Here is a 132,555-nt window from a genome sequence, read left to right on the forward strand (position 1 = left end):
GTAGGTATACCAGCCCGTAGTAGCTGATAAAAAGTTTGCAATAGGTGCTCTAAAAAAATGTTTTTAAATATTTTATTTAAAAACATTTTTGAATTAAGTATTTTTGTGTAATCTAGTAAGATATCCCAAAAAACGGTGTAGTAACATCACCTTTGTGATTTTGGCCGACCTCACGTGGTTCATTAAAACTAACCAATAAAATCAAGGTATATAAATAAGTTCAACTTAAATTCGTCACATTCTAAATATATTTACCTAATTAGTAGATCATGTTTATTATTACTAATGAGTTCACCACCTAATTTGCGCTGACAATCGCGAACGAAATAATAATTAATTAGAGCTCCAGTGATTTCCTTTTGTCGGACGCTAATGGCTTTATTTATTATTCCTCGCTTTTAATTATGATACAGAGGCTGTTAATTAATTTGTGTGTTACTAGCGATCAGGTGCAAAAGTTAGCGGGAAACGCTGCTATTACTGCAAGCGGTGTCTAATCGCATTACTATCGCGAGAAAAATAAGAGAAAAGTTAAAATACGAAAAACTACTGAAGTGATTCCTGTCATCGTTACGTTTTATTTAGAAATTGAAAGAACATCATAAGTGTAGTTAATATGAACAAATAAATTTTGATTTACCTGAAGTAAACACATGTTTGAATATTTTTAATAAATTAAGTCGATTTACTTACAAAATAATTTCCTTATAAGCAGTCATATCAATTTGTTTTCAATTTATTGCTTAACTATTCCAAATAAGTCACATAAACAGCTTTAAAAGATAATGATAAATAAATAAATCGCTAATTAAATAAGGGAAAGTACGACTTGTAATATTGTGTTCGAAAAACATTTTCAACAAGCTTTTAAGCTAACACCGAAAAATTTGAAAGACCAGAGTTCGTACGAGGCCCTCAACAATATTCTATAGAAAAATTCTGACATACTTTGATCATATCACCTGTCATAAACTAGATAACCTGGACAAGGTGGTGGTTGTCGGCAAGGTGGAAGACAAAAGGCCGCGGGGCGGATCCCTAATCCGTTGGTGTGACCAAGACACGATTTTTATGGGTCTCCCATTACAGCTTCGCTAAGGTAGGGAAAGGACTGAGCAAAATGGAGACATCACTAGCAGGGCAGCAGGCAACTTACATTGACAGGACCTTCAGCAATGAAGAATACGACTGCGAAGAAAAATATCAACTTAAAGGGCAAAACGCAACATATTTTTTATTTATAAATTGTCAAGCCTGCAGAAAATACAAGATATACGAAAATTACACACATTAATTATATTATTGAAAATGAACTTACATACAAGTCAAAACAGGAAAAATATCGTAATCTTAAAGGTTTTGGTTCTTTATTTTTTTCTTTTACACGTGAAAGGTTGTTATAACAACAAAACACTCGTTTTTGTGCAGAGTAAAAATTGTTGTAACATAAATGATAAGCCAATACCAGCGAGAAGATGCCGTGGAGAAGGAACATGCTCCAAGCCGATTGGTAAACGGTCGTGCGTCATTAGTGAAGATGGCTTCCTCTAGTGTCCAAGATAGAGGTACTAGGTAATAAATTTAAACGATTTGATAGCTTTCCGTAATAACCCTCTAAGCTTGCAACGATGTAGTGTTGCCAGCATCGTAAAATTCCCATTACTAAATAACTAAAACTAATTGCAATTTCCTCCAAACATAATTTTTGTTACATTTTTAATTCGAAATGAATTAAGTAGCAATACATTGAATCTCAAGATTTATTAATATTATAAACTACCGGAGTTAAAACATTTATACAATTACGATTTAAAACATTTCAAGAGTCTTTTCATCTCCTAGAGATGAAAAGACTCTCGTGGCGCTATATGTGGTTTTGGAACACAAAAACGTTGTTTATTTAATATAAAAAAAAATATAAAAATAAATTGGTCTCATTGCACAGTTTTAAGTTTTAACCAAAGTGACAGAAAAAGACAAGTGTAACAGTACACAGACTATCCTAACAATACGAAACCAACACGACGTCAAAAAAAGTATATAATAAATAAAAATATTAAGTACTACTACTGTGGACTCTGCGAACAAATAAATTCCAATTCAAAATCATTATTCATATAGGTAACACAATGTAGTGTACCTCAAAAAATAAATATACATTAAATGCTTCTAATTTTACATTTACTGCCACTTCTCAAATCAAGTGCGTAGAAGGGAAGGGAAGAAGTGGCAATAAACTCTCCGCCACTCTTTTGAAAAGATGTCGATATGTGCAACAGACTGGTCTGGCCTTTGGCCGTGCTGTTGCACATGTCCCCTAGTTACAAAGCATCCGAATTGGAAAACACTTGGGAGTTATTCATGCCCATTCTACGGCCTTGATTTTGGGTAAATATATATTATATATATAGATGTTTTTTCCTTAATAGTGACGTTCATAACTTAAGTTAATATGAACAAATAAATTTTGATTTAACTGAAGTAAACACACGTTTGAACATTATACATACATAAACTCGATTTACTTACAAAATAATTTCCTTATAAGCAGTCATATCAATATGTTTTCAATTTATTGCTTAACTATTCCAAATAAGTCATTTAAACAGCTTTACAAGATAACGATAAGAAATTAATTATTAAATGGGTTATATAATTAAGGGAGAGGTGAAGTATGAAACAACTTGTAATATTTTGTACGAAATACATATTTTTTATTTTATAAATTTTGATGATGATCCATAACACTTTAAGTCGGCCGATCGTTACATTTGATGCTTGCTTTTTTCGCTTTGGTTATGCTAGACGCATTTTGAATTATTTTTTATTTATTTATTAGTTACGCCGTCAATTTTATAACTTCTCAGCGCGTGTTTATGCGTATTGTGTAAATATAATAACTAATTTTATATTTATATAATATACTAATTTATTTAATATATATATATATATATATATATACTAATTTTCTCCTTATCCTTATGTCTCACAATTGTGTGCTTTTCTTCATGTTAAGAATAGGTACGAGGTTTAGTATTTTAAGTAAAATTGTGTATTGACGGCCACCGAACCGTTATTTGTGGTTCAATAATAAATATTATAATCAAGATCTTTGTTATTTTAAATTCTAAAAATTTATATTAAAAATAGTTACATTTATTACAGTATTAAACGTATAAGCTTCGGGGCACATTGTCCGAAAAACCCAAGGACGATGGGGAAATATACTTTGAATGGAGATTAATGAAAAAAAAACTACAAAATTAAGATTAATGAGGATCGGTCGGTGTGGGGGTAAGGCGTCGGTTACAGCACTGTTACTGGACATTTAAGGGAGAGGCCTATGTCCAGCAGTAGACGTGGATAGGCTGAAATTGACGAATATTTAAATCTTTGAAAAACAAATATAACATACAAATGCTTTTGGACTCCAGAATTTATTAAAAATATGTTTCAAATGCATTTATTTGTAATCAGTGACCTCGTCAACTTCTGCACCATTCTGTCATTTGATACAAGAAATATTTGACGTGAAAATTAACATAAAACATTAGCGCTACAACCATTTTAGGCCTAGGCCTCAGATTTCGGTATCTGTTACATAATCCAATCTAAAAGGCAAGTTGGTGATCAGAGTTTTTGGGTCTATCGCAGGCCGGTTTCTCTCGAAAGCAAATGTTAAATGCACACATAGAAAGACAGTCCATGGGTGCACAGGAATCGAACGACCTCAGGGATGATATTCACACGCCGAAGCCACTAGGCTAACACTGCTGACGCGAACACTGCGGATAAGAATTTGTCAGTGTTGCTACATGAAAATAAAAGAACATTTTTTATCTGCGTTGATTAAAAAAATCACATATTTACATGCAGCGTGAATATTCAAGAGGTTAGACGTGCCCGGTAATAAGAAGCATGTTACTCATTTGTTATAAGAAAGCTTAATGGAGCGCGGCAACCGTGCGCCTGCGCTTGCATTAAACACCTTCATTTTAATAGAAAAAAATTAAGCCTTATTACATTTTTGCTTATGTATGACGAGTACTAGATTATGAGTTACCACCTCATTGAATACATTGTTCCTCAGACAAAATCTCTTATAACAACATCGAATGGACACATATCTGGTCGCAAAACCAAAGTCGTAACAGCCGATGACGTCATCGATCTTTTTTCGCACTCTACTGCTTCATTTAAGAATAGGTTAAAACAACTATTAAAGTCGTAAACCTTGTAACTTACTTCTTTATTATGGCTACTAGTATATTTGTCGTTCTGCCGATTTATAAACTTTGTATTGTATTGTCTTCTTAATTATTTTGTTCTGCTGTCATGTCATGTTTTGTTTTGCTTTACATCTTATTTTTTTATTAGTGAAACTTTTTGTGGATAATTAATTTTATGTTTATATTTCTTTTCTGATTTATACTTTTAGAGATGTATCTGTTTGTTTCCCAAATGAATAAATAAATAAATTCAGCCGGGTCCATTGATTGAAATATATATATCCGCTATGTTGTTCTAAACGATGTCATGTTAATGTTTTGAATGTTAATGGATCAGTAATATATGTAGGTGTTAAGTTTTTTTTTTATTATTATGGTATTTTTTCATAATTTCATTTTCCACGTAGTGTTGGCTTAGTGCCTTCAGCGTGCGACTCTCGCCCCTGAGGTCTTTGGTTCGATTCCCGGCTGTGCAACAATGGACTTTGTTTCTATGTGCGCAACTGTTGCTGTTTTGGCTTTGTATATTGTCGAAGTGTTTTGTTTTATAATATGTATGTTAGTTTGATTTACAAGATTACTAAAAAGTAAACAAATAACATTTTAAAAAAACATCGCGAGGAAACCGGCTTGCGTTAAACTCAAACCTATATTTGTCTATTAGATTGACAATTGATCATGAAAAACATACAAAAATCTGAAACCCAGGCCTAAAGATGTTGAGAGTAACATTTCCCTGCTCTGCCCTCGGCTACAGATGTGTAAAAAATAATAATAATGATCAAACAATACATTCCTATGTAAATAATAATAATAATGATCAATACATTTTTATGTCCAAACCATTGAGGTAATGTGATACATGCGTTGATATTGTAATGCGATAAAAATGCATGAGCAAATAAAATTTTATGATAGCAACGAAACTTGATGGTCAAAAAACCAGCTATATTGAGCTTAATTGAATTTATCGTTAAATGAAATCTATCCATATAATAAATATCCGTCGACATCTGTACGTTTGATTTTAATATACTTTTCAACTAAATTTTTATGGAAGGCAAACGGACAAGAGACTCGCCTGATGTTAATTGATACCGCCGCCCATGGACACTGACATTGCCAGAAGGCTCGCAAGTGCCCTTTAAGACTTGGTACGCTCTTTACCCTTTTTTATTATGTATAATAAAACAAATTCTTTCTTTCTTAACTGACGAATAATTACTATATTTATCTTAATTTCAAGCTGGGTCTCCAACTAATGTCTCACTGCCTTTCTCCGTCCTCCAGTGTCCTGTTACCATGTTCTATTAGTGTACAATCTTGGTGACCTGACTTTCACTCAGCGATTCCAAGAGCGAGACCGCAAGGGAGTTCAACAGATCTCAATAATTGTTGGTGTTGCGTACGCCTAGTCCGAAGTCAGGGCAGTCGATAGCGTTACAAAAATCCCACAGTTTGTATCGCTATAACACAAAATTATACGGGGTAGTCAGTAAAATCTAATAGATTGAATTAATAACATTTGAAATTCGAAGCGAATCACTTGAATCTCTTCTTTTGTTATTCTATGTTAGGTTTTGGCTTATTAAATAAATATCTGCTTTTTGGCTTGTTCTTTTCGTTTTTTGCACATCTATGTGAACGCGCAACACCACTATATGCCAGCTGCCAATATATATGAAATGCTTCTAATTTTAAATTTACTGCCAGGAGGCCTACCATGAACTTCCTTAAAACAATAAAGTCAATAGCATATTTTCGTACCATGAACTCCTGAAGCTGAAACGTATTTGCTTCGCAAGACCGAATGAAAGAGTCATAGGTGGAAGGCGCAACTGTCAAATTTCGGGTCAGCTAAGCGGTCACGGTGCGAATCTTCATACAAATTGAACGAATGAAATTTGATAACCGCTAAGGTCATGTGGGAACCTAAACTGTCTCGTTTTTTCGATGTCATGGTACGAATTGGCGGTGCATCTCAGTTGTAGGTTGTCAATAGGCTCGCAATAAGTGCTCATGGTAGGCCCCAGTTCTTAAGTCAATGTCGTAGAACTGAAGAGAACAACAGTTTCTTGCCAGTTCTTCTAGCCCGTTCTACGGCCTTGATTTGGTTTAATACTTAGTGTGGCCATGAATACTGATACAATTAAAAATTAACAAAATATTACATTTGAATTTAGAATCTGTCATTTTTATATATAGTTCATTGGGTTTTCTCATTTTGGCGCCAATACATTGTATAATATTTTGCGATATTAAAGAGATGATTGCTGTGATTGCACTACACACAGTAGGTATGGAGCCAAATGCAATTTTTAAAACTATCTGCTTTGTATTAGTAAAATGTTACAAGGGGCTGTTAAAAAGAGACCTCCTCTGTTTGTTTGTTCTGTTGTCTGACAGAAAAAGATCTGGCCGGCCGTAGTGCTCGTCCGTTAGAGGTAGTCAAAGCGGGAAAGAATTCGAAGGAATCCTGTCCGAAAGCAAAAGATGTAGGATGTATCTCGAAAGTTGAAGGTAACACCAAGAACCACGATGCGTATTTTAAAAGACTTAGGACCAGTCTATAAGAGACGTACTGGTCATTTCTTAACTGATATTTTTAAAAAGAATAGGGTGGTAAAACCGAAACAACTACTTAAAGGGAGGTCACAGAAACATTTTGTTTACGTATGAGATTTTTTTACAATTGAGCAACATCTTAACAAACAATATGACCGTATTTATGCTGAAAGCTCTAAGGATGCTTTCCAATTAGTCTACAGAGTGCAACGTGGGCACTATTCCACTTCAGGAGTGACTGAGCTATACTTTTATGAAAAAGGTATCAAGACATCGGCATAAGTGTATCAAGATACCATTCTTGAGAAGGTAGTGAAGCCCCTTACTAACACCATGTTCAATAACCAAGAATGGTCCTTCCAGCAAGACTCAGCGCCGGGTTGGAAATAAACGTTTCGGACTTCATCAGAGCTGAATGGCCGCCGTCTAGTCCCTATCTTAATCCGCTGGATTATGATTTATGGTCAGTTTTAGAGAGTACGGCTTGCTCTAAACGCCATGATAATTTGGAGTCCCTAACACAATTCGTACGATTTGAAGAATTTTCCCATGGAAATAGAGCGTGCTTCTATTGATATCTGGCCTCAACGTTCGCAGGAATGTATTAGTGCCAATGGAGACCACTTCGAATAAGCTTTTTATATTTTAAATGGTTTTATATTTGTGTATGTGTATGTATTAAACTAATACACTGTAAAAGTAATAAATATTATTAGTAATGCAAATAATTTTACAAAAACCGGTATCATATCCTACTTTCCACCAAACTCGTGTAAACTTGCGATAAATGTATTTGTAACATGAGCCGAGAAAGAACTATTTATTTACAATACAGCACTCAGCGTGATGGCTGCTGACATATCCGCTAATGCCTTTTCCATTTCCCCACACGTCTGTACTGACCGATGTTATGTAATATCCTTAGCCCTTAAGATGTTATAATATGTTGACGGTAATTTAGAGAGGCGGTGATTATGTATGGGGATTTCGTGTTTAACAGTGAAATTATCTTAAATGCTGGTAACTCTCCAAGATGCATAGGTAGAAATAATGTTTAGTTAAGTCGTTAAGTCGAATTGGTTCGAAAGTACAACTGCTACGTTCCAACCCCAACTGGGTTCCGCAGTTGTGGAACGACGGACATCGAGGAGATGTCGGGTGGAATTTTGTGTTCTGCCTCGACATCCGTTGTTGAATTATGGCTTACTTGTCTTTGTTATAAAAGTAATCGAAGAAACGGATGCAATGTGAAAAACCCATTTGGGTCTTGGACTTTTTGTCCAAGGGGTGGGTTTTTTATTGACAGCAATTTAATGCTGGGTTGCTTAAAGCTCATTTTTTATTAAAGCAATTGTGTTTGTATTTCTCCATTGTATGTATGTATGTTTTAATCAAATATTGTTTATTTTTATTTTTATTACGTATAACCTTATATTATCAACCATAACAAACTTGGCAATTTTCAGTTAACTTAAAACGGAGACAAAATGGAAAATAAGCAGTTGTATTTAGAAAGTAATTAAAACTAATATTCGAAAGGGGGACAAGTGGGGTGTACTGGCCCCGGGATGCATAGCCCTCAGGGTTGCCACATCAAGGATTCTGCCGTAATTGTTGCAATTCAATTTGATTTAACACCTGTAACATCCAGTGTCGTTGAGACATTTACTACCATGCATCGGTACCAGTATAGCCTATGTGTAAGGCTAGCAATATTAGTAGCAGGAGTGTCTAGCAATAAAAACTGTGTCGAAATTTTAAATCTTTGGTCACCATACAAATTTACTTATACCAAAGTATTACTAGGATCCCTGGTGTGTCTTCTTATCATTACCCTCTTATCATGTTAAAAGACAAATCCTCAGCATGCACTCTAGATATCCAGTCTGACTGGTCCTGGACGCTTCTGTTAATTTCACTCCACGTCATTCCATCTTCCTTCGCCTCTGCAATGATGTAGTTGTGAGGTCTGTTTTGGGCGGCCACGTTTCCTTTCCTTTTGACCTGAGGATTCCACTAGAGGCCTTGCTTGGCTGGTGACTTGCATCCAGAGCTACCGCCCCCTTTTCCACTTTCGGCGTTATTCTGTCCATTGGCACCATAAATATTAGATTTAGCTTAAAATTTCATCTCCACTATTACGTATTAAAGTGATATATTTGTTAATTTTTGCACCATAATCAAAAAATTTCGGTCCCCGTAAAATTAGGTACTTTTAAAAATATACGGAAATTATAATATATATTATGGTATCCCTATTGCCATCCCTTGCTGCCCTTTTGATTGTGCATTATTCGCGTGTTTATACAGTTAGATCGTTTTCTAGATTGTTGCTATTGTGATAACGTTTTTTTGATTGGAGTGGTTTTGAAGGGTGCTTTAATTAAAAATGCTTTAAGGCCCTTCCTTTCAGGGCATTGAAATTTTGATTGTTGTATCAAATATAAAAATAAAATGTGGAATTGATCACTTCATCATGTGACGACCACTCACTTTCCGTGTAGCTTGATCCCTTGGCGTTGCTTAGAGATGTTGGGTCTATCAACGTCTTCTAACGCATTTATCATGGAGAGTGTTCAGAGGAGTTGTTCGGACTAATACCTGCTGAGTTTCGTTATCAGTATCATCTCGACGTGCGTTGTTCCACAATTGAGGATTTCTTAAACCAGTTTTTGCCGCGCACCACCACTATGTGGCACCTGCCCACTGAAGTATTTCCTAACCAATTCGATTTAGGGTCCTTCAAGAAAAAAGCGTACCTATTCTTAAAAGGCCGGCAACGCACTTGCGAACCCGTCTACCTCTTATTACATAAAAACATATAAAAAACGTCACTGGACAATAGTCTTCTATGACAGGGGAGTATACCGGAGTAATATAAAATTAAAAGTCGATTTCTAAACGGACAAAGCTTTCACAAGAAAACTAATGATTTGATAGATTAAAAAATGTATGTACATTAAACTATACCTTAATATGTGTCATTGACATATAAGCCTGACGTGGTTGAACAAATCAAGAAAAAAAATTTGCGGATGATCATAAAAACGCTGGATTCACGGAGCTTAAGAAGAGCAAATGCATAGAACGGATTTATAACATTTTCTCGATTTTTAATCATTATACAATTTAAAATGCCTCAACAAAAGAATCGGCTTAGAAAGTTTAACATAAACTTAATTTAAAGTCGGCTTCAGAGCTTTAGATTAAGTATTTTATTTAAGTTTCCTAATCGAAAAAATTACTGGTCGTCCGATCGCGTTCATTCATCTCCCTCGCATTTATACATTACTCACGGCTCAAGTGCGCGATTATATAACACGCAAAATTTCAATTACAACTTGTAATTAGTTTTTGAGAGTTTTTCTTTCGAGGGTGAGGTGTGGAGGTACTGGTGTGCGAGAGGGAGGTGCGCGCGTTCCTTTTTCACACGCTGCATGACTTATTTGATTATTTTTATGCAATCTGCACGAAAATGATTCGCTGCATCCGAAGTTAATTAATTTCGGGATGTATTACGTAATTATTTCAAAGGTATAACGCAATATCAAATGTAATAAGTTGGCTATCAACTAAAATCATTAATTAAGTTTTAGGATAACATTCCGAAACGAGACTGACAGATGTCAAGTGTGCATTGTGACATACCCTTACAGGCTCTGCTGAAAAGAAGCGAACTATTAAGCGAATTAATTTTATTTATAGAACATGAGTCAAGGAAGTAGGTGGCTGACCTGATGTTAATGGATACCGTCAATGGACACTGTCAAAGCCAGATCGCGTTGTCAGCCTTTTAAGAATTGGTATGCTCCTTTTTTGAAAAAATAAGCCTCCAACTGTGTATGTGAAATATCGAGAAACACTGGATATTCCAACGTAGTCAACAGTCCAATTTCCATCAAAGTTGATTTATTAGTCTTTGAGATATGTGTAGGCAACGCATTTCCGTAGAAGATTTGTTTTATATTTTTTATAGCTTAACAAACGAGTCTACGAGACGCCCATGAACACCCATTTAGTTGATGCTTTTTGGTTGGTGCAGTGGCTTTGAGCAGTATACTCTCTTTTAACAGTAACAGCAGTAATAACAATCGTACTAGGGAAGACCTACACCGGAAATCGTTTCCTACAGTTCGCCGGTTCATCCCTCAGTGACGACAAAGACTACACTGACCATGCATTTACTTAATGATCGTTAATAGTTAAAAGTCAAAATCTGGCACGAAAAATACTTACGATGATGTATTAGATGTTATTTATTCAGAGTGGAGTATTGTTCGTGACCCCTAAGATTGGCAGAGTAGCCCGCTAATGCACGGAAGCCGGGCCATGCGAATTAATGGCAAGAATAATGGCGATCCCATTATGGATTGCCGCCAACATACTTTAGCCATGAAAAGAACCGAAAGTTACATTTGCGATACTCTGAATACTGAGAGCTTGGACGTCTCCCTTCCATGCGGGAGGGTGGCACAGGAATTGTGAGGGAGTCGCGTTTATATTAAAATATATTTGATGTTGTCCTGAAAGTAGAGCAGTATATAAAATAACAATATGATTGAATTATACAACTGTCGTGTAACTATCTTATAAAAGCTTAACATTTTTGTAAGCTTAATCTTCAAAATCTTCGATTTATTTTCGCACACAAAATAACAATGCTTCTCCACATCACTTCTGTCCATTGTCACAACATTTCACGTAGAAGTTTTAGAATAGGAAACTCTTTTGAAACAGCTTTTAAGAAAATTAAAGCATTAATAGCCTTGCTACAATGATTGTATACTTTACCGAAGGACGTAAACAGCAAAATAATTCCCTCCCCAGAAGCGAGAGTTGCTTTTGGATGCTTTGTACACGTCACGTGATACTCTTCCTTGGCCACGTGTATATACTAATATTGGAACGATAGAGAGATGAGCGTGGCGTCTGCACATGGATGACACATTTTTTTTATAGAACAAGTGATTTATTCAATTGTTAGTGATACCGCCGCCCATTGACCGTCAATGCTCGCGAGTGTGTTGCCGAGGATCCTAATTCGAATTCGTTCGGAAATACTTCAGTGGGAAGCTGGTTCCACATTGTGATAAAACTGCTTTAAAAACCCTTATTTTATGAATTGCATGTAGAAAGTACTGGAGCCAATCTTCAGAAATGACGCTACAACCCTTGGTATTGAGAACTGATCTGTATCGTGAACATTGCTAATAGGCAAGTAGGTGAACCTTATGTCTTTGAAACACGCTGTCAAATTTTGCTTCACAGTAAGAGCGAGTGATGAAAAGAAAAATTTAAAATGGATCACGAACCTAGTGTGTGGGGATGATCTTCCAAGCTTCCAACCTCAATAAACCAAGGGTGGCAAGTTGTTATAAATTAGTCCTATTTAATATTATTTATATTATATTAATTGTACGGTTCCTGGGTTATCGAGGTGCCTTAAACATAGTTTCTTGTTATACTCTATATTAACCACTCGCGTATTACAATAGAGCGAAATAATGACGTGCTAATTGCTATGTACCGAATGAATGCAATTTTAACAGTCAGAGTGCCTACGTCTGGCTATGCTCTCGGGGTGTAACTCCCATGATTTAGTTAATTGCAATGAAACGAATGACTGTAATGTAGAAGAGAGTGCCTTCGTCTAGCTATACTTTCGGGGCCTAACTCCAACGATTAAGAAAATCGTCAAGCTTATAAGTAATCTAAATGTACAGCCATGGCGCGAACATACATAGGAAATCGACACGCTTGTAAATGAGCAAAATGTACGAACCTTGGCACGTACATAGGGATCATCACGCTTATAAAACTAAGAAAGCCTGAGTGAGCAAAATGTACAGCTTTGACTCGTACATTATTAAAAAAAATACGTCAAACATTATAATTTTTTGTTATCGTTCATGAATGTTTCTGAATTTGTGTTTAACAATATGTACACGTGCTGAAGCTACTAAAAAGGTAGGGTAAGTACATCATTTTGAAGCGAAACGATGCAGGTTAGAATGATATTAATTTGTGTTTTATATCAAATGATTCGAGAGTAAAAGGGTATATGTCTACACCAAGTCTATTAGCGTACCTCTGCAAAGTTTTTTGTAAGTCAGAGCAAGTTATAAGTGCGCACTATATCGCGCCGATGAATTTATTACAACATAAAATGTATTTATTTATTTATTACAGATATATATATATAAATTATTCTTACAATGTATGCCATAATAAAATAATATGTGTGATTGTACTAGTGTACACACGAAAGAAGTGAAACTTCTTTATGACCGAAAAATTGATCTCCTATATCCAACTTGACAGTGATTGGTTAAATAAAGTTAAATTAGATAACGTTTAACAAAAGGCTTTTATTATCATAGACATGAATACAAATAATACAATTATTTCATTTTCCCTTATAACTACTAAGATTATTACAGAATTTTATTAATTGTAATATCATTGTTATTATATATTTTTGTTATTAATGGCTTCGAATCTCTTCGAATCAACCGCGGTAGAGACAAGAAAAATATGGCGCGTAACGGAAAAATGTGACGGTATTTTTTTTTCCAACGCAGATAAAGAAGTTTCACTTCAATAAAATATAATAAAGTATATAAAATGAAACACATAATATACATAATATCGCTACTGTGAATTTACTCTGCGAACATATAAATATGTCGATAGTATTGGAGAAAGCATTGAGTAGGCGCAACGGCTTTGATAACGAGAATCTGTGCTGGTAAATAACCTGGGCCTTCGCCGTCACACATATCCCATGGGTACTTAAACCCAGTTCTTGGAGCACTTTTAGGTTGCATACTACCTCACTCAAGACTTTCAGTACATAGGAGGCCAACTGTATTGTACTGTCTCGTCTAGTTACCAATTTATAAACAGATAATATACGATAAAATCTTATATCAATATTTATTTCCACAACATTATTATATCTTAACAGTTACTGCTAATGCGGTAGAAGCAGCTATACCGATAATCGAATAATTAAAAAATATATATATGTATACAATCAATAAATGGCACAAATATAAGAGTCTTTCGTCCGACTTCGATTTTGTTCTCTTTGGAGTTGAGACACTTGGGATTCAAGTGGTGACCGCAGAGCTGGTGTTTCCTAGCTCAACAATGTATGAAAATGTTGCCAGCGTTAACGATACAGGGACCAAACTTTTAAAATTTGTTTTGCTTTTTAATAATTACTTTGTAGGTTAACAGAATTGTTAATATTGTTTAATTGTATTATATATACGTAGGTCTTATAACTTATAATATAGTCCCTTATATCCAGATTATCAACTCGACCCGTAATAATATTACACTTACAATATTCATAAACATAATAAGAAAAATAATAAAAAAAATTATAATTAGAAAATTTAAACAAGTTTGGTCACTGTGGTCTTGTACCTTTACGTTTACTGATTTAATTAGAATAAAGCTTATAACTTTATAGCAGAGTGTGGCAGCTTGTTTGGTTTTTTATAAGTCTAGATTACATCTCAATTCTAAGTAACTTATAATGTCTCACGGTCTTCATTACGAGTATACATAATTTGTCATCAATGGAACTATTGATACTTCGTATAACTATGGTAACACTTAAAATGTATTTACAATTTGTCATCCATAAGTGAACATTGTGTTAGGTACCTATATTAATAAATTATTTTGAATTTGAATTGCTATATATATCAATTTATAGTAGTATTATTATTATTTATAGTATATTATAGTATAATGACTTACTTTGACTTAATGTCCTATAACCCCTAGGTGGGGCAGAGGGCGTCCACAGTGAGTCTCCATCGCGTTCGGTCTTGAGCCTCGTGTTTCACCTCGCTCCAAGTCTTTCCGGCTCTCTTTGCCTAAAACCAAAGGTCGTCGGTAAAAGATCGGTCCGGTTTCTCACTTTTTCGGTTTCTTGAATCGTTGGTTTTTCAGGCAAGCAGGAGATTAACCCACTGTGCCCTAGTCTGATAGTGGAGCTGCCACTTTAGAGCATCCAGACATGCTCGGTTTTATACGGGTTACCTCCCTAGTGAGTGGATTCGGTTTTAAGGCGCAGAATATTCGCCTTTTGCCCTGCATCCTCAGCTCATCTGCAGCTCTAGGTAGTGGGCACGCGTGAGCGTGGCTGCAGTAGGTCCCAGGGTGGACGACTAGGACGTGGATGACTCGGACTGGTCGGGGTTCTGCTTATACTAGTGTTCCACTACGTAACACAGCAGAAGGTTTTTTTTTGGCGTTTTCTAGGCAATGCTGACCTCACTCCATCAGCGATTCCCACCAACACCAACCCCAACTTCCCACCCCCAATTATAGTATAATAGCACATAAATAAATTAAAAGAGGTCGTGGCGTCACCTTGAAATCATTAAAAATAATATTATTTATTTATTTATATGTAAATTACTTTTTTTTATTATACATGTCAAATCAATCATTCAAACCTTCCCTAAACTTCCACATTAAGCCAAATCTGGCTATTCTGTAGTTTTAACAGCAGTTCATTTACGTAGATATTTTTGTTATAAAAAGATGTTTTCTTTTAGATCTGTGTGATGTCCGAATGATATTTGTACGATGATCCGTGATCTGCCCTGCCACGCACAAAACTGACAATACTCCAAGTAAGTGGCAGTTAAAGAGAATTGTTAGTTGTCAATCCTACATTCATTATTTATTTATAAGTGATCTTAGAGCTACACAATATATTATAAAAAAAACCATTTAGAAGCCAAATCAGATTACAGTGTTAAACAAAATATACGAAACAAAAAACAAACGAACGACAAATTAATATTTAAAAAAAAACAATTATACTGGTAAAAAATTCAAAGTACTTCCGCTCCTTAAAAACTTTCCCCATTTGGTAAGGCAAAAATGACATCTTCATAATTTATATTGCAGTTAGCTAAAACCGCAAATTACGCATATAATTCGTATTCGTACAAGGCACATGAAAATTGTGAATATATTCTCGCATACGAAACAGGGATTCTTAAAGATTTAACGATTTACTTATCCAATTATACGAATGATTTTTATATGTTTGTGTAACAGTTTATATATTTAATTGTTTCTAGATTTTCTATGAAAATACTTTTGGAACTTACGGCCAAATTAAGAGGTTATGAATGGTGTGGTCGTGACCCTGCTTTAAGCAATTCTGAGTCTAACGTGGCTAAACCAGTATTGTTACATGGACTACCAAATTAAGGGTATTATATAATATTTTTGCTGTTGTAGTAGTAGAGCAGTGTTGGCCTAGTGGCTTTAGCGTGCGACTCTCATCCCTGAGGTCGTAGGTTCGATCCCCGGCTGTGTACCAATGGATTCTCTTACTATGTGCGCATTTAGCATTAGCTCGAACGGTGAAGGAAAACATCGTGAGGAAACCGGCTTGCCTTAGACCCTTTAGTCGAGCGTGTGTGTCAGGCACAGAAGGCTGATTACCTACTTGCCTATTCAATTCACAAACGATCATGAAACAGATACAGAAATCTGAGGCCCAGACCTCAAAAAGGTTGTAGCGCCATTGATCATTATAATATTTTTAATAAAATTAGTTTTTTTACAAAACCGCACACATCGAAGTAATATATATTGTAGGGACGTTGAATATTGATAAAATATAATTGTCCAGTCTTATTTTCTGTTTATGTTTCATGGTTCATGTCAATCTAATACGCAAGTAGATCAGACTCCAGTGTCTGATTCACGCCGGCAAGTTTATGGGTCTAATGCAAGCCGGTTTCCTCACGATGTTTTCCTTCACCGTTCGAGCTAATCTGAAATGCGCACATAGACTGTTAGTCCATTGGTGCACAGCCTGGGTTCGAATCTACGACCTCAGGGATGCGAGTTGCACACTTTGGCTTTAGCCAACACTGCTTTTAATTGCATAATTGCTTGGTATGAAAATATTAAAAAAAACAATTAATTTTATTGTTTTTTCTTGACATATTTAGGTTTTAATAAACTCAGATTTTTCTAATATTCTTAAAATATTTAGGTTTTATTAAACTCAGATTTTTCTAATATTCCTTGACACTTTATATGTCGTGCATACTGTACATCTTTGTTTTTAGTGTAATACTTTCCCTGTAAGCGTCTGTATGAATGTTATGAATATTTTAAAAATATTATCTCTCTACTGAGACATCCTTTAACATCTAGCCTAACTTAAGACTAATAAGGAATTTAAGTCTAACCTAATTGACTAAAAACGATATGTTACATAACTCTACCAAAGTCTCTATTAAGGGCAAGGCCTGTTCTTGTGTAACTACCACTGTTTAGTCCTTAAGACTTACGAATGTGATGAATAAATATCAAAGCGCTTCCAACATGAGCGATTATTAAGCGACGCTCGTCCAAAACAATTCAACTTAGGGTCTTTCATGGATAGAGAGAATTTGATGATATGCCTGGCATTGTCTCATTGGCAAGGGTGCCTTAACGCCAGATGAGCCTGTCCGCTTCTAACGACATATTGATTCCAGTTAAGGATAATTATGAAATATTTCCAATACCCTTTTCAGTCAATTACAAAGTTAAACTGAACATAACCTTACTTACAATGTAACTTCTGAATAAAAAAAATTCTCCATTATACATTAGAGCATCTGTTCTGAGAAGGGTTGGACGCACTACAATTTTATTCCAAGCGTTTCATCTGTAAATATAGTTATTGCTTGACAATTGTAGGCAGTAAAACTTTGAAAATATTTTTTTTCTTTCAGCCTTTTTTTTCGTGGGGCTTTATCCATTGCTCCCGTAACGCGACAGCGTGGTGGAGATATATGTGGGACTCGCTACTGTCTCACGGTGCCAACAGCAGCCTGCCGAGGCAGGACACGGTAACAGCCTACGTACGTAGCCCTACTTCTGCAGCCAGCCACGTAATCACGCCTATGAAGCCTATGAATGATTTGGAAAGAATCTTGGCACAGCATCGGCTATACTTACATAGGCCAATTTACCCTGGTTTGTAGATCAATGGGAGGTCAGGAGCAATGCTTGCAAGAATCCATTTTTTTGGACGCATGAGCCGCTCTTTGTGCAAAGGATTACAAAAAGCGTTGAACGGTGGAACGGTGACGCTGTGCTCTCCTACGGCGACGCAGGTGCGGGATCAACCTATCTGGTCGTCTCTGCCTCTTCTTTATGGCGCATGACGGCTTCGTACATGAAGATCGTGCCATCACTGTCAGTGCTTGTAACTGCTACCCTAACTCCACCTGTTAACCAATTGGGTGTGAAATGCTGGGCTCAAAGTTATTTGACGGTAGAAAAAGTATAGGGAATACCTTAGAGAACAATTACAAACTATATAAATTTAGGAGTGGAAGTTATAAGGTAGAGTGGAGGAGGCCGGGGCACATTTTGGGTCACAGAACTAGCTGTGCCTAAGTGAGTGTCAAGTCAAGTGAGTGTCAAGGGTCCTTCATGAAAAGAGCGGTTCTTAAAAGGCCGGCTACGCACTCGCGAGCCCTCTGGCATTGAGTGTCCATTGGTAGCGGTATCTCTTAATATCATATGAGACGCCTGCCAGTCAGCCCCCTGAAAAAAAAATATGCCTGTCAAAAGTCGTAGCAGTTTACCCGCAGTGCGGCCTTATCAAAAACAAAACTGTCCAGTGCGTAAACAATTTTTTTTGCAATACACTTAATTAATAATGCAGCAAGTCCGTGTTAATTGTGTTCTTTAATAAATGAAGTGTTTCATTAATTAATTTCGCAAGAGAAAAATTTATACTTTTAATGACAGGCATAATGTTTTTTACCTCTTTAAAATAATAACGTTGCGTGAGTTCGTACAGTTGAATAAATTTTAAATAATGAGGAGTCCGAGAGAACTAGTGCCAATTCAGAATCATTTAGGGAATGTATATAGTGTATAGCTGGTATAGACGTAAGGTTGGTGGCTGTGGGCTCTAGTCATTGGCTTAATGCGTATCCTTCGACAAACATCTCTATTGCACGCTGAATCACTTCGAACTGTCATCAGTCTTCGCTTAGGAGTGCCCATATGTACTCTCATAAGCGTCCCAGTGGCTTTTAAGTAGTACCAAAAGAGTGTAGGTTTTTTCGCCTCGCCGCACTATGGAAAATGGAGGTTTATTTCATATTAAAAATCGATAACTTTTTATTTTATTAAAAAAATAACAACAACAGTTTAAAGAAACGTCCTTTATTTCATTTCCTTATCGGCAGTATAGTGAATAATAAGTTATTTATTCATTACTTTTTTATAAAACAACAATAATAAAATTTATACCTAAGTACTTGAAAAATATGTATGTGTAAATTTTACCGTTAAATGAATGCAAAATGAAGATTAAATGCTCTATTATCAATAAATAACCGCAAACTAATCAATTAAATAGTTCAATATTGGAAATCACGATATATAGAGGGTTTCTGGCTTCTGGCTTCTATGATACTTTTTGTGGTATGTTCCGAAACCTCACGGATCCGCGGCCGATAAAGAAAAAATATAAGCCTATTCATTTACTTGAACTGACATTTAATTGAAGGTCAATGTGATTGTGGGAATGGCGCCAAAAACGCAGCCACAGATCACTAAAAAAAGTTAATCGGAATATAGACTATAGAAACGCTTCCGTTTTGTTTTTAGCTCAATAAAAAATTTACAAACCTCGTGGACGTGACATTTGATTTGTATTTGTAATTTATTATTGTTTCATTTGACATTTGTTAAAGAAATATCAGTAAATTATTGAATTTATAGTAAATCCATATTATTAAATATTTTATATCATCGAATTAGAAACTAATCTTATGATTTTTGATCATTTTATTTTCATCTTAAATACTGTTCCATATCCATATACATTTAGTTTTCTTTAAGAAACGAGGTAGGTCAAGGATTCATTTGGTCGTTATAAAATGTCAAAGTGAATGAGTAACATGTCTTCCCGACAATTCTCCAGGCACCATCGAGACTCGAAGGCCAGCGTCTAATTGCCAATTTGCTCGAACCTTACATCTGACATAATGATGCGAGTTCGTTTATTTAAATGATTCGACGAAAAGTTCTTTGCGACTTTATACGCCTTTTGGAATTCTGAAGGGTTGTTATTTCATCGTTATACCACCTTGATTTATCTTCACGCTTCTCTTATGATGGCATGGTTTCAAATAGATACTACCAATTTTTGATTCTATTTTTAAAATTTTGTTCAGTGGTTTATTTTTATATGTTGTTTTAGTGACTAATTGTCTTTGGTTGTAATAACGCTGCTGGTTCTATTTTTAAATTTTTGTTCAGCGGTTTATTTTTATTTGAATTTTTGTTGCTATAATTGTCTTTGGTTGTAATAAAATTGCTGATTCTATTTTTAAATAATGTTTATCGGTTTATTTTTACGTTTTTTTGTTACTTTACTTGTCTTTGGTTGTTATTCGTGATTTTAATTTAAATATCAATCGGGTTTTTTTACGTATTGACTGGTTGAAAGTAAAATAATAGTAAAGCAGGTTTATTTATATGTGAATGTGTTTTTAGACACATTTGATTACGGCAGGTAATTTAAGATAGACCTAACGAGTTTATTGATGGAAGTAGAATACTATGCTACCCAACAATGGTTGTTCCGCTGTTAATCGAAATAAAGAAATTCCAAACAAATATATCTCCTGGCAAAGCCAAAAGCTTGGTCCTCTTCAGATTTCGAATCTTTTAAGTAGTCACAACGGTGTTAATAATGACGTATGCGTTTTAATTATTATAAAATAATATTAGGCCAAGTAAACTATTTATAATTTCGCTCAAGACATATTGTTATATTAATTAATCAATATCTGTGCAAACAAATATGCTATATTCTATTTAGATAAGATTTTTTTTAATGTCGCCGTGGGCCTTGACAGCTGGCTGTTTTTGCTAGCTCGGGCTGTTTTGAGGAGCGTAGCTCGGCCGTATTCCAGAATGGGTAACTAGGACGAGGGCGTCTGCGAGACTCGGACCTGGGCGTAGGCCTTCGTATGGTCATCGCTTGATTTTGAGGACGGAAGCTCGGCCATCACTGGAGTGAACGAAGTACGAAGTAAAGGTTCACCCGGAAAGGCAGTTCGAACCCTAATCTGTATGAGTATTTTATAGTCTATGCATTAATGCTAATACCATCCAACAGTACTGCTACCGCACGTGATGGCCGGCAGTGCCATCTCCTGGCAGAAGAAGTAAAAAACACATACGATGGGTTGATATTTCAAATATAGTTTTAAATAAATGTATATAGTTTTAAATGCTAGATTAATCTCACTGGCAGGTCTCCGAAACAAGAGTCTGTCCCTGTCCTATGTGACTTCCCGCCAGTTGAAGGCTTCTAGCTGCCTCCTCCATTATGTCGATCCATGGTAGCAAACTACGGGCCTTCAGCCTGGTGTAGGTATGCATCCTTGACTGCCATGCATATTACGTAGAGGTTGTAAAAACTTCGTAAGTTTTTATTCATAGAACTTAGGCAAACGGGCTCCTGCCCGTTTAAGGAGGCTCAACGGATGTTAAGTGATACGACATGGACAATCAATACCAGACGGCTCGCTAGTGCGTTGCCGGCCTTTTGTTTGTCGGCTTTCGTAATTTTCAATACAAACAATAATAATATTAACCATGAGTCCTTTAGTCCTTCTGTGTTATAAATTAGACTAATTCTTACTGTTAAATCTAATCAAACAAAAAATCTTGTTAGTCCTTAAGCATGAGTTTGTGTATGAATATGTATGGCTGTTTGTATGGCCGTTTTTATAAGCGTGCATTGTGTCTTAGTCAGTGTTTGCAGTCATGCCAAAACATTGCGTAGATATTCGACGGTCTCAGCATCTTCTACCACGGAGATTGTTCAGATGAGTTGTTCAGATAATACCTGCAGCTGAGTTTCAACATCGGTCATCACGGCAGAATATGAAATTCCACCCGTATCACCTCCACGACAAGACAAAAAGACATAACATTTATAACTAACGAAACACCAAAAGTATTAATAATAATAATTAAAAACCAAAAGTTATAAGGTACATTTTACGTGTGTAATGTGTGTGTGTTGTGGTTGTAACCCTGGCTCAGCATTATTTTTCTCAGCGCTTATTTTTCTGACTTAAGGCTTCTGCAGAATTCAACTCCAAATCGTAATTTTTCGCTGTCTATTAGATATGATAACAGTGTCGATTTTTTTAGATAAAGATTATAAGAGTTGGTCAAGTAGCTTCAGCGTCAGTCTCATCCCTAAGCATCGATCACCGCCTCTCCACCAATGTACTTCTTTGTTTTTATGAACAGAGATACAAAATAGCCTATCAGGCACGCAATCAGGCAGGCATGTGACCGAGAGGCTAAGCAGCACAGGAGTGTCGAAATGTCCCTTTTCCTAAAACGGGAATTTGTTAAAGGGTTGGCGTCTCCGGCCAGGCCCGGACTTTCTTTTTGTGTGCGCATATAACATTCGCTTGAACGGTGAAGGAAAACGTCGTAAGGAATCCGGCTTACCTTAGTCCCAAAATGTCGTCTATGAATAATTTGTATTTTACGAGTATTAAATATTAATTTAGTAGCTATGACATTAAGCAAATAAATATTTAATTTCACAAGATCTAATCAATTGAGACACGCTTATAGAAGCACAAACAAAAAGTTATGTAAAAATCTTAAATTCTAAGCAACTAAATGTTTTACTAATTTTCGCGTCACCTTATACAGGCTGTTTCAAAAGGCTTCTTATAAACGTTTGATAAATTACAACTAACGTGTAATATTTGTGAGTACATTTATTTTAATTTTTTGATACATTGTACTTTGCGATTCATATTTTGACAAACATATTGCGTACAACTTGCTAAACAGTGGACTGTAAGTATGTATTTAAATAGTGTATTTATTTATTTATTTTATTTATTCTTTACTAGTAATCTTACAGCTAATATACACATTATAAAACAAAACACTTAATCAATACAGAAAGCCAAAACAGATTACATAGATTAACAATATAAATACATTTACAAACAAAATATATTAAAAAAAAATTAAACTAAAGAAATCTGAAATTTGAAACATTTGAAACAGCAACAATAATTAATATTTCAAATTACTGGCTAAACAAAATCAGAGCCTTTCGGCCTCTTCAAAAACTTCCTCACATCTTCTATGGTGAGGTGGAAAATATAAATATTCTCATAGTTGGTGTCATAGTTAGATAAAACCCAAAACATTGGCGAATTATGTAGGTATTTCGATTTCGTACGAGGCACATAGAACAATTTTAAGTGAATGTTTTAGCAAGCTGCACTAAATAACTAAATATATGAGAGAGATCTTGGACATCCCATCCTACCATGGCTTAGGGATACATAATATACCTCTTAGTCAAGAATAGTCAAGAAACTTAGTCGAGCTGCCAAGCAAACCTATAAAGAATAGGTATCTTCTAACGCTTCTAGGCTAAGATGCATTAAAAATAGCTGAGCCACTCGGCCATGCGTGAATCGTCCCTGGAGTCTACACACTAATGTATGCAAGTTTTTTTCTGAACGAAAACATTATGGCTTGCTTTAGTTTCAAATGTCGACGGTTTGTAGAAAAATATGATTAGTAAATATATACAGGAATCTCAAACCAAGATCCGAGGTACTGGATGGCTTTAAATTAAATTTATCAATACTGTCTTTGGTCTAGGCAAGTATATACTTCATTTTTCTTAATTAGATAAAAAGTCTTAGTTTGAAGTCATGATCCGTCACTTTTTATTTGTTTATAAGTTTTGTCTTAATAACTATATGTAATATGTATTTTTGCATGTTGCCTGGAAGAAATCCCTCGAACGCGATAAGGCCGCCAGATGATCCTATCATTTAATTATGTTCAATTTTTATATTGTAATGCTATGAAGCGGTAATAAATAAGTAAATATACGTGTATATTAAAGTATTGGACAATTTGTTTTAGTAATGAAAAACTAACCACTCAAGGTAATCCAAGGAATGTAGATGGTATCAAATAGCCACTCTTTCCTTGTGTATCTTCCTTATGTGTATTATTCTTGTTTAGATTTTGCTCAAAACAAACGCCACTTAGAATAAAAACAACACTCAAGGTATTAAAACACAACCCATAACGGCCTTACTGGTAAGTAATTAATAGCAGGGCTTCAATACTTGTTCGGGATAAGATCACAGATAGCAAAAATTCTGAAATTTAATTAAAAAGTTTTAGTGAGTTTCCCATCCCGCATTCTATTAACTCAGCCGAATTCTATTTTCACGCGTTATTAACAGTTTCGAGTATCAGCTGTAATTACGAACGCCTTCGTCATTCATTTGGTCTCCATACCTGGATATGCCGAAGGAGTTACTCACTTAAATATCACAAAAATATATACAGTACAGTACTAAACTAATACGATAATATTGAAATAGAAACATCTATGTGTACTTATACACGCGTTAGAAGTTATACTTCTTTGGCGTAACAACATAAAAATATTTTTAATTTTTTTTTTCTTTCGCCTTACAGAAAGATCACCACTAACATTAGAAAATAGGTATTAAATACATTGAAAGTTTAATAGTTAAATAAAGTTTATTTAAATATCCCAAAATAATTTCTCGTAATTAAAGAAAAGGACATTTTTTATTTTAAAATGTTGAATTTGCTAACTTCAGGGTGTCGGTTTTTTGTGCATTTTTCCCTAACATGTCAAAAGAGGTATAGCTTCAAAAACAACATTCAGTAAAAGATCTGTGCAAATGACTGGTTCTGGCCATTGCTATCAAAGACAACTGGCCTTGACCTTCGCCGTCATACATATCCCTTGGAGAACACATGGTGTAATTGATGCCTCAAGAAGATTATTACAATAATAAAAATATTATTTTGTAGAAGCACCCTGTATTCTGAGAAATATGCACACATTTTTGAGAACTCATTAAAATTACATTACTGCTCTTATTTAAACAGCAAACAACTAAACGACGCTCGTTAATGCGTTTCGTCGTTGAGTATTTTATGGACATTCCCAACATATACTGAGTAATAAAAACACACCGACCTAATTATAAAGAGCACACATGTTTGGAGCAGACATCTAAGTTCGTTCTTTTGTTTTCATGGACGGTTTCGAAATTCGAACACATGCACATTGTTGGTTTAATGACAATTGACCGGATATGTTAAAGATAAGAGCCTCTCTCTATTCAGTCGGTAGCTGATGTCTTAGTGTCGTGGTCAGCATGGAAACATTTGGAGTGGACAATCTGCCTCCAGCTGTTTCTGTCTGTGCCTATGATTTAACAGTGTATAGATTTAAGGACGATTTCAGTTGGATACGTGATTTTATTCCCTTTGTGTTATGAAGACTGGAGAAAAGCGTACCTATTCTTAAAGACCGGCAATACACTCGCAAGTCCTCTGGGGTTAAGTGTCTAAAGAGAAATTTAGTCGAAGTTGTTCTTTAGTTTTCATAGAATTTTTGGTTGTTCGAACATAAGCACTTTGTTGTTTGTTAGTATTTAACTAACAAACAACAAAGTTGACAATTGACCGTGTGGATAAATGTCAAAAGGCGCGGTATATTTGGAATTTTAAGAGAAAGCGCACCAATTCTTAAAGCACATATCATCATATCATATCAAATCACGTTTGATAATGACAATTGACTGTACAGATAAATGTCAAAGTGTGCGGTATATTTTAGGATTTAGAGAAATATCTATGCCAAAATATCATGCTTTTGTGATGAATTTCGAACGTTTGCAGGTTATTTTTAAACTAGGTAACACATTTGTTAGTTTTAATACTGACTATTACTGGAGTACACATATTTTAATCTGAAAATATTTACATCGATGTAATATCATTAAAATTTTCATATAATACTACTAAATATTTAGACTCAGACTGACTGAGACAGAGAGACTCGTTTCTTTCTTCAACTTGTTTCTTTAACGGTTTATCTGCTTTGTTTGACAACTTGATGTATTTTTAAGTGATTGTTAAGATTACCCTAACAGCCAATTAGCACAAAAAGCTTTCAATGCTTTAAAAATTTCTACCTACCTATATAGCTAATAGAAACTGTTACTCTACATTCTTGAGATTGAACGTGGCGGCGTCCATGCGGCGGGTTGTCTCTCTCCCTCAAATGACGAGGGGGCCGATGGCTGGCCATGCGTGATACTCGTGAACGGATGCTACTTGTGGTGACAGCTCCTTACAAACGTTGTGTAATACAAACAAAAACTTGGCGATTAAAAAGAGTGGCGATTTATTGCCAGTTTTTCTCTTCCGTTCTACGCCCTTGATTTGAGAACTGGCAGTAAATGTAAAATTAGAAGCAGTGAATGACGTTTGGACGTTCATAAGTGTACATTGTGTTACCTATATGAAGAAATAATTTTTGACTTTGACTTTGAACTTGATAGCTGATGACAGAGATATGTAATTTTGACGTGTATTTTTCTACTTCACATTTACTCTGTTTGTTTTTGTGTTTGGGAGCAAACGGGCAGGAGGCTAACCTAATGATAAGGGATACCGCCGCCCATTGACACTCAATGCTAGAGTGGCTCGCGAGTGGTACGCTCTGTTTTTGAAGGACCCTCAGACGAATTGGTTCGGAAATACTTCAGTGGGCTGAAGTATTATAAATTGGCTTCACACTCTTGCTTTATTTAGTGGCTCGCTACATCTACGACTACGCTACAAGCCATATTGTCAGCACAGAACCGAATAGACTCGACAAGAAGTCGGATCCCAATTAAGACAATTGTCTTTGATAATTTTTTGTTGATAATTATCAGCAACACCCTTAATACACTGAGACAAGCTGAGGTGTGGGGGCAGCAATTCGGCGTATGGGTTAGGGCTTTTCAAGACAGGCACGACCTTCGGTAATGGAGACTACGAGGAAGATGAAGACTTCTACGACAGGATGGACGTGATTGGAATCACTGCGTTAGCTCTGCCTACCAATACTTTTAACAAATACAAATAAAAAATATCATATCTGATCTTAAACATAATTTAATCTTTTTATTCTTAGGTGATCTAAAATAGCCTACAAGCGAATACAGGAATCGTTACTCCACTCCATCATGATAAATCATCCTTCTTACAGTGCATTAATCAAGAACAAAGTAAGCAAGTAAGAGAGTGTGGATGATGCTCTCGCCTCGCCCGCGTAATTGGACTCGCGTCCCAAAAAACGACAAAAACCGTAGAAGTGGTCCACAACCTAGCGCTCGTCTTTCGTCGAGAGTGTGGATAGCCAATAATATAAGGCTTGAGACGGGGCTGATATTTATAAAATAACGTTCCATTTCACTACTTTTTCGTCTTGAAGGCAACATAGAAACTCCAACAAATACGATTGAACTTCTATTTGCCTATTTCTATTTTCCTAGTTCAGTTCTACTGCTCTCGAATACGGCAGTCAGTAATTGAGTTGATGTGGGTTTGTATTAAAACACAATTAAGTTTAAATAAATATATTTATTTACACAATAACTTTAAATGAATGTTTTTGTCGATGTTTCAGAATGCATTACTCCTATGTGATAGACAATAACCTAGACAGAACATATTAAGTGTAGCGACGGCATTTACATAAATACAATTTAGTATAGTACATTGAGATTTCCCAAAATTTATGATTGTATGAATTGAGAAGGCATGATTATTGGACAATTCTTTAATTATGGAGAATATAAAACTAAAACTACTACTAGATGGCGCTTTTCCCTGTTATATGTCGAATTTGTTGCATATCTGTGATTGTACTAAAGTGTTGACCAATCATAATTAAACAAACTCCTACCGTCAAACAGGCCATGTATCAACATGTTCTAATGATCCGCTCACCGTATCCAAGGACAAAATTAAATGAAAGTAGTCTTCTTCGTACTTCTCTCACCCCAGTGATGAGTGAGCTTCTTGTCATTTAAGCGCACCAGCCACCACCCCGTGACATTCCAAGTCCGAGTCTCGCAGGACCCTTGTGCTAGTCGCGGTGCTACCCTCGCCAAAACAGAGCTGAGCTGTCAGGGTTCTTAAGGCCAACAGCGAGATTACATTCCAAAAAAAAAATCACCCCATCGATTAAATTCTAGTTCTTTACTCTCTTTGTTAACCTTCTTTTCAATTGTTTTTATTTATGTAATAACGGGCAAGAGGCTCATCTGATGTTAAGCGCCGCCGCCCATGGACACTCACATTGCCAGAAGGCTCGCAAGTGCGTTGCCGTCCTTTCAAGAATTGGTACGCTCTTTTCTTGAAGGACCCTAAGTCGAATTGGTTCGGAAATACTTCAGTGGCAGGTTCCACATAGTGGTGGTGCGCGACAAAAACTGCCTTAGAAAACGCTCAGTTGCGGAACGACGGACGTCGAGGTGATACGGATGGTACGGATACTTTCACAATAATACTACAAACTGTCCCAATATAGAGTGTTCCTAATGACTTCTCAATTCATATAACCACGCCCTAGTTCTCATTTGTATTTAAATCATCAAAGTGCACTCAATGTCAATTGCCAAGTACATTTCTCATGCATTTAACGAACGAAGTGCACTTTCGAAGATTTGCATTAACTATTATCTATAATACATGACATAGCTGTCAGTTATAACATTTTATTACACCACACGTACGCTGAATAGAGGCTGATAATACATTAAGTAAATTGTCAAAATGTGAGAAGTCAGTGTGTATATTGTCAAACTTGACAATGTATTAATGTTTAATGATCTTTTCTTTAATGATCTCTGAGTATTTTAAACCTGAAGTCCAAAGCAACGAACGAATTGTACATTTTCCTCTGATGTTTTATCAACTCGACTTTGGCAACTGGATATTCAGAAGCAGAGTTAGTATTTGGACTCCGCGAGGAAGGATACACTCAAAATCTGTATTTTCCAACTTTATTCATGCCATGCCTAAGCCGTTTTAAAATTCATATATTTCTTCCTACGTAACATACATAATTTTTAATATTACAAATAATATTGTTCAATTAAGAACCTTAAGTGATAGGTTTAAGAAATCATTAGGAAATTGTTAAAACACAGTAAGTAAATTTTCAACACATAATTAAAGACGTCATCTATTATAATTGCCATTTGGTATAATCAAATTGCTCCACATTGGGAATCACTGCTCTAAATACACTATTTCAGAAGTCAAAAAACAGTAGCTCTATTTTTGTGATATATTTGTAAAGCATACTGCATTACTACAGGTTCGATATTAAATTATTTGATCTGGTGTACATAAATTTCATTATAATTTTAATCTAAATTCAGCTTGCTATCCAGAGGGCGTGTGGACGCATTACTAAAGCGATGGCGTAAACAAAACATAATCTTATTTATAATATTGTACATTCTAAATTTATATTATACAACTACGACCATTGCACCACGTTAACCTATTCAGGTTACAACATAATCTTTAATCAAGACAAAAATCCTCGCAAGGATCATCTTTGGCAAAAACAACATATCTACAAACCAATTCATATCGAAACAAAATAATCAAAGTTCATACCTTGTATGATAACAACGATGTGTGCTTTTCAAAGTCAATGGCGTTCACCACTGTATGTAATTCTATTAATTTCAAAATTCGAACTCATTTTGAAATTCGAACATCGTTGTCATTGTCCATTGCACGATTTCGAACAAAACAAAGTGGTCGGTTGTACTCATCCGAACAAGTTTTTTTTTTGAATTTCGAATTTATACCGCGCTACCATTAACTTTGAATAGAACAGAATAATTTCATAACAATGAGATCGATTTTATCAATTACATGTGGACCTGACTCGTTGTATGAAACTTATATAAAACCTATTTTATAAAACAAAACAAAAGACAATCTATGACAGTGGAGTCTGTGGACACGAGCCTAAAATACAATTAGCACTAGGCCGTCCCACACGAAGCTTCTTGGACTCAAATCGTATACATAATGGAAATATCGTGTTCTGACAACGTTATCGCGTCTCATCCCGGACACTTTGTAAAGTGGCCGCATTCATGGCCCGTTGTACTATCAGCAAAGGCATTTTTATGTAACCTTTTTGTTACTCAAAACTTTTTTGTATCGTGGACTAACAATACTTATTTTTAATGACAATCATAGTGCTAGTTACCATGGTTGAGTTTCGCGCGAACTTAAGCTTTCGTATGTCCAATTTAATAGATTTTTGACTGGGTCCATCAGAATCCCCCAGAAGTTATAATAACAAAAACATTACTTTATGATTCGATTGATGTAAGATGTATTTTAGATAGATTGTAACGTATACTGTAGAAAATGCATTACATATGATGTACTTTAATAGATAAATAAAATATGTCAGATGAACAAATATGTTATTTTATGGCCATATATAAATTCTGACCTGCTTCTATGGTATTTTTGGTAGAAAACAAATTAAATCGTAATTTTATTAATGTAATATTGCCGTTGCTGACAGTACCTCTGCGATGCTTTTAATGCATGTTGGTGAAACACTAAGCTTTTTGCAAGCCGGTTCTTACCGTGGCCATCTTCATCAACTCAATTTCTACTTTGAAATGTCAATTTCTATATATCTAAATTAAAAACAGTTTAAAATTTAACTTCAACCGAAAATAATCCTAAATTCAGCAGTTATTAGGAACCTACCAGCAGGGCTATTCCCAATTTTTGACTCAATATACGAAGTACCACTGAGGCGATTCCAATGACGTTGTTGAAGAACCACTTCTACATTCAACATAAGGCTGTCAGAATTGGAATTACGTACTTACTACTGGAATAATTATTCGATTCGAACGCATAATTTTCAATGGGTCGGAATCAGCCCTGAAATCATTCCGATTTATATACAATATTTTCAATAGGTGGGAATCAGCTCCGGAATCATTCTCATTCAAACGCAGTATTTTCAATTGATTGCAATCAGCCCCGGAATCATTCCGATTAAAAAGCAGTATCACCAATGGGTTGGAATCAGCACCGGAATCATTCCGATCCTAACGCAGTATTTTCAATAGATTGGAATCAGCCCCGGTATCATTCCGATTCAAACGCAGTATTATCTATAGGTCGGAATCAGCCCCGGAATCATTCCGATCCTAACGCAGTATTTTCAATAGATTGGAATCAGCCCCGGTATCATTCCGATTCCAACGCAGTATTTTCAATGGTTCGGAATCAGCCCCGGAATCATCCCGATTCCAACGCAGTATTATCTATAGGTCGGAATCAGCCCCGGAACCAATCATTCCGATCCTACCCTAAATTATTCAATGAGCTGAGAAGGTTTGAGCGTGGGTTAAGAACTGTTTTTAATTTAAATACGAACTACAAAATAAATGTAAAGCTGTGAGATTTTTCATAAATTATTTATAATTGTAATGATTCCCTTTGAATGTCGTTCATGCGCCGCCCTGCAACCTCTCAGTGCGGTTTTACCTGCAAAAAAAAAAGATATTTAGTTTCTGAAGCCAGCCACTGTACCCTTGGCAACACACGACGGCAATTCGTCAAGATACAACATGGTCCATTTTGTTACAGAATAAGGTGATGAAAAGAGGTTTTCGGAGGCAAAGACCCACTTTGGCAAAGCCTGGCTGTAATAATATAAAATGTTTACTAACTGTGTGGCGACTTATTTTTCAAATTACAGCTATTCAAACTCAAAACTTGATTCATATAGGTAACCAAGTGAACTTATGTCAACAGAAAAGATGTGAACGTTCTAAATTTATATTTACTACCAGTTCGCAAGTCAAGGGCGGAGAGCGGACAAGAAGAACTGGCAAGAAACTCTCCGCCACTCTTTTTAAGCGCCATGTTTTGAGTCGTACAAATTGTTTGAACTGGAGCAAATCAATGCCAAGGATTAGGATCATTTAAGTATTCGTCAAATTTATAAAAAGCTTTATTGTTTTACGTTTAACGATAAATTATGAAGTGATAACATATGGATCAAACTTTTTAAATGTATTGCCACTTGAAAAAAATTCTATAAGTTGTAACTTTGCGATTATTTAAATTGCCTCATAAAAAGTTTATCTGTTTATATAAATACTTTGCCATGTATTTATCCGATTTTTTTTAGTTCAATAAAAGTAACTACCTATATACAATAATAAAACATAGGAGTTGATGTCGTATCGTAAAAAAATAAAAACCAAAAAGAATTGGGGTGAACACCCTTTACAACTTAGGGGTTTGAAAGATGTTAAGAGATGATTCTCAGACTTACTGAATATACATTAAAAAATCATAAGAATTGGTCGAGCCGTTTCGGAGGAGTATGGCAACGAACATAGTGACACGAGAACTTTATATATATAGAGATAATATTGTTATTTATTTAAATAATTTGTGATGGCATTTAAAAAAACATTGTTAAGATCCTATCTGATACCTAACCCGGTAACTTCTTACTTACCAATAAGCAAAAATTACGAAAATAAATAAATATGCATTAAATTTTTTGTCACATTTATGTTTACAACAATTATCATATATTTTAGAACATACAGGTTGCAACATATACTGTAGATTTAGCATATGATCTACTGAACTTAAATAAATGTCTTACCGAGGTAAGATGTCGGCGCGGCATTGTCGGTCATCGCGCCGCATCACACACATCAGGGTCTGGCGGGCTTCCGTACCCGCTCGACGCGTCGTCTGCGCCCGCGCAGCCCCCGTTATCCTTTTCCACCAACGCCGCGGGATTTCCCGCGCAGGCCGCGCCACCTACATATCCTCCGCTCGGTGACTAAAAAAAATTTGAAATAAATATTGTAGTAGATCCAAACAATTAAATTATTTTTACTTAACCTTAACTTGGGACATCACGTCTACTAATTCGAAATAAAATAATTGTCAGAATTGCATGTGGATGATTGACAATTGTTTGTATTAAGCTATTGGTTGATAATTTCTTTATCGGCGTTGTAAAAAAAAAATACCGTCACATTTTATATAATTTAACTTTATTTAACACATTTCTGTAAAGTTGCAGTATAGATAATTTTTCGAAAAAATAATCATGAGGTCAGAAAGAACTTTCACTTCTTACGCACACATTTTTTTATATTAATTTATTTATCATTATAATAATCACTATTTAGCCCAGTGGCTTCAGCGTGTCTTCGGAAAATCTCATTGATAAAGTCGTAGGTTCGTACCATCAGCCCAATAATCTTTCTATGTGCGCATTTAACACTCGCTCGGTGAAGAAAACATAGTAAGGAAACTCAGTTAGTACCAAAAAGTCTATTAGAAAAAAAAAATTTTTTTTTAATAATTTTATGGCCTGGTAACGAGACGTTTAAGCCAAAGAAAAAAAACAAATGATCACGACCACAGATACAGAAATGTGAGGCCTGAAAAAAGGTTGTAACTTTTAGCGCTTTTGGTAATGCTTTTTTTAATTATTATTCCTATTATTTAACAACATCAATAACACACAAATCCCCTTACAGCCTTAAAAATATTGTATAGTGAATTATTATCTATTTAATGAAACAATTACAGAAGACAATGAAAAGTACCTCAAACACTGTACAATATACAATCCAATATTGCACAATTGTATTTGTGGATGGTGAGCGCAATCAAAAAGTCGATTAGAAGTGTCATGCGGCTGAATGAGCCCCTCCAGCTCATAAAATGAAATAGATTCCCCCACATTCGCATTCCGACAAGCGTTCGTACGAGAAAGATTAATGATCACAAAAGAAACATAATAAAGTAGATAAAATCTCCCAGTGTCCTTGCGGCAGTTATTTACTTCCCGGACCTACTTTTCCCTTTATTTGCGAAGATTAAACCGCGTAAACTAATACGTAAATTGCCGCGTAATAATTGCGTATTAAATCGATAAATATGAATAAATTCTCGGCCGTTCATTCTCAGTTAATAGGATTACTTATTGGATATTAAATTTGCAATATTAATTCTTACATAACGGACAAAGACCATTGGTCCACGTCAGGGATAACTAATTGTTCGGAACATAACAGGTGGTTGAGTCATGGGAAACCACAGTGTGTTAGGTTAATAATATATTCCTTTAAGTTTTGATCGAATGGAGACCTTTGGGGTTTCGATTCAATTTAAAACAATAGATCTTCATACACAGTATATAAATATATTAATTCAAGACTTATCGAGGATAATATCTCTAATTCCCGTCCCCTCGACTCTTGAGTTCTAAGAGATAGGTTTTGTCACAATCAAAACACTTAAAAAGATGTCTGTATCCGTTTCACGATTATTTGTCAATCTAATGTACACATCAGTCTTCTGTGCCTGACACACGCCGTCGACAGTTTCCTTTACCGTTCGACCAAATGTCACTTGCGCTTATAGAAAGGACATTGGTGCACAGCCAGGATCGAACCTACGACTTCAGGGATGTCGTCGCCCGCGGGAGCCACTAGGCCAACACTGTACACCACTTAAATACTTTTAATTTAAACTGACTAGTTAATGATGGTACAGAATAAATTCTAATCTAACGAGAAAATCTCAGGCTGTGGTGCTTATAATTTTATTTATAGTAAGATAAGTGTGTATCACCTGTAGGCCGCTGACTTGCCTCCGGATGTGAGCTAAACCAGTGGGATTAGCAGCCATGCTGGCAAAAACCAGTCGCTCTTCGTAATCATACTCGCACAGTATTTTGTTGTCGCATAAGTAAAATCTGTCACCAACGCAGAACCTGGATAACAAAAAATTATTGGAGATGGAAAAACTTCCCAATACTTGAATTGCGTATTAACATATGTAAATGTTTATATGCTTTTGATCATCGTAATTACTCAAATTAAACAAAAACAAATAAAATCTAATACTTAAAATGTTTTATAAATCATGTATTGCAGTAAAGTAGTTAAATCAGAGAGTTAATCGAATCTCTAAACAGTTAATTAAATGACGATATTCAATCAAGTCGCTAGCATTTTGATTTAAATAAAGCAGCGTAGAAAACGTTTAACTATCTGTCTGATCGAAAGCCAGCGAGTTGATTAAAAATGGAAAACAAGACTCCGCCATGATTATTTCATTTGTTATTGTTATTTCGGTGAGATCGTGAAGAACTGAGAGCTTGGAAATTCCGTGTTTATTGTAAATGGTTAGGTTCAGTTAGTCTTGTTAGAAGGTTTAGAAAACTCGTTAAAAGTTTCGTTCACTCACTTGTCTGACGGAATTTTAGCGACTTGATTGAATATCGATTTTTAATTAACTCTCTAGAGGTTCAATGAACCCTCTGATTTAACTACTTTACTACGACATATATGTACCCAAAATATATAAATAGAACAATAAAATAAATATAAACTTGCTATATTTATATTTATTTCATCAATCCCACATCTAGTAAAAAATCTAATTCGAACAATGTTCTGTTTTGCTTAGTTGACTGATCGAGTTTATCATGTCTACCCACATTTTTGTTGCTGTTTTGTTTTTATTATTTTATATACCTACATCTGTGCGCCCTAATTATTAATCTTAGTTTTATATATTGTTTCTCAGTAAGCGAATTATGTATGCAATTTTTATGAGAAATAAAAGTTTATTCTTAAACCGTTATCGTAGATATATATAGATTATTGTTTTTTTGGTATATATATAAACTATTTTGCATTTATATTTATTTAAATATACGTTATCTGTATGTTTAAGATGTGTTACTAGTAATTAATAATAATAAATACAGTGGATTTCGCGTATAACGACGATAACCACTCTAATTTCGTCGTTGTATCCGGAAGTCGTTACAGGCAAAGGTCGATAAAGACATGTACATGCGTATAGTTTAATAATTTATTATTGAAAACATTTGCACAGCTATTCACCGTAACATATGATAAACTCGGAATATCAATTTGAAGCCATAACATATCACTTAACTCTATAATATTTCTTTAATTTAATTTGAAATATTAACACAATCTTTATTTCCGACCACTTATTGTTTGGTTGTGTAGTTACATCGGTTTTAAATCCATCAAAAATTGATTAAAAAGTACCTACATTAACTTCATGCATAATTTAATTAACTAAAAACGACCTTAAATACCTTAATTATAACCAAAATTTCATTACGAACCCGTTTTGTTGCAAGAGTTTATATATAACAATAATTATTAATTGCTTCCAACAGATATATACAACATAACTTCGACACATCGTTAAGAGTAATAATTGTAAATCGTAACGTGTTTTAGAGAGACATACCTGTGATTGCACTGTTGACAGGCGAAACACTCTAAATGGTAAACGAAACTCTTTGCTCGCATAACCATTTCAAAGGCGGGAATTACTTTATTACACGCCACACAATTGCCAGTGGCACCGAATAACCTGTAATAAAAATATGTCGTAAGGTACTAGACACGGATTTATACAATTGACGCCATAAGATGCCTGGGATTAGATTCTGAGTTCACACTTAGAGTCGGGAATGTTAGATTTTCAGGGCTAAATGGAGTTTCGGCCAAGCCAAGTTGACATAATCGTTTTCAGACACTTTCTTAGTGTCAAAGCAGTCTGGCTTCTATTGTTTTTGGTTTGATTATAGGGTTTTTTTAGGTACCAGCCTATAAAATCTTTAAATAACAGATTTTACTAATCTGTTAAGCCATAGAACAATGTAATGTCATTACAAAAACATAATCTATATCTGCATGTTTTTGGTTTGATTATAGAGCAATTTTTTTGTTACCAGGCCAAAAAATCTTCAAAAAAAAAAGCAAAATTTTTACTAATCTGTGAAGCCATTGAAAAATGTAATAAGCAAACATAATGTATAACTACAAAAAACAGCCATTGCAGACTTAAGGAAAAAATGTCATATTCTGAGTGAGAAAATTTAAAAAATAATATAAATAAATACATTTAAGTTGACTTCGAGCGACTCTGAACAAATATCCTGACTTAAGCAAAATTTATCTGTGTGTGTCAATTATCAATACAAATGGCAACAAGGCACAGTAATGTAAATCCATATTTTTAATTTATGGGTAATATATCTTAAATAGCTAGCTTGTAGCTTGCTTAATAAAAAAATATAATTTTTTTTGCGACACGTTTTGTTGCGGATTTAGTCATTACTAAGATATTTGAGAAGAATAGTAACCCAACCCAAGCATTTTAAGGGGTTCATAAACATCTTAGTATAGATGAACAACCAGACATTATATCAAGCCAATCAAAGTTATTAAATAACTTAGCTTTGGTTAAACATCTTTTTACTGGCTCGGGAAGTATTTTCTACGAGTTTCTATGAAACTCGTGGGCTACTTGAAAAACCAAATCAAACCATTCAACAGTTACAATTTTAATAATATACATCTATTAAAGGATACTTTTATAACTCGATAAGACTTTGACACTAGTTTTGACATCAAATGGCATGAAACAAATTGTATACTTTAAAAAAAATTATAAACAAGGGCAAACGGGAAAAAGGCGCATCTGATGTGATACCGGCCCATAGACACTTTCAATATCAGAGGGCTCGCAACTGCATGTCGTCCTTTTAAGAATTGGTAAGCTCTTTTCTTGAAGGAGTAAGTCGAATTGGTTCGTAAATACTTCAGAGGGCTGGTTCCACATAGTCGTGGTGCGCAGAAGCTGCCTTAAAAAACGCATCGAGGCGATACAGGTGGAATTTCGTATTCTGCCTCGACGTTCGATGATGAAAAAATAAATATATATATAATTATTATTATAAATAATTAAATAAAAATCGTATTCAATTGGGCGACAGCATCATTTCTAGTGTTATATCGGGAGCACTTTTTACACTGCTCCAAGAACACGACTTTTCGTGGTCTCGGAGCGGATTAAAACATACAGACGCATCCTGGCCGATGCTGTTGAAGCGAATCCGTGACTCGCATTCAGGGTTTGGCCGCAGAGATGCGGTCGACGCCTTAGCCTGTGATTGGGTCGACCTATCTTGATCTCAGCTATAATGATGGGCAAAATTCAAGGCAAGAGAGGAAGATGTCGTGGTTGCGTAGCGTACGGGAGTTGACCGGCATCACATCCGCCGAGCTTTTTGGACTAGCGCGAGATAAAGTGGCACCTAAAGAAGAAGAATCTTGCGAGAGAACCTATGTCTATTACATACCTAAGATAATCTCTTTTGCACAGCATGAGATCAGCTTTATAATACAACTTGGAGCCGACTTCGCCAAGACGACAGTCGCAGCATCCACATTTGAGACAGTCTTCGTGCCAAAACCTCTCCATGGCTTTTAAAAGGAATCTTTCAGTGATGACCTTCCCGCATTGGGCACACAGTCTGGCACCGCCAGTGTTGCCCACGACACTGCTATTGAGGCCATATTTATTTTCGTCTTGTTGGCCTGTAAGAAAATTAACATATTATAATAATTTAAAGAAATTATACATTCAATTTCTTATAGAATTATGTCTATTGTTTAGAAATATATAAATAAATTTGTTTAAATTTTTTTTTTAAATTTCTTTCTAAGAAAATGTATCTGTGGTTTTTATATATATTTGTTTTTTGACGTTAATAAATGTACATTGTGTTACCTATGTAAATAAATGTTTTTTTTGTGTAGCTCTTAAGGCATCAAACTCCGTAGTGGCTTTTTGGTATTCTACTCTTAGTTTACATCGACACAACCGACCCACTTGTGATGCGTTCGTCACTCTTCCGTCCGGTGGCCGACCCTCCTCCTCCTTCTTACCGGTGATCAGCAAAAAGTGCGGAATTAGGATTTTGAAAAATTAAGCAATTTAAAAAATAGTGTTAATTTGTGTGTTTTGTATGTTCTTTTCGTCATTTGAGCCTTTTTACTTATTTTTCTGATCTAAATTTGGTGATTATGGAGTATTTACTGGGCGTGTCTCCATCCCAGAGACAGTGAAACATTAGTGTGTATATATATTGCGATACTTCTGTCCTTAAGGATCATATATTTTATTTGTTTTTTATATGGTATGCCTTAATTATTTGTTACGTCAAAGTTAATCGACTGAGAATTTGACAAGTTGCATAATTTTACAATTTCGGTTATTTATTTGTTCCGTTTTCACTTATAAATGAGAAATCGTTGCATTAATCACAATCGTGATTAATTTAAATTATACATATTTTTTAAACAAGACGATGATAATGAGTCTTTCACTTGATCGGTCCATCTGGTTGGTGACGTGATCTTTTAGCTTGGGTTACCAACCACGATTTTCTTCTTCAATTTCTCCAAGTTCTCATCGCCTCTGCGACCGAATAAACGAGAGTATCTAAAGTTAGTTTAGCTACAAAATAAAACTTTTTTAAATCTTTCTCAAACTCTTTTAATCCCTTTACTTTATAAACCTGTCGCAAGCTTTATTATTTATTTCATATAACAAAAATATCTATAATGTTAAAATTTTAATATCAAATGGTTGTTGGTTTTGTAATTATAGTCTGAGTTTGTTATTTACGTTTCTTACTATCTGTATAGATCCCTTTTGGATAAAGGCCTTCTCGTGAACTTTCCATTTGGATCTGTTCTTAGCCTTCTCTATTCAATTCTCTCCAGAAACCTCAACCATGTCGTCAGCCCATCGCTTTTGTGGTCTTCTCACGTTTCTTGTTCCTGGAGGTCCCCCAGCGGGTGCAGGCAATAAGGCCTGCCCTTTACCATTCCTCCTATATGGCGTGATAACCATAACATACATTACTGTAAATTATTTTTAATAGATTGTTAAAATTGATACTGTTGTCTTTATCGTGCTGGTGACGTCATCGCGTCATGACCGCGTCGCTCGTATTAATTACAGCAATTATCCAACATAAAACATTTGTGCTCACATAAATGCAATAATGAGATATTATAAGCAATTATAATCTCACTGTGTGTAGCGAAATAGAATGCACATCGTAGACAGCTAAATTAATAAGAAACTTGCAATTAGATAGGAATTATGATGTGCAATTTCTTCATTATTTTAAATAGCTTGCATCGTGTTGCGAATATAACGTACATTACATTATATATTTATTAACGTACCGTAACCTTAGCGTTAAATTAGTAGGGATTTCAGTATAGAATAATGAAAATGTGAAACGGCCTTTCATAGCCTACGATTTACTTACTAATTAGGTATCAGATTTCAAGGATAACTAACAACTGCCAATATAAACGCACACTAAACACTTCAACAAAACAGATGCATCACTTACACCACCGATTGACACAATATTATAAATATAGTTTAACTAATTTCAATAATTGATAATATGTTAATGCGCCGAAGATAGATGCGAAAATGATAATATGTTAATGCGCCAACCAAAAATTTGCACAGATTAGAAGACGTCATTACCATACGAAATGGCGCGCTTCCTAGAAAATACTTATAAAATCTCCTTGCTTATAATTAGTTTTTTTTTAATCTGTATTATATATGGCTATATATAATCGCTTTAACATTTATAATTGAAATTAGCTATTCATTTTATACAACTGCAAAAATAAACGCATACAAAACACTGATCCGCTTGATGAAATACTTTTAAAATAGAATGAACAATCCTGCTATTAATACTATGCACTACGAATAAATTATATTTATTTAATTATTAGGAAAGACAGAAACATCACATAAAACACTGATTTACATAATTTATTATAAATGTTATAGTAGTTTATACCACTAATTTCTATAATAATGATTGAATTTAATAATTCATAAGAATTAAATGTGCTAATATGAATATTGATTGGTGCCAAAGTTTAGCAATCCAAATGTTAGCACAGATTAGAACACGCCATTGACAAATGAAATGACGCGCTTCTTAGCACAAACTCCTTGGTTAAAATTGATTTTTTTTTCTTTAATATCACTAGTATATAATCGAATTAATATTTGTAATTCAAATTAGATATTTAGGATTAAATATAATTTCTTGTATCAGGAATATTCAGGATCATAAATGACACCATTCTTTATAGTATAATCCGAATTATCCGGCCTTTAACTACCAACTCTCTATTCCATAACCGTACGTATAACGTGCGTAGAATAATGTACAAAATAAATACGCCGTCAGTAAACAATCAGTTCCAATTTATCGACCATCCTCATAATAATGGTGTGCACGTCAAACCAATCAAGGATCCAATTGAAGGGGTAACTAAGTGGACATAACTCATCGATCACTTGCGCGGTACCCGCAGTTATTGAAACCGACGTCGCGACAATAAAATTAATTGGACTATATTAATGACGGATCGTTAATATTGTATACATGGTGTATAACTTTAGGCATGGTATATAGAAAATAGAAAAGTGAAGTATCTGTGGTTGGCCGAACGACGCTATCAACCAATCACAATTAATACGAATTGTACATTTTAAAATTAAACACAATTATCCCAGAGCTTTTACTTCGATGAGGTAACCTGAACTTCAAATGACATTATTAAATATTAATGTCCCACTTCATATGCCAAATATTGACTACACGCTTTTAGAGTATTCGTATTTAGCAAAATATACGTAACCTGACATTAGCAGTCATATGTCAATATTCAACATCAATGTCACATGTCAAATATTGATTACAAACGCTATGCGTTTTGTCTTATGTCAAATATACGTAAACATATGGCAGGAAGTTTAAGATTCAATCCTTATATCATGGGTTTATATTGTATAAATACTTGGAGTGATAATTCTTCCACTGTGGTGCGTAAGCAAAGATTTTTCATACAATTTCAAACCCTGTCAACCATAGTAAAGCCACGGTCCGTAAAATAATAAAGACGACAGAGCCTCGCGACTCGCAATAATTAGTAAGCCACGGGGAGCGAACAAACGACCGCCCACGCTAACTGGCTTACCATGGTTTCATAATTTATTTTTTAATTAGCTAATATTAATGAGTATCGTATCATTATAAAATTGATATGTATTTCCGAACCATAAACCACAGATACAGAGTAGATTAATTAGTAATTAAAAAGAGTTCTGGACAACTTTAACCTAGATTCGCAAATGCAAGTCTAAATAGTTACATTAGTTATCTATGGAGTAATAGAACCATAGATACAGAAAAGAAGTGTTTTTAATAAAAAAAAAGAATTCTGGGCATCTTTGGCCCAGTTTCGCAACTATAAGTAATATAGGACTTTCCCCTAAATAGTTACATTTGTTATCTGTGGTGTACTAGAATTACAGATACAGAAAATATTAATTATGAATAAAAAAAGAGGTCAGAACATCTTAGGTCCAGTTTCGCAAATCCAAGTCATATAGGACGTTTCCCCTAAATAGTTACATTAGTTATCTATGGAGTAATAGAACTATAGATACAGAAAAGAAGTGTTTTTAATAATAAAAAAGAATTCTGGGCATCTTTGGCCCAGTTTCGCAACTATAAGTAAAATAGGACTTTCCCCTAAATAGTTACATTAGTTATCTGTGGTGTACTAGAATTACAGATACAGAAAATATTAATTATGAATAAAAAAAGAGTTCAGAACATCTTAGGTCCAGTTTCGCAAATGCAAGTCATATAGGACGTTTCCCCTAAATAGTTACATTAGTTATCTATGGAGTAGTAGAACCATAGATACAGAAAAGAAGTGTTTTTAATAAAAAAAAAGAATTCTGGACATCTTTGGCCCAGTTTCGCAACTATAAGTAATATAGGCGTTTCCCCTAAATAGTTACATTACTTATCTGTGGTGTACTAGAATTACAGATACAGAAAATATTAATTATGAATAAAAAAAGAGTTCAGAACATCTTAGGTCCAGTTTCGCAAATGCAAGTCATATAGGGCGTTTTCCCTAATTAGTTACATTGTATCGCCACAGATACAGAATAAGCGCGCGTTTCACTCGGCGTGTTATCTCATATATTTTAATGATTTTTTCAAAGAAGTAGAACTAGTCTTCGTTAAATGCACCGGTTGGCGTGCTATGCCCATTTCGGTATGGAACTGCAATTATGGATCGGCACGTTATTCTAACGACTATGATTATAAAAGAATCATTCACGCATGTGACTCACATCCTTACATAGCAAAAAGGGCAATTAAGTTGTTTACTTGGAAATATTTTAAGTAGGAAAATAAATAATGTAATTTTAATGTTAAGGGAAGCGGTTAAACGCGAAACCGCTCGAGACACGCTAAAACTGTAACCGCAAAACGCGTGGGTGTTTTTATTTTTATATTATGGACCTAGTTTTAACTTTATGCTAGCTGGCTAAAAGGTTGGGAAAGTACACGCGAGAAAAAAATAACAAAGACATCAAAAGGAAACAAATAATCTAGATAAAAAAAATATGTATGTAATACAATAAAAAAAAGGATTAAGCAAAGGGCAGGAGATTTTTTCGGAGATTCGGAAACGGAACATGCAGTAATTGCAAGGAATACAGAAGGAACTTTAATATCATTTTATTCGTTATAACGTAACAAAAGTATTTAAATGATAGCAAGCGGCCGTATGTCTTTGATACCTTGGAGGACACTTGTGTGGACACGTTAACCCCGTCTCACCTACCTCGGACAAATACTGGCGCTGCCGTAGAGTAGGCGGAAAATAATAAACAGCTTAAATATGATTTTTCTCCAACTTTGATACTGTTTGGAGTAGACTCTTGGGACATGGGGTTCAAGTGCACAGATAGATAGAGCTGGTGCTTTCCTCGCTCAACGAAAGAGTACACCGCCACCTAACTTTACAAATTTGTTTGAATTTTCTATTTACGTTATGTACGTTAAGAATATTTTAAATACTGTACAAAAACCGCGATACCTAAAAGGGTAAACACCGCACTGTTTAACCGCATACAGTAAGTGATCTATCAAACTGAACGCACTCGGCAACATTCTTGGATTCAATTAAATGCCAGGTTATTGTAATGAACCCGCACTACTGCTGCAATCATTCCATGCAATTTACAATCATTTATTGCGTTTCGTAATTAACATCGCCTTCCCATACGTGATAAATGTATAACGGAGATGTTTTCCACGAATGAAATGTTTTAAGCCACAAAAGGCTATTACACTAAGGTAGTTTTTACGTATACTTGATCTATTTTTAACGCGATATCTAGCGGGTTAAATTTGCGGTTATTTTTTAAAATAGATGTGTCTTTACACCATAGTACATAACGATCTAGCCCAATTGAAATGCTGAGCAGTGTTGGCCTTTTGGCTTCAGGGTGCAGCTCTCATCATCAGGCCGTACATTCGATAGCTGTGCACTAATGGAGTTACTTACAAGAAAAACATCGTCAAAAAGTCGACGTCGTGTGTCAGGCACAAGAGGCTGATCACCTTCTAGCCTATTAGATTGACAACTGATCATGAAACAGATACAGAAATCTGAGGGCCAGATCTAAACAGGCGCCACTGATTTTTTAAAACTCAAAATGCGGTTAAAAAACGCCAATATTTTGTTTCTTAATTATCTTTCATCCCTTTTGGCATTTTTTCTTTTTACAAATTTTAAGGCTTTCCATGTTCACGAACAGAAGTATTTTTAATGAAACCAGTTAGAGTATAGAAACAATATAACGTTTCATTCCCAATTAGGTAAATAATGTTAATTAAAATAATTCGATACGCCCGACTCGTTCAACGTGTATGTCAGTTAACCAAACGCAATTATGAGCTGTCACATAAAATTATCTAAAACTAAATTGAGAGAATTAATAATGCGGTTAAAATACATTATGATACTGGTATGGTATCTGTTTTCTTTTTTAAGTGTTTTCTGACCTGCCAGTTTCTTTATGTTTCGTTATTGACTTATTTTTATTATATAAAAACTCTTTTTAAAATACTTTTTAAAACTAGTCATTAATGACAGATTGTGTCGCGGTTGCTGATTGAACGAAACGCTTCAATTGGTCTTAAACCCTTTGGTATTTTATGTTAAAATGTTAATACATATTATGTTCCAAGAATCACTGAATGCCTCATTAAATTGCCTAAAGGCCAACCTTATTATACCCCATCAATATGCACTTTTTACGATAGTACTCTTCCGTCTCTTTCGGTCAAATTGTATTTACGCTGTGATAAAAAGAGACAGATGAATTCTTTACTAATGTTGCAAAACGATTTTTTCATTAATAAGTTATTTTCTATTTTTAACTTTTTGTAAAGACATTTATCTGTCAAACACTAACCTCATATTTCTTCAACCGTGTATTCTTTACACTTTACTAATGAATAAAATAACACTTCATCTTTCCGCCATTATATATAGATAATAATAAACAGCCTTAGTGGCATCAGCGCGCGTCTCTCATCCCTAAGGTCCCAGGTTCGACCCAGGCTGGATGGACTGCCCTATGAATGTTCTGCCTATGTGCGCGTTTAACATGCACTCGAATGGTGAAGGAAATCATCATGAGGAAACCGGCTCAACTTATACCCAAAACCACTGCGTGTTTCAAGCACCTACTTGCCTATTAGATTGACAACTGAATCAGAACCTGAAACCCAGACCTCAAGGTCGTTATTTATTTTTATTTTCAAAAAGGTAGGCTAAGTAAAATATCGATACTTATTATTTTAGGTTCATATTTTTCATAAGCCGTAGACGTAAATGTTAATGACACACCTTTTATATTAATTATGTACAGTTAGTAATAATGTTAATTGCAACTGCAATGAAGGCTGTAATTAGATTGCACGAAATGCGGGCTTTGCATGTATAATCAACCATACAATGTTATTTCATTATAAAGATTTTAGTACTAAAACCCCCGATTGTATAGCGATATGCGTTTCTGGTCACGCCTGTTTCCGGTAGCGTTTAGGAATCACATCGAGCAGAGGCCGCAGAGGCCGTCGTTCCACGACTGAGCGTTTTTCAAGGCAATTTTCGCGCACCACCGCTACGTGAAACTAGCTGCCCACTGAAGTATTTACAAACCAATTCAACTTATACCCCTTCAAGATATGAGCGTATCAATTCTTAAAAGGCCGGCAACGCACTCGCGAGCATTTAAAAAAATCCTAGTAGTACAATATAGAATATGCAGTATTATATATACGAGTATATAAATCAACTGTACAAGTGTATGTCACTGAAGTCCTCTTTAAACGGCTGGACCGATTGAAATAAATATTTGGCGCATTTGGGTGGCGCCTTGGATGGTTTAGATTCACAAATCAGCCCGGCAGATAGCACTGGAGTTGCTACTTTCATAGTTTGTGTAATATCCTAATCGCTTGAAATATCATCTGTCGGGTGCGCTATTATATATATATATATATATATTACTTGCAGTTGAAAGCCCTTGGAAGTCCGCAACCTTTGTTAGTAAAATATATTTTTTTAAATGAGCTTTGGGGATGCCCATAAAGGGCAATCGCAGCCCATGGACACCTTTTAGTGGTTGCGTTTCTGGCCCTTTGATTCTTTAGCTTATAAAAAGATTCACATGAAATCCACATAACGCCAGCTAGTATGATATTAAAATTCAAAACATTGTTATATTTAAAATATAATGTTTACTAAGCAATAATTACGTTTCAATGTTCAGTAATATGCTATACAATTAAAAAATACCAAACATACCACCTAGTTAATGAGTTAGCACGATATTAGATATTATATACATAGTTTATTGTATATACATCCGTATATTAATATAGCTCGCAGTTAAACCACAAGAGACTTTCTTGGTAAATCCTTTAAGGTCTCTGCAGTGAGGCTATCGAATTCACTTCCCATCTCTATTCTCTTAGCTCCTTCTCTATCTTCCTTTAAATTTCTTTTGTACAAACATTACCTGTCCACATCGTATCCCTAACATTCATACTAACTAATGTGAGAATGCCTGATCTAAAATTATAGTGATTAATTTTAGTTAATTTAGTTTTGTCTAAATAACTATATGTATTATTACACTTCTTGCTTACCTTATATAACTTCCTGAAGTGAAATTTCTTTATCGGCGTTGAAAAAAAATATTGTCCCTACCACGGTTGATTCGAAGAGATTCAAAGCCATAACTAAAATATAATAACGATAACAATGATAATAATAATTCTATTACATTTAATGAAATTCTGTAATAATCTTAGTAATCAGATAAAATTAAATAATTGTATTATTTGTAGTCATGTCTATGATAATAAAAGCCTTTTGTTAAACTTTATCGAACGAAAAATAAGGTCATAAAGAAGTTTCACTTCTTACGTGTGTACACTAGTAAACGTAAACATTTTTTTCACAGTGGTTGCCTGGAAGAGATAACTCGAAAGCGTAACCGCCAGTTGCCCTTCTTAATTTAATTATCTTTTTATTATATTTATGTATGTAATTTCGATGGAAATATACTTGCTAAGGCCCATAAGGGCTGTACCCATTGATGATGAAGTTAATTTTTTATTCAGTACCTATTAGTTGATAATTAAACATAATTAATTCGTTTACAGGTTACTTTGTAAGAATAATACTTATTGCAAATATTAATACACTTAAACACATTTATATGTCTCTCTGTCTTCCCAACATTTCAGTCTGAACTGTCTTTAATTTTTTAATTTCTGTATACACACCGTACAAGTTGTCTTTCTCTTTTTCGTTTATTTTATTCCTCGGGCACCAAATTAGTTCTTTCTTGGTACACTTTGCTGATCCTTATGTAAGTTTATTCATTTTTATTGTAACATTTTACCGTATTCAACGAAATTCTAATCGACAGCGAGCAGTCTCCGTGCGGCTTGATCCCATGATGTTGCGTATAGATGTGGGGTGTCACTGCATCTTCTACCGCCTTTACCATTTCAGTGTTCAGAGGAGTTATTCGGACTAATACATGCAGCTGAGTTTCATTATCGGTCGTCAAGGCAGATGACAAATACCATCCGTATCACCTTGACGTACGTCATTCGACCACTGAACGTTTCTTAAGACAGTTTTGCCGGGCACCAGCACTATGTGGAACCGGCTGCCCACTGATGTATTTCCCAACCAATTCAACTTAGGTTCCTTCAAGAACCGACCACCGAAAAGACCGGCAACCCACTTGCGAACCCGTTTGCCTCCTATTACATTTACAGTTATTCTACTTAATGATGTATTCTTTATTTTAATTTTTCTTCACCTATCATCCTTCCATCGATATTTGCCTCTGGCTTTGTGTGTGTTTTAGTGGGTTTCCCAAGTTTGATTTCCATATGTTATTACAGATATGTATTAAAAAAAATTAAGTACCACGCTCAAAAAAGAGACATTAGACAAAGCTAAATTAAAATTATGAAATTGATTTTGCCCTCCGAAGCTCGCTTCTCGGCTAAAGCTTATGAAAGTTTAAATTAATTTTTGAATAAAGCCTAATGATTTTTAAGAAGTTTCACTTGAATATTAGAATTACTTCTTCTTAGCACGGGTTGTCTGGTATATAATGCTTATGCGGCTTTTATTTGCCATGTATGTATAAATACATTTGGGAAGGCTTTTAAGTTAAAAATACATGTGTCAGAGTTCCCATCTCTTTCATAATAAAATATAATATTTAATTACAATTCTGCAATTAAGTGTAAATAAAATGAACAGTGTTTTTGTTTGATAAGTTATTTAATTAATATTTGCAATTATTACCAATTGAATTTGCAAGTTATACAATAAGGTAACGTATAGTTGGCATAACGTATTTCTACCACAGAATAAATATAGGTGTAAATTTGGAAATCCTATATCAAACATAGATATTTAAGATATGTGTGTATAAATATATACATTTTTTATTTTATTTGTTAAATTTAGTTCAAATATGTATTAATTTTAAAGAGGCACACAAACGAAACGTTAACTTTTACGTTAACGTTAACACTAACACACACAGCAAAAAAAACCATCCACGTGACAAGTGTGCACGAGATTTATAATAGAAAAAAGAAAAAACGCAATGAAAATAACAATAAACTAGATTAGTACAAATATTTAAAAAAATCATTAAAAATAATTTTTAAATTTAGATTTAATTGAAATTAATCAACCTACATAGCGACAATAATAATAATAATAATAAAAAAATCCGGTCCCAGTTGCAGTGTACCTTAAATGTAACCGCTGTACTACGATACTTATTCGTTCAGAAAACCACCAGGGGTTACAGGTAAAATCAGCTTACGAGCAAAGGCTTCCTCCAGATATATTTCATCTTTTCACTTATTGGTGACGGAACAATGCTATGCGCACATCTGGCTTTATTATTGTAAGACTATATTGTATATTACTAACAATAATTCGTGATAAGGAATATCATTAATATTTGATTAACATAGCATAGCATTTCAAATGAATACATTATAATACCTACTATCCGCGGGACTGGTTTTGTACTGTATTTGTACCGTCATCTAGAATTGATTAGATGAAACCATTACGTACGTAAAAAAAATCAGCACTTTAGTATAGGATAAAATATTTATAGGTACCGCTGAAACATCACGTATGTTCCTTATAAGAAGAAACAACTTCTGGAAATAGAAACATATGTGTGTTTGAAGAAAGACATGAGGACTCAAGATGTCGCAGCGCAACCAGATCCATACAACTTCCTTAAAATCGAGTAGCCCGCAATATCGCAGCACAACTCCCGAGGGGACTCTTTCTATCGAGGTAGTGCAAGGATCCGCCAAGCGGACGCTATACAATGTAAATATATAAATAGTAATTAGGCAGGAATATATCACAAAAGATGTATAGGGCGACAAAAGATAAGATGGACATTATAGACTTAGCGGGGAAGAGAAATTGATTTTTTTAAAACTTATACTAATATAAAGGAATGCAAACTAACCAATTGTTTTATGAATTAATAAAGCTTTAAAGACAATAATATCACAGCATAAGAAAACAATAATTAATGATAATTGGAACACGTCCGCTCCAAAGCATAATGCTGAACCCGGGCCAGTTACAACACACATTACACACTATTTTTTTTTGTTATTATTAATTTGTTTAGTAATAAATGTTATATCTACTTCTATGTCTAAATAACGACCCGGCGTAAGGTCTCTATGGAGTTGCTGAAATTGTCAAATTTATTGTATTCCCGATACAATCTTAGTCAAGTTAACGGACCAACAATGATTTAGGTAAATGATGTGAACGGGAACTCTAGTGTAATATAATTTAATTAATTTGAGCGACGTACACCGTTATCTCCAGTACTAAGAAAACATAATTTCAATCAAATGTTTAGTATGTCGGGACAATCAGGGCCATACATTATTTTCTGAGAGAAAAGCTCCGAGCGCAACTTAAGCCTGACATAAGTGGGCAATAAACTTCAGCCAATTTGGAGATTCGCATCTGGAGGCTCTTATTAAAGCCCGAAAGTTAGTCCTTTTCATCCATCACTCGTAATACGTGTGAGTTATTGTATGAAAAATTGAAGAATAAATTGAGTCGCTGCAGCGGCGAGACATAAATCCCAACTGAGCCCTCAATATTGTTTTAAAGGGGAAGTAGCCATAAATTTTATCAGGGCGAGCCAGTGCCGTGGGCGAGGGCTTCTGGCAACTCCGCAATTTTCCGGTTGCATCGCGCTTGCATTGTACCTATTACGGCTGTAACAGTCAACGAAAATCAGCTTAACCGTGATCTAAGGACATTTAAGTTTTATCATTACAAATTACAGTGTAAACATTAACAACGATATTTTCTTATATGTATATTTAAATACAAGATGTCAAATTTATTTAATTCAATAAGGCCTATTCAAAAGGTATCTTTGAAAGTAGAAAAAAAATACGATAAGAAGGAAGGTTGTTGTGAAATATATAGAATTATATATATTCTATAATGTTAGTAATTAAATAATAGGTGCGAGAAGCCTATTCACAGAATCGCTCAGATTTTGTATCTGTTTCGTGATCATTTGTTTTTCCTAATAGGTAATTAACAACCATTTGTGCCTAAGGCATGCCGGATTTCTCACGATATTTTCTTTCGTAAAATCTAATGCGCACAAATTCCGGCTGTGCACCAATGAAACTACACTGGATTAGAGCCTACGATCTCAGCAAATTTTGCTCGCTGAAACCAATAGGGCAACTATTGGTTGCACACATATCTCATTGTAAATATATATTATGGTGTAGGTAAGTTAAAAAATACCTGTGTTATAAGTATGATTTTTGAAGTGAAACTTCTTTATCGGCGTTGGAAATAAATTTACTGTCACATTTTTCGGTTACGCGTCACATTTTTCAGTTACTACTTTTGCAATTGGTGTTAAGATCCCGTTCTGTTATCGCTGGAGTATATTTGGTATAACTTGCGCTGCCCCACCGTTGGAGACCATATGTCCAAATGGGCTTTAGGATGACTTTTTATGTAAGGTGTTTGTTGACTAGAGTAAGTCTCGTTTTCTTCTTCTCTCTTCTTCTTCTTATTAAACATATTACCGCCAAGTTACGTCTAAATAAACAATTGCCCAATATGCGCTTCACGAAAATAATTTTCCATAATACCTTGTCCAACCAATGAACTCAATAAACTAAAGAATTTAATGGCAAAAATAATTCGTTATGATTTTCGATTTTCCATCTCGTCGAATAGCTTAATAGCAGTAATAACGCAAAACACGATTTTGATTACGATAAGGCAGCCATAAAGTACGCTGAATCGAAGTAGGGGAGATTTTTACGTAAACCATATTTTAAACGAAAATATCTTACAAGTATTTGAAAAATTAACATTAGCTTATGTTTAAGTGTATAAATTTCAACGAGATTCAAGATTTTTTTTCCTACAATAAAATTCACAGAAAAGAGTGCAACTTTACATTTTTTTTTATAAAATAGGGGGCAAACGGGCAGGAGGCTCACCTGATGTTAAGTGATACCGCCGCCCATGGACACTCTCAATGCCAGAGGGCTCGCTAGGGCGTTGCCTTTAAGAATATGTACGCTCTTTTCTTGAAGGACTCTAAGTCGAATTACAAACTAGCTAATTATGACTAATAAGTAATATTATGTTGACTTAATTTTCTACAATAGTAAATAACTTCAGCTAAGTAAAGTTCACAAAGCCTTACTGTTCTATGTTATGACACTATGTTCGTGTGTCCGAGATAAGAATATGTGACATTTTAAAAATGATGAATATATGCAGAAAACAAACACCACAGAGTAGAGAGAGCACACTGACAGTGACAATAGGCTAAGTATAATAGTCAAAACAATAGTGTTTAAAGAGTTTAAAACATTACACATTGTTTTCAAATCAAACACACCTCACCTCAACCAATAAATTATAGTAATATATATGTGTAATACGTTATGGCTATTATTAAAAATATGGTTTGTAATATTTTCCTTTAAAAAAGAACTGTGAATTGTCAATAGACTTAAATTAATAAATAACAATATTTTTTAAGTTCTATAGTCACTAATAAATAATCTATAGTTTCAAACGTTCTTTAAAAAACTATGTATAAGTCTTTCTCTGACAATGTTTCACTCATTATTTATAATTTTCTAATAAGTCAACAACGAAGTACTTAGTTATTTATACAAGAAAGTGATTAAGTATCGGGACCACAATAAAATTTCGCTTATTTTTATCAAAACGATCGGACATTTCGCATAAATGTGATATTGCAATACCGTTGGAACCCTTTTTAATATAGCGACGGACGTTCTGGGTTTACGACACAACCCTTTTATTCACGACCTGTTTGTTTTATTATATATTACGTCAGCGAAATTGGTATATTTAAAACTAGCTGCCCACGCGAACTTCGTATCGCCTTAGTATGTTTTTAGCCTACCGTTATAGTAGCCACCTACCAACATAGGGAACATTTACCTGAACAAAAACCTAAGTACTCAATTTTTATTTACATTTTTCCAAATGTTCTTTCCATAAAAACCGAGTTCAAGAAATAAAACCATACACACCCTCACATACCCTGACTTTTACACTATCACACAATACAACCAATTTATTACTTAGTTTAATTATAAAGGTAAATTAGTTAAATAAAATAAATAACAATTTACAGAAATTATTCAATACATTATTGTTATTTGATTTTTTTCTTTATATTGCAGCTTAGCTATATGTTTAGTATAATTGTGTTTTTATTTAATATACGTATATATAATAATAGTACGTAAGCTGTGGGTGTGGGTATATAAATAAGAAATACCCGATAAGTCCAGCCATTTTCGAATTTTGAGTTTATCAACATATGTTGCGGTTAAACGTCTATATAAAAAGTCGTTACGTTAAAGCGGTAAATTTGAATTCACGTCAACCAAATGCAATATTAACGGCAATTTAAACATTACACAAATATACAGTATGCATTTTTTATATTTTTAACTTACATAGTAAAAATAATAATACATAGAAAATTAAAACAAATAAAAAAAGATTGATCCCTGTGGCAGTTTACCTTGAATACTACCAGCAATCGCGATATTTATTCATTATTATATTAATATAATTTATGCATAACTATCATAACAAAAGGTATCGCTCTTCTAAGCCAGTAATTTCTAAATAAATTTAGGTATTCTAGTTAATTATAGTTATACACAAATAAAGGCACAATACTCGTGAATTTACGTATATATGTTAATTAAATTTAAGTATCTTATAATCCAATTAATAAACTAATATTGTAGATATTAATTATCCCCAACAAACAAGCCTTAACTTCGCTTGTTATGAAGGTATTAACAAATTTATTAATAAATATTTATGTAGACATTTACAGCTTACCAGAAAGAGAGGGCTTTGTTTACCAGTAGTAACAATTAAGTTATTTCTTTTAAATATTAATTTGTCGTTTGTTTAACGTTTTGTTTTTTTTTATCTATTAATTAATTTAGTTGACTTATGTATTCTCGTATATTTTGTTTAACAGTTTTATAATATGCATATAATAAATGAATGTAGGACAGGTAACTAACAATTTTCGTTTACTTTCACTTACTTGGAGTATTATCAGTTTTGTGCATTGCAGGCGGATCACGGATCATCGTACAAATGTCACTCGGACATCACACAGGGAGATCTGAAAAATAGACATATCTTCTTTAAATAATGAACTACACAAACAAAAGTATATCTCTATATATAAATGAACTGATATTCATTTGTCTCGCTAAAACTCGAGAATGGATCCAGTTATGTAACCTAACAGTAGTTATATTACATATACGTAAACAATTATCGCACACTTGAAGCCAATATGAATTTTGTTTTTACCACACTCATCAATTGTAATTTAATATTCTCGTTTCCGATAATGTCCAATAACATAAGTATCAGTTATATTTATGAACTGTTCAATAAGTCAAGTTAGTTCTTTGTTAATCCAGCGTCGCAACCCCATTGTAATCTTAGTTATAAGCTTCTGTTTTAAACAATTGGCAGTTGGTACCCAGCTTCAAACAAAGTGTTTTGTTTAAACTTATATGCGTAAAAAAGGATTCAATTCGACACGCGATTGTCTCCGTTTGACCAATCACAATCAAGAGAAACGCGCTATAGTTTTAACAGTAACAAAACGTCTAAAAACTAGTTTCTGAATATCACTTTGAATTCCTTATAAAATCTTTCGTGTATCTGTCAAACTGTCAATGTCAATGATATAAAACACGACAAAAAAATGTTTACCTACGAAGGCGCGAAGCTGTATAATAAACTACCCACAAATATAAAAAAATATTAGTTCTTTCAATTCATTTAAATCGAAGCTAAGTGAATATTTTAGACAAAATTCCTTTTAAATTCATTTCTTGTTTGTACTTTTATTACTTTTAAGTTTATTCCATGTACGGCTATCGTTTTATTGTGATTATTTTAGGAACGATTACATTATAGTAATGTTAATCTAAAGTAATATTCTCGTGTAAGTGACATTTTTGTCTTTTTTGATATAAAGTCTTTAAACTTTACACGTTAAACTAAAACTCGCTAAGAATTGCAAAAACTCAGTACCACAACCTTGTTAGGCCTGGTTCTCAGATTACTGTGCCTGTTTCGTGTACATTTGTCAAACTAATAGGCAAGTAGGTGATTAGACTCCTGTGCCTGACACCCGCCGTCGACTTTTTGGGTCTAAGGCAAGCTGGTTTCCTCACGATGTTTTCCTTCACCGTTCGAGCTAGCATAGAAAGTCCATTGGTGCACAGCCGGGGATTACTACTCCAACAGATCTCAATCAATCCTGTCCTAACAGGTGACCCTAAATCGACAAGAATCCATAGCTAATAAATTAAATTCATCACGAATCACAAAAACTAACATGAAATTAATTAGAAAAAATAAAATTACATAATAAAAAAAACAACTATTAAAACTTATATATAATATATAAATATAATAAAAACGGTCCGTTAAACTATGTAATTTGTTGACTTATATTATTTTTTATTTTGATTATTTATTATTTGATTAATTTGTTTGAAAATGTTTTCCTTTATGTAATAGGAGGACAACGGGCAGCTGATGTTAAGCTATAACGCCGCTCATGTACACTCTCAAGGCCAGAATGCTCGCAGTTGTGTTGCCGGCCTTTTAAGTGGAGGACTCTAAGTGGAATTGGGTGGAAATACTTCAGTGGGCTGTTAATTACTGTGTTTTAAATTTTAAATTTATTACTCAAATAACAATGTTTGTGGTCAATCAAGCACGGCGTTCAACAAGTTATAACATAGTGTTTTTTTATAATGAGGGAAACAAGTAGAAGCTCATCTGGTAATAAGTAATACCGCCGCACATAGACCCTCTCCATACCAGAGGGCTCTCGAGTATGTCGCCGGCCTTTTAAAAATTGGTACTCTTTTCTGACCCTAAGTCGAATTGGTTCGAAAATACTTCAGTGGGCAGGTGTTTCCACATAGTGGTGGTGAGGGGAAAATCCCAAAAGTTAAATAAAATTTTACAGGTAGACTTAGTGTGAATACTCAAAAGGCAGTCGTATATTGCCAGCGGACACGAGCACACGTCTGAAACCTCATTAGAATAAACGATATCCTCTCCTTACGTCCACTCGGAGACCTTATTACTCCGACAAAATGCCGTCAAACGACATTTGTCTTTTGCAGTTCGAAAGTGCGTTCTATTACTTGGCAATAAGGTAGCTGTTTGTATACACTTAGTGTTACATGCAGATTCATTGTTCTGTATACCCAAGCTACAGGGTTCAGTTTCATTTGATATGTGGATAACAAGGCCCTTAAAGGTTCGTGTTGTAAATTGAAACTCGAAGGAGGCACTAATAATTCTGAGAGTTGATAGTTCAGTTTAAGGTTATCTACACTATTCGTTTTATTATATTTGAGTGTTATTTACATTTGAGAGTTGTTTATTTTACTGGTAGCATGTATATTGTCCTTAGCAACGGTTAAATGGACATTTAATGGCGTCTAAAAATCTAGTGGCGCTACAACCTTTTTAAATCTAGGCCTCAGATCTGTTTCGTGATCATTTCTTCTAATAGGCAAGTTGGTGATCAGTCTTCTTGGCTAACACATGCCCTAAATTTTCTGAGTCATGACATTCCTCACGTTGTTTTCCTTTAGGGTTAAATGCGCCAATAAAAAGTCCATTAGTGCACAGCTGTGAATTGAACCTACGACTTCAGAGATGAAAATCGCACCCTAAAATTACGGAACTACTACTACTGCTGCCGTGATAAGGCCTTAATATTTGTATCAATGACTACTGTGCCTAGAAATTACGACTTTTCAGTCGAAATTTTGGTTACCTCACAATATTATACTTTATCGTAGAAGGTGTCAACTGTCGCAATTATTTATTTAGTTTTATGAAACTACTTTATTCTTTTTTATAATAACTTTATATCATACAACTAAATTAAATTTATACAAACAGGATTCAAACCCCTTACGTGGACTTTCGATTATAATATCGAATACTTTTTATCAAACAAGCAAAACAATATTCACAAAGAGTTTTCGTACCCCTTGAGTGACCTTGTGAAACACCACACCCACAACGCTGTACGTTAATAATTATGGTATACGTTTCTGCTTTTATAACATCTATCAAAACTATATTCATAAACAGGATTCGAACCCCTGAAGTGGACTTTCGATTATAATAACTTTCTATCATGCAAGCAAAGTTAAACTCACAAATAAGATTCGTACTCCCGGAGTGACCTTGCGAAACACCAAAGCTGGTATAAATATGTAATTACTTTATACAAATCCTTATCACCTGTTACAAAAGCTATCAAATTACCCGCGACATATCGAATCGCGCTCAAACCATAAATATCATATTCGTTATGCATTTCTCATATTCATGAATCCGTTTTATTGGCCTCAATAAAATATGAACATCTCAGAATGGATTTCAGAGAGCGAGAAAAATCTAATATGGATTGCTGTGCGCCAGATTCTGTCCAATAGGTATCAGCAGCTGCGCCGTGGCGACTTTTTTATTACCATCATTACGGACCTATTTCGCGCGAAACGTTTCTTATTAATTTGTGTATTATATTTCCCATTCAATATTACGGAGTTTTATAGACACTCTATTTGAATTACTTGTCAAACGAAATACACGTGAAAAACGTGCTGGTTTGAATACGGAATCGCAAAATGAAGTCTTGTTAGATAGAAGAGTTAATTTCAGATGAATGGCTTTATTTTTTTTGAACCACATCAATACATGACAATAAAAACCCAAAAAGGCTTCTAGAGTCCATACGGAAAGAGAAACGGCATCTTGTCATGAACTCTAAAATGATTAGATTAGAATTCGATCGAGTTAATTTCTGATAAACCACTTTCGTTTATTGAACCACATCCATAGATTATGATAATAATATTTTAAGAGTTACCATAGACATTAAAAACCGCTAAATAGGCTTCTAGAGACCATGCAGAAAGAAAACCGGCATGGCAGCTAAGTGATTGTTAATTTTATTTAGTAAATATCAATATGTAAGCTATAATGACTAATGAAAATGTTGTCAACATAACAAAATAGGTAACTTAGTACACACTTAGTGACCCTAAACGATCAGCACAAGCTATCAGCCCATTCAAAAGAAAACTTTCGTAAAAAGTACACTAGAAACGAAACAAATGTCGGATCTTTTCATCCAATAATTCGACAAAATATTAATTTTATTTACGCTCTAAAACATCACACGTGTTAAAACGAGGGCAATCAAAGCATAAAAAAGATATACACATGTAGGGCCGCATTTAGGGGAGGGGAGGTGGAGTCCCGGAGCCTCCATAAAAGAGGGGCCCCCAACAGTTCTAAATTCCGACTAGTAAACAACTTTTCTTTTTAAGAATTTTTTGTAATTTTTTATCTCTGTTTTATTACCATTACCTTTGCACACCTATGATTATATTGTTTTTGAATATTAACATAAATAAATGATCTGTATTTATATTTTTATATGTTTGTTAAATATTAAAAGAATCTACTTGGTTTCGCCAAACAAATTATTGATTGAACAACTCGACTGAAAAAAATTGTTTATATTATTTGGAAAGTAATTTGGGGCCTCCGCTCCTTTGTTGCTCCGAAGCCTAGAGAGCTCTAAATCCGGCCCAGTACGTGAGTAAATACGCACAACGGACCCAGTGAGAGTCTAAGTGCGGAAACTGTGTCCACCAACCATACGTGTTAAAATGACTGAAGAAGTCGCAGTGCTAACCAATACATACTTATCTTCTTATATACGCTTGATAATCTCTTAATCTCTAAGATAATCTTGATTATGGAGGGACGTGTAGGTATTAATATTCAAAGAATACGGGTATAATGCCTCTACTCTGTGATCTAGACTAATCCGTTAATGCGAAGTAACGTTAAAAAGTCTCTCGTGTCAAAAATCCAACAGAGCGGGATAAGTGGAATGGATGGCATCGTCCCAAGCGCGAATAAAATATTCTACGTCAAATCGTACATCACGCTCGCTACTTGTTCTCGCCGAAAGTGCTTCGCGGAAGTCTCTTATTTATTCGCTTTTGCGTCAGTTACACAGTCCTTTGGCAAAATTTAGCACTTTTTATAGCAGGATTAGGATGAAACGTATCATATTTTATCACATTACTACATGTAAGTAATATATAGCGATAGCGTAACGACAGCAATGTTATTATTTTATGGGACAGGGGGCAAACGGGTAGGAGGTCCACATGATGTTAAGTCACGCAATGCCAGAGAGCTCGCGACTGCGGCTGAACGTTTAAGAACTGGTACGCTCTTATCTTGAAGGACCCTAAGGCGTATTGGTTCACCTCGGCGGGCAGCTGGTTACAAAAGAACTGTTAGATCTCAACCCTCAAAAAAGGATTTAGACGCAAGCTTCCATTGGTCCAAACTTGCCAACAGACAATTTTTTTTTAAATTAATTATGTACGATGATGTGTAACATGTTTAGTAAGAGATTGTTTGATAAGATTTATATGTATATAAAAACGCTTGTGTGATTTAAAAATACGGCAATTTTATTCATTATCAACATTATCACCACTTGTTAAGTTAAAAATATAAAACAAAATAAAATGATTTTAAGTGTTCTTTTAGAAGATATGTGAAAAAATAGTTTAATTCCGTCATTATGTCTATTAAAAGCAATTACTGTTGAAATTTGGACCGAACAGCGGCCATTTTGTGGTAACACCTGCAGTACACCGAGACCATTACAACTTATCAACGTGATCAATTTAGCAAATGTTCTAAACCATAAATTGAACGCCATTAACCGAAAACCGTAGTTAAAACGTGTGGTTATAAATGACTTGGTCTAGCAAAATATTGTTTAAAAATTTCTTAATTTTTAAACTGTTATAAACGATTCTCAAAATGATTGTAATCTGTGACCGCTATTTAGCGACTTGACATTTGTTTTGTTGTTTATGGTTGCAACATGATTGCACAGAACACGAAAAAGATTATCGGGAAAAGGCTAATTTTATCTAGATAAAACACTTGTGTTTGGAGCATACTTTAAATTTAAAAAGCAAATTTATAGGCGCCTAAAATATAATATATCAATTATTATTATTTTTTGCTCTGTGTTACTGTTTTAGAGTGGGTTGTCTTGAGAACACTTCTTGAAAGCGATAGTCGTGACCACAGACAGAGAAACAATCTTATAACGACACATAAAAACTAATGAAAACAAATGCCTTACTAAGTTAGACAAAACCTCGAAACATCTGTTGCTAATCAATCAGGTTTTAAGACCAACGTTGTCAATATTTAATTCTCTACTAGCGGACCTAACAGACGTTGTTCTGTCTGAACTATGCATATTGATTTCAAATTGGTATAATTAACTGAAAATGGTTTATGATATACAGCATTCTTTGTTTGTTTTTCTGGCGCGTATATAAATAATTGCGCACGATGAAGCCACTAGGCCAACACTGCTCCTTTAGCTCGGTTAGTTAATATGGTGGTTAATTATTCTTATTTTTTTCTTTCATAAGAACCTTCGACTGACAATAACAAACACAACAACTTATTGTTGTTATTAGAGAAATAAGTTCAGCGGTTCGCCGTGACCGTGACCAAGACACGGGATAGGGATTCATTTAATATATATATATATAGATAGATAGACAAAATTATTATTAACCTTCAACCCCAAAATAACAATTACAATCAAAATCACGGAAACATAATATTACGACAATGTTAATTTAAGAAAAAGTAATTTGGCGCCCTTCCGACTTCGATCGAATTAATTATTCAACGGTAGCAATTAAACCTCCACTAATCAATCTCAAACTTCACAACTCTAATCAAGAAAAGTCCATGAAAGGTTTTTGAACAAAATTTAACTTAATTAAAAATGTAAATTAAATTCTAGACGCTTCCCGCACGTCGGGACGCGTCTCGTCGGGCTTTGATTGCAGCTAAAAGGTTTGGGATTAGTGCGCGAAAGAGCTTTCAGTGCATTTGTAGAGCTTTTAAGTGGGAAGCTTTCGCTAAGATACTTACATACAATGTAAATTTTATGTACCACTTTGTATTGATTTTAAAGTACTCTCGTGTCAAAGTAGAACAACGTTTAGTTTATATTACATACAACTCAAATTAGTTAGTTTTAAAGGGCGTGTTCAGACACATCCTCGGAGCAGTGAATTCGCTATGTGAAGCCTGTGTCCAGGACTTTTAAACTTCTGGAAGGAGCTAGACTGGCTTAGAGGCCAAATGAACGTCTAAGTGCGGATATTCAGTCCACATTATGAGTACTTACGCCGTGTTAAGGCGTAAAAATATAAATGAAAAGATCAATTTAAATTAGTTTCTAAGTTGTCAACTAACATGCACAGGAGCCGGCTTTCTCGGCCTTGAACCTTAAAAAATACTTAAACCTCCCCTATAAATCAATCTTGATATTGGAAAATAGCTTTTGAGATTATCGCAAACAAACAACCTTTGTTGACAAGACACGACGGAGTACATGTTTTTATAAAATACTAGCTGCCCACACGATCTACGTTTCGGCTTGATTTAATTTACTTAGTCTACCTTTATAGTAACTACACACCAACACATGGAACAATTCGCTATGCTACCTCATACATACATAGATTTTCCGGAATAAAAACATATATATATATACATACATATTACTCATTCGTTAAAGCAGCTCTAGTGATACACGTGTTTTCTCTCCCTTTGCAAATCCGACTGCCAAGTATAAGTCTTTTAATTTTTCTAGTTAATATGTAGCCTATGACACCTACAAATAACATAACTTCCTATTAAAGAATTTACAAAATCGCGTCGCTAGATGCAGATATTACCTGCTACAACCTGCCAAATTCTTTACAATATCTATATAGAGATATCCTTTGGGTACAATTTTCATGGCTTTATTAGGATTATATATCAATCAATCTTACTCCATAAAGACCTTTTGCCGAGTTGTTTTAGAAACCTTGCTGTGGTAATTATTTGCTATCTCTATTCCAACATATATGTTTATTAGCGGATGCTTGGCAAACCCATCCGACGAACGACTTCTTCAATACAAAGAGTCCCCGCATTAGTTGTGCTGACATCGCGGGCTACTCGATTGTGAGGAAGTTGCATGAATCTGGATAGGGCTTTTTAAATTCTCTTTATATTTTCACACATATTTCTGATTGCCCTACTTGTAACATGAGAGGTTTGAAGAAAAAGACATTAAAATATATCAATGAAAATAAATAATGTTCTATAAGTTTTCTATAATATAACTCAAGACTTGGTGGTTAAAAATTAATTAATTAATTTAGTCTATATATATATATATTTTTTTTTTATTAATGTCACTAAATAAATAAATGTTGTATTGCATTTGCATCGCTATTAGCTGTTCATTAATCTGTAAGATTAGCTTTATAATTTTTGGTTTGTTATTAATATGTTTTTGTATTATTTTAGATTAAGGATTTAGCAAGATTTTATATGACATTTGATTCTGCACTTCTTGCACTCGTCATTTTTCTTTTTTAGTTTTTCTCTAACTAGGGTTGCCTGGATGAGATCGCTTATTAGCGATAAGGCCGTCCATTGCATGCCTTGTCATTGTTATGTATTGTGTTATTTGTGTTTCTTTTATTGCAACGAAGTATGAATAAATAAATAAAATACAATAAATCAAACACATTTCTATATCAAGGTTAATTCATTAAAATGAATTCAATTAACCGTGATGATAATCTTTTAGATATGACGCACGTAATTATAAAATTTATAATTAATTTATTAAACCAAGGTAAATATTTTAATTAACATACTAAATTCCACCATCGCCAACAATCCGATTAATATTTGAGTTTATTATTTTCCGACTGCTCTGCACAGCAAAATAAATCAAGACTCATGACAATAATATTCACAACCATCTAAAATTGGACTACAAAACGCTTACCATATAATAACCGGAAATAAAAAACGGATACGGAAGTGTTATTATACTGCATACAGTACAACTAAATACTGTATAACAGTGATTGTTTTGGCGCCCACCCAGATAGCTTTGCGTATTCGCTGACAATTTTTTATCTTATTTAGAACGTTGTATAAGTGTCTTTGGATTGTTTGAAGTCCGACACATATATTTAACCATTTTTTTTTAAATTTTAAAGTGGCTTCCAATACAAATACAAATGCTTTGCTGTAAATCATGTACCCGACGTTGTCCTATGACACGTTGAACCAAACATCATTTCTTTTCATTCTTTTGGGGCTGTACAGCGAAGAACAATTTAGAAATAATACAACACCATCGTTAACTAAAAATGAAAGTATCCACAAGGATCTTAATATGAATACTTTGCTCGCATAAGCAGGCTAAAACTATGTGAATGCTGAGGTAATCAAACTTCTTGAACCAACAGGAATAAGACGCCTAAAGAAAACTAAACCTTTTGTGTTGTACCCAGTATAATATAAGTGTATATGCGATATCTCGGACACACGAACATAGTGTCAAAACATTATAGAACACATATACTCTTAATGAAGTTTACCTTAGTTAAAACTTTAAGGCAATCACAAGTGTTGTAGAAAATTAAGTCAACATTATATTAAGGTAATTATTGTACAGACTAGATTGTAATTAATGTAACGTCACACCTGTTTGTGAACTTTATTGTAAAAAAATAGTTTTTCTAATAATTAGATATCACGATGTCCACAAACTAACTTACCTCAAACATTCTTACTATTACGTAATTCTTTGAGTAATAAAGTATCGTTGAACCGAATAGATAAAAACATTTATCTACTTCCATAATTATTAAGTTATTAATTAAAAACGCTCCTCGCACTGACCCGTCTACCCCTCGCGTTTTGAACTGGGATCATCGTGACGCTCATCCGTGAAATTGATTCTCGAAAGAAAAGATAAATAAAAAGGAAATAGGAAAACACAAGCCAAGATTTGGCGTGAAATTGTTTTTCAGCGCCCGCCCACCGACTACGGCGCCCGCCCTGAGAATTTCCCAATTACACAGTAAGTGTATTAACTTTATGTTCACTTATCTATTACACAAATGAGTTCTATTGTAATTAAGATTCTGCGGATAAAATTAAGCAAATAGCGAGATGTATGTATGTTTAAGAGAATGTTTTAACAATAGTAAAGCGAAAAAAGAATATAATAATAAATATCAGTTTATTGACTGACATTTCTAAGTCTGTTTAATGAATTGTTTATTATCTGTGACTACGACGTGACCTATGTTATTAAAGCAATGAATTTTCTATAAGATTAGTATAAACTACACGATAGTTACTCACAGAACATCAAGTATTCCATATAAGGAATTGTTAAGCGTAATCAATCGTACGCAATCTTAAGAATTACTTTTTATTATCTCACTCACTCACTCTGCTGGCTCTGCGACCTAAAAAGTGTCTTGGCCTCCGAAATGCGAATCTTACAGCAGCCCTGTTTTGTGACTTTGGGCTGGCAGTAGCGCAGCAGACGCTTTTAACGGGGATATGGATTAAAGGAAACTGTTACCCAGTCTCCATTCCATAGCAACAAATATCGGGTTATACTGGGTTGCACCTCACAGACCGACCCCCATACTCCCCGCGTCACTTTAAAAAGGCCACATCCTGCAACCATTTGTAGGGCTGGACCTCTTTCATGATCATTTGTGAATATAATAGACAAGTAGGTAATCAGCCTGTGCCTGACACACGCTGTCGACTGGGTTCTAAGGAAAGCCGGTTTCCTCACGATGTTTTCCTTCACCGTTCGAGCACATAGAGAAAGTTATTGGTGCCAAGCCGGTGAACGAACCTACGACCTCTGGGATGAAGGATTATGATCTATTTCCTAAGTATTATTCGCACTTCTGTACCTTACATATCCAAAACGTCTATTGTGAATATTTCAAATTTAATAATAAATTTATCGGTTGTGTATTGAAGATATGGTCTTCAGATTTAGTTTGATCTTAAAACACTGCGACATCTCATCCACTACGTGATCCATTTGCCAAAGTAAGAAGCAATCTCATTCAATACCGACCTCTTTCCCCACCCTCAGCTATTAGGGCTGCTAACAGTTTATTTTGTTGTCCGACGATGTTGACAATTGAAAATTGACAAAAGCTGTCAATTGTTAAAACGTAATTGTAAAAAACTAATCTGTGGCAATTACATAAATTGAGGTTTTATTAAAAATAATATCTAGACCAATACAGAGTATTTAATATACTCTTAAACTACATAGTAAAAATAATAATTAAAAATATATAATTCTTATTCTACTTTTTTAAAAGTTTGATAACCTACGCTTTAAAATTCAGACACATTTTGATGGAAGTTTTGATTTTCCTACAGCAAGATATTGTGATTTTAAGCTTCAAGTGAAATTAATAATCAAACACATGTTTCTCTATCTTTAAAATTAGCAGGAAAATAATTGAAAAAATAAAGAAAAACTATTGGTATAAGTTGGCCTTGGTATATAGTACCGGTGAACCAGAGCTGGTGGTTTCCTCGCTCAACGGATAAGTATCGCAATACAGCGAGGAAATGCTGCCAGTGACAAAGGTACACTGCCACAGGGATCCAACTTATACATTTACACATTACACGTATACATTTGTTTTAAATTTCTATTTATTATTATTACTATGTAGGATAAGAATATTGTAAAAACTGTATATCTGATATATGCCACATACTAGTAACGGAACTATGCAATCGTTTTGACAACCCTAGCCACCCTGCCGAAGCCTGTATCGCTTTCCTCGATTGTATTAGATTCAGCTGCCCTTTTCATCTACATGTCGTTTTGTAAATTGTAACAATCTAGACGATCGTCAATAGCCGACAGGGGATAGTATTGCACATTAGGGAAATCGATTTTTAAATACATTACAAATTGTTGGCTCTGTAGTTTTTGACACTTGCACAGATTATAATAGGTTTAGAATCTGTAGTTTTTTTTCGAACGGTGCACATGAACACATCAATATGCCAGAGGGCTCGCGAGTGCGTTGCCCATTCTTAAAAGGCCGGCAACTGCACTTGCGAGCCCTCTGGCATTGCGAGTGTCCATGGGCGGCGGTATCACTTTTGCCCCCTATTATATAAAAAAATGTAAGAATTAGCACGCTCTTTTTTGAAGGACCCTTAATCGATTTGGTTCCGAATTAAAGTGACTCTTAAGGATTACTATTAATTTTAGAATCATGTACTGAAGGAAACATATTTAACTGCGCAACCTCCCACCTCATAGTTCCTGTGCTATTAACGCAGCGGTAAGGCAAATAATTACTAGTAAAATCGAAAGCTGGCAGTGTAGTGAATTATTGTCATATATTTTAGAATATATATAACATTATTTATGTGACAAACCTCAATAACTAAAAATAAAGCATTTTATTCATACAAAAAGAGCAATGTCAATATGATCTATGAATATGATTACCAATACTATTCGAGAGGCTATCATCCAATAAAGCAGGTACCAAAGGTTTCGAATCTACGATATCGAAATTGAATATTTATCCGAGTAGATCCCAGAACAATTTTTATGTGGGGGAGATGTTGGGAGGACCACTCCACGATATTACCAGCCTTTATTGCTTTGAGGTCGCGTGATTTGATGTTATCATTCAATGTATGACGCATTATTCTATATTTTTATCAACCTACCTCAAAGGTCGGAGTATGTATTGCCAAATAAAGAGACGATTTTGGAAAAAAAAAATCTGTTTATAATATAGCAACAAGTCAGCCATTGATGCAGTCTAGACACTCGCATGATCGCAACTTCAGCATTAGGTGACCTATCAAGGAATCGAGATTCACGACACTTAGGTAGCTCAACTTAACTGGGGACTTAAAGAAAATTATATAGTTAAAAAAATCTAAAACACCAGACCGTAGAAGTATATAATGGAACGCATAGAAGTTTCTAGAAGCATGCATGGTGAATGTCAGGTCATTCAAAAATAATTTATTCATATAGGTAACACAATGTACACTTATGAACGTCCAAACGTCATTCACTGCTTCTAATTTTACATTTAGTACCAGTTCACAAATCAAGGGCGTAGAACGGAAGAGAAGAACTGTCAATAAACTCTCCGCCACTCTCTTTAATCGCCGGTTTGTCAGGACCGTAATGGAAATCCATGGTCTCTACCACTGCGTGAAAAAGTCATTAAAAACCGCGTTATAGGATTTTTTTAACTATATTAAACACTAGTAAGAAGACTTTAATAATGTTAAATTTTATAAAACAATTGAAACAGGTGAGAAGGTACGCGAAACTAATATTGGATTTGACAAATCAATATTAATGTCACACAACAGAAAATATTAGAAATCTCCGCGTTATATGGGGAGTTACTGTATACATTATGAGTTATACTATAATTGATTAATAACAAATCATTGTTAATTAAAATCGTTAATATGTAATTTATATTTTGCTGTTTTATTTACGAGTAATTGAACTTCTACAATACGGAATTTATTGCTCAATCTGGCATATTCACAAGTTATGGGTGTGGTTGTGTTTCTGTAATTAACTTAATGATTTGTGTTTAAAGTTCCCCAAATGGATATTAAAAATTATTTTAACCAAACATGACCAACTTAATTGCAATTTCCCTGCCAATTTTTACGCAAGACCGTTAAAGATTATTTTTGTATCTTTCAGTAACTACTATGTAAGCATCTTGAAATATACAATATATAATTTGTTATTAATTGGCATATTTTGTGCTATTATTACTTCATATACATTCTCAAACAATACAAAAAATTACATTAGAACATTGTGTACAGCATTTCAGAAAAAAATAACTTTCTAAAAGACCGATATATAGTGTAGGGCCGTATATAGTGAGCTTCCTGTTAAATAATCTAAGAAACTCGTAAAAACTACAAGCAAGGAACATAAATATAGATAAAATTAATTAAAAATTGTAAATATTATCATTAAATTTGTTCAAAATAAAATAAATACATTAACGCATCCGCATAATACAAAACAATATACGTTATTTACGTTACATAACATTTCATAATTTACAAAGAAAGTTTTCGAACAAATAGCTTCATCAACGTGCAGTCCCAAAAATGAATATTTATGCGCCGAGATAAAAATTCGATTACTTCGTTGTGGATACCGAATAAAGGTATATGTATGCCATACAACAGTATTAATTATTTAATAAAACCAAACCAACCAGTGGCGCTACAACCTCTTTAGGTCTGTATCTGTTTCATGATATGTCCATCTTATAATCTGTGCTTGTCACCGCACGTCGAATAACCTCTCAAAGTCAGTTTCCCCACGATGTTTTCCTTCACTGTTAGAGCGAATGTTAAACGCAGAAGTCCATTCGAATTAAAAAGAGTGGCTGAGAGTTTCTGGTCGCTCTATGTCCTTGACTTGCATACTGGCAGTAAATACAAATTAAGAAGTAATTCAACATCTTTTCTATTAACGTTCATAATTGTACTCCTATAGTTTCGAGTTTGAACCTACATCCTCAATTATGAGAGTCGCACACTAAAGCCACTAGGTCCCACACTGCTGTTTAACGATTTAATATCAACAAATTGTGTTGCCTTAATCTCAAAGCGTCCGTTTGCGTCAATTCGGAAACTTAACTGTAATAAGATTTATACTAAATTAATCCCCATTGGTTTAAGAAGTGTAATATTACAACAATATTAACAGACAAAACAATACACTTCAATAGACCAGATATAACACTTGTAGATAAAACTGCACATTTAATAGATATCGCCAATACACAACAAGAAACAATAAATAATAAAATCTCATAAAATCACGGAATATATACGTTTTGAAAATAAAATTGAAATGTGGTTTCAATTTGTCAACCACCAAAACAGTTACAAGTGTCTATCAAATTGTTAGACCTCCCGAAAGTCATTTTTAACATCCTTTATAAAGCAATTATATTTAACAAGACTAATCTGCTTCTACAAGATAAAAGAAACTGTTTCACTTGGCTTAGGTGAAACTTCTTTATGACCTTATTTGTCGAAAAATGATCTACTATATGCAACTTTACAGAAATTGGTTAAATAAAGTTAAATTAGATGAAGTTTAACAAAAGGCTTTGATTATCATAGACATGAATACAAATAATACAATTATTTCAGTTCACCTAAGATTATTACAGAATTTCATTAATCGTTATAGAATTTTAACTATCATTGTTATCGTTATTATATATTTCGGGTAGGGAGAAGAAAAGGATGGCGCGTAACCAAAAATGTGACGCGTAACCGAAAAATGTGACGGTATTTTTTTTCCAAGGCCGATAAAGAGGTTTCACTTTAAAAAAACAAATCTAGTAAACTACCCAGGTTTATTAACGCGGCATATACTTCAACATTCTCTCACCATAGACCTTGTATAACTAAAGTGTCTGTCGACAAAAGCTTCATTGCCCCAGTTTATGACATACCACGAACACAGCATGTACCTGGAGAATCTTCGGTAAGGTTTCCTCACGATGTTTTCATTCACCGTTACAACCACGGCCATTATGCTTTTGGGAAGGAAACAAAAGCAAACAAACTTTCTTATTCTTCAAATCGTAATCACATTGTGACAGAAAGAGACAACAAAGTAAGTCAGTTAAGAGCGCAATCAGGCTTATTTATCACTAAAGACGTGACCAACTGAATCTAATTTTAACTTAATTTATTGAACGAGGATTTTTTTCTTTAATTGGTTTCCTGTGTACTTAATTTGACGAAGTTTTTGTCAAATCCGGTTCCTATAATACTGATTGATGGACGTCGCAATTTAGGTTCATTAGTAATTTTACTTATGGTTCTTATTAGCAGTTATATTGAAAGAATTTTAATAGCTTGATCAGTGCTAGGCAATTAGATGAAATTTATAGACAGTAATTTGTTGTTTTCGGAGTGGTCAGCGTGGAGGGCGCATAAATTGCTAGCGCTCGGTTGACACCTGTGATTGCATTTACAATGCTAATTCATGGCACAATATCACGTCATCAGTCGACGCCGACATCGCGCCACACTCGTTTTCACAATGGCAATACACGTTAATAAACTCTATGGCCGCAACGAAAAATTAAAAATAATTCGATATTTAAATTTAAATAACGAGTCTATTGGTCACACCGAAAACAAATCACACATAAAAAATTAAATTTAAATATGGAATGATACCTAAAATGTCAACTTTGATGACAAGATCAAATATATATTTGAATTACGAATCGGCACAAAACCTAAGATTGAGTCGGAATTTAAATATCGAATGAGTCTTAGATACTTGACAAAGAAAATAATCACTAATTATCATAATTTTGTGGAACTCTACTAATTAATTCATTTTATAGTCTGTGCCTATACCTAAAGTCTTGTATTTGTAAAATCTACTTCTTTAACGGATTTCTTATTAATATTATAGTTTTTTTGTATATATTATGTATTTCATCTTTAGTATAATATTTTATGTTATTTATAATTTATGACATTAATAAAGTGTATGCTGAATCAAGCTTATGAGCGCGGATTACTGACAGTAAATTCATGTCAATTTGCCCAATGCATACGCTGATACAGCAAAAAAATTGGTAAAAAATCAACAAAATATTACAGTAAGAAATCGGATTAAAGTGCCTATACACAACGATAATCCAATCCGTTAATTGAAAATTACTTTCTTCAATTACCGAACGAAAAAACAATTCATCAGAATCACTTAGCACAATGGACTGGTTGTTCAATTAAAAAGCTTTGTTGAATGTCGACTCCACAAACGGAATCGGCTCTGACTCAATATATAAGGAATTGCTCGCGTGTACAAAGTTTTAATTAAATATTCACCAGTTTTGTAATTAAGATGTGATTCAATTGGACCCGAGTTTCGTGGCTTTCGAAGGGAATGTTTTAAAATTATTATACTGGATAATTACTTTCTGGATGAGTGATGCAAAGTGGTCATTTTTAGTATAGTATTTTTCCGTTGCGTTTTTAGTGATTTCAAAAAAGGAACTAATTTCGCAACTACAAATATTCAAATTTAAATATCGAATGATACCTAAAACGTTAACTTCAAAGACAAAATCAAAATTACATTTGAATTTTGAATGCGCAAAGGACCTAAGATCAAGTCAAAATTTAAATATCGAACGAGCCTAAGCCTCGATAGAGAAAATAATCACTAATTTTTTAATAATTATGAGATTCTACTACTAATTAGAGGAAAGAAATTTTATAGCCTAGTGTCTGTTACGTCACGAACACAATCTACTTTCTACTTCTACTTTAACGGATTGCTTATTAATATTATAATTTTTTTATGAAATTTAATGTTGTCTTTAACTAGTGAATTTTATTTTTTTGTGTAGACCGGACCGCGTTATAGGAGTTTTAGGAGTATTCGCGTAAAACCCTTATTTTTTTTAATTCATAAAATAGTAACACAAATTAAAAAAAAGTTTTATTTCAATATTATTACACAATTGAAACAGGTGCGAAACGCGAAATTAATTTTGAATTCGACAAATCATTATAAGTTGCACTCTACAGAAATATAACTTGCGAAATCTTCGCGTTATATGGGGGACTGACATCACGTTTTAGAGGTACCGTGTACATTGATTCGCTTTCAATCGACCCCATGGCTTTACAACATGATCATTAGTTCTTACTAATAGACAAGAAGCTGATCCTTCTGTGCCTGACACACGCCATCGACTTTTTGGGTCTAAGACATGCCAGCCATTCTTTCAAAATGTTAAAAGCGCACCAGTGAATACCTCTAAAAATTAGTACGTAATTTTGACATGCGTTTAAACGCCCAAGGTATTCAATATACGTCTTAGTTATCTCTAAGTAATCCCAACGGACGCGCCGTAATCTTCTAGACATTTAATTCCGTCGTTTTAAATGAATTGCTGAGCTCATATCCCGAAATCCTCGCCGCGATTGGCCCGCCTTATTACTATAACAGTAGTCGCAAATCGTACAATTTAAGCGCATTTATCGGTGAAAGGTTATGTAGTTGTACCGATCTATTATAATTAGGGATGACGTCATCGGTCAGACAGTGAGGGCTGATTTCGCCAGAAGCAATATGCAGACATTAACAATAAATAGACACATCAACTCGCTTTCCACCTACAATAAAAAAAAATAGACGGACTGGCTCCTGAGCATATCTTACTGAGATGTTACTAAGACTGAACATATAGCCTTGCATTCACACACACACGCACATCATCACTCATAACAAATACTAAACACTGAGAGGTATAGTTAACATAAAGGTTGTCAAGATCTACAAAATTGAAATGCATGTAGTTGTCTACACTTATATTATAAAGAGGAAAATTCGACTGTTTGCTTGTTTGCATTAAAAAACTACAGGACTGATTTGAAAAATTATGTAGCCGCTTGTAAATACCTAAATAATAAGTAAATTGATTGGAACCCGCAAGGAAAGCGGAAGCGTAAGCGTCCTAGGCCTAGCGCCATACAGTTGCAGACGAAGCAGAGAGCCGGAAGGACTTAGAGCGAGGTGAAATACAAGGCTTAAGACCGAATGATGGAGACTCACTGTGGACGACCTGTGTCAACCCATCTAGAGGTTATAACGGCGTCCATGCGTCGGGTTGTCTCTCTCCCGAAAATATTGCTGGCCATGCGTCATACTCGTGAACGGGTGCTATTTGTGGTGACTGGTCGGACTTGAATTCGTGTATACGGTGATGTTAATTATTTTGACTATGTATTTGCGTGTTGTTCCCACGAGAATGTAAGTGCGTGCTCCTATTTCACCATGCCTCCTGCTGGTCTTTGACAATCTGAGACAAATCATTATTTTTAATTTATTACTTAAGATGTCATGTGGAACATGGTGTATTGGTTGCAGCTCCTTACAAACGTTGTGTAAAACGAAAAACTTGCCGATCAAAAAGAGTGGCGGAGAGTTTACTGCCAGTTCTTCCCTTCTACACCCTTGATTTGAGAACTGGCAATAAATGTTAAATTAGAAGCATTTAGTGTATAATTTTTTTTGATGTCCATAAGTGTACATTGTGTTACTTATATTAATAAATGATTTTTGACTTTGACTTTTTAGGACATTAAGTCAAGATGCTGTGAAAGAGTCTTATAAAATTCCTAAATCGCATAAACAATCGCCAATACAGCAATGTGTCTAAGTACAAGTTTGTAGAAGACATTAGCATCTACAAAGTCCGCAATACTATTTATCTAACAAAATAAAAGGTTTGTGCACGGTCAATTACCAAGAAGATTAGACTTTAGAATGACCAAATTAATATAGTATAGATAGTAAATAACACATACATATTTATTACTAGAAATATCACGTGCGTGTATATTTTTTGTATGCTTTTGAGTTACAAAATTAATTATGTATATTTTTTTTCCTATACGAGCGTAATCCCAAATATTCACCATGCCCCTTAGCGGTAATAAGCCTTAAAACAAATTCTGTTGGATTATGCAGAATTCCAATAGGAGAATGCTGATGTCCAAACTCGTGATATATCGACGCGTCCCTGTTAGGATATCTCAATAATTTCACAGTCATACATCACGCCTCCATATGGTACGGACGCGTTTAGAATCTTTAAAATATTAAACAAATAATATTACGTGAATAATTTAGTCTGAATTTATCAAGTTTAAAGAAAAGCACTCTCTGTGCGATGACAAAGAAGACCGTCGCTTTGTCGTTTACCTTTTAAAAATTCATATACAAGAACTATTTTCATATTAACTTGTGTAAACAAAATAAATCACTGGCGCTACAACTACTTACTACTACGTATGGTGCTACTTTGTAGGTCTGGGCCTCAGATTTCTGTATTTGTTTCATGATCATTTGTAAATTGAATAGGTAAATAGGTGATCAGCCTTCTGTGCCTGACGCACGCCGTCGACTATTTGGGTCTAAGGCAAGTTGGTTTGGTTTCCTCACGATGTTTTCCTTCACCGTTCGAGTGAATGTTGTCAATCTAATAGGCAAATAATAATAATAAGTATAACTTACAAGTAATTTAAGTTATTTTCTGCCGTTCATAAGTGTATTTGTTTACCTATACTATAAGTTATTTTGAGTTTGAAGTACAGACCCTGTGCCTGACACTCGCCTTAGACTTTTTGGGTCTAAGGCAAGTTGGTTTGGTTTCCTCACGATGTTTTCCTTCACCGTTCGAGTGAATGTTGTCAATCTAATAGGCAAATAATAATAATAAGTATAACTTACAAGTAATTTAAGTTATTTTCTGCCGTTCATAAGTGTATTTGTTTACCTATACTATAAAGTTATTTTGAGTTTGAAGTACAGACCCTGTGTCTGACACTCGCCTTAGACTTTTTGGGTCTAAGGCATGCCGGTTTGGTTTCCTCGCGATGTTTTCCTTCATCGTTCAAGGGAATGATGAGCACATAGAATGAACCTAAGACCTCAGCGATAAGAATCACACGCTGAGGCCACTTGGCCGAAACTACCCTTAAATTAAAATAGTGCAATGACTGCAATAGCTACTTAATTACATTATCAGTTGACTATTTACGAATTTGGTCCATTACACCATTCGATTTCGTCAGTCGATCAAGAATTTACAAGTATAAGTCATTCTATCAGAACTATAACTGTCGCGGCAGCAGGCCTTTCATTGTTACACTTGCACATCGATGATGTCACGCCACTAAACATTATTTAAATATTCTATATTTTAACAACAGAGGCAACAATATTGCCAGAACGCAGAAGTGTGTTGCAAGTATTTTAAGTTTAGTCGGCAATACTTCAGTGAGCAGACACATAGTTTTCTTCTCAAGGAATATTCGGTCTCAGCGTAAACAAATGTGGTTGCCTGGAAGAGATCGCTCGTAAGCGATAAGGCCGCCAGTTGCCCTCCTTTTGATTTAATTATGTTAATTTTTATTTTTATTTTGTAGTGTAACGAAGTGTAAATAAATAAATAAAATAAATAAATCACATTTTAACGTGGGAAGCTATAAACTGGGAAGATTTTTAAATGGACCATACAGATACCGGCAAACTTCTGGAGCATTAAACAAGGGAGTGGGGGAAAGTGTGCGCATCGTACACAGCGCGGGACGCAAACGTCAATTGATTTACCAATCACGCGATCGACACGTCACTCTCCCCCTCCCCACCCTCCCAGTGATACCTAAAATCGCGTCTGCGCAGGCAAGGACATTTGTACAAGATGTTTGCCGGTATCTATAAATCGTTTGAACATTTTTTAATATTTCATCAATTCATTGCGTCATTTCAAGTGTATCTAAAATATTCTCGTCACTTAACACGTTACACAATTGGTATCCATTAAATTATTAAGACTCGTAAAAGTAATATTACCAATTTACACTTAAAAAAGACAATTATCATCAAAATGCTAATACTGTACGATGTTGCTAATAAATAGAATATTTCACAGCGTCACTAATATTTTCAACCAAGTTTCGAATAGAAATTTATTTATTCACGCATATCCCCGAATGGGTAGGCAGTGACCATGATCTGATGGTGATCTCTTCTATGGTCCTGACCTGAAACCTCTCTCGCTTCATCAACTTTTATGACATTCACCATGTCTTCTCCAGCACGCATTCACTTCACCATCCACGATCGCCTTGTATATCCTAGTCACTATTTACTCATTAATCTATTATTTTTAATTCTACTTAAAAACTAATTTAGGTATCTTCAAAGCAAATACAAAAAAAATTGTGCTTGTCATCTGTCATGCCATGTAACTTAAAACTTACTTTAGATAGCCTCTTCAATAAGTCTGTGTGTTCAGCACCCTCGAATCTCTTTGTAAACACATAAACATGACGAAGCATTCTCTATTTGAATATAACCCGTTTATAAATCAGATAAAAATATTTCAACAGATGGCTTAGGTTAATAAGAATTTTGGCATACCAAGTCAAACTACACTTGTGAATAAAAACAGAATCAACACTTACAAAAACGTTATTCTAAACGAACCGAGCAAGTTACGCTCACCGGAAGCGCGCTTACTCCATAAACAGCCTTCCGTATTTTTCAATCAGAGAGCTGTCAAAGCGTTCTGACACCCTCATCCTATTGGCTCGCATTCGCCGAGCACCGAAATTGGTTTTCTACATTCAATCCATACAAAGTTTAATGTTATTCGTTTGCGATATCACCGGGACGCCGCCGCTGTTTACCGACGCGCCAAATCATATTGGATTTGCAAACTTTTGTTTGCGGACTTTATTTCATTTCGATGTTAGTTCAGGCCAAAGAATTTTGATATTGCCCTCTTCGGACGTTTATAAAGAATTTCATATGCAATATTATTTTATTTATTTATACTTTATTACCATAATATACATAATTATACAAGCAAAGAACAAAAAGTAAGTGGGTTACATAAGTTATTAGGCAACATGCGTTTTACATAATACATATATTAAATTAATAATAAAGTGGAGCATCAACAAAGTATCAATAGCATACACTGAACAAGCCATGGGAACAGAGACGACTTTAAAGGAATGTTCAACATTAGGTTAAGAGGCATCTTTTTAGAATTTGCTATAAAGGTCATACAAAAAGTTGTTAAAAGAAATATATAATAATAATCAATGGCGCTACAACATTTTAAGTCTTGGCCTCAGATTTCTGTATCTGTTTCATGATCATTTTTTAATCGAATAGGCAAGTAGGGGATCAGCCTTCTGTGCCTGACGCACGCCGTCGACTTTTTGGGTCTAAGGCAAGCCGGTTTCCTCACGAAGTTTTCCTTCTCCGTTCGAGCTAATGTTAAATGCGCACATAGAAAGAAAATCCATTGGTGCACAGCCGGGGATCGAACCTACGACCTCAGGGATGAGAGTCGCTGGAGACACTACTCTAAAAAGAAATTGATAGTTGTGTTTAATCATCCGTACGTAATAACCATTTACGTAAGTTATTTAATACCTTCGACAACTACACAGTCAGGGAATTATCTAGAAAACATTAAAAAAAGTAGTGGTCACTATCACTTTGTCCACCACCGGTATCAAAACAGTTGCACGAATCTAAATAATTGTTAAACATTCCCAAAATCAGTTATATTAAATACGACAAGAATAACTTGCAAATTCTACAAGATACCTGTGTTCAATTGGCTAAAGACCGTGTGGTAAACGGTTACTAAACATAATAATAAAGCCTTATTTCAAATGTATTTAAAGGCTAGAAAAATGTTAGACGCCTTTGGATATGGACTCGTCTGGGGTGAAGGCCAACCCTTTCCAGTTATCTCTCTTTGCCAATAGTATTTCAGTCTGTTCCTGGAAACTCTATCAAGTGCTTCTTTTTCATCAGCCTCCCATGTGGTCCCTTCCATTATGTTGTATTTAAACGTTATTAGGGTTTTATTAACCTCAAATAGTACTTATAACCATTTTAATATCCTTACCATATATTTATCGTCTTACAGCTGTCGTGTTTAACTTAAACGTAACTTTGGAACTTGACGTTGATAACCGCTGATGAGGTTAGGACATTGGCTATAAAGCCCAAAATAAAATCACCTAAACATCGAAAAAAAATTGGACAAACCCAGCTCTCAGCTATTATCCGAGAGCTACACTAGGTGTGGATTACAAATTAACTGCACCGGATATCAGGCGGAGGATAGAGCAGCAACAGTGCTTGTGATAGAGTGTGGCTAGGAGCGTTTATAAATTGAAGGGCTGCTACCTGCGGCTTAATACACCACTGTTTCCGGTTCATTTCCGGGCGCCGCGCGCTTTGCCGGATATTGCTTTTAAGGTTGCGCCGCACGCCAGTGCTTTGCAAATGGCTATACTCGCAGATTCACAGAACCCGACATTATTACCGACTATTTGCACTGGAAATTCACAAAATATTCTCACAATTTTTTCATAAAAACAAACGTTTCGTCCGCAACACACACATGAAGTCCTTTTACGAACGCCTCTTTCATAGATTAATCCTGTAAGTAGGACTTGAAACTCTGTCCGGTTTTCTCGGTTGTCCAAGCCGGAAAATCAATTGCTGGACAAGTTCAGGAATAGGTGAGAATCACTTAACAATTAGGAATTAATTCATGTGCAGCTTAAGAGAATGCGAGCCGTGACCTAGTGGTTAAGGCATGCGACCCTCGTCCCTGTGGTAGTGTGTTCGAATGGTACACTCATAGGAATTTCTATGTGCGCAAATAAACATGATACGGATACCGGCATGTCTTTAACCGGAATTTATCATTTCCATCATTAACGAGAATATTTATTTATACACAAAAATCTTCCATTTGGTTTTAGTTTGTCTAGTTTGCTGGTATTTTACATGCAAAGTCCAATTGATGTGTATGTGTGTAAAATTTTCGTTATATGTTCACGCACGCATGTTGTTAAGTACTTATTATAAAATAGATATAGTATGTCTGTAAGGCTAGGTGATCAGCCTGTAAAAATCGAAGAAATCAATCAATCGATGCAGTCTGAACTCATCTAGGGTTTGTACAACCCCTGGATTATTAATAGGAGAAACTATGATATATAACTAAAAAAATGTATGTCAAAATTTTAAAAAGCGTTATTATTTACAGTATCTTAGTGTAAAAAATTATTTGGATTTTATAAGAAATACCTAATTATATACAGTAGAACTTTCTTTAACGATTAAAGTGTCTTTTATACTTTTTAATTTACCTAGGCTATCGCGGCATATGCTTAAAAGGAGTATTTAGAATATCCCTAGCGCTAAATCACCTGCATCGTGAGCACACATACACACCCTCGCGTACATACCCTCACACACACCATCACACAACACAGCCGAATCATTACGTAGTTAAATCAATTAAATATGTCCTATGTACTATGTAATATGTACTCCTTTCGAAAATGTTGGCCTTTTTGTATACAGGGTGTCCCAAAAGTCGACGTCAAGTCGAAATTTTCTCATAGCTAATGCCACACCAGTTATCAGAAAAATTAAAAAATAATGAAGTAAGTGTTATACCACTGTAGAATCCTTATTAAATGCGCGAACTTTTAAAGCTGCTTGCCAAACTGGAGTAATACATATTTTTTTTTCAGGACGATCAGTTGAAGTAGTGCGATAATTAATTTTGAAAACTTGGTACGGTATAAAATGACATTTTCCTAAAAGTTGGAGTGATCAGCACAGAGTTTAGGATCATAAGGTAAGCACTATTCGGGATGACGTAAGAGAAATTGGCAAAAAGTAAATATTTGTAACAACAGGTATGAAAAAACTGTCACATGGTGTACATTTTCTGGAATAAAAGGAAAATTTCCATAACTTCAAAAATACACGACTTATTTTTTTTTTATTCTGATAACTGGTGTTGCATTATCTATGAGAAAATTTCGACTTGACGTCGACTTTTGGGTCACCCAGTATATTACGTATTACTTTGGCTATTTGTATAATTGTTTTTTGTTATAATTTGTTAGCTGTAACGAAATAAATGAACATTGCACTGACTATCATTACGTGAATATTTAATATGAATTTTATTCCAATCAACTTGCGTATAACGACTTAACCATATGGCATTTATTATTATAATGAGCGAAGATGACGAATTAATTGACCATTAATTAAAGCATACGGTGTCAATGTGTGTAATTTTAACCTGGGAACCAAACCGTTAAAGTACTCATAACCAAGCGGTCTTGATTTTGTAAATAATATTTGGTGTGTCCCGAATATTAACGTATAAAAAAAATAAGTCTTGGATTTCTGATCATTTGTCAATCCAATAGACAAGTAGCTGATCAGCCTCCTGTGCCTGACACACGCCATCGACTTTTGGATCTAAGGCAAGCCGGTTTCCTCACAATGTCTTCCGCCACCTTTTGAGCGCATGTAAAATGCGAAAAAAGTAAGTCCATTGGTACACAGCCGGGGATCGAACCTACGACCTCAGGGATGAGAGTCGCATGCTGAAGCCACAAGCTCTCAGGGACGGTACAATGTTCCAATATTTAGAAATAAACGGCTCAAATATAAGAGTCTTTCTTCCAACTTTGATTGTGATCCTCTATAGCGGCGTCCCTTGGGCCTTGAAGTTCAAGGCACTAAATAAAATTGTATGGTAGATAATACCGGTAACACTAGAGCTGGCTGTTGGTGATTTCCCCGCTCAACGATTAGGTATAGCAATACAGCGAAGAAATACTGCCAGCATTAAATATAAAATATTAAAATATAAAATTAATAGTTTTAATGTTCTATTTAGAATAAAATTATAATTAAATAATTTATAAAAGGATGTTTGTCATTAATAAGAGATTAAAGTCCTAACCGTGTGTGTTGTTTGTTATTTGTAATTATCGAAGCACATAAATTATCATACCATTAGAATTACAGTATTCCACAAGTATAAAAGTGTTCGATTATTATCTTCAATCGAACACTGTTGTTAATAGTTTTGAATTAGCATAGTCATTATTTTATATGTATTGTAAACTGTGTGTACAAGCCACATTCTGCTCTCAGGCTTTCTTAGTTTTATAAGTCTCTTCAACTGTTACATTGCATTCGTTACATAGCAATTAACATTTCGCTTATAATCTACTGTTGGACGCGACTGGTTAATATAGAGACTAACTAAAATCCTCTATTACTTAAAACACCCCGGCAACCCAGGAACCGTGCACTATGAATAAATTTTTATAATAAGAGGGTAGTTCTCTACTCTACCCTAATGTGGGTAGTGCGGTATGTAGCAGCAAGAATTTTTTAAATCGTAGTTTTTATGACTCGTTATTAGTGTTAGTGCACATTATTAAGGCCCTATTCCAGCACGAATTGCTGTGCCAGTGTTTCGGGGTGGACTGCGGTGCGCAGTGGAGAGCTGGAGCACTGAGGCGCGCCGGTCCGTAATAACAATTGGTTATGTAAAACATTAAATTAATGTAATTTTATCAATTATTTTTTCTGAAATGGCTTACTTGGATAAAATATATCAATTCAAGATCTTGTTCTATACACATTTTCGTCATAAAATTAATTCAAAGTGTCAAAAATTGCCTATGTTTGGTATTTTTTTTTATCGAACGAAGTTATTTAAATCGTGTATCGATCTTTCAAAATGGATACATAAACTACTTAACTCCACCATATATTTTTTCCATTCGCCATACTTCAAGAAACGATGACAAAAAATGGAAAGAAACATTGTAATTTTCTGGAGTTTGGCGACCGGATAGGTCCTTTAGTGCTAAATAGTGATAAGTTAAAAAAATAACACAAGAACAAAGTGTCTTCCCTTATTAAAGACTATATATAGGACTTTATTATGTCATCTATTTTAGTAAATTAGTTTAAACTTAAATTTCCAACGTTAGTCTAAATCGTAATGTTCAATGACTTCAGTGTATTTATCAAAATAAAAAAACTAAAACTTATAATTGTTAATAAACTTGTTTATAATATTATTGTAGATATTATGTGGTCGGAGTTGGCTTTAGTTAAATTGATACCACCTGGCTAAATGTTATATTCGTTATGTATAATCAGTTAATTAAGATATAATACATAAATTAGTTTACGCAAACGCGATAAGCCTCTTAACGTTTATAATTTTAATGATTGGATATTTGATATTTTAATAAACAAAATGGAAAAGGAAGAATTCCGTAATAAGACGGGGAGATGGTCAGCTAAAGAGTTGGGGTAAGCTATACTTTAATAGAACAGAATAGCCTAAAGCATGGAAATCAGACGACAAATTGACCACAATTGCTAAAGAAAAGTTCGTTCTAATTATATGCAAGAAAAATCAGACATCAACAAATTCGTAGACAAATACAGATTTTGGGCAGCATATACGACAATTACTGTTTCATTATTCGGTTGAAAAAAACTTATTTAAATCTAAAATTTACAAGAAGACAGTGTAATACGAAGCCATACAAAAATAAGTGGGCTGCCCATTGCAGTCACACTGCCCAGGTGTGGCAGAGGGGTCAAAAATGTCCTTATTTGGAATGGCTCAGTGAAAGGAAAAATGCCCACCAAAAACCTCATATGGGTATGTGGACAGTGAACCTGCTAATTATAGTACTGAAATAAAGACACCACCAACATATCACCTGAAGTCAGCCCATCTGTGGGCTTACAGAAGTTGGTGGAGAAGATCGCGAAAAAATACCAATTGGAGGAGGCCTATAAAGAAATCTTTCCCAGATTTCGTCACAAATTATTGGATTTAATTTGATTAAATTTGTGTTTTTCATTCACCGTACTATTAGACTCAAAACTTAGCGATTAAAAAGAGTGGCGGAAAAGTTTTTGCCAGTTCTTGGCCGCTCTACGCCCTTGACTTGCGAACTGGTAGTAGATATTAGTTGTCCTGTCTTAACTATGAATGTTGATTTCGAATTGGTATAATTAACTAAAAAAAATATTTCAGAAACAAACTGTTTATTATTCTAATACCTTATTATGTACCATATTATTCTTCGTTTGTTTTTTTGGCGCGCATATAAGTAGTACTTGTTTACCTATATGAATAAAGTTATTTTGAGTTTCGAGTTTGAATTATATATTAAACACATGAAAAATCGTATAAGAACTCCAGTTCGTACTAATAACCCCAAGGTTAAGTCGTAAACACCAAGCAATAACTTTTAAATGTCTAATTTCTAAACCTATAAGTCGGGAAATGCAGTTCCAGTCTTATCGCGTACATTATATCAATTCCATTACGTAAAGTAGATTTCGATGTTATGTCAAACACAGGGGCGATAATATACCAATTTATTAATACTTTTAAACTAATAGCATAGGTTGAATTGATAATGACGGGGATTTTAGGGCCATTATTGATACGATGTCAGCTCAATTAAGTGTATAATTCAATTTCTTAGTTTTTTTGTAGTTTTTAAAGGGGTTTACAATGTATCTTTGCGTTATAAAAATGTATGTGTGCTCCTTCAATTATCAAATAACATTTATCGATCTATTAATGTACTTATGTTTTCTATGTCTGTTTTGGCTTTACATTGTCTAAGTGTTATTATATTATACAACATAATAAAAAGAAACAATAAATTTGATAAGCCTAATTTTAATTAAAAACTTGCATCACGCAATACACCACTTAAACTTTAAATATGCGTTATTATATTAGAGTCATAAACCTACCCTTTTAATACGATTAGCTATCTCTCGTCTGCAGTCACACACGACCCTCGTGCTAATTGAATTTAAGGAATAAAATCCAATCGCTCCGATTCTTTATTATTCAAGATTCAATTTGGATAAGGCCTGATCGGTCCGGGGAGGGGGGCACCCGAGGATGAAATTGGATTTGTCACTCAAAACATAAGATTACCTTTTGCATTTGTAGTGGACAGTGGATTTGTATCATATTCAATCTTGCAAGATTTATCGTAGGTTTAAATAATTTTATGTCGAGCAGTGTTGGCCTAGTGGCTTCAGAATGCGACTCTCATCCGTCGTAGGTTCGATCCCCGGCTGTGTACCAATGCATTTTTTTTCTGTGTGCGCATTTAACATTCGCTCGAACGGTGACGGAAACCATCATGAGGAAACCGTCTTTCCTTTGACACAAAAAGTCGAAGGCGTATGTCAGGCCCATATCACCTACTTGCCTATTAGATTAACAGATACAGAAATCGATTTATCTTTAAATAATTTTATACATATACATAATATACATATATAAATATGTAGATACTGTTTACTCTTATCCAAATTAAAAAAGTACAATTTCTCAATATGATTCTCGGAAAGCGACATACAAGACCGTGCTGCGTATGAAATTATTTATTCAAAAAGTATTATTAGACACTATTTTTTATTAAGGTGGCAAACACGCCTACAAACGAATGTTAGTAGATGCGTTATCGTCCTAAACATCTGTACAGTGACAAAATCAAAATATATACTAAAAAAACTAGTAAACAAAATGTTCTTGAACGTATTTATTGACCCATAAGCATAAGCGGACTAAAATTATACAAAAAAAAATTGTTTATGTGGGTAGTAACAAAAAGCAATTCAAAACTCGAACTACCTTCATCTCTTTAATAAGTCTAAGAACCTTACTAGATGTTGAATCCCTTATATCAGAAAATTATATAAAAATCCAAAAGATAAATTACTTCACTAATTAAAGAAACATAAAATTTAAAGTATAACAATACGGCGCGCAAGGTGCGGGAATATTTTTAAATTTAATTAATCTGAAACACTTCCAAAGACAGCCTGACTGACCCGTATAAAGGCATATACGGTAAAACAAATATTATATATGTATATATTTGTTTTTTATACATGTATCTTAACTAAGACATCATGGAACATTACGATCTAGCCTAACTTAAGACTAAAAAGTAATTAAAGTCTAACCTAATCTACTAAAAAGGATATTTTAAATAAAAATGTGTCCAATAACACTACATATAATCTCTATTAAAGGAAAGACACTCTGCTTTTGTTTTCTATAATAAATTTTGAATGAAAAAGACTCGCTCAACTAAAAAAAAATGTTTGAATCCCAATTTTCGAAGACATTTCGTAAATGTATTTAAATTAGCTACACAACTGACTGTTATTCGAGAGCCGCTCACCACCACAATGTGGGACAACTACCCGCTGTGTAAGTGTTTCCAAACAAATTCGAGCAAGAATTAAACGGAATTGAGAGCTCTCTGGCATTGATAGTGTCCATAGGCAAAAACATATAGCTGTATTGTGTAGTAGACACATAGTATCATTGTAGAATACTTTATTAAATATTGAAGAATATCGATAAGTTGTTTTTCCGCTATATGAAAGGAAATTAAACGGCTGCTCATATCCGTTCTATGACGCTCTGACGCGTACAGTTACCGATCAATTTAACTCCGCTAGTACCTGCTTCAAAAGGAGTGAAAATGTTAAAACTATACTCTATTTAAATGACACTTGCATTGATGCCCGCCTGTGAATTACACCCAATTATTTAATATATTAGGTCCTTACATATGAAATTGGCGTTTTGTATGGGAGGAACAAAAAGTCGAATATTTTTAAATATAATATATTTAAGTAATCAAAGTATGAACCATTGTTTTCTATGCACTTTTGCCATCTCATAGGTAGTTCATTGATCCTTTTACTAAAAAAACCAGTCGGACGGGAATCAATAAAATCTGTGAAGGCGATTTGGACTGACCCATCAGAGTTAAATTTTTTCCCTTGCAAAAAGTTGTCCAAATTTCGAAAAAAATGGTAATCTGTTGGAGCAAGGTCCGGGGAGTACGGAGGATGTCTTAGGCATTCCAATTGCAGCTCTTCTAATTTGGTAGCCGTCTGTTGTGCAGTGTGTGGTCTAGCGTTGTCGTGAAGTAGTAGTGGCGTGGAGCGATTGACCAGCCTAGGTTGTTTAGCAGCTAGCTTTTCCATCATGGTTTGCAATTGCTGACAATAGACATCAGCCGTAATAGTCTGGCCAGATTTGAGAAAACTGCAATGAACAATACCGGCACAAGTCCACCAAACGCTTACAGGTAACTTTTTTGAGGTTAATTTTCGCTTGGGGCAGGATTTGGCTGGATGGCCAGGATTCAACCATTGCGCTGAGCGCTTCCGATTATCGTAAAGAATCCATTTTTCAGGCCGTCCACGGGGCTTGTTCTGCAGGTCGAAATTTCCAGAACGAAAACGTTGGAACCAAAAACGAACTGTGTTTTCTTTTGCAACATGACCGCCATACACATCAGTGCCACGGCGGAACTCGTACTCGTAAATAATACGATACTTTAAGTTTTCCATTTTGTAAAATGAGTGACGCAAACAGAAAAAAACAGAAGAAAAACAAATGGATGACGGTCATCGAAACACAAATACATGAGTAAATAGCTGTACAAATTTGAATTTGAAATTCATAAACAAACAGGAGGTATTTGAGGTCAAAGTGGCCAGTACGACAAAACGCCAATTTCATATGTAAAGACCTAATATTAAAATTTTCGTTACATTACAAATAAAAGCAGTATGCGTGGCTCTTTCGTATTGTTAATAATAATTAATCGTATTGTTGGCTGTCATACCTTAATATACAGACAATATAAAGACTGCAATGGATTTTTCCTTTCTTTATCCGTAATAAGTACTTGTTCCTATGGTGAAAGATCGTGAGAAAATCGACATTAAACAAAAATTAACGATATGTGACAGACCCAAAGCACAATGATCACGAACAGATACATCTGAAACCCTGAAAGATTGTAGCGCCACTGCATTTTATAGATCCAAGTTAAAAAAGCATGTCCAGTTGCAGCATGCCAAACCCGAGAAAGATTGCTCACCACACGGAACAATTTACAATGAATTAGGTGCAGAAATGTGCCCGACCCCTGCTCCATTAGGATAAGCGAATTACATTGTATTGTAAAACAGAGTGAACACATCGTATGATGATAATTTTATTAAACACTAGCTCCTATCACGAACTTAGATCGCCTTTATATGATTTTTAATAAGCCTATCTTAGATACCAACATATGGAACACTTTGCTAGTATACGCTATAGTTTTTCGATACAAAATCTGGTCTTAAGGTTCTCCGAGTTCAAGGTATGAATTTAAAAAATACTCGAATTGGACCAGACACGTTCGAACGCTTAGCTACATTTTTTTTAATACAGATGAGACATCTTTGCGTACATAACCAATAAAAAGTTATAACATGTAACGGCTGATTGCATTTAATTTACCGTATGTAACTGCAAGAAAAGAGTGTATCAAGATAGTACTAATCTGCAGCCCAAGGTACAATAAACGAAAAAGAGAAAGAGAAAGAAAGACGGATAGAAGTTGGATATGTCGCAGCCAACTAGATTTATTAGCCGTTCAATTAACAGCCTAGCCTTTTAACTAAACGGCGCCGTTTAACTAACGGCCTGAAAGATATTCAGTCGTAGCGTTTGTTTTTAATAATCTGGCTGGCTAATGCTTAATTTTAGGCATTAATTTTCAAAAATGAAAAAGATGAAACATATGACAAAAAAATATTGCTTTTAAAATTTAATTGCTTAAGCAAAATTCATATTATTATTGTCACTACTAAGAGCAGTGTTGGCCTAGTGGCTTCAGCATGCGACTCTCATCTCTGAGGTCGTAGGTTAAATCCCCAGCTGTGCACCAATGGATTTTCTTTCTATGTCCGCATTTAACATTAGCTCGAACGGAGAAGGAAAACATCGTGAGGAAACCGGTTTGCCTTAGACCCAAAAAGTCGACGGCGTGCGTCAGGCACAGGAGGCTGATCACCTACTTGTCTATTCGATTAACAAATGATCATGAAACACATACAGAATCTGAGGCCCCGACCTAAAAAGGTTGTAGTGCTATTGATTTTTTTTATTATCATTACATTCTTCCATTGTACTTGTTGTTTTTCATGAAACTATGGACACCACCATCAAGGTTGTGGTTTGCCGACGCCATATTGACAGTTAAGAGTTTAGTTTCAAGTTTGAGAGTAGCACAAAGTGGAATTAAATTTAAATTAACAATCAACAGGCTAGGCAAGTAATGAAACGTCATTGATCCAAGTTATTTGCCTAGCTATTTGATCAACTGGCTTAACATCTTTGAGGCCGCTAGTTAAACGGCTGGCCTGTTAATTGAACGGCTAATTAAGCTAGTTAGCTGTGACAGATATCTAAGGAAACAGCTAAGTGCAGACAAGAATGCCCAAATTTGGATGAGGCCTTTGCCAAAAAAGGGCGCACATATACCTAAAATTGATGAGATATAAATATATATGTGTTTAAATGCTAAAGTATCTGAAATAAAATGCTTTTATTAATTTTATTAAGCAACTGCAATAGGGTTTGTGTAAAGTTTTACGAATGACGCTCCGAGCAGGTGTCGCTGAGAATTGGATCCCTATTATAACTAATGACGATGAGTAAACAATTTAGAGAAAAGCTCTCTTGTTAGTGTCGGCGAGCCAATTAGAAGTGTTAGGGAGGAAAGGGAGGATGCTCTCGCTTCTCCAATTAAAGCTACACCCATAACGTCAAGCTATGACAAAACATACCCTCGCGTAATTGTGTAAACCTCTTTGCCTTCGTTGTGTAACAATGAACGTCAGCCACAAGAACACTTACGCATCGTTCTCAATTAAATACACGCAATTTGAAAAAACAAAGCCAGATTTCGCCTCGATACGCAACGCTACTTTAATTATAACAATAGTGGGCTAATGAGAGATTGCTAATAAGCGCAACAGAATGTAACCAACATGCCTTGTCGCCCTAATGAGCCGAGTTCCTGGCAAAAACACGCGGCCTGCGTCGACATTTTACTGGAGATTAATTACGCGTTCTGCCTATACGGGGAGCCGGCACTGCCTTCGCCGGAAGCCTTGCTGTCTAACTCGTTATTTATTCACATATCCCTTAAGCGTTGTTAGCTCTAAATTCTCATAACAATTAATATCGCCATATATAACCTCGGCCGAGTTCTTTCTTCGCCTTTTAATGCGGCGTCTAGTTAGCGAAGACAAAGACGCAACTATACCAGTACTCTATTGACAACAAAGTAAACTTGTAAACGTCGTTAAGTTAAATAAGCACGTTTGATTACGTCGTAGCTAGCTACCCCATTAAAACTTAACGAGGGGCAACCCCGGGGAAAATAACTAAACCAATTTCCCTTTGCCGGGAAATCATTAAAAGTCTTAAAGGGTCTTTTCATATATTTTTTAGCCGGGAGCATACGTGCAAATAAACACATTTTAACATAGAACAAACAGTTCGTAACGAAGGCCGTAACAAGCGCTGAGAGGATATGTCCGAGGGCCGACTGTCGTCGCGTGGGCGGCAATTTGCCCGCCCGCCCAGGAAACTTAAACCGTACCGTAAACGCAAGTAATTAGTATAATTAAAATAATATATTTAGTAGAAGTGGTAATAAACACTTAATTTTAATTGGACTATGTTTCTAAGCATCGTAGCTATTAATTAATATTACAGACACTTGAATTCCTATGTTATGGGTGACCACTCTTCCAAGGCGCAAATAAAATCAAAATAAATAAATCAATGGGGCCTTATATTGCTGTATCTAAATCTAAAATAGGCAAGTAGGTGATCAGCCTCCTGTGCCTGACACGCCGTCGACTTACACATAAAAAAAGAAAGTCCATTGTTGCACAGCCCGGGATCGAACCTACGACCTTAGGGATAAGAAACCACTAGGCCAACACTGCTGTATCTTGAAATATTTTTCGTTATGAACTTATATATAGAGAAAAATACTTGTTAACAAAATTAACACCATAAAAAATTAAAACTCGTCATCGTGACTGATTTGACATTCTGTCATTCTTTATAAATGATTCTACAATATTCGCATGCGCAATAAACTAACTATTTGTTTTATACAGGAATAAAAAGTTTGACTAGATACGTTTAGTTATATAGTTAAGACTAATGGCAACACATGCTTAAAAAACCAATAATTTTCTGTGATTTTCATTTTAAACTGTTGTTCGAAATATAAAAATATATATAAACCAATCGTGCTCTGTGAGGCACAGCGTTAATTGGAAGGGTATCACCGCAATAGCGTCTAGTTACATGCGCCTTCCCACCGACATCGCACCTCTGATTTATAACTCACACACCTACAATATAATATTCATAGTTCCACAGATTAACAACAGATTTAAATTAGCCGTTAATCTGTGGAACTATCCGTTCGAATTTTAAAATTATTATTGTTCTATCTATAGCATCTCCCTGAGCAAACATGATATTTGTTTTATAATATAGTTCTTCAGGGATAATGTAGGTTTTTAATGGTGAAAGAACTTTGTTACATAGTTTTGGTTTTCCAAGACAAAACATCACATTTTTATTTTAACTATACTCTTAAGCATCACTCATGTTAAATGAGGACAATCGACTAATGAAAATAGCTATGTTAGAAAAAGGATATATATATATGTGAAAATAACATGAGAACATAAGAAAGTGCATCCCTAATCAGACAGCGCGCAATATCGTGGCACACTACTCCCGGACTCTTTCTATTGAAGAAGTCCAAGGGTCCGCGAATATAAAATGTAAATACATAAATATGAATTAGGTAGGAATTTAACAAAGCAAAATAAATAATATTAAATAATTAACAATGGCTTAATAAAATCTTTCCTCTTATGTTTAGAATAAGTTCCTTTCTGGCGAATGGTGTTTAAGCGAGGAAAAGAGACAGATACTAGTTAGTATTGTTTATAAAAACGGGGTTGATAATTTTAACGATTTGAATTTTGAATAAAGGACTTACAACTAATGAGGTAAGACTGTTAAATTTACGAAACGTGCCGTTTGTTACAGACCAAACGATAAGACGTGTCGACTATTTGTGATTGGTCAAAACAATCCACCAATGAAATCATAGTCAAGACTCGTGTTTGGATTTTTATGTAGGGGGCATACGGGAAGGAAGCTAACCTGACGTTAAATTATGCCCATGGACACCCACGTTGTCTTCGGAAGCGCTTTGTCGGCCTTTTAAGAAATGGTACGCTCTTTTCTTAAAGGTTTAAGTCAAATTGTTTCGGAAATGCTTTAGTAGGCAGCTGGGACATTGAGAAACGCTCAGTTGTGGAACGACAAGGTGAAACGGGTGGTATTTCGTATTCTGCCTCGACGTCCAATTATGAAAATCAGCTGCAAAAGTCCATGGTAAATGCGGTTGAAGACGCATAGAGACGCCACATACCTAAGCAACGCCTAATATATATATATATTTAGATCGTTGTTGATTGAAAGGCTAATTAAGCTAGTTGGCTGCGACAAATATATTTTTTCTAGGACGGCCGTAGAGCAGGCGAAAATAAGAAATGGCTCAAATATGAGAGTCTTTCCTCCAACTTCGACTTTGTTTCCTTTGGAGTAGACTCTTGGTCCGTGGGATTCTAGTGTACAGGCGCTAATTTAAAGATTTAAGCTGGCTCATGGTAGATAGTACTAATGACCCCAGGCTTTCCTCGCTCAACGAATAAGTATCACAATACACTGCCACAGGGACCAAACTTTTTAATTTATTTTAATTGTCTTTTTATTAATTACTATGTAGCTTAAGAAAATTGTAAATACTGTATATTTGTGTTAGGTTTAGTTACATGAATAAATAATGTATTTTAATTGTAGAATTATCGGTGTAGGTATTATTATGTAATAATATATAATAATTATGTAGGAAATAAAAAAAACTTTCTTATGTGTATCCAAATTATTACATTTTCCAATTAGCTCGTTGTTTGCGTTCACGTTTAATTAATGTGTGCTGTATTAGTGTCGGTACAATCTGATTCGAGACTCGGCAATTACCGACTACAAAATACATCGAATTCGCGTAATTGCTGAGAATATTACGGCGCTGAACTTAATTGTTCTCGACTTAATTAATTAAGCTTTTGTTTCAAACTAACAGCAAAGTTGGCAATTCAAAATTGGATCTTGTAATTACCTCTATTGTATAGTACTTTCTATTATATTTGAAGCACAGTTGATTAAGTTAATTACACCTGGTTCCCTAAGGCTCGGAAGGGGAGACAAGGAAAAAGAGCAAAAACGTTGTACAGACTACAGTACTAACGTTACGAGGTTTCGTTGTTACAGTTAAAGAAAGCTTTTATTTCACAGAGTATGTTAAAAAATACTAGCAACCAAAAACTATAGAATTGTCTGTGAAAAATCTAAGATTTTTTTGTTCTATTGTCTATCCACTTTTTAAATATATTTTTAGGCAAATATAACAAAATTGTAATCACAGAAATGTCATTTCTAGTTTTGGAATAAACAAAACCATTTCTGTTGTTTTTCTAATAGTAAACATTCTGTGCCCGACACACGCCGACTTTTTGGGTCTAATGTCAAGATCCTCAAGATATTTTCCGTACCAAGTATGATAGCCTCAAATGGTATATCTACCTACCTGTATACCTCAACAGCATAAACAAATAATGTATAGTTTAATTAGTTATGCAATATTTCGGTTCCAATAACATTTATTAATTATGCGAACGACATTCAATACGATAAACGTGTTATCTATATTTTTCTAATTATCATAACAGCGTCAACTAATTAGAAATATGATATACACTATCTCCTAACGGTTTTGCCCGCATACGTATCACTATTATTAACTACAAAAAATACACAAATATTGTATATTTAGTTGGAGTTGTTTACATGTGAATACTACGAAAAATAATAATATTTTCACCAGAATATTTTTCATTTATTTTCGTTAATTTATATATATTTTTTATATAGTCGTGTTTATGTTTGCCTACAAGTGCTTGTCACAATGAATAAATTATAACCATGCCGAGCGTTGGCAAGATTTTAGAAACAAAAAAAGTGTTACCTTTGAGATTAATTAAACATGTAATCCGCTGATAACACAACTATTCACTATTCATAGTCAAAACTTGGAGATATTTATATAACAACATCTTTCAGTATCAAACACCTATTGTTTTTCAAAAACAAAAGACATTTCGCGCTAGACTTTGAATGTTACTCTTAAGACTATACCAAACATCGTAATTTTAACGTGATCATATATGCTGTTACTTATTAACTTTGAATATTTAAATCTTTCGCCTTGAATAATTATTAATATCATGAAAATATATCGTAAAATAAACACTACGACAATTAATAACATCGATAATAATTTTAATATCCGCACGTTAGTTTAAATTTAAGTCTTGTAAGCAAATTAGCGCGCTCAGAATTGTCTATTTTAGAAATTATGTATTATCGAAATTATATCTCGAGAATGGAGCAAATAATAACATTATTAAAACAGTGTAGGTTAGTCATTTTAAAGATCAGATTTAAAAAAAGAAACACTAAGCCTTCTGTCAAATATGTGAAACTTTAAACAGAAAAACGGTTTGTCAAATGATACAAATACAATATTCTTACCTTATTTAGTTTTTCCTTCGTGTAAACACAAGGGTTATAAAATCCAATAGAGTTCAACACACAATCACGGAATTTACACTGTAGAGTCAAATTGACACGCGAATAAGGTTAATCCATGAATGTTTACACCGTACACTCGAGGAAAGTTTTCGTATCGGAGCGTACACATATAACGTCCTCACGCCACGACAACTCAGAACGGAATGAGCCGAGAGAACGCGAAGGCAATCCGCGATTAAGCGAATGCAGGCGAAATAGTGAAGCAGCGCTACAGATTAAAATTACTGTAGTTTCCAAAAAAACAGAAGATTTTTACATTATACGTAACATTGACGTTTGGCTTCAAATTTACATAAAAAAATTATGACAACTTGCAACAGGCAATTCATTATTTTTTTTTGTCTGTTATATTTTGACCTTGTATAATGTTTGCTGTGCATATTTATAAATTCTGTAGGTAAGGCTTTTCCACGATCCACTGTGATCTGTGTTTTTCTTGCAACATATCATAACAAGTCCTGTGTCAGTAGTGAAAACGTAAAAAACAGATATGAATATGTATAAAATCAGTATAGGCTGATTAGTAAAGCTGCGGCTACATAAAAATATATGTTTTTTCGAATAAACTCTTTGAGTGATAATAAGGGAATTTGTTTCGGAAGTATTTGCAATATTAAGTATTATTTCAGTAACATGTAACTTTTAGGCCACAAAATGGTTGGAGAATCTTTATTTCTGGTCCAACTTTTAAAAAATACACATAAACGTTTATAAATAGTTAATTTGTTTGCACCGACTATTAACAGTTATACGTTATTCAAATTAAAAGAATGATAAATGGAAGTATAGCAATTTAATAATTACTATGACAGTTAAAATCAGTAACTCTACTGATGTAACAGTGAATCTGGAAGCACTGGCCCGGAGTAGTGGAGTGGGCCGGGCGGGCGAAGGGTGGAATGGAACAACACTCTAATATAATGACGGGGTCGAAACACTTTAATGCTTTAATTTGAAAAGTACACTAACAATGCCTTTCAAGTGCCTATAATGTGCTTTTGTAATTAATCTATGAAACGCCTTTATTTCGATATTGTGACGGCATTGTTTGACTTTAATCAAATATAAAACTTGTGACATTGTACGTCTGTCCTAAGATTTCTGTGACGTGATGATTTTTAATAGGTGATTTTTTTTTGTTTAGAACAAAACGGGCAAGAGGCTCACCGGATGTTAAGTGATATCTCCGCCCATGGACACTCAATGCCAGAGGGCTCGCTAGTGCGTTGTCGGCTTTTTAAGAATTGATACGCATCCTTAAAGGCTTCTTAGATGCTTGATACATATATTTTTTTATTATTAATATAGTTAGGATTCTGTATTATTTAACATATATAACGATATCTGTGGACAAGACCTGGTTGTAGCGCCCCTTTTACTAGCTACATACCAACACATGCAACATTTGCTTTGCTAACCTAGTGTATGCTTCCAATTTTTCTCTCTATAAAAACTAATCAGAGTCCAAAAATATACTCGTATTTGTCTATCTGTCTTCCAGTTATTATATATAGATAAAATTGAAGAAAACTTCATGTGAAAACCAACCAACATAGATAAAATTAACTATTAATTATTATAACTATTATCTGTATAGAACATGGCACTAATTTTAAAAAATCGACAATCAAAATGATTCCTGACAGGAAATTAGTTCTGTGGGTGTTTGGGGGGATATTCTAATAAATGAAACTCTTTGTTTGAAGCTCGGCGTCAACTGGCTTTTTAACTGGTTTAAAACATGAGCTTATAATTAGAATAAAATTATTTTATTTCTATGACCTATAAAGAATATACGTCTAGTCGACCTATTGGACATTATCGGAAACAAGAATGTTATACTATAATGTATGAGTGTGAGAAAAACTAAAAGGCTCCTTTTGACTTCAAGTGAGCAATGATAGCATTTGGTTTGCGCTTCTTATTACTATCGTTCTAATAAGTATATTTGTAAGCTGACTAATGTTAGGTTACATAACTTACGTCAGTCACGTTACACAAAACGGTTTAGTTTAGGTTGAAAACAGATTAGTCGAATACAATTTTAGAGTTTAATTTCGTCGGAGACTATTTTTGATCGAACATTTGTATCTGTGTTATTTGAGAATGATAATTAACCCGTAAAAAACTTGACTTGTTTACATGTCACTAACTGGCAACACTGGCATAGTCATAGAGGCTGGTGCGACGCCATCTTGTCTAATGAAGCGTTTTGGCGGGCTCTTGAAATTATTATTGTTTAATTATAAATTTAAAAACTACTTTACACAATTAAAAATAATAATTTATAGCTTCTTTAGACACTAATTAATAATCTGAAATTATTTTTCAGCATTCCTAACTGCGTTATTATGAATAAATGGACGAGAGACTGGCAATAAACACTCAGTCACTGTTCCTAATAGCCAATTTCAAAGATGTTTTTAAGGAGGAACGTATATAAAAAAATTAGCAACCTCCTTCGTGGTTAATGTAACCAAAGTATCAAGAAACAAGACGTCCAAACGTCAGAATGTTCTGGGTGCATCGTTAAGAATTTAATTTCCACGGGCGGGCCGCCCTCACCATTGTCCGCTCAGTATTTCATTATGGCTCTAGCTTTTCTATTAATAAATCACTCTTCGCCTGCGTTTAATTACGTCCCGGATCCGACCATCGTCTGATTACAGTTTCATCGAACATCTAATTGGGAGTGCAGTCTGGGGTACGTATGTATTCTTTGTTCGAAGATATTGCTCTGCGGCTATTACATCGAAATCAAGCGAAGATTGCTGAATTAAGCTTTTATAGCGTAAAGCGCATCTTTTGATTAAAATTGTCTGCGCTTATTAGTTCCAGGCTGGTACAATTTAATAGCTTTATTAATATTTAGTGTTGTATTAAGGTCCATATAGTTTATAGTTTATGGTCTGTCTGTAAAGGTCATTTTAGTGATGATGAAGTTCGTTGTGCGTATGGGCATTTTTAACTCGTAATATAAAATGTATTGATTGATGATAATTACTGTTCTAAATACATATATTTTATTTTATAAATTGTGATAATATTTTAACTAGGCCGATCGTCAAATTTGTTTATTGCTTTTTTGTTTCGCTTGGGTTTTGCTAGCCGTATTATGAATTCGATTACATTTTTGCCAATTATATTTAGGTATTAGTTACGCCCTCAATTTTATAATATCTTAGTAATGAAAGAGTGTTAGATATATTATCTAAACTCTCTCATTATTCTCTTATTAATTGTATCCTTATCTTTACGACTGACAATTCCTATTACTATGTAGGTTAGGAACATAAGGTAGGTATGTATTTATGTAGGTAAGTTTCATAATACATTTCTTAACGGATATTAACTTGTCCTTCGATATAACAAGAAATGCTCTTCGTAATCTCTTACGTAAATTTTATAAATTTGCCTACACGTCATCAATCATCCTCATCTAACCAAATAACGTCAAGTTATGAATAATATAATTCTCGTTCCGATAGAGAAGATTACTTAAAATGAATTTTATATTATAACACGGGACCGAGGCCCGCCCGTAGTGGGTACAGTGCCGGCCCGCGCCAGTTTAACTTATTGCCACAGTTAACGAGAATTTGCCGCTGTGTGCCGGCGAAATTGAAGGATTTACTTTGCGTCCCTCCTTTATTAAACTTACTGCACACTTGTTCACTTCTTGTGTGCGTAACACGCCGAAATTACATTTCACATGAGTCGTAATAACAAGGGACGTAAATCAAATACATTATTAGTTTCCTCTGTTGCCCACGCTATTTGTCAATTTATTGATGCATCCCGTAGAAATTATTCATATTTGTAAAAGGGAGCGTTCAAGTATTACGCGTCACGCAATTTTTGTAGATACCCCCCCCCCATGAAACGCGCCGTCACCTTTTCTGTATCCAATAGTAAAACGTTTCGTGATCACCCAGTGACTCTTTATAACTAAAACTTACCATTATGTGGTGTTAAGTACTGGAAACAGGAAAATAATATTAATAATAACGCGTAATTCAATCCGCGTATTGTAACGTTTTACAGGAGCCCCCCCCCCCCTAAAATTCGTTACGTAATACTTGAACGCTCCCAAAGACAAGTAAAACTATAGCCAAAGATTCGTTCGGGAATTGGGTGAGTCTAGATGTATTTGCAGCCGGTAATGACTGTGTTCAGTTTCTATCAAAGACAATTATATTATTTATTTATTACATATATCAGAAATAGATAACAACAATTTTACATATATAACAGATTTAACCGATAAAGCATACGTTCGTGTGGTATAAAGAAGTAATAAACTAACAACAACGAAATGAAAGGCCGGCAACGCACTTGCGAGCCTTCTGACAATGGTAGCGTCCATGGGCGGCGGTGTCACTTAACATCAGGTGAGCCTCTTACCCGTTTACCTCCTATTACATAAAAAAAAAAACTTGACGGAAAAAACCGAACCACTACTCAAATGGAGTACACATTTCCAGATGGAAGGTGGTCTAAAAGAGCAGCTGAATGGACTGGTATAAAAGCTGACGGAAAGAGAGATAGGCTGACGCGATTGTAAGATAGCTGGCAAAAGTTGGATGCTGACGATTGAGGGTTTTCTGAGGCTTTAGTCCTCAAAAAGATTCATTCAGATTTAAGCAGACCTTCTGCCAGATAGGGCCGATAACATAAAAGCTAATTATAATTTTATTGAAACTTCTTTATCGGCGTTGGAAAAAAGTTTATCGTCACATTTTCGGTTACGCGTCACATATTTCCATTACGCGCCAGCTTTTTCTTGTCCCAACCACGGTTGATTCGAAGATATTCGAAGCCATTAATAAAAAAAATATAATAACGATAACAATTATAGTAATAATACATACAATTAATGAAACTCTGTAATAATCTTAGTAGTAATAAGGTAAAATGAAATAATTGTATTATTTGTATTCATGTCTATGATAATAAAAGCCTTTTGTTAAATTTTATCTAATTTAACTGTATTTAACCAAATTCTGTAAAGTTTCGTACAGTATCAAGCCTTTATCCCGAAGGGGTAGGCAGGGACTACAGCAGTATTTGCCGCGTACCACTCTGTGGAACCAGCTGACTATTCAAGAAAAAAACGTATCAATTATTAAAAGGCGAGCCTTCTGGAAGCGTGAGTGACCGTGGGCAGCGGTATCACTAAACATGAGGTCAGCATACTGCCCATTTGCCTATTGCCACAAAAATCCACTTGGTACAGTTCTGACATGCCTCGCTGTATCCACATTCTTGACATTCAACCTTCTTAAGAAAACACTTTTTAAACGGATTGAAGCTATGTATTATTATTATAAAGTTATAATTATTTACATAATTTTAAACTTTAAAATTTTTGTAAATAATTATAAGTTTATAATAATAAATAGCTTCAATCCGTTTAAAAAGTGTTTTCTTAATGTGTAAAAGCTATATCAACAAAAGACTACTATATTCAACCTTTTTGTCGGTTATAGGAACATTATTATTATTATCAACAAATTAATTCGTACACCTAATCTAACCTTTCAAGGTTTGTATGTGTTTGATTTGTGTTATACGCGGGAGAGGACATTGTTGGAAGATACTTAGCCAACGGATGCCTTCATCAGCTATCTATTGAACAGATCTCAACCTCTTTCCTGTCACAAAATCTTAAAGAAACACCGATAATTGTATGTCTTGATTACAAGTCTCGTCTGTGGTTTATATATGAAAAAATATTTTTGAATTAAGGTGAAATCTCTGCTCTAACCAAATATGTAGGGTAATTTACTTAAAGGTAATCAAGTTGTTATTCAACATAATAACTGTTTGTTAACAACTGAAAGACCTCATTAAGATTTATGAATTTACTTGGATTTTTTCTTAATTCTCTTGACTTTTTTAAACTCTAAAATAGTAGTGGCAACGGGCGGTGTATAAAGATGCACAGATAAAACGACTTTAAACATAGATTTTACACATTAAACACTTTTTAAAAGGATTGAAGCTGTGTATTATTATTATAAACGGTAATAACACATAGATTATATAAATATGTGGTCACCGTGACCACGCACGCTGTAAAGCACGCGAAACGTCGGAGAAAATTTAAATTTAAAATTATGTAAATAATTATAAGTTTATAATAATAATACATAGCTTCAATCCGTTTAAATGTGTTTTCTTAAGAAATAGAATAGTTAAAAAAACGAATGGAAAAGAAAATAATGGGTAGGTAGCCCCTATGAACTGTTGATTTCTCTAAGAATCACTCCACCGTATGCGACAAGATACTAACAATTGTTCCATGTGCCTCGTAACACGTTTTCTCTAACTATGATAGTAATTATGAATATATTTTCCACCTCACCAAAGAGGTTGTGAGGAAAAATTTGAAAGGTGGACAACTTTGACTTTGATTAACAGTAACAATTTAGTTTTTTTAATATTAGTAATTTATTTAAACTAATTATTTGTTTAATGTTAACTTTCAGAATTTCTATTACTTATTTTTGTATATTAATGTACTTCATATAAATTGTTGATCTATGGTCTATCTATGGGTTTTGTATATTGTGTAGGTAAGTGTTTAGTTTTATAACAATGTAAGCTATAAGATTCCTAATAATTACATAAACAAAACGATGTAACGACATTTGTCAAAAGCTGGAGGAGGCCTTCACCCGTTAAAGCATTCCAATCAACAATACTGAAAGCTAGGACATAACATATGTAAGCTGTGTATTGTACTTTTTTAAATAGTGAAAATTTATTCTTTTACGCAAGCAATAACGATTCGTTATAAGATCCAGATGTTTAGGCTTAATATTTATAAACAGTATTCAAAAAAATTTAATGTGCGTGTTAACATCAAGAAATAACGAATGAAGAAGGTAACATTGCATTGAAGCAATATCACCGGACTTCCTGAAAGCTAAGCGTATCGCTTAAAGTTTCGCAATATACGCTCCAAGCCGGTCCTTCATTAAAAACTATTCTCACATTTTTAATTAAAACTTGTGTTCTCCCACTAAAACTTTATTTAAGCAATAAAGGCAGCGCAATTAGCGGCGCTGTCCCCGCCGGCAACTTTACCTACTTTTTCTCCGCTTTAATGAGTGTTTTTTAATAAAGCCAGAGACTGCAAGTTTATTAATTAAGTTTAACCCATGTCACGGCAATTGTCCAACACTGCACGCTACACATTTTGCAGCCTTATTACAGCCTTGCACGAACACCTTAATTTTATTACGTGTTTAATCGAATTCTAATTACCACGAAACTTATAATAGTAATAATAAACTGTGTTTTTTCAAAGAAAGTGGTACATTCAGATTGATTAATTAAAGAAACCCAATCAGCGATATAGAATCAGGTATGCAAATGTCAAATTATTTATCATAATGTCAAAAGTTTAATAAGAACAGTTTAGTTATTTATAATTGTTGTCAAACAAAACTTATGGTCTAGCTTAAAATCAGTGTTTCCCAGTCTGTTAGTGTTACACTACCTTAACCTTATAGGCCCTTATGTAAAGTACATAATTCTTAATATCTTAAATTGAAACACTTAACAAAGTTAAATTATACGTTTTAGGAAGAAATTACTAGGACATTTGTTAACGAAACAAACTAAGGATGATTTTATAAGATATAAATTATGTAAATATAATATACTGAATTACAAATATTTATTTTAAAAATAATACATTTTCGAATAGTCCCCCTTAACAATCAAATTCCTATTGTAGGGCGTGGTCACCACGTTGGGAAACACTGAAGTCAAGTCAAGTCAAAAATCATTTACTCATATAGGTAACACAATGTACACTTATGAACGTCAAAAAAACAAATATACATAACAGCTTCTAATTTTACATTGACTGACAGTTCTCAAATCAAGGGCGTAGAACGAAAGAGAAGAACTGGCAATAAACTCTCCGCCAATCTTTTTAATGGCCAAGTTTTTTTTTGTTTTACTCAACGTTTTTAAGGAGCTGCAACCATTACACCTTGTTCCACATGACATCTTAAGTAAAAAATAATCATAAAATAAATTAAAAACAAAGATTTGTCTCAGATTGTCAAAGATCCTCTATCCATGCCTCCTGGAGCACGCACATTCTCCTGGGAACAACACGCAAATACATAGTCGAAATAACTAACATCATCGTATTCACGAATTCAATTACGACCACTCACCACAAGTAGCACCCGTTCACGAGTATGACGCATGGCCAGCCATATTTTCGGGAGAGAGACAACCCGACGCATGGACGCCGCCAGATTTGAGCGAGCATGAAGATCCTTGAAATGTGAACTTGGCTACATAATAAAATAATGATAATACTAATTATACTGAAATAATTTGATACCACATGGATCACGGTTTGTTTCCACTTTACATTAAAACAGTCGTGGATGTTGACGATCACCCCAGACTCTGCAAATGCAGAGAGATTCAGTCGCGTTACCTCTTTATACTGGAGCAATTTATATCCAAGCACTAGGATCGTTTAACTATTCAATTATTGCCTTAGCAAGCAGTTTTACTTTAATGTACTATTTTAATTTATTTATTGTCAACAATTGCATCTCACTAGGGATTTTGTTGAAAAAACGTTTACAATTGACTTGAAAAGAATTACTCGTTTTATGCAGCCTTGTGCTTGGTGCGCTCATTTTGTCTTTATTACGATTACTATAATTATGGAAGCTACTATTATTTTTAAAGGTATAAATATTTTTCAGCACACACAAAATATTCTCATAAATGTATTGACTGGTCTACATATTCTCCATACTACATATTATAATACTAATGATCAAGTAAGTGAACTGCCCTCAAGCCTGAAACACGTCTTCAACTTTTTTGGATTTAAGGCTTTCCTCCGATGTTTCCCTTCACCGTATGAGCGAGTGTTAGTTGCGCACGCACACCATTGTTGCATAGCCGGGTATCGAACCGACGACCTCAGGGATGAGAGTCGCACGCAGAAGCCACAACACCAACACAGCTCGCTGTTTTAGTCTAAAGTGCTGAATACGGAATATTGATACAGTTACTGCAGAATATAAATTGGCATAAGCCTAACGTTAAACTCAAACTTGAGGTCATGGGTTTGAACTCAGCTATGCAATAACGGATTTTTCTATTCGCGTATGTTCGAGGAAATGTGTATGATGCACCAACAAACCTTTAATGTTCAGAAATCTGGAGACACAGGAAAGCGGTGTAGCACCACTAGCAAATGCAGATAGACAAAGGTCCCAATAGACCCGAATTCCTGGCCAGCCCTCATCCCCTAGATCAGGTGTTTACTATAACTCGGCCCCTGTTATCTATCTATTTCAGTCAGGATAAAGCTCAAAAGCTTCAAAAGTCTTTCAGTAAGTGTTGGACCTGTGTCCCCTGGATCTACAGTGAATCTTCTTTTATTAGTTAATATAATGTATCAAAATTTATTTCTTAGGATCTAAATTGACAGCTTTATAGATTATGACTATAAAGTAGAGAACGTTGTAGAACGAAGCTTGAATGACGTGCGCCCATTGCAGCGGGCCCCATCCCCACGAAGCTCCAACCATAATTACATTCCCGTGTCTAACAAATGGAGAATCGCTGTTGATTTGTGTATATAGGACTTTGTTCTGTCTTAAAACACCTACCTTAACCTTAACAATGAAAGATACTTAAGAAATTTCCCGATTAAAACGTTCATGTTTAATATGAGGTTTGCCATTAAATTCATTGTTGGCAACACTGATTATAGACTAAGCGAAAAGTCGCAAAATAGTTATCAAATCAAAATAAACGCCATTTTACATAATTTTTTTACTATAAAAGATTCTTAAAAACTGAATTAAATTGAGTTCGAAATGTAAGTATTTTGTTAATCATTTGCTAGACAAAACACTCTTTGGCTGCAATTGCAACGATTAATACTAATTACTGGTGGCTCTGAACACCTGCAACCAGGTGCGAAGTTGAAAATTAGTTGTAGAGCTTTTTAGTAAACACTACTCGTGTGGGCCTAGTGGCTTCAGCGTGCGACTCTCATCCCTGAGACCGTAGGTTAAAGCTCCGGCTGTGTATCAATAGACTTTATTTCTATGTGCGCATTTAACATTCCCTGGAACGGTGAAGGAAAACATCGTGAGGAAACCGGCTTGCCTTAGACCCAAAATGTCGACGGTGTGCGTCAGGCACAGAAGGTTGATCACCCTACTTGCCTATTAGATTAACAAATGATCATAAAAACAGATACAGAAATCTGAGGCCTAGACCTAAATACAGCAGACAGAGAGAAGAAAAAAAACATTTGTATACCTCGTACATAATATTACATCTATCCTTAATAAATTTATTTTATTTATACTTTGTTACCATTATATACAAAATGTCACTTAAAGAACCGGAAGTCTGGTAACGCAGTCGCGAGCCTTTCGGAATTGAGAGTGTCACTTAACATCAGATCAGCCTCCTGCCCGTTTGCCTCGTGAACATAAAAAAAATGCGCGTGTATGTAAGAAGTGAAACTTCTTTATGACCTTATTTTTCGAAAAATATGTATATAGTATGTGTATAGTATATATATACTATATGCAACTTTACAGAAATTGGTTAAATAAAGTTAAATGAGATAAAGTTTAGCAAAAGGCTTTTATTATCATAGACATGAATACAAATAATACAATTATTTCATTTTACCTTATTACTACTAAGATTATAACAAAATTTCATTAATTGTAATAGAATAATTACTATCATTGTTATCGTTATTATCTATATTTGTTATTAATAGCTTCGAATCTCTTCGAATCAACCGTGGTAGGGACAAGAAAAAGATGGCACGTAACGGAACAAGGTGACGCGTAACGGAATAATGTGACGGTAAATTTCTTTCCAACGCCGATAAAGAAGTTTCATTTCAAAAAACTAAATAGAAACTTAAAGCTCCTAAATACACATACAGTGAGATACGATAAGTTGAAAGATTGTTGTAAAATATATCAATATTTTCATCTAAGTTAGTATGCAAAAGTAGGAGATAAGTGAGCCGTAGGTATGTATAGAAGTTGGTCATTTTTAGTAGTTCCAACTAATTTCCGTAAATGAAAACGCGTTTCAAGTTTCAACTGACGCATTAAAATAATGAATTCATAAACATGGCTTCTAATGGAAAACGGTGTAAAAAAGCTAAAGTTGTTTGTTAGTGGTGCAACCCGGATTCGCGTGTAAATAAAATTAATTATAATATAGAGAGTTATAGAGATAGAAACTAAACTAAAAAAGGAAATAAACACTATTGTTGTAAAAACATTCTCGCGCTAATTATTATCATTATTATTTATTTGTTTAGATAAAATAATCCATCATTATATTAGATTAAACTTAGTATATTATTATTAAAAAGCTAAACATAAAACTCATGAAAAGTCGCACAAACTAGTCGATCTGAACCGACAAGTGTAAGCACAAAATGCCTCATGATAGGCGAAGACAATCTGCCAGTCTTCAAGATGCTGTTCCGAAGAGGCTGTAATTAAGCGGGGAATCCCAAAAAAAATGTTTGTGTACTAGTGTACACTTCTTTATGACCATATTTTTCGAAAAAGGCTTTTATTATCATAGACATGAATACAAATAAAACAATTATTACATTTTACCGTATTACTACTAAGATTATTACAGAATTTCATCAATTGTAATAGAATTATTACTATCATTGTTATCGTTATTATCTATTTTTGTTATTAATGGCTTCGAATCTCTTCGAATCAACCGTGGTAGGGACAAGAAAAAGATGGCGCGTAAAGGAACAATGTGACGCGTAACGGAATAATGTGACGGTAAATTTCTTTCCAACGCCGATAAAGAAGTTTCATTTCAAAAAACTAAATAGAAACTTAAAGCTCCTAAATACACATACAGTGAGATACGATAAGTTGAAAGATTGTTGTAAAATATATCAATATTTTCATCTAAGTTAGTATGCAAAAGTAGGAGATAAGTGAGCCGTAGGTATGTATAGAAGTTGGTCATTTTTAGTAGTTCCAACTAATTTCCGTAAATGAAAACGCGTTTCAAGTTTCAACTGACGCATTAAAATAATGAATTCATAAACATGGCTTCTAATGGAAAACGGTGTAAAAAAGCTAAAGTTGTTTGTTAGTGGTGCAACCCGGATTCGCGTGTAAATAAAATTAATTATAATATAGAGAGTTATAGAGATAGAAACTAAACTAAAAAAGGAAATAAACACTATTGTTGTAAAAACATTCTCGCGCTAATTATTATCATTATTATTTATTTGTTTAGATAAAATAATCCATCATTATATTAGATTAAACTTAGTATATTATTATTAAAAAGCTAAACATAAAACTCATGAAAAGTCGCACAAACTAGTCGATCTGAACCGACAAGTGTAAGCACAAAATGCCTCATGATAGGCGAAGACAATCTGCCAGTCTTCAAGATGCTGTTCCGAAGAGGCTGTAATTAAGCGGGGAATCCCAAAAAAAATGTTTGTGTACTAGTGTACACTTCTTTATGACCATATTTTTCGAAAAAGGCTTTTATTATCATAGACATGAATACAAATAAAACAATTATTACATTTTACCGTATTACTACTAAGATTATTACAGAATTTCATCAATTGTAATAGAATTATTACTATAATTGTTAACGTTATTATCTATTTTTGTTATTAATGGCTTCGAATCTCTTCGAATCAACCGTGGTAGGGACAAGAAAAAGATGGCGCGTAACGGAATAATGTGACGGTAAATTTCTTTCCAACGCCGATAAAGAAATTTCACTTCAACAATACAACAAACTATAACAATTATTGAACTATTTAAATATGGCAATTGAATCAGTCGATCAATAATCTTTATTATAGACTTATTACTAATTTGAGGATTTGACTAGTCCGATGGGAGGTATCCGACCATAGCTGTCAATGTTTTTTTTTTGTAATGGAATCTCGCTGTTGGCCTTAAGGGCATTTACAACTTAACTCGGCCTGAATAGGCTGTTGTCCATTTCCTTTTATAATACTGTTGCGTCAGAGGGTGTAGGTATTGCTTATGCGGGGCAAAGGGGGTCCACATAGTGGATCATAAAGTTTGTTTCTTCTCTCTTTCTACTCCATACTTGGACCATTTCAGGATAAAGCAAGGTATAGAAGACTTTATAGATAGCTATACTTCGATGCTGTATGGCCATATTTGACAAAGATCTTGTGAAACCAGCTCCATTCTCGTCTCGGCAACAACTCGTACTCTTCTTGACGGCATACTTTTATTACATTTTTTATTGAACAAACGGGCAGGCTCATCTGATGTTAAGATACTTTCAGAGTGCGTTGCTGGCCTTATATAATAGGTACGCTATTTTCTTCTTTTTAAGTCGAATTGGTTCGGAAATACTTCAGTGTATATAGAATATTTATTCTATTGTGAACTGCCTGTTGTGGTCTCTGGCAGAAAACCAGCGTTGTGGAACACGTCTGCTCCACAGCATAATGCTGAGCCAGAGTTACACACAGTACACAATACACACTAAAAATGTACCTTATTCCGTTTTTTTCTTATTTTGTTATATTTTTTATTATTATTATTTCGTGTCTTTCTGTGTGTGTTTCGTTAGTAATAAATATTATGTTATGTTATACCTCCGCAAAATTCATAAATTCAGCGCTTTATTACGACGTACAGACATCGTTGGCAATTGTACATTTACAGATGCATTCGTGCGGGTCAGTAATTGTTCGTGTATACTAAGTGTAGACTGTAGAGTGTAGACCATTCGGCCTAAAAGCTTCGCGGCAGATTGGATCAGGCACACGGCTTTTCCATTACGTTCTTTATAAGCTTTAGAAAATGTAAAGGTTATTTAGCTTTGAGCTTCAATAATTGTAAAACCTTTTTTTGTTTTCCAGATTTCTGCGTTTCACAAAACATTTTTCGTTTATAGACGGTATGTACAATATATTTTTAACTGGCGTCATATCTGAGGGTAAGCCTCGACCTTTATTTTATTTATTCATTAGTTATCTTACATCATCGGACGTCAAGGCATAATACGATTTCAAATTCCACCTGTATCACCAGACGTAGTTACACAACTGAGCCTTTCTTAAGGCAGTTTTTGCCGCGCACCATCACTCGTGGAAGCTGCTGTCTGAAGTGTTCCCGAACAAATTCGACTTAGGGTCCTTCATGGAAACAGCGTCCTGATTCTTCTGCGAGCCTTCTGGAAATGTGAGTATAAATATCACTTAACATTAAGTGACCCTGCTGCCCGTTTCGCTTCTATAAAAAAAATGAAAAATTGCCATAGTATGTGAACAGCACGTGACAAATCGTTGCCGAAACGAGAATGGAACTCCTGTTAAAAAAAGCAACTTTCTTATATTGATATAGGTATGCCTCTTCGTTCTTGGCAGTCCCTCTTTGATATAGTCATTACTGAGTCTTCGTTATTCAGGCCATACTGGCCGCGAATATTGGGTCTGCTAACAATGTGCGTCTTTATAAGTTTTTAACGAGCACGGGCGGTATAAATTATGTGCGGTGAGGGCATTCGGTCTCGTTATCTCGCTAACGGCGCCATGGCGGAAGCTTAATGTAGCGAAGCCTTATTGTAGCCACTTACGAAACTACTATTTAAATTGTATTTTTATTCTAAACGTTATAATTATTTTAATTCCTCGATATACATAGCAGTTCTGGCCTAGTGGCTTCAGCGTGTGACTCTAATTCCTGAGTTCGTAGGTTCTTCGGCTGTACTGTAAACCAAGTACTTTCCTTCTATGTGCGCATTTAACATTCGCTCGAACCATCAAGGAAAACATCGTAAGGAAACCGGCTTATAAATATAAGGCATACTCAAAAAGTCGACGCTTTTAGACAAATGAGCATGAAACAGATACAGAATCTGAGGCCCAGACCTAAATAAGTTCGTAGCACCACAGATTTTTTTTTTTCATGCTTTTTCTATCTTGGTATATTTCTCATCATCATCATTGGCAATACAATGCCTGGGCCTCCTCGAGCAGACTTTGTCATCGCAATCTATCCAGTGCTACCCGCGTCCAACTTCAAACCCCTATTGTTTCGAGGTCTTTGACAACTCCATCTCAGCCTACTTAGCCTCGGTCTACCGGGTTCCGCCATTGGTGTAATTCTAGGTTGTGGAATTCACTTCCATTCTCTATTTTTTTTAATATCTACTGTACATACACGTCGAATTCCCAAACAGAATTGAGTAATTATCACGATTTCTTTTTTCTGTTTGTTTTGTCATTTTCTTTGTTTAAGTAAACCTTTTGCATCTTATTTAATTTCGTTAAATGAAGATCGCTCGAAAGCAAGGCCTTACCCTCCTTAATATTGAATCATTACAATTTGTACAAATTTTTGTAACGACGTGTTTGTCATCTGTCATCTGTCACATCATATGGTGCCAGGTTTCTGCAGTGTTGCCGCGCTGCAGAAACTTCCATAAACAATGCTCAGTTGTGGAACGATGGACGTGGATTCTATGCACATGGACTGCGATATTAGATCCCGCATGATATTGTCTTCACTATAAAAGTAGGTAATCGACAAATAGTAGTAAGTCGTCATAACAAGTTGTGTACTAGATCACATCTTCACTGAAGCGTCAATATAAAATTACTATGCGTATTCTACAAAGTGTACTATGGTGACTGTTCTGAAGAGTTGTGTGTCGATCCGAGTATTAACATTATGCGTATGTTCTATTCTAACAAACTTATCACTATTTTTGTATAGATACACAATATTTTCATAAATATATTGCGAGGGTCCTTTGGAAGCCTTCCACGTTCCGCTTCACTAGACATCTTTTGCAGACTAGCGAACTGTGGAATCGACCGGTTGGGGTCTTGCCTTGGAAATATACGTGTAATTGTTTAAAGAGTATACTCCCTCCTCAAAGGCTGGTAATACACCAACTAAAATATGTGTCCATACGCTGCGATGATTGATACCTTTTTGCTCGTAGGCTTGTTTGCCTAAACTAAATAAAAATGATTATATAAAATGCAGATATGCGTGAGTTAAATGTCATCTTTTGTATATGATAAAATACTAACTCTTAATAAGACACACAGTGCCACATACTTTTCTTCCCCAGTGGCTGACATTGATACTACCGTCGCCATTTTGAAATGTCAAACTGACATTGTTTATTTTCTGCAATTTCTTGGTGCGTACAATAAATAATTCTAGTATCTTCCAACATGTAAAATACATTTATTTTTATTCCTTGCATTCTTAATTACAATGGCTATGTTTTTATTATCTAAAGGTTCTGACTGCTAGGTATCTTAAAATATATTAATAGTACAGGTAAAAATCAATCATATCAGTTATTCTACATTTATTTAGGGCTAGGAATGCATTTTCTCGATAGAAGTTAGCCTGCACGACTCTAAAATATATCTCTTTATAATAGTCAACTTTTATTTACTGGCAATACAATTAGTATGACATGATACATGACAGCGACACACTTCCCGGCCAAGAAAAGTAAGCACTGTATGTAAAATCGAGATATGCGTGAGTCAAATCTCATATCATGCAAATTGGCTGTCAAAACTCGTTTTAATTTGGAAAATACTTGCTCTTAATAAGACCTAAATAACTTAATGGTAATTTTATTAAGCGTAAACAAGAATTGCATGATTTCAACTTCTTTAATACGGAAACCATGAAGGGCGGTTGAAAGTTAATAAGTAATTGGTACTGTAATTGCTAGCCAGGGACGGGCTTCAACTATTTAATATTTTTTTATGAATAACTACGAAAAAATAATTTGAAATGAATGCAATAAGAATTTCTTTTATAATGTTTATGTCAAATTGGATAAAATTTTCAGAAATCTTTAAATATCGGAAATCGGACGGCGAGATTTGTTTGTTTGTTTATTTGCATTGAATAGGCTCTAAAACTGCAAAACTGATTTGAAAAATTCTTTCACCATTAGAACCCTACGTTATCTGTAATGAAAATAGTTTCCAAAAAGTTATGGTTCCGTTTGAAATTACGATAGTGTAACGTGCGCTGCGGCAACAATAGACAATAGAGCAGAGTGATATGCTAGTTTTTTTTTTTATACAAAAGTCCGCAATGTAACAAAAATAAATTCCATTTCAATTTTTAAATTAATATAAAATATAATTTAAAGTACTCGGTTTAAATTGCATGATATTTTTATTTCATTTAAGTACACTCTAACATTTAGTAACCACACTACACCCTATTCTACTAATGTTTAATAAGTGATGTCTCAGTTCCGGTTGAGTTTCCGGTGTTATTTATGGGTATTCCTATTAGATTGTTGCGTATTAGGGGGACATACGGCCCTGGCCGGCCTCCAGCGGGGGCGTCACTAAATGAAGGTTACCTACCCTGCAATTAGTGCTCCGCAGTATTAATAAAGAAATCCCTTAATTCTTGTTTAATAAGAAAATTCTTAACGTGTTTCAACGATAATCATTAGCGAATATATAATTAAAGCGAGAAAAAGTGCGGGTAGTTTTGTTGATACGGCGCGCCACAGCATACCCTCATAAATTTGTGTCAATGCTTTTAATGTTTTAATATTGCTGCCTACTTATATAGGTTATTCTTAGAATTTACATGGTATTTTCTATATGCTTCATCTTCATAATCACAGTATCTATGCCACATTTATGAGGAAGGTAGACCTTGCCAGTTCCTGTCATTTACATACGTATATATAAGGCATTTATAACCTACTTCATAGTTTGATTGTATTTGGCACCATATTTAAAATATGATGTTATTATGATACATGTTTCGATAGCATAAATAAAATATTGTAGTCGATGAATATATTGCGGGTAGTAAGATGATACAGCGCGCCCTTCATTTATACCCTCATATAAACGTTTCGTCCATCTTTGTCAGCTAGTGGTTATACATGTAGATTTTGTCTTGGACAACTTTCCTCATGATGTTCCTACAAAGCAAGCGTTAAACATAGAAACATTCCGTCTATTCCAGGCAACTGTACTCCACACAACATCCGCTGTGGTTTCCAGAACATCCCTCCATCGCCTCACCTGTCTAATAATAGATGTTCCAATAGATATACAATCTCAACAGAGAGGCACAGAAAGCTTGTTCAGCTTGGTTATTAGAAAAAAATTGATCATGAAACTGATACAGAAATCTGAGGCCAAGTCGTGCTACAAGACTGGTATTATTAAAAAATAATATATAAACGCCAGTTGCTCTCCTTTTTATTTAATATATTTTAATTGTACAAGCAACTCGTCTTAAAACGGAGCTGGGAGAGTTTTATAACTCATAAATTTAATTAGTTATGTACGTACATGTTTACACACGTATTTATGTTTAAAAACGTTAACACTTGAAGAAACCTCTTTTTCTTTTTTCATCCCGAGGCTGTCATTCACGCCATTTTCAAATCATCTTCCACATTTGTTACAAACCCAACATGCTTCTTCCCACTTCTCTTTGTTCGTAGCCTTAGATTTAGATCAATGCTGCTATTAATATACGTAAACATATTTCGAAACGAAGCTTAACTTTGATTAAAAAAGCAATTAAGATAACGAGGTTTTTATTTCGTTTCTAATCAAGTAGTTAATTAGGATTTAAGTTAAGCGGCTGGTTTGCCCGCGCCCAACCTTTTAGATATACAGATTGCTCTGTATTGTGATAAAATCTTAAAACCAATTAGAACTAAGATCTACTAACTTATATTTTAGTAATAATCACGATTTCTATTTACTGTTTGTTTTGTTATTTTCTTTGTTTAAGTACACTTCTTGGGTGCGTCTTACTTAATTTTTCATTAAAAGGTTGCCTGAAGTTGCCCTTTATGTTTAACATTATATCTTTTAGAATAGAGTATATAATATATATATATATATATATATATATATTTCCCGGCTCGATACCTTGGAGTGGCGTAAAGATGTGGGCTCACTTTGTAACTTTTACCGTCTTGACAAATAATTATGAAATTGATACAGAAATCTGAGGCTCAGACCTAAAAAGGTTGTAGCGCCACGGATTTTTTTCTATTTTTTATAATATTATGATGGTATTTGGGTTAAAAAATTAAATAAAAAACATAACATAACATTTCTATTGCAAATTACTTTTACAGTGTATTTTTTATTTACTTATTCGAAGTGGTCTCCATTGGAACCAATACAGTTCTTTAAACGTTGTGGCCAGATATCAATACAAGCACGCTCTCTTTCCAAGGGAAAATTCTTCAAATCGTACGGATTGTGTTAAGGACTCCAAATTATCATGGCGTTTAGAGCAAGCCGTACTCTCTAAAACTGACCATAAATCATAATCCAGCGGATTAAGATTAGACGACGCGACAGCCAGTTTTCAGCTCTGATGAAGTCGGAAACGTTCGTTTCAAACAAAGACTGTTTAACCGAGCTTTATGACCCGGCGCCGAGTCTAGCTTTTGTTTTTAAGATGCTTCACTACTTTCTCAAGATATCTTGATACACTTGTGCTGATGTTTTGATACCTTTTTCACAAAAGTATCAGTCACTCCTTCATAGCTAATAATGCCACACCAAGCCATCACTGAAGTCGTATAGTGGCCACGTTGCACTATATCGACTAATTGGAAAGCTTCCTTACAGCTTTGAGCATAAATATGGTCATATTATTTGTTAAAATATTTTTTAGTTGTAAAAAAATCTCATACGCAAATAAAAAATCTCTGTGACCTGCCTCAGTAGTTGTTTCAGTGTTACCACCCTATTATTTGTTTAAATATCAGTTTAGAAGTGATTAGTACGTCTTTTATAGGCCACAAGTCCTAAGTCATCTTTTAAAATATGCGACACGATTCTAGGTGTTACCATCATCCCGAGATAAAATATTTACGGAATATAATTCAGACAGAATTTCTTCGAATTCTGTCCCTTACTGCTTTTTCCACCTTTTTCGTACACGCACTGCGTGGACGGCCAGATCTCTTCTGTAACAAACAGAAGAGGTCTCGATGTACCTATTAATAGCCCAATACACAAACATTTTACTAATACCAAGCGTATGGACAGTTTTAAAAATATGCATTTTGCTCCATACCTACTTTTTGTAATGCAATTACAGCTATGCAATTCTCTTTATCACCAAAATCCACAATTTTTAATATCGCAAAATATTGTACAATGTATTGGCGGCAAAATGAGAAAACCCAATGAACTATATATAAAAATGACAGATTCTAAATTCAAATGTAATATTTTGTTAATTTTTAATTGTAACAATATTTATGGCCAGACTGAGTATAGTAATAAACAAATTATATTTAGTTTACAAAAGCATATTATAGATGTATAGTATTATTAAGGAATAAATGATGCTTCTCTGTATTGAGTTAGGACCGTGTATTCTCAACAAAACAACAAATGTAAGGAAAAAATACCTTCTCCACGAAGGCGTAGCAAATCAATATTTGGCGTGAGTGCTTTTTCGTGCAATGGAGAAGCTTTTATCTGGACAAGGGCCGGCAAACACTCAGAAACTGACATTCACTTTAACACAACGCGATCCCCTGTTAAAATATTTACGAAAACAAAAGTAAATGTCGAAATCGAAATATGCTTTTCGTCAGTTACTGTTTCAATATAAGAAATATTTTATGTTTGTAGAAAAAGGATTTTTAGTTAATACATAATTTATCTTACTAATCTGACTTGTCTCCGATCACTAGGCACCGGCTCAGGTAAGCCTTCTACATTTCAGAAAAGATAATAAAGATCTTGTTGATAATATGTAAATTGATATTGTTAAATTATCGGCTCATAGTACTCAACACTAAATAAACAAAATATGTTGCTAAGCGCTGTACGGCTGTAAAACGGCTGTAAAAAAACAAATGATTAATTTTTATTTATTAACACTTCGTTTCAGTAATACATACACCACTACAATTAATATAATTAAATAAAAAGGATGGCAACAGCCAGCCTTATCGCTTTCGAGCGATCTGGCAATCACTGTGAGAATTTTTCTTTAAATTTTATAAAGTGAGCACAAGAAGTGCAAACTACATAAGACATAATTTTAAATTTAATAACAAAATAAAGAAACAAAGCAAAACATTTAAAATATATGTTAACAGTTAAAGGGTCAATAATAAAAAACACATGAATCACGAACTATTCCTTGAACTGGGAGAATAATTGCACGGAAACTCAAATTTTTTCTGTTTTTCTAAACTCAACAGTTTAGTATGATTTTTCAAGGTGTACGAAAACGGTTGCGCGTGCAAAGCCGGGGTAGATTGCTTGTTATCAATTAAGAACGCTGCGTCATCTACGGATTTGTGGTGAAATACCTTTTTTAGCATCTATATTGTGGTGGTTATTTAAAAACTCCGCTAAATTCCGTAAAACACGGAACAGTGAACATTTAAATCAGGAATATAACCGGAAAAAACATTTAATTAACTCAGTCATGAGGTTTACGGCACAGACTTAGCAGAACTTTACCGCAAGCGTTAATTATTATCTGTGAGAAGTGCTCTTTGTTTAGTTGCCAACTCTAAATTAGTTTTCGAAATGGATCATTCGCACCCCTCGAGCCCCGCGCCGCATCCCCCTCCCGGTAATTGGAACGTTCTGAGATGACACCACTCGGGTGCTTCTAATCAGTTAACAAGATACCCACTACATGCTATTGTTCGAAGAATAACTAGTCTTTGAGGGGTTTGAGAAGAAAAATTTGAATTCGAATTTAGAATGGAAGCTGTCAAAGTTGACAATTTACTAAATTATTCAAACGTTGTGACACGCATCTAGTAGTGCTACGATCACAGATTTTAATGTATATTGCATATAGCAATATGTCATCTTCAATTAATTATTAACATCTTAATGTATACATTAAATATATAATAGTCATAGAAATGTGCAATTTTTATAAACCATAAAATAAAGACCCGCTCAAATGTCGCCATTTTGCGCGCGCTTTGTCCTACGTCATGTGACTCGGGACATGTCGCATCAGTATTTACATAATTTTACTTTAGATAAAAAGCTTCTTTCAAGTCTATACCGAAGTACTAGGACACCATTACCTTGAACTTCGATGACATACATCTTATGTATGCTCTTTGTTTATTAAAACCTAAACATAATATTCTTAACCTCGGTAAAAATCGGCAAATAAATAGAGTTTATTCTTTTCACAAATAATATTCATACATATTGACGTCGATAAACGTTATGTCACGTAATGTTTTGTATGCTAATTTTCATGGTTATTGTGATGGTAAAACATGTTCAAGACAGTTTAAAAATATTAATTTACTTAGACGTCCATTCGTGTAAGGCGCGACATATATATATTAACTTTTGTACGAATGTGGACGTGTTTGAATGTGGACGGGCTTTCCATCCCGGCTGTAACATGACCTCAGGGTTAAAAATCATACACTCTGAATGATGGCAACAAATGTCTCCAGATTTGTCTTTTATTAATTTTTCGCATTTTATTGCTTTAAATGTAATTTTTTAAACAAGTTTAACTTCAAATTTTTATACATATTACAAAATCAGACAGTAATTAGTTCGCAAGTTAGTATATCTTCATGAATTGGGTTATTATTTACGGAAAATCCAATGCCTTTGCTTTTTTTTTTTTTTGAAGAAGGAATCTCGCTGTTGGCCTTAAGGGCCTTTACAGCTCAGCTCGGGCTGTTTTGGCGAGCGTAGCTCGGCTAGAATGGCGTTTTATCCCGCGGCTAGCGCAAGGGCGTCTCCTGTGAGACTCGAACCTCGGCTTGGGCCGTCGCGGGGCGGTCAATCGCCTGAAGGGCAGGACGGAAGCTCACTGGAGTGAGCGAAGTGCGAAGTAAAGGTGCCTCGCCTTCCCCGGTGAAGTACCCGGCTGTCAAACACGTATTATTAGAATCGTAAACGGAATGACAGATCGTGTCACATCTCTCTGATTGGACTAGGGATGCCATTAATCAATTAAAATAAAACAAAACCATAGATTTCGCTTTCTATTCTTAACTAGAAATCTTAATAATATTTCTAAATAGACTTTTGTATCTTAAGGGGATGGCCACTTAAATTCTTCATTAAGTCATCGGTGATTAGGACTCATTAAATTTCATTAAAGCAATGGTCCCGCGGCGAGTGGCCAACGCTTAGAGGGATAATCTCCAGCTGTCAGGCGCTAATGCATTTTAGAGTACGCAATTTGAGCCAACGAGATCGACTGTAATTAAAAGTAATTAAACAAAGTGATTGCAATGCATAAGCCATGCCACGCCATTCAAATTGTTCACAGATTTGTCGATCAATAAATTGTCATTGACCATTGACGGTTGCGAATAAAACCATACCATTTCTTGCTTAACTTAACAGAAGACATGAATTTCAATTTTTTGGCTAGTACTCCATAGACTAATGTATTTTGCGATACTCGTTACCATTATCACGTGACATACATATTCGATTAGCGTTAGCAAAATCTCTTTGTCCAAGGCCAAGGGAAGTAGTGATTTCAATAGAGTATACATAAAATAATTTATTTTAATTATACAGTTTAGTAGTAGTAGTAATATTTAGGCCAACATTTAATAAACATACAAACATAATATGACTCTTCTATGAGATGTAGGCAAACATCTAGTGCGAACTTTTTGTGAATTTTTGTGAACTTGATTAAAATTCTATTCTTTATAGACATTGATTTTAACATACAGCCTAATAATATTTTTTACTAATTATTACCAAGCAACAAACCATTGACGGTTGCGAATAAAACCAAATCATTTCACAGCTTTTTCAACACATTCGAAGGCTTTCATTGTTAAAAGAAATATGGTCTAACGTTGTTTCAGTAGAATAATTGAATACACTCGAGATAAGTCTGAGAAAGCTTTATGTCACTTCAATTTTGTGTTAAAAATAAGTGTACACGCCTCAAGTAACCCGGAGGTAGTAATGTATTCTCAGATACATAAGTGAAAACATTTTAAGAAGCTCGGAGCCACTGCATAACCCCGGGGGTTAGGGCCTAAAAGCACTATCTCAAAGCCTTACAACTCTTCTCAAATTCAACTTACTTTGCGAAGGTGCTTTACTCTACGTCCGACTAGTTTTGATACTATGGGATTTTATATAAAAATATATTTAGAGTTTGATTTACTTTTTTATTTAGGCCGAGGTAGGTAGAGGACCTGCAGCCGAAAGCCACAAATTGCCGGATATAGAACAAATTTATTAATTTTAGGATATATTATTGTCTTAACAATATTTTAATGATGACGAGCTGTCTGTCGAGAAAGCACTTATAGCGAAAATATTCAATTCTTGTTTTCAAAGGATCATCATGAAGTATGTTTCTTCTTTCATTTTCCTTTTTAGAGCTTTTTGTCACACAGGATTTGTACCTAACATTGAAATTTGTAGATAACGGCATAGGATGGACAGAGAAGTTTCTCTCTTTCGAGGCCAAGACCATTTTATTACCCTTGAATTAAATCTTTAAGTGGTTACAGAGCAGTGGTGAGTACATGTTCCGATCCCCGGCTGTGGATCAATACACTTTCTGTCCATGTGCGCATTTAACGCTCACTCGAACGGTGAAAGAAAACATCCTGAGGACCGGAATGTCTCAAAGTCGACGGCGTGTGTCAGGTACAGAGGGCTGATCACCCACTTGCCTATTAGAAAAAAAAGGATCAGGATTCAGATTCGTAATAATCTGGGGCCCAGATCTAAAACGTTGTAGCGACACTGTTGTTTTAAAGTGGCAGCAAAGAATTACATACTTATATAAAAAAAAACAAATTTAAATGAAAGGAACGTGGATTCTTGCACTATCTGTATGAAATTCTATCTATCTTTGGTACTAACTAATAAGAAATTATTATCGTGAGTCATGTGCTTTTTTCTTTCTTATTTGTTATTATTCCTTTTACTGTTTACATATTTTGATTACGTTGCTTTGTTCCTTTAATTTTGTCTAAATAACTTGACTTATTTCTAATTTTTTTAAGCGATAAGGCCGCTTTTTACCCTCATTTTTAATAAATATTTAAAACCAGTAAAAAACTAATAATAGTATATATACATAAAAATCATTATAAAAATTATAAAACATTAAAATATAGTAATGTTGTGTTATGCAGTTATAAATTTTAAGATGCAAGTATCAAGATCCCTAAATCGACAAAATTGTAAATTTATGAATTCAAGTTAAGTGTCCCACAAGACGTACGAAGACTTCACGTCACTGCAAATCATGGTCTCTTATTTAACTGAGATTTTATCATTGCCAGACATAAAATACATATTAATAATGTATTAATAAAATTCATTTATTTGTTGTTTCAATAACTCTCGCAGACACAATTATTCCCGTCTCATTTGTTTAATTCCTTCCAACGTATTACCGTACTAGATACTTCATCCGCGTTCTTTTAATTTTAAAGTCCAGCCCACCTTAAAAGGGGAAACGTGTTTTTATGTCTGCTGCGAAACGCTGTGTTGGCTTAATAGTTTCAGTGGCGACTCAAATCCTTTAGGTAGGTTCGATCCCCGGAATCGACCAATGAACTTTCTATGTGCGTATTTAACATCCGCTCGAACGATGAAGGATAATATCGTGAGGAAACCGGCTTTCCTTACACCCTAAAAGTCAACGGCGTGTGTCAAGCAGGAGGCTGATCTTCCACTTGTCCATATGATTGACAAATATAACAGATACAGAGGCCCAGACCTAAAAAGGTACCTATACATACCGACAGTATCTCTTGCATTTTTAAAACGAAACATTCTTGTTCCAATGTAATTAGAATGTTAATTCAGAAAAAACAATGTTCGTAATTCCGTTAAAAGCTTGATGTGTCAGCGTTGGGGCGGAAGTGAATCCCGATGTTTTGTAATGGAGCTTTTTAAAATTGAACTCGAACTTTTGTCAGACACTTTTAGCCACGCCGGAGATACATTTAAGCTTTTTAACTTTTCCACTCCCGTAATGTAACTCTTTCTGAACGTAGGGTTGACAGAAACACTTTGGTTGCGATGTAATAATTGCTTTTTAAATCCATTAGGTAACTAATATACTTCGTACAACTTCAACCTAATTCGAGCTTTGCGTATCATTTAAGTTTTAATTGTTTTATCCTGTTTTAAAGCAGATTGTTTAAGAGGAGAGTATCCTTGGGTGACGCTATTAGAATTAACATCATTAGTTTGTCCCATTTGTCGCCTATTCTAAAAAAATACATCTGCCAAAGCATTTGTATGTGGTCAACTTTATTTCTGTTTAATTATTAATTAGTCTTCGAACAGATAAGCAGAAATGGTGGTAGTACCATTTCTGTTTATCACACCACGCATTTATCATATGTCACAAAGGGGTTATTTCTACGAGGAGCTTATACAGAATGCAAAGTGATGACCATTCTTGCGTGAGTGGTCAACCACCCTCTTTGTCTAATTACAGACATCTGCCATCTTTCTTCTTTTTAAACAATTGCCAATCGAATGCTCGCTGACCACAACTTCCGAAAAGCACTCGTTTATTTATTTACTTCGTACAGCTAACATAAATTATGTATAACTATCGATGCGATAAATAATACTTACAAAAAAGCTTCCAACATTTACAAAAGGAAAAAATTAATAAAAAATATTCTATACAATTAACTACGTGGTACTACTAAGACACGTTGTTGTTTGTGGTATTAAAATTTAAAATCTTATCAATTTTTTTGTTTACTAGCGTCAATATTGGAGATCCGGTAATGATGAAAGCGTCCGAGGTCCCTTAGTACCTACTGAATGCTGCTTTTGACACTATCTACACATTTATATGTCATAGAGTAAATACACAGTAGCGATATTGTGTATATGATGTGATTAATATAATATACTTTATTATATTTTATATTTTCTTGATATTATCTAGACTATTGGCATAATATATGTATTTCTCTGAATAAATAAATAGTTGTGAGTAGAAAAGCCGTATTTCGTATAACGTATGTTCCATAGCGACCTTCAACAATAGTAGGTCTCAAACAGTCACTCTCTTTCAGAGTCAAAGGTCGAAATCCCATATGTAATTGTGTATTTATCTACTATGTGATCTTTGGAACGAGAGCGTGTGTTTTCCCATAAATTATAGTTAAAATCAATACGAAAATGTAAGTAATGTAGGCGCTTAACGGGCCGCGAGCAGGACTACTGAGCGGATCAGCAAATGGAGTGCTTCATGCATAATGTAGCGCCAACAGAGTGTTGTTTTGAAGCGTTCTGAATTCGTTATTTCATCTAGGTGCTTGCGCATCTCATGAAACATTAAGCATATCAATATTTTTAAATAGAACCGAAACTCGAAATTTTACGTGATAAAGGCAGGCGGGTAGGTCTAAATGGCGATGCCTAAGCGCCTGTTTTAACTAATAATTAAATAAACTAATTTATTAATTTATTAAAAATTAATTAAAACTTCTTTATGACCTTATTTATCGAAAAGTTATCTACTATATGCAACTTTACAGAAATTGGTTAATTAAAGTTAAATTAGATAAAGTTTAACGGCTTTTATTATCATAGACATGGATACAAATAATACAATTATTTCATTTTACCTTATTACTACTAAGATTATTACAAAATTTAATAAATTGTAATAGAATTATTACTAGCATTGTTATCGTTATTATATATTTTTGTTATTAATGGCTTCGAATCTCTTCAAACCAACCGTCGCAGCGACAAGAAAAAGCGCGTAACGGAATAATGTGATTTGTAACCGAAAAATGTGACGGTATTTTTTTTACAACGCCGATAAAGAAGTTTCACTTCAAAAATAATTTAAAAAGCCCTTTTAATAGAGACTCTTGGGCTGTCGGGTTCCAGTGCACAGGGATTAATCAAAGATTTAAGTTGACGCCTGGTAGAGAAAATGCTGCCAGCGTTAAAGGTACCACAAGGGCCACTTTTTAAATTTGTTTTAATTTTCTATTTATTAATTTATAATTATTATTAATATGTAGGTTAAGAATTTTGTACTATTTGTGTGTTGGAAATAAATAATTGATATACGATATTGATTTATTTATAAAAGCTTGCCAACGTTTGTTACTGATGCATTGGTACAAGAAAAATAAATTATGATAATAATGTGATAACTACTTAAAGGCAAAAATAACAAACACGAAGAGATAAAAAAAAATATAAAAACTAAAGGAAAATTGACTTAAAAGTCTATTAAAATAATTAACTACGTAGAGCAACTTGAAGACGTGTGACTCTTAAGCTCCTATTTCCTATTTCCGTGTTGTAGTACATAATAATATAAAAATGCTATTAATTAATTACTGACTCCATAACCTCTATACAAATAAAAACTACAATAGATTATGTACAAACATTATAGTTTTAATTATCATAAAAAAATGTTTAACAGTAGAACGTACGCGCAGAAAGCTCCTCGGTGACAGGAACGAACTTAGCAATCCACTATTTGGATTTATAAGAGTAATATCAAGTCGATTATAAATTCCTCCAATAAAATAATAATGTTGATAATGTTACGACTGAAGCAGTGTATATTTTTCTTGTATATACATTAGTAAATAGTTATCACGTTTTTAATAAAATTACATAAGACATCTTACAAATGTAGGTATATAAAATCATCGCGTACTAATACAGCACAAACTAACATAAATAACTTCAATTGTTTGCTGCCTTATTGTTAACTTTAATTACATTTTGAATTAATTTTGTAATTAAAACGGAAGCAAGAGAGGCGCGTGAAGTTTAAGTGGCTGGAAGCGGATAGACCCGGGTGGAAGGGGGTGGGTAAGGCTTTTAGATGCAATCTCTGAGTGGATTAATTAATTCTGAGGTGCCAGTTATCTCCTGTTATCATTTAATAAAGTTATGTAAATATTTTAGTACGGCTAGTGTACGTTATAGTTTAACCTGTTTGCATTCATAGACAAAAATCTTGACAAATCTAAGCGTCATATTGTTTTTTAATGAACTCGGAGCTTAGACAAGATGCCTTAACAGTAGTGTATGTAGAAAGTCGAAAACTAAATTTGTATGAAACTTTGTCGACACGAACTGTCATTTTCATACAAATTAAGTTTTCGACTTTCTACATACACTACTGTTAAGTCAACTTGACTAAACCCCCTCATCGCAACGTGTCACAGGGAAAACACAATAGAACAGATAAAGATAAAAAGTACTTTATTAAAGATGAGAAATAGTTTTTATCTTTAAAGGGTTATTCAGATCGCATTTGAACATTGATCAACAGTTCACGTGGCCTACGTTGTTGTTCCAAATACAGGCGCGCTGTACACCAACAGTTCTTGAGAGTAATTTTATGAATTTGTGAATGATGTAAGTAGTCTTTATAACAATACAGATGTCGTTTTGTAGCAGTAAATCAGAATATCGTTCTGCCCTTTTCATTTCTCACTTCCTCTCAAAGTAGCGAAAGACTCCTGCGAACCCTAAATTGTCGTGATGCTCCAGCCCGATAGCTTTGAGAAAGTCCCACCACCTTAAACCTCTGATCCTACCCGTAGGGCTCCGTCTATCACCATAGGTCTCTTGGTGCAGACATTTCGAACTTATTTATATATTCACTACTTATGTGTATGTAGGTAGCCGTTGCTTAGGGATCCGTAAGGTTTGTTAGGTTGTTAGTTCTGACACTGTCATATATTTATATTGCCTGTAAGCAGCTGCGAGAATCGGTTTTTTTTTAAACTCTGATCAGGTTGTGGGCATACAAAACAGCTTCCAGGATTGCAAAAGCTTCACCTCAAAATGCGGAGGTCAAAGGAGGAAGTTTATAACTCAATATTATTTTGAATGAAGGGACCCATACTGACGCACCGATGCACTCATTACTGGGAAACTTGAAGGCATCAGTATACATCGGTAACCAACCCTGCCAGTCTTTTGAAATTTTTTCAGATGGAAGCTTGGGGCAGATCTTTTTTCAGTTCCAAAGTTTAAAATTATTTTAGGATCATACATGAGGGATTCATAACTATTTAAAAATAAGGGATTACTAGGGAAACTTTCAATGTGGTTAGGAAGACAAGAAAGTTTATTGAAACTGTAATAGACATGGAACATTAACATACTAGATGGCATCGTGAGAGATGATAATGCTTATCATAATTGGGACAAGATAGTATGTGAAGAGTATTGGAGGACTTTGATAAAGAAGCGGACACTTAAAAATTGTCTACGTAAATACAATATGCCCCTCCATATAGGTAATGCCCCTCCATATAGATCTGGGACACAGCTCGATATTTTGGGATCTTATAACGACATATAACGACACGAAACTGAATTGCAAATAAAACGTACTGTTACAACTCCTCTATGCATCCTATATTGCTGACATACCCCGTGCTATATCCTCGTCATCATTTCTTCCCATGCATCAACAACCTTACATTCCCATCAAGTTAGTCTTTCTCCTAACTCTAATACGAGCGGACGTGCTAATATTCTATTTTCTATTTTCTTTGTAAATTGTAATCTGTGTTAATATACTTATGTGGAAATTATTATAATCTTTTTTTTTTAAAAAGATCCCAAGAGATTTCCGCGTAACAAATTGGTGGCAGCGAAAAGGGATTTTTATAAATCTCGCGTACCCTCCGAGTGGAAGTATCCGCGAAAAGCCAAATTTCTGAGATTTGAGTTCGAAAGTGTAGGGTTCACTGTGACGGGTCTTGTAGTGCTGTACCCAAAAGTGCGGAAGTGAAAGTGTTTTCAAGTGCAGTGCTTTGTGAAAAACGGCTAATTGCCAAAATATGTTTAGAATTGTAACATACTATATCACTGTGTTCCTGAGCCTGTAAGTGATTTAATTGTAATAAAATAAACTATATTACTGCTATCTGTCTCGAGTCGCGTCGAAAGGAAGTTCCAGTCTCGCCATTGTTTATAATAAGATAAAACTGTATTAGTTACATCAAAACAACGGACTCTAATTGAGAATTTAATTTTTTTTTTAAAAACACTGCTACTTATCTTATTGCATACTATTTAAATTTCGTTAAAATGTCCACAAAAAAAGATGTCGAATTAAGGTCTGAAAGTAGTATGTCTGAAAAACTAGAGACAAGTGTGTTATTGAAGTTTATAAAACCTTTTGATGGATCCCGTGACAAGTTATGTTCATTTATAAACAACTGCGATAATGCTTTTAAGTTAGCTTCGCAAAGTCAAAAGCCTCTTTTATTAAATTATATACTATGCCAACTCGAAAACAAAGCCGAAACCGCCGCATCCATTAAAGACTTTGAAAGCTGGGAACAATTGAGTCAATTCCTACAATCCCAGTTTGGAGAGCGCAAACATTACGCACATTTATTGTTAGATCTACAAGATAGCCAACAACTTCCTAATGAATCTGTTAGCCAGTACTCCTTGAGAGTAGAATCTAGCCTCTATAAATTATTAACTGAAATCACACTAGCTAACAACTTTGTTAGGATGAAAAACCCACAAAGCCTTAATGAGGCCATTAACCAGGCAATTTCAGAGGAAAAAATGCAAATGTTACTAGAAACCAAAGCCTCTCAGACCAATAAACAAAATCCTAAACCCTATCCTGTGCGGGAAGGACGCCCTATACATAATTTGAACAAACAGCCGGCTCCCATATGTCGGTACTGTAAGTTTCCGGGACACGTAATCGAAAATTGCAAAAAACGCGAATATAATAATAATCGCAGTCGTAATAACTTCAACCGTGCTAGCGCCAGTAGTAGCAACAACAACTTCCAACGCCCCGCAACAAGTCGTACAACTCAATATCCTCACCAGAATAGGGTTCATCACCTGGCAGATGATGAACGCGGGCAAGACGAGACAGACGGTCATTTAAACGAATAAGGGACTCACAGCGGTGCCCTGTGAGACCCAAAGTCTTAAAACAAAATCGGTCTTGGCATAATCACGGCACCCACCATTCCTCTGTATCCACTGCATCTAGAGCCAAGCCTTATGCACTTGTTGTATCCTCCGTATCCCTTCGCGGAACGGGAACCACTGAATCGTTTCTAAATAAGAAACCCGCCGTATCCACTGTATCCTCTGTATCCACTGTATCCTCTGTATCCCCTAACGGAAAGGCAACCACCGAATCGTTTCTAAGTAAGAAACCCGCTGTATCCTCTGCAACGAATTCTTCCACTGTGTCTAATGAATCTCGAACTAGTAAAGTTCCAAAGCCAAAAGGGAAAAATCCTTCTGTGTCCTCCGCGTCCAACATGTCTGCTAAACATGTTACATTTAATACTAATATTCTGAAACCTACTAAATCCTCATGTGCAAAATCTGTTGACCAAATCCAAAATAAGAAACATACTCCGAGTCCTTGTCCTACTCCAATAATACCTTTAAAAGTAGGGTCACCTATAACGGAGAGAGATTATCCAGTCTATGAGGTAACCACAAATTCACAGAAAAGATACTTACCTCATGTTAGTCTCAATACCCAAGTCAATCCACAACCGCTTATATTTCTCGTCGATACAGGTTCTTGCGTAAGTTTGATAAAAAAAAACTCGATCACGTCCATGCCAATTCTTGTAGATGATATAATCCAACTCAAGGGAATAAATTCTAACAACGAAACCGTACCTACTTTAGGCCATTTTCAACTTCAATTATTTGTAGGCATTGACACAAACATCGCTTATCGATTTCATGTTGTAGAAGAAATAGATTTAGGTTATGACGGGATAATAGGTACCGATTTTCTCAATGACTTAGGCGGCATTATAGATTACAATTCTGATATCCTAAAAGTCTGGAACTTCACTATCAAAATTGATTACAGTCGTCCTGTGTATAAGATATTTCCCCGTAGTGAGACAATAATCGAATGCACTGTCTCTAACCCGGAACAGAAAGTCGGAAAATCCTAGATCAACACCTTTCAGATTCTCTTTTAATTGCCAATTGCATTGTTTCTGTAAAGAATAATAATCGAGTTAATATATCTGTGGTAAATACATCAGAAGAGCTAATAACGTTAGATTCTGACATCAAAGTTAGAATTCAACCCCTCCATGCCAGTTCCTTCCAGGTAGATCCTAATATTACCTCTGCTAAATCATCAATTTCCCGTAGGAAAGAAGTACTGAACCGATTAAGAACTGACCATTTAAACGATGAAGAGAAAAACTATTTAACCGATATTTGTTCACAATACTTCGACATCTTTCATTTACCAGGTGACAAATTGACAACCACTGACCTCCTTAAGCACGAAATCAATACACACCCCGCTGAGCCAATAAATGTGAAATCTTACCGCTTCCCGGAGATCCATAAAAAGGAAGTGGACAAACAGATTTCTAAGATGCTCTCTCAAGACATCATCAAACCGTCAACTTCACCCTGGTCATTCCCAATTTGGATCGTACCCAAGAAATTATACTCTTCAGGGGAGACAAAATGGCGCATTGTAATAGACTATCGCAAACTCAATGACATAACGGTAGGTGAAAGTTACCCAATCCCACAAATAAATGAGATCTTAGATCAGCTAGGACAGAGTAAATACTTCACTACCCTTGACCTTTGTTTTGGTTTTCACCAAATATTCATTACAGAAAAAGATACTCCTAAAACAGCTTTCACTGTCCCTCAAGGCCACTTTGAATTCAAACGTATGCCATTCGGGCTAAATAATGCCCCTGCAACTTTCCAACGGCTTATGAATACTGCGTTAGCAGGATTACAGGGTATTCATTGCTATGTCTATTTAGACGATATCGTTATTTATTCCCACGACCTCAATTTCCACTGTGATAAACTGTCTAAGATCTTTCATAAATTACGTGAACATAATTTGAAACTACAACCGGATAAGTGCGAATTTCTACGTAGGGAGGTCGGATATTTGGGCCATGTAATCAGTGAAAACGGGGTTAGTCCTAAACCTGAAAAGGTAAAAGCTGTTTCCTGCCGATTGCCGATGCCGATTCATTCCAAATTTCTCAAAAATTGCTAAACCATTAACTACTCTGCTGAAGAAAGATGTTTTATTCTATTGGTCAATAGAACAACAAACAGCCTTTGACGATTTAAAAAACAAATTAATTTCCGCTCCTATCCTGATTTAGCCAGATGATTCACCCATGTGACGCGTCGAATTATGCTATATCAGCAATACTATCCCAAGGCGAAATAGGTAAAGATCAACCTATTGCCTTTTCCTCTAGAACATTGAATAAAGCAGAGGTAAATTATTCAACAACGGAAAAGGAATGCCTTGCTATAGTATTCGGAACAAAAACTTTTAGACCATATTTATACGGACACAGATTTACTATTGTCACCGACCATAGACCTCTGAAATGGCTTTTTAATTGCAAAGACCCTGGCTCCCGGTTAGTCAGATGGCGACTGAAGTTAGAAGAATTTGATTATAAAATCGAGTACAAGAAGGGTAAAATAAATTGCAACGCTGACGCACTCTCTCGATTCCCAGTAAACCCGATACATAGTCCTAATCATGACCACATTCCTTCCACTACAGGACAAAGTCAGCCTTCCAGTCCAATTACCCTTGAGGATCTTGGCGAAATACCTCTAATACCCATTGACTCTGACAGCTTACCATCCGTAGACCTTCTTGATAATGAAGACCCATTAACTGACCTTGACTACTTGAACCCTGAAGATTCACCTCAAAATGACGATCCTCTAAATCCACAAACTACTCAGAATCCCGAAGAAATCCCAAATCCATCTTCACCCATTCCTGCGTCATTCGCTCTCAATAACGAAAGTTATTCCAATTTTTTGAAAAAAATATCTAATAAATCGTTTAGTAGTAATGCTAAAATACAAGAATATAATGACAACATTCTCAAAACTAGTTGTAAACATATTATTATACCCACCTCAATAGACCTCGATGAATCGAATCCATATATTGAACAAATTTTGAGCGAAATCCAAGATCCCTCTGAAATTCTACAAAGGGAGAGAACACTATATACTTGTCTTTCTTTTGAACTTAACGGAAAATATATCTACTTTCTTTTCACTAAAGTCTACCATTTTGATAGCTGTACTTACGAGGAAATCTTTAAAAGCCTTCTATATACTAGGTCTATACTATCCCTTTCAACTACATCTTCCACAGATCACGACATTCAAGTAGCCTATACTGACTTTCGTAATAGCTTTGATAAACACACCTGGTCCAGAATTTACAAAATGTTCTCCTATATTTTTACAAATACCAACATAGAAATTAAGATATACCACGACCGCCTCATATATCCTTCACCTTCGGAAATTCGTAAAGTATTACATGACAACCATGATATACCCATAGCGGGTCATCTTGGTACTGCACGCATGTTGAATAGAATAAAAGAAAAATATTATTGGAAAAACATGCGTTCAGATGTGGAAACCTATGTAAAGAATTGTTCACTGTGTCAAAGTAATAAAGCCCTTAGACAGACGAATCGCGCACCCATGCAAATAACAACTACTTCTACAAGACCTTTTGAGCGTATTGGTATGGATCTAGTTGGCCCTCTGCCCGAGGCCGGTCTTCAATCTCTCAAATATATCCTTACCATGCAAGACGACCTTACTAAATTCTCTTTCGCGTATCCCATTGCTAACGCCACTTCTGAAGACACATTCGAATGCCTTGTCCATTTTATATCACTATTCGGTATACCTAGAATGATTTTGACAGATCAAGGCACCAACTTCACTGCAGAATTATTTAAGAAAACATGCGAATTCCTTAAAATAAAACAAATTTGGTCTTCACCTTATCACCCACAAACTCAAGGTGCTCTAGAAAGGAGTCATTCAACGCTCAAAGAATATTTGAAATCCTATGTTAATGATAATCACACAAATTGGCATAAATATGTTTTTACTGCCATGCTATCATATAACACGTCTGTCCATGCATCTACTAACTTTACTCCCTACGAACTCCTCTTCGGCCATAAGGCTTATATCCCTGACTCCGTCTATGAACAACCACCCGATGTAACTTACCCTGAATATATAAAATTCCTTCATCATAGACTCAAATTATCTAGGGAAAGGGCAACCGAAAACATCATTAGATCTAAGGAAAGGTCTAAAGGTTATTACGACAACCATTCACGGCCAGTTAGATCAAGTAGGCGACTACGTTTACCTTAAGAACCACGTGCGCCTACGAAAGGCTCTGTCACCCTTATGGAAGGGACCATACAAAGTAGTAAAGATTAATGGACGAAATAGTCTCACCTTGCTTATAAATTGACGCCATGTTACTCATCATTACGACGAGGTTAAGTTCGCATCTAGGTCTAGTTCACCAGACCAGTAAACACTAAATCTAATTATTAACTCCTTAAATTATTATAAGCCCTTAACTCAATAAGCCTCTGATAAGTTAGTCTAATATCTTCTATTCCTCTTTCAGCAATTCCTCCATGGCTCAACAATTCATCGAACAGATGGTTAATAGCCCCGGAATTTACTTCGATCCTATAGGCTCCCTGAATCAAATTGATAGTTATTTAAGTGTCGTAGTCCCTATAGATGTCTCATATATAAAACCTCACTTAATAAATTTACAACGTAGTATAAGTTATTCTAAATTAATTTGTGAAGAGAGTTTAGTGTTTAATCCTTTAGAATGTAATAATCTATTTCAGCCTGTAATAATTCAATATGAGGATATGACTCGCTATAGCGAAGCTATACCAAATCTTGCCTCACATCACTCAACGAAAAGGAGTGCCTTAGTTGGTGTCATAGGTACTATCTCTAAGAAGTTATTCGGCACTATGGACGAAGAAGATGCCATACGCTATGATGGCGCAGTTAGAGAAATTCAATCAGATGAAAAGAAAATAGCTTCGTTTGTAAAAGAAAATATTATAGTTACGACATCAGCCTTAAAGACATTCAATAAATCGATTAATATCGTAGAATCAAATCAACGCGAAATTTCAGACGCACTAAGTGCTCTCCGTACGGCCGTTGAAAATATTACGATTGAATCTCGTGAATTAAAAATTCACTTTCGTGTCCTAGAACTGGTATCAATGGTAGGAAATAATCTCTTGACTATATCTTTCAAAATACAAGATCTGGTGGAATCAATTATGTTTAGTAAATCCAACGCACTACATCCCGGAATATTAACTCCTAAAGAACTCTATACAGAGTTGATCAATAATTATCGTTTTATTCCACCAACTAAAAAACTTCCAACCCTACTCAGTCTTGAAAATATTCATACTATCTTAAATATCTCTACAATATCGGGATACATGACAAAGAACGAGTTAGTTTTTGTCCTTTATATTCCATTACTGAATCCCATCGATTTCCTACTATATCATAACTTACCATATCCAACACCACATAATGTGGAAAACCCTACCTCTTATTCTACTATTATACCATCCTCTAAGTACATTGGCCTGAGTAATGATAAATCTCTTTATTGTAGAGTAGATGAACTCCAAAAGTGTAAAATAATCAATAGAAATACTTATATCTGCGATGACGTCATATCACGCTCTTCTTCCGTAACTCCTATCTGCGAAACAGATATAATTACTAAAGCACATACCTCTATTCCCGAAACGTGTAAAACGAAATTCTTCCATGGTTATTTTGAAATTTGGCAACCCTTACAACAGAATAGATGGTTATTTGTATTGTCTGAAAAAGCTAAATTAAGCGTAATATACAATTTCACACAAACTGTAGAATTAGAAATAAGTGGAAGTGGAATTTTACACTTACCTGCTGGTAGTGTTGCATACTGTAAAGACTCCAAACTCATAGCAAAGGATTATCCAGTTATTATACTTAAGCCCTTAGAAATAAGACTAGCTATACTAAATGACTCTTGTTGTAATATAGATAGTTATTCAAATATAAGTACTCAATTACCCACTGTTCATCTAAAGAATATAGATCTAGATTCAATTATCTATGGAAAACAAAATGTCTTCAAAGATTTAGATAAGTTAGTAAATAAGCCAAATATTGTCCTATATGAAAACTCTTATAATATAATTTTAATTGTTGTAGTAATCTTAATTTTAAGTTACATTATATTTAAAATATGCAAATGTACTAGTGTTTACAGGAGATTCCCGTTTAAGCAAAAGAATGCATCCGCTCTAGATCCTGTCTCTAATTCCGTTCCAGATGATGTTGAAAGACGAAGTCCGGCTCCCCCATCACTTCGCATAAGCAAAAATTAAATACCTTTTCCTAACTCTCGTGAACTATCCCCTTCAGGGTATAAGTTTACTCTTAGTCGGGGGGTTGTTACAACTCCTCTATGCATCCTATATTGCTGACATACCCTGTGCTATATCCTCGTCATCATTTCTTCCCATGCATCAACAACCTTACATTCCCATCAAGTTAGTCTTTCTCCTAACTCTAATACGAGCGGACGTGCTAATATTCTATTTTCTATTTTCTTTGTAAATTGTAATCTGTGTTAATATACTTATGTGGAAATTATTATAATCTTTTTTTTTTTAAAAATCCCAAGAGATTTCCGCGTAACAGTACCAACTTCTCAGGAACACTCAGCTGAAGTATTTTTGCCTGAGCACTGGAATCAGAACGTGGTCATAGGCAGATGCGGTCTCCAAGAAAACACCCACAAGTAACTGTTTCTTTTTAAAAGCAATACGAATGTCAGTGGTTATTACACTTAGGCTATTAATCGTACTCAAGCCCTTCCTGAAACCAAAATGGGATTTTGCAAGGATATTGTTATTTTCACAAAACCATTCAAAACGAATCTTAACCATGTGTTCCATAATTTTTAAAAGGGTAGAAGACAAAGCAAAAGGTCTGTATGAAGAGGAATCTAATGGGTCTTTGCCGGGTTTTAGAAGCGGAATGACAATTTGTCTGTTCCATGATTCAGGAATAATTCCAAAATCGAAAAATATTTGACTAAATCTAGATAATACCTTTTAGTGCCTAATAAATAATTTAAGAGGAATGAGTACGGGTTCCATCTTCTCCAGGAGAATAATGAGAAGGACCATTTAATACTTTGGTAAGTTCTTCCAAGGAAAATTGATACTCTAGAGTGTTTGAAGAGGGGATGTAAGAATTATACTTATAAGAAAGACAATCAGAAAAAGGGACCAATGGAAGAGCTAATTTATCAGCAAAGAAGGTAATCCAGCTAGTAGGATCATTAGAAGGGACATCATAAGAATTGAGGGAACACCGATCTTCTGATCTGCCTCCAAACCAGAGACGAAGGGGTATCAGGGCACATGCTCTCACAAAACTTATGCCAACCAAGACGTTTCTTTTCATTAAAAAGTCTGCGAGCAGCTGCAGAAGCTTGTTGGTAGACTAAAAAGTTTTCCAAGGTCATGCACAGACTGTATGACCTTTCTGCCACTTTTCTTTTTAGAATAATCTCAGTACATTTGGAATCCCATCAAAGAGGAGAAATTTTCCTTTGTGTT

The 132,555-nt window shown here is 34.6% G+C and overlaps 1 protein-coding gene, 1 long non-coding RNA gene and 1 other non-coding gene across 5 annotated transcripts; 1 reads left to right on the plus strand and 2 right to left on the minus strand.

Annotated features, from left to right (window-relative positions):
- Positions 1-11,661: 11,661 nt before the first annotated feature.
- On the plus strand, positions 11,662-11,768 carry LOC123715855. Its single transcript, XR_006754490.1, has one exon. It is a non-coding gene; the product is annotated as a U6 spliceosomal RNA (small nuclear RNA).
- A 16,356-nt stretch (positions 11,769-28,124) lies between these two features.
- Positions 28,125-93,087, minus strand: LOC123715159 (LIM domain only protein 3-like). Of its 3 annotated transcripts, none has more exons than XM_045670026.1 (7): positions 92,899-93,087; positions 53,835-53,915; positions 37,999-38,236; positions 36,099-36,224; positions 34,434-34,575; positions 32,443-32,625; positions 28,125-31,304 (listed from the first exon to the last, which is right to left on the minus strand). In XM_045670026.1, exons 2-6 carry the CDS (start codon positions 53,878-53,880, stop codon positions 32,473-32,475), a joined length of 705 nt encoding a protein of 234 aa, XP_045525982.1. In that variant the 5' UTR covers positions 53,881-53,915; positions 92,899-93,087; the 3' UTR covers positions 28,125-31,304; positions 32,443-32,472. The 3 variants fall into 3 exon arrangements, with proteins under 3 accessions (XP_045525982.1, XP_045525984.1, XP_045525983.1); XM_045670028.1 differs by lacking the exon at positions 92,899-93,087 and adding an exon at positions 73,695-73,724; XM_045670027.1 differs by lacking the exon at positions 92,899-93,087 and adding an exon at positions 54,851-54,951.
- Positions 50,002-51,390, minus strand: LOC123715161. The gene is made up of 2 exons (XR_006754399.1): positions 51,005-51,390; positions 50,002-50,454 (listed from the first exon to the last, which is right to left on the minus strand). It is a non-coding gene; the product is annotated as an uncharacterized LOC123715161 (long non-coding RNA).
- Positions 93,088-132,555: the final 39,468 nt, after the last annotated feature.

Source organism: Pieris brassicae, chromosome 10, assembly GCF_905147105.1.
Source record: "Pieris brassicae chromosome 10, ilPieBrab1.1, whole genome shotgun sequence".
In the NCBI taxonomy this organism is placed as follows: domain Eukaryota; kingdom Metazoa; phylum Arthropoda; class Insecta; order Lepidoptera; family Pieridae; genus Pieris; species Pieris brassicae.

Bases quoted from the DNA above. Each gene is read 5' to 3' on its own strand.
- LOC123715159 (XM_045670026.1), bottom strand. From the start codon at position 53,880: ATGATCCGTGATCCGCCTGCAATGCACAAAACTGATAATACTCCAA. The intron at 38,237-53,834 runs GTAAGTGAAAGT...ATTTTCTTACAG, and splicing joins CAAAACTGATAATACTCCAA to GCCAACAAGACGAAAATAAA. The intron at 32,626-34,433 runs GTGATACACACT...AATTTTTTTTAG, and splicing joins GGCAAGTCAGCGGCCTACAG to TCACCGAGCGGAGGATATGT.